Below are 142,167 nucleotides of genomic sequence, written 5' to 3'. Positions count from 1 at the left end.
GCATCAGAGTGACATCTGCCACCCACACCCTGGCCCTTGCCATTGCCTCTGGTGATATGAGGCCCACACTCGAGTTTCCTCATTTAGAGCCCAGGTCTCTTCTGGTCTGTCAGCTCTCCCATTCTTCACGAGCGCCAGAAAACTGGAGGCTGTGTTCTCTCCGATAAGCTGGGGGGAGGGGGGGGAGGGCCTTGGCACCTGACCCAGGCATTGCGATGGACCCCGTCTTGGATCACATCAGGCTGGCATCTCATCGGCAAACCCTTTCTCTGCCAGGCCTGTAGTTTCCCCAAGCTCTACCCAGCTTGTCCCGAATACCAGCCCCGGAAATTCTCAGATTCTCCAAATCTATCCGGCTGTTTTATCTACCCACCTCCTGCGAGCCACCCCCTTTGTCAACGTTCCCTTCTGGGGCCAGGAAGGGAGTCAAACATTTCGGGTGACCCTTCACCCTCTCTCTTCCCTCTCACACCCAGCTCCTGCTCCCAGCACCAGGGGGACCTTTTCCCTTCCCATGTGGTGGCAACTTCACTCTCATTATATTCCTTCTTCCTCTCTGATCAGTGATCTATTCTGTGATTAGCTCTCTAAGCTCAGGCTACCTGAAACTTTCCCAGCTTCTTCTTTTTTTTGTTTTTTTTAACTTTCTCAACATAGCCTGGAGAACCAAACAGTAGCTCCTCTGTGCTTGATGGTTCTTCTCTCCCCTTGAAGCTGTGGGTGCCATTAATTCAACGGGATGGGAGCCAAAGTCTAACCAGAGTCTAGGCAGCCACCAGGTATAGTATCTCCAAAAATATTGTCCTAGTCCGGTGAGAATTTTGCATTTGATAAGTGTCTTCAAATAATAAGTACAGGAAGAATCGTCTTAGCTAGCAATTTGGAAAATAGATTGTTCCAATTCAAATTGTTGACATAAATTCTAGACAGATCAATTAACTGAACAGCTGAAGAAAAATCAAATCATTTGTTTAAACTAACAGAAAATAGAAACCGGTATTTGTCTATCTCTTAAGGAGTAATTTTCTAAGCTTTAAAATCATGGAAGAAATAAAATAGGAAAAAAGAAATAAAAATACTTTAAAAAATCTGTCCCGCCCCCAACAGCAATTTACATAAATAACCAGGAGAACGAGATTTGGAAAACATTTCTAGAACATGGAAGAATCAAGGGATATTACACATGGAATATAAAAGAAACCATTATTGCTTCATCGTAATGTAAACTGGTGCCTTTAGAAAGGAATTTGTCAGGGGTCAGAGAGCCTGGTGGCTCAGTCGGTTAAGCGATCAAGTGTTCAACTTCAGCTCAGGGCACCATCTTGCGGTCTGTGAGTTCAAGCCTCGCGTTGGGCTCTGTGCTGACAGCTCAGAGCCTGGAGCCTGCTTTGGATTCTGGGTGTGTGTCTCTCTCTGCCCCTCTCCTGCTCTCTCTCAAAAATAAATAAACTAGAGAGAAGAAAGAAAGAAAGAAAGAAAGAAAAAAGAAAGAAAGAAGAAAGAAAAAAGAAAGAAAGAAGAAAGAAAGAAAGGAAGAAAGAAGAAAGAAAGGAAGAAAGAAGAAAGAAAGAAAGAAAAAGAAAGAAAGAAAGAAAGAAAGAAAGAAACTTGTCAATACTATATAACTCAGGAATCTCACTCTTTGGAATTTATCCTAAGGAAATAATTCAAAAGAAGACTCAAGTTCAACTACACACTTTTTATAATCCCATTCATGTCGCACTGGGATGATCACGTTTCTCATCTGACTCTCCCCGCAAACACTAAGGACACTGTGCTCCTCTCAGCTCTGCCTGCCAGAGTCTGGCACCTCTGTAGGTGGCAAATAAATGCTGCAGAGTAACTATTTTGTTGTGTTTTTACTATATTAAAAATGGAAACAATCTTAATTTTCAATAATAGGGAGATGACAAAATAAAATACGGCTTAGTCACTTGATGAGGATACAGTCAATGAATTTAATAACTATTACGTGTTACATGACATGGAAAAAAAATCTTACATCATTGTAGCAAGTACAGACCTTGGACCACATACTCAGTTGTGCCAAAAATGTAACTTTTTTTAACTTTCTATAGTAAGACTTACTTTCTTCTTCAAGCCCCCATTATGTGAAGCGTTATGGTCCCGGTTGGCTCCATCCTGCGGACTCTCAGGCAATTCTGTCCCCGTGCGACCCCTGATCCCAACTGTGTGCCTTCCCCTGGAGTCTGTCATTGCGCTCACGTCCCCCCCCCCCCCCCCCCCAGGATGTTTGCTGACTTCTGTCTCGTTTGGTCATTGATTCATGCGGGAGCTGGGCTGTCCTGTGTTCCCTAGTCCGGACATTTCTCGGGACAGCCTCTGTTTTAGCCACACCAGTCCATTTCATCTGCGGGGAGTTCTGACAGGTTGTGTTGGGTGGTCACATCCGACCCGGGTCATATGGCCGTTGTCGCAATCACTAGGCGCTAAGTGGAAGGACCACGGCCACACTTGCCTTCTCCAGGCTCTTTTCAGGAAGGTGGTGCACATCTCATCCACCAGTTCCGGGGGGCGGGGGGGGGCCCAAGTCACAGTCTTCCTTCTGATTCTCTGCAGCCTTGCTCTTAGCCCGGAGGACATTGTCAAGGCTCTGAGGTGAGTGTTGGCTGTTTATGCACTCCCAAATTCTTTTCTCTTTGGCCTGGACCTCAACTTCGGAGAGGTTCAACCCAACACTTGGTTATTTTAATTATCTGCTTCTGCGCTAACAACCCGCCAGAGAAAACCTAGGAGGAGCAAAGATATAAAATACAACAGCATAACCAACGGGAAGCGTTAAGCTCATCGATGAATGTATCAAGTCCACTACCAAATACTGCAACAAGCAAACACATCCCCAAAGTCGCAGGTCCGACTTCATTGTAACCGTGCACACGTCATCTACGCATATGCACAAACCCTATAAAGGCACAGGGAAAATATCAAGCTAACTGATAGGCGGGTGAGGAGAGAGTATGGGTGATTTTTTTTTTTTCTTTAACCCATCTCCTTCGTAGTAGTTATTAGAGGTAAATACCAGCCATGTTGTTTGTGAACGAAAAATCAATTTATTTTTCAATAATATAGAGCTTTCCTGGCTCCTGTATATTTCCCAGCAGGTCTCCCATCATCCCTGGTATGGCTCCTTTGCTCCAGTAAAGCCGGTCTCCTTACCTGCAAACCACTCATGCCGGCTTCGGAGACATTGCTTGGCCCAGCAGTTCTCAAACTTTAGCCACATCAGAGTCACTGGAAGGCTGGAAGCCTTCTTAAAACACACAATTCTGTGCCCCACCCCAGGGTTTCTGATTCAGTACCACCAGGCTGGGGCGGGGGGCTGAGAATTTGCATTTTTAACAAGTTCCCAGTTGATGTTGATGTTGTTGGTCTGGAGACCACACTTTGAGAACCACTGGCTTAGCTGCACCTTCCTCCCGAAATGTCTCTTCTTTCTCCTTCCCTCCCTCCTTCCCTTCCCTTCCATTTCTTCCTTCCCTTCTGCTTTCGTTCCTTTCTTTTTTCTTTAATGTTTATTTATTTAGAGAGAGAGAGAGAGAGAGCACGCGTGCGCGCGCACACACACACACACACACACACCCATGCACGGGAGAGGGGCAGAAAGAGAGGGAGACAGAGAATCCCAAGCAGGCTCTGCACTGTCAGCACAGACCCCAGCGTGGGGCTCGATCTCATGAATGGTGAGACCATGACCTGAGCCAAAATCAAGAGTCTAATGCTCCACCGACTGAGCCACCCAGGCGCCCCAGCTTTCCTTCCTTTCTACCTTCTTTCCTTCCACAAACACTTAATGAGAACTTAATATGCATAGTAGTCAGGACGCACTTTTTGCAATTTATTGGGCTAGAACCCAATAAACTATGTTCCACGCGTTTTACCTGCTTTTTCTCAACAGATTCTCAGAACTCTGATTATTTACCCTGCACCACTCTCACTTACATAATTCAGCCAGTATATCAAAATAATGCTCTATCATTTTGGATTTATTACTGCATCCCTTTGTAGTTGTTTCACTATCTTTTTTTTCTCTCCATAACCAGCCCTTGAAGGCTCGGATAGAATATCCTCTTCCTCTGCTTCATGGCACAGAGCCAGCGTTTGCTGACTGGGGCCCCCTGAGGGGCAGGATGCTGAGTACTAGCAGAACACCTCTGTAGAAACTTGTCTGGGCCGGCAGCTCTCCCCACCCTTACTAGACCCCTTGTGGAATGTCTCTCGCCCTGTCCTTGCTGGTCAATTTTCCATGTGCCTGCTCCCTTTTTGCAGTAAGAGAGCCCCCCCCCCCACCAAGACCACTCCCAACAGCCTCAACTTACGCCGAAACCAGTTGTGCTGGGGAAACAGGAACTATTCACTATACTAAAAATGGATTTTGTTATAAAAGCTATAATACCGCTCATAGTATTATATTAAAAATACAGAAAGCCAAAGAAGAAAATTAAAATTCACCCATAACCCTACCGTCTAAAGATACCAATTTTAACATCCGAATGTTTATCTCTCAAGTGTATTTTCCCACAAAATTTAACTAAGATACCCAGACTTACTTACTGATGTCATTTCAACTTCTATAATATCATTTCAGATGGTTCCAGAGCATGACATCGTATACAGAGACTCTAAGTTCATTGGTTATAATCACTTTTTAAATATAAATAATGATTCAGGGAATATCCTTATTCATTCATCTTTGTACACCATCCAGTGATTTCATCAAAGGAATCTTTTAAAGATTTTGATGTGCATTGAAAAATTGCCATCCAAAATATTTACAGTCTCCCAATTCCTTGCCTGGAATGGGGTCAGGGGGTACAAGCCTCTGCTTGTAGAAGCTTCGGTTTGCAGAACACCTCCTCCTGGAAATCTGCTAGAGGCCTGCTACATAGCTGGCATCCCAGGTGCCACTGCTTTCCTGAGTGACAGCCACCGTTTCCTGGGCGTCCCCACCCCACCCCCCGCCGTTTTCCTGGTCTTAGCTGACTCCCATATTTGCTGAAGGATGTTGTGAATCATTTACTAACAAAGGAGGTTTGATAGGTAAATTTCTCGTCTTTGCATTTCTAAAAGTATCACTATAAGACAACAGGTTGATCTAATGGACATAGAGTAAATACAATACTTAATAATGAAAGAAAACACGCTCTTTTAAAATATAGGCTTTTAAAAAAAATGCAAGAATTAACCACCATGGCAAATTACAAATCAATTTTCACCAAATTTCAAAGAGTTAGTATGAAACAGATCTTATCAGCCAATCACAAAACAATTACGTGAAAATTCGGTACCAAAAACATACCATATTCTTACAGCCACGTATTTGGAAATTTTAAAACCGATCTCTAAGTATTTGAAGGGTTAAAAATAGAAATAATACTGTGAATTGGAAAAAATATTTCAGTCTAAATGATAAAAAGCTCTAAATTTCAAAACGAAAACCCGTGAGGGAAATGTGTAAACCAAGTATATTAGAAGAGGAGAATGGCTGAACACTAAATAATTGAATTGGATTAAGTGTGCAACGAGAGATGTTAGAAAAAGAACCAGAGAGGAAAACCAAATCAAGGTGAAGAGGGAAAACGGAAGACAAGAGCAACCCTGAAACATAAAACACAGAGGGCAACAAGATCAAAGTGATAACACAGCCCTGGAAAGAAGATTCAGGTAAGGGAAGCAAAGACACAAACAACATCAGGAATGAAAAAGAGTGAGTAACAGCATTAAGGATAATGGAGTCATGTTATAAATAACCTGACGCCAGTAACCTTATGTGCTTAGTTGAAACGGACAAACTCCTAGAAAAACGTGACTGGTAACAATTGCCTCTACATGAAAAAGGTAACTGGTAACAACAGCTGCCTCTAACAGATTTTTAACTGTTAAAGAAACTGAATACAAAAAAACAAAAACAAAACAAAAAACCCCAACACTGGGCCCCAACAATTATCAAGGTGAGTTCTATGACACATTCAAGAGATATTTACTCAAACTCTTCAAGTTAATGGGAGAGAAAATACTCCCAAATTTATTTCAGGAGATTAATGAAAGCTGGATCTCCAAGCTATACAAAGAAAATATGAAAAAGAAAAATTACAGATCAGTCATATTCATGAATACCAATTTTTTTTTGTTTTTTTTTTTTTGGGGTTTTTTTTTTGAATACCAATTCTTTAAAAAACCTAAATTAAATTTTCCAAACATAACCCGGCTAGGTTTTTCTTCCAAATAATATGAGTATAGTCCGAATTATATTGGAAAATATCTCAATATAATTTATCCCATTAGAGATTTAAAGATATATTTATCCCAATAAGTTTAGAAAAAATTTTAGATGACATTCAGCATTTATCCATTAAAAAAAAAAAAATTAGCACCAACCTCTTAGTAAACTAGAAATAGTAATTTTCTTTACCTGATCAAAGAAACCTATTTTAAAAACCACAAAACTGCAGTATTAACATGGTAAGCTGTTGGTGAAATATTAAAAAGTATTGCTTTTAGGGGCTCCTGGGTGGCTCAGTTGGTTGAGTGTTTGACTCTTGATTTTGGCTCAGGTCCTGATCTCACGGTTGGTTCGTTCCTGAGATCAAGCCCCTAGTCAGGCTCTGCTTGGGATTCTCTCTCTGCCTCTCCCCTGCTTGTGGGCACTCTCTCTCTCAATAAATAAGTGAATTAAAAAAAAAAGTATTGCTTTTAAATTCAGGAACAAAATTAAGATTGCAGGGAAGATTATAGCCAGCTCAAAAGGCAAGAAAAAGAAGAGAGAAACTATAAGAATGGAAAAGGGATGAAAAAAAGTCTCATTATTTGCCAATGATATGAATACTCACATGGGAAACTCCAAATAATCTACAGATTTATTATTAGGATTATTGACAGTTTAGCAAAGTTGGCAAGTTTAAAATCAATATATGAAAATTAATTTTTTGAATATCAGTAATAAACAGAAAAACGTCATCTCAAATTTCCAATTACAAAAGCGGCAAAATGAAAAAAAATATCTAAGAATGACTCTAGAGACGTGCAAGTCCTTCATATAGAAAATAATATGGCTTTTTGCAAGATCTTAGAGACGCCTAAAGAAATAAAAAGATATATTTGTTGGGAAAGGAAGGTCAATTTTGTAAATATGTACATTTTCTCCATCTTAAATTTTTTTAATGTTTACTTATTTGTTTTGGAGAGAGAGAGCCCTTGAGCAGAGGGAGAGGGCAGAGAGAGAGGATCCCAAGCAGTCTCCTTGTTGTCAGCACAGAGCCCGACACGAGGCTCGAACCCACGAGCTGCCACATCATGACCGGAGCTGAAACCAAGAGTCAGAGGCTTAACCGACTGAACCACCCAGGTATCTCCATGTTCTCCATCTTGATCTGTATGTAGAATTAAAGAAATTCCAATAAAAATTACAACATGGTTTTATACTCAAAACCCTCCTTGAAGAAGCCCAACGTTGCTGATGAGGGTGGGACAGCATGTTGTTTCTGGCATCGTGATCGATTATAAGACTAGAGTAATCACAAGTGTCATATTAGAAGAAGACAGACAAACAGATCACTGGAACAGAATAAGAGAAGCCAGAAACAGTCCCACACGTAGATAAAAACTTGATATATGAGAGGGGTGGTATTGCTGACTATTTGCTTATATGGGGAGAAACAAATCAAAGCCCTTGTTAGACTGTAAATACAAATAAATTAAGGCGGATTAAGAACTTGACTATAAAAGACCCAAAAATGAAACATTTTAGAAGATATAGAGGAGAAAACTTCACGGCTTCAAGAAAAAGAAGGGTTTTATTTTGTAACAAGACACAAATCACAAACCAAAGGAAAAGTGGACTCACTTGAATACATTAATCTACTGCATATAGTTGAATACTTTGATACTGTTTATGGTACTAAAGAGAAAGAAAAGAAAAGCCACAAGCTCAGAGAACATAATTGCAACACACCTAAGCGGCAAAGGAATCTGTATCCGGAATATAGGAAAAACACCCACAAATCATAAGAAAAAGAAAAAGAAATCAAGACGAGGACGAACAAAAGACATCTCCCTTTCCCCTGGAGAAGAGACCTAAAATGGCCCAGAAACACGCAAAAAGATGTTCGGTAAGATGAGTAATCGGGAAAATGCCAATTAAAAAACCACAGTGAAAGAACATTGCATACTCATCAGATTCGCCAAGGTTTTAAAAATCTGATGTCAATAGTTGGAGGTGATGCAGAGAGACAGAAACTCTTAAAGACCGCGGATGAAGGGCTTATGAAAATGAGACTGGGGGAGGGGGTAGAATGAGACTGGAAAACAATTTGGAATTATCTAATAAAATTTAAAATGCACATACCTCATGACCCAGCAATTCCACCGCTGGGCATGAACTCAAGAAGCTCTTGCACACCCGCTGACCGAAGGAGCGCGTTCATAGAAGTGGTGAGTATAACAGCAAAAAACTGGAAATAGCCAAGTGACCCTCAACAACAGCATGGACAAAGTGCGGTACGAACACAGCGTGGACGAACTACAGTCACAGGCGTCACGGCTGGGTAGCTTTTGGGGATGATGAAAATGGTCTGGAGTGAAATACTGATGACGGTTGCACAGCTTTATGAATATACTAAATATACTAAATGCCATTGAGTCATACGCTTTAAAAGGGTGAATTTTATGTTACGTGAATTACATTTTAATAAAACTGTTTTGAAAGGCAGATGTAGTGTTGAGTGGGAAAAAAAAAAACCCAGAAACACACAGGAAGTGTGGTTTCATTTACATAAAGATCAAAAATAAGGAAAAACTAAACAATGCATTGCTTAGGAATAGATACAGATGTGAATAACTATAAAGAAAAGCAGAGGAATGATCACCACTAAATTTGGGCTGGAGGGAGGGGGAGATATGATCAGGGAGGGAGGGCCACAAAGATGTCAAAGGAACCGGTAATCGTCTCTTTCTGAAGCTAGGTCGGGGGTATATGGGTGTCTGTGGTGTTATCTTAACGGTATACAGATTATCCTTTAAAGTGAGGTTCAACTATCTCTCTCTGTCTCTGTCTTTGTCTCTCTTTTGAGAGAGAATGCCAGAGAATGCCAGTGGAGTAGAGAGGCAGAAGGAGAGAGAGAGAGAGAGAGAGAGCATCTTAAGGAGCCTACACTCTCAGCAGGGAGCCTGATGCACGGATGGACCCCAAAGCCCTGAGATCATGACCTGAGCAGAAATCGAGAGAGCCCAACGTTTGACCAACTGAGCCACCCAGGGGCTCCTCAACCTCTCTCTTATGTATATATCCATACATTAAGTTTGTATCTATCTATCTACCTACCTACCTATCTAGATATATACATACTCATTTATGTGCGTATCTCCTGATTTCTAAAAATTAAATCCCTTCTTTCTATCCTTGCACTGGATGTTTGGTTTGTGGTCTGTCCTTTATAGGGATGTAGTATCTCCGAGGATATTAATGTGAATACTTTAAAAATTACCTTCTTTAAACTATCCATTTGTTTTCAGTTTCTGTCTCTCTGTCTCTGTCTCTCCCTCTCTCTCTCTACCCCCCCCCCCCCCCGACCCTCTTTCTCATTAAAGGCTCTTCTAAGATATCTGGTTATCTTTGGCTGTCTATTCGTATTTTAAACCACCGCATTGGGAGTTCCGGGTACACGAAGGTGCTTTGCTTCATGCAGGCGGACTGGGAGCCAGCCGTGACCCTGACGTCTCCATGCCATTTGGGGAGGATCTCTTCTCCGGAACCATTCAGTGTCTCAAGAGAAAAAGCCCCGCAGTGTTTTTCTCCTTGGGGGTTTTGTTTGTTTGTGGCTGTTGGTTGTTTTGTGGTCCGGGGGAGGTTGGTGCACGACTCGTGTGTATTTGGAGCAAAGGGCTTTCGTAGCAGTCAACTGCTCTGTGTGCAGGATTCCGGCAAATCCCCGCTGTCCAGCCCCCACCCCCCCAGTCTCACTCCCGGCCTCATTCCACTTGGCATTGGCCGGGCTCGTCATGTCCACCGGGTTCTGCAGGTGTGGCAGTCCCTCCTCCACGTTATTCGCCCGCCACGCCCGCACCTGTTCCCCGCTTCCTCTCTTACCGCCTCCGCCTGTGGCATCTCCCATCTGCTGATGACCGCTTTTCCCTGCTCGGGGTTCATATATCTTAATTCCTTACTGTTATTATACAGAGGGATCTTTGAAGCGAGAGGAGGAAACATGTCCAGTAAATCTGTCACCTTTAACCAGAAATTAGGTTACTTTTAAAATAAAAGTAATGAGAAGAAAAAGGACTAATGTGTATCGAACCCTAACCAAAGGCCAGGCACTAGTCTGAAAGCTTCACATGTATCCTTTTCTTAATCTACACAACCACCCTATGAGGCAAGCGACTCTTACTTTTTTCCTACTTTACAGGTGAGAAAACAGAGAGATGGGGACGGTAAATCACTGCCAGAGATCTCCGGGATAAACAAGGAGGGGAAGCAGGATATAAATACAGGTGATCTGACTCGAGGAGCACTGTTCCTAATCGTCATGTGACATTAGATACATGATAGATAGATAGATAGATAGATGATAGATAGATGATAGATTGATAGATGATAGATAGATAGATAGATAGATGATAGATTGATAGGTGATAGATAGATGATAGATGATATAGATAGATGATTGATAGATGATAGATAAACAGTCATTCAACCTGAAGGTCCTATAATCAATGGTGGTAGATGAAAGACCAAAATCTGTGTCCTAAACTGAAAGAGTGAAAATCCACTCAGAATGAAAAATAAAAGCAACCTTGTCCTTCATCAGGTTGGCAGGACAGACACAGATAAAAACTAGCTGCAAGATTAGCAAGAAACACTGTTTCCCCAAAGTTATGCAGCAGATTGGAAATGTCATAAAGAATACAGCCCCCCCTGTTTGAGTGACCACTTTTGTCTTCCTGGTGATGCTCCCAAACTCGCTTTGTCGGGATACCCAACTGGTAAATGGCCCTTGTCTCGAGACAACACTCAATCCCTAGGTAATTTCCACATATCTTAATCCTGCACTGGCAACAGCAATCAGTTCAGAACAGAACCTCACTTCCCTGAGACTGTCCTCAAAATTCTCCGGCAGGAACCCAAACCTCACAAAAGACACGTCCTCTCTTTCCTCTTATTGAACCTCATTCTCCACTTCCTCTGGAATACCCTCCCTCACCGCACTGAGTCAATAAATGTGACTTTCTCTTGGCTAATTAGGTTTCAGTATATAGGTATGTGTGTTCTTAGAGATTCATTCCTTTGGCTTTAAATGCATGAGCTTTCTGTGGCGTCAGAGCCCCCGACGGGGTCAGATGTGGAAAACCTTATGAAAACCTTGGGAAAGAGGGGTGCCCTTGAAAGGAAGAGAGGTCAGGACTTGGAAGGCCCATCTAGCTACTTTGTTTGTTTTTTTTTTTAATTTTTTTTTAATGTTTATTTATTTGAGAGACAGAGCATGAACAGGGGAGGGGCAGAGAGAGAGGGAGACACAGAATCTGAAACAGGCTCCAGGCTCTGAGCTGTCAGCACAGAACCCGACGCGGGGCTCGAACTCACGGACCGCCAGATTGTGACCTGAGGCGAAGTCGGCCACTTAACCGACTGAGCCACCCAGGCGCCCCACATCTAGCTACTTTGTATTCTGTGCTCGGGTTGGCTTACTCTTTCCTCTTGCCTGGTCTCTGGGCACTGACTCCTTCCAGGAAGGTCTCAGTTTTAGGAGTCAGGTTCAATCCTGCCTGGGGCACTTACTTGCAACTGCCATTTCTGAGCTGATAACTATCTCCACTCTACCCCTTCCCTAGGAAGGACCTACTTGAGTCAGGTGGAGCTTCCTCATAAGCGTCTTAGCTGAGAGAGAGGATACCTAGCCCTCATGCCCAGTCCATGGTGGAGAGTTCCCCAATCCCGGGCAGCATAACTGTGAGAGGGGCTGAGCCCCTGTCCCAGCCTTGACTGTGTTGGGGTTAGGGCCAGGAGGGCAAGTGGGGTAGGAAATATCACTACTTTTGGAGCTCTGGAAAAAAAAAAAACAACCCACCAGATTCCTTTTGGAGTAAAAGGGCCCTCGGGGCTAAGGGGCGCCTGGGTGGCTCAGTCAGTTAAGTGTCAGACTCTTGATCTCGGCTTAGGTCCTAATCTTGGGGTTTGTGAGTCTGAGCCCTGCAGACTGCCCTGAGCCTGCTTGGGATTCTCTCTCTCCCTCTCCCTCGGCCCCTCCCCCACCCATGGCGCTCTCTCCCTCCCTCCCTCCTTCTCTCTCTCTCTCTCCCTCTGTCTTTCTCAAAATAAACATTTAAAAGAAAGGGTCCTCAGGGCCTTGACGGCTATAGATGAGTCCCCGTGGACATAAGGTCATCTTTATTGTTGTTGTTACTGATATTATTGATGCTTTTTACACTGCTATTATATTTGTAATTGGTATTGTATTGCATTTTTCCGGGTACCTTCACACTGGGTTTTCTCCCGGTTACGTGTACACAGTATGGGCGGTCTATCCCTCATCTTACAGCTGAAGAAACGGAAGCCCAGAGAAGCTGTGGCTACTTGCCTATGTCGGCGACACAGCAGGGGTCTAAAACCACAATCCCCCGCCCCCAGTCAACGGTCCATCCAATTTCTCCTGACAGACCAGCAGGACACTGAGCAGTGAGTGTTGGGAGAATCGCCCGAGCCTGGGGTGTGTGAGCCGTGGAGATGCCCGGAGTCTAGACCGTCAGTTCTCAGGGGGCAGACTCCAGAAACGGGTTCCTATTTCCACATCTCCAAGCCAGAACCTATCTATTAATGCAACCTCCGGAAGCCGCCCAGCCCACATGAGAGTGGGGCCGTGCCCTGGGCTCAGATTATACAAGCGGAGTCTGGGCAGCTGCCAGCTGTCAGGAGAGGAAGGGGTGGAGGAGGGCCCTGCCTCTGCTCTGGCCTCCCCAGGGTGAGTGTGGGCACAAGAATGCAGAGAAGGGCCCCGAACCAGGCCAGGTAGGTCTTTGCCTTGCAGCCAGCTCTGCACTGACAGGTTCAAACCAGTCTGTGGCTTAGCCCACACTTCAGGAATGGGGGGAGGTGGGGGGCAATTCTTCTTCTTCTCCTCCCCGCCCTAAACTAACTAGGCTGTCCAGGAAGAGGGTGGACAAGGCAAGAGGCGATGGTTTGGGGAAAAATGTGCTTCAGGAAGGAGACAGTGCCTGGGACTGGAGGCCCCTTCTGCTCTTTTGAGCACTGGCCCCTGAAGTCAGGTTTTAGACCCACAGACACTGCGGAATCTTTATTGGGAGCGTTCCAGGCATCGATGTCTCTTTCACTCAGTTCTACCCCCCCCGAATCGACTTTTAGCTTTTTATCCATTCTGCCTATAGCACCCGGAGTGAGCTTTCAAAACACAAATCTAACCAGGCCGTCCCCCTGGTCTCCCATCGTGCATCAAGTCCAAATTCCTTAGCATGGCCAGCCAGGCTCTGCTCTTCAGCAGAGCCTACCTTCAGCCTCACCGTGCCCCTCTCTCCTCACTGCTAACCAAGCTAGGCTCAAGTTTCCAGAGAGGGCTGTGTGCTCTCCTGCCTCAAAATCTTTGCACCTGCGATTTATGCTGCCTGGAAGGCCCACTGTCTCCACCCCTCAGCCCTTTCCCCTTTCTCTTCCCACTTATATACCTCAGATCCCTCGGATGTGAGCTCGTTGTCTTCTTCAGAGAACTCTACCCCAATACTGTACCCCTTACGGTCCCCTTACATGCTCCAAAGATACTCCTTATGACAATTGTCGCTATTCATTTAATGTCTATCTCAGCCTTTGCTGGACTGAATTGAATGCTCCAGGAGGACAGGGAACCCGTCCTACTCACTACTGTATCTTCAGCACTGTCTGGGGGCGAGTCAATTACATTCAGTTTATTGAGAACCTAATAGATTCAGCAAAGACTTGTGAGTACTGGACCTAGGATTTGAACCCAGGCCTGGAGGCGTGAGCCCAGAGCGCATCGCCTGTTCCCACTGGGCTCTGCCGGCCAGTGGGAATCGCAGAGAGGTACTGAGACCTTGGTCTGCCCTGGAGGAACAGATTGTAAAGTTGATAAGAAAAAGATACAGACACAGGAAACAACCGGAAGCCATACGTGCCTCTGTGATTTGGTACCAAAGAAACTGATACCAACAGTAAATGAAATCGGAAATCAGAGAAGGGAGAGATCCCCAGGGGAGTGACGGATGCCTGCAGCGATGGAGAGGCGGGAAAGGGCATTCCAGGAGGCGAGGCAGCAGAAGAAGTGAAGACAGGAGCAAGTCGGCACGGGCAGGAACCCCCCAAGCAGACTGTGCACGCTCCTGAGGGGTAAGAGAGGAAGCATGAAGAGGAGAGGCGGTGTCTGTAGCCGAGGGTCCTGCGTGGCCGACAGAGAAGTGGCCGCACTGGCGACGGGAAGTCATTTGAGATTTGGGATGCAGAGGGCAGCCTGGGGCTAGTGGAGTTCCAGAAGGAGCATCTGGAAGTGGTATGCAAATGAACTTCAGCAGGAGTGCCTGAGTGGCCCAGTACGTTAAGTGTCCATTTCTTGACGTCACCGGCTCAGGCTGAACCCCGCGTTGGGCTCTGTGCTAACAGTGTAGAGCCTGCTTGGGATTCTCTCTCTCTCTCTCTCTCTCTCTCTCTCTCTCTCAAAAGAAATAAATCAACATAAGAAAATGAACTTCAACAAAGCAGAAAGAAGAAAAGGCAGGGAGGAGGGATGGACAGGTGGAAGAAGGAAGAGAGGTAGCCTTTGCTGAGCGCCTAGCAGGCCTTTTATAAAAGAGACCTCATCTGGGGCGCCTGGGTGGCTCAGTCAGTTAAGCGGCCTACTTTGGCTCAGGTCATGATTTCGAGGTCCGTGAGTTTGAGCCCCGCGTCAGGCTCTGTGCTGACCGCTCAGAGCCTGGAGCCTGTTTCAGATTCTGTGTCTCCCTTTCTCTGACCCTCCCCCGTTCATGCTTTGTCTCTCTCTGTCTCAAAAATAAATAAAGGTTAAAAAAAAAAAAATTTAAAAGAGACCTCATGTAATCCTGTCAACAGCCCCGAAAGGTGTGTACGTTTCTCCCTGTTTTGCAGATAAAGAGGGTAAAGTGACCTGCCTAGGGCTGCGTAGCCAGAGAGGAACCAGAACCGACGCTTGGGTGTTCGCCTCCCAGGCAAGCAAGCTTTCCTCTGTATCACAGGGAAGTGGGTGTCACCTGACAGCCCAGTTAGGAGACTGTTCAAGCAGGGAGGTCGCAGGCTGATGGCTTTGGGTATAAAGAGACTTTCCTGAGCTCAGACGAGGCTGCCTGTCTCTGGGACCCGGCTCTAAAACATGCCCTGAGAGCCAGCAATGAGGTCAGGGGCAGCACAGGGCCGGTCCCGGGAGAAGTGTCTAGGGTGGGACCACACAGCAAGTTGAATCCAAAGTAAAGTCTCGGGAGATGCAGTTAGAGCCCAAGAGTCCACCTGGCCAGGGAGTCGGGGTAACTGGGTTCTAGTCCCGGAAGCCCCACTTTGAGACTTTGGGTCGGGGACTCAATCCCTTCATCCAACAGACGAGCTTCTTCGTCTGTAAAACATAATTACAAATCTCAACTTCCTCTTCTGTGTTTTGACATCCGAACGATCTTATGACTGTGGGCATGTTTTGTCCCCCGAGAAACGCTGGGCTGGTGGAAGGGGTGGTTGTCAGAGATCCGGAGGAGATGGGCAGGATGTCCCAGGGCCCCGTGGACCCTCTCGGGGCTGGTGCCCTGAACTGGTTTGTCATGAACCATTTCTCCCTCTGACCTATCGCTTCCGATCAGTCCATTGCTCATGTAAGCACCCACCCTATTTAAATCACTGTGCTGGCCAAGTATCCTTCCAATCCTCTCGGCACCCGTCTTTCACTTTTTCCTTTTCCTGTTTAATCAAATGAGGTTGTCAGACTAAGCCATTGCGCTGTTGGTAAACAGTGAGTTACCTCCACCCAAATACTGAGACATGGTAAAATGTTTCTTTTGCATTTTCCGCAGCCCGTCTCCCTACTCCAATAAATTCACCATCTGTGGCACGTTTGGGTTATAAATTACAGGTATAGCTCACCAGCGTCAGTCACAGGATGAAGAAAAGGGAAGCAAAGTGCTTACTGGTTTTCACTGCTGGTTACCTTTAAAACACGTTGCATTTTATGCGCGTGGACGAGGGAGCCTACCTATTGACCGACACGGTGCCTTGCAAATGTACCTTTCACAGCAAATACATCGCAGGGGGCATAGGTATTTTCCTTCATTTGTGCCAGAACCTCCAAAGAAAAATAAAATGCCAGTATGTTGCTCAAGCTCACATAATTCTTACAAAACAAAACTACCGTAAAATATCTGGATGCAGCAGACCCATCCCAGTAGCCTAAGGAAACAGTGCTCCCAGGTGTCTTTGTGGATACATGTCTCTACAAGCACGCTTGCTGTCTTTTGTCTGTGCACAGCTGCTTAGCACTGAACACTTTGAAGGTGCAGGGGCGGGGCGGGGGGGGGGGAGGGGCTCTGAAGATCAGGGTCAGAGAGGCCAACCTGGGAGGATCCCGGTTTTGGACCCAGGGATACAATCCAGAGAAACAAAGAAAAAGAGGCAGAAAGGCTGAAGCGCCGAGGAGGGATCGGAGAGACGGGAGAGCAGCAGGATCCACAGAAAGACAGGCCCAAAGGAAGATAGCAAGGGACATTACCCGGAGCTCAAAGAGTTTTTGGCTTTACTGAAAATGGGACCTAGTGTAGGGAAGCATCCTAGATGTCCTTGACTCTTTCGCATCACGTTAGCCCAGTTTGTATGATCAGTTTGTTTGGGAATATTCTCTGCTCCCTGAAGGCAGGGGGTTGGGGACAGGATGGGAGAGGATGGGGGTCCCCAGATGTTTGGGCAAGTGGCCTTTGAGTAAATCCACCCTGCACTCCTGTCTGCTGGCAATCCGTTCATTTACTCATCCAACACTCATCATCCCGGCCGGGCATGCGGGGAGTCGGGGGAACAGAGAACAGAACCCAGTCCCCTCATGTTCTGCGATAAAGCCGCAGAACTAGAACTCCTGCCGGCCACACCAGTCTGTGGCTGGACTCAAATAAGGGAGTTGAGCTCTGATGGCTCTTGTATTCTCTTATTGAAGAGTTCTGCCTTTCTTACACTTTCCTATCAAATTCCCGGGAAATAATTCCAGCCGTGGCGCAGCTAGACCACGGGGGATATGCGGATGGTCTCCATCTGGCCTGGGACCCCTGGAGGCCAGGGGGGCGTCAGAAGCCTGGCATGGGGGTGTGGTGGCCATTCCATCAGACCAGTGCAGGAGTCAAGTGAGGAGACTGGACCGCTGACATGCGGTGGCCTGGCGTCTTCGGTCTCCTGGGTCTTCTTGTACCTCTGAGTGTTAGGAAGATGCTTTGTTCAACGGCGGGGAGCAGCCCAGAGGGTTGGGGCCTGGACGAGAGAATGCTGAAAGACATCCAAGAACCTCGGACCCCCTCAGCCTTCAGAGGGGCCATCCCTCGTGTGCGCAGCACCAGGCTCTCCCACCTTGCATCTGGGTCGGCATGGCTATGCATGGTGCCCAGCTCAATCTGTTGACTGCCTTGCTTCTTCTCTCCTCCCCATCAAACTCCGTCCTCCTCAGGTAATTCACGTGCCCTCCCCTCATGCACGGCCCTGCAAGATGGGGCCAGTCAGCCTGCCTTCTTGAAATCCTGCTGGAATAATGAAGGACACAAAGCGGCACCCATTTCTGTCCGTTATGGGAGAGCACCCAGCCTTCTGAGGCCCTTCCTTCTCCCTCCACAAGCTCACCTCACTTGCTCCCCTACTCCTTTCGGTCCTCAGCCTGGGAAGAGAATGGCAAGAATCCTTCCTCCCTGTTGAACCGGTTTGTCTACTTTCTTCTCCCTTCCCCAGAGCCCAGGTCTCATTAAGCCCAGATTCCTCTGTGTGTGTTGAGGGGAGGGGGCATAGGGCAGGGTGGAGCTAAGGGGGCTGGCACTGATGCTAAAGGGCAGAGAGGGGGATGCATTTATTTGTTCATATAGGACTTCACTTTTAGCAGACTGAGCTTTCCATGGTGGCTATCTCATGTCCCGGTCCCCACCCAGCAGCTTTAAACCCCGTCTTTATGAATCTAATTCCAATATGGCGGCAGGGGGAGGCGGTCTCCACACTACCAAGAAATTTTTGGACACTGGCTGGCTGGCTGTTTTCAATTCAACTCAATTCTGACCAGGCCTCCCCGGAGACAGAGTCAGATCCCACAGGTTAAGGGCTCAGTCTCCAAGACTCCCCGACTTCACATGCTAATCACTAGGCCAGGTTGTCCCCTGTGCCTCTGACCAATCAGCTTTAACTCAGAGGTTCCCACAATCCGCCCCCCCCCCCACCCCATGTTCACAACCCATTAGCTCTCTAAACCCCATCCTTTTTTGGTTTTGTTTTTAACGGAGGCTTCACTGCATAGTCACAGTTTATTAATTCACTGGCCAAGGGTGACTGGACTCATCCTCCAGCCCCCACTCCTCACGGGTGGGTGGGGGGCGGGTAAGGTGGGGTCTTCAGGTAAACAACTCCCATCCTTAGGTGACCTAGGGATATTCCAAAAGTTGCCTCATTAACACAACAAGAGAAACTTTTATGATTCTCACCATTTCGGAAATTCCAAAGGTCTTAGGAGCTCTGTGTGAGGGCCCAAGATACATTTCTTATTACCTGTCACGGTCCCACCTGCCCCTAGCTCCTTGTCTCCACGGTCTCCATAAAATCCAAATGACCCACACAAAGGCTGCTAATCTGTGAGCCCAGTCCCAGCTTCCCTCCTAACCAGCCCCCCTGGATGGCTCCTAACGGCCCGCACTCTGTTTCCCTGCAGAGCCTCACCCGACAGTTTAGTGTTTTCTTCCCCGCTTTGCCTTGGAAAGGTGAGTAGCTGAGACAACAGACTCACCAGGGAACTGGCACATCACAGAGGAGGTGGCTCTCTAGAAATGCAGGCTCAGGGACACAGGACTCCGGCATCATCGAGCTGTGGCCCTTCCCCCCACCCCCACCCCCGCAGTGGAGGCAAGTCCCAGCTCACTCCACGTGGCTACCTGGCCCCGCTCCCATCTCCGTCGGAACAAGCCCAGAATTCCTGGGTGTGAGGAGGGCCTTATCAGACGAGGCGACTAGAAGCGTGATTGCCAGGCCAGGGTCCAAACTGCAGGGTCTATACCACAGCCATGGCGTCTGAAAGGACAAGGGGGGTGGGGGGGGGCTCACTAACCGCAGCTTCCTGCTCCCCCTCTTCCTGAATGCAATCCAAGCTCATTCGCAGAGCGGAGGCGTCTGCCGAGGCCAGGGTCTTATCAAAGGGCCTTTTGTCTCCCTGAGCTAAACATTGACTCATTGTTACCTTTCTGCCTGGACTTTTCCAGAGGTGGGAGGCGGCCCAGAGCCTCGGGTCTGCCCGTGGCCTTGAATGCAGTGGTGCCAGAGAAAGAGAGCAGCCCTGCTCTGGGAGGGGGCAGACCCTGGGGCAGGCCTATGTGGTGGCTTTGCTCAGGGCTTCCCACGCAGGGATGACGGGGGGATTCAGCGGGACGACTGGACGCGGGGTTACCTTTCTTCAAGATGAGGCTTTCTTCCACCTTTTCCTTCCCGCCTTCTAAACTCAAGCCTGTTAAAGAATTCTCCTCTGCTGGCTTCTCAGATGAAGCACTTTATCCTTTAAAGAAGGGGATCAACATCCTCTGATCTGTCAACACTTCCACATCCCCTCGGCGGTTACATACCTCCCCTGAGTCATGCCCATTTGCCCTCTTTCTGTGGTGCTTTCTGTCGGCCTGCTTGGCCCTCGCGTTGGAATGCTTTCTGAGGGCATCGTCTAGGTCTCCCCCATTAGACTGGAAACTCCCTTCTTTGCAACTCGAAGCCTGAATACAAGCAGTCATGTTCTGTACATGTTTGTTAAATACTGATTCTACGGGGCGCCTGGGTGGCTCAGTCCGTTGAGCGTCCGACTTCGGCTCAGGTCATGATCTCACAGTCTGTGAGTTTGAGCCCCGCACTGGGGCTCTGTGCTGATGGCTCAGAGCCTGGAGCCTGCTTCCGATTCTGCATCTCCCTCTCTCTCTGCCCCTTCCCTACTCATGCTCTGTCTCTCTCTGTCTCAAAAATAAATAAAAACATTAAGAAAAAAATTTTTAAATACTGATTCTAGCCTCAGCTCTCCCGTGGACAGTGTTTGAAAGGTCTATGTGGAAAGTCTCTCTCTCTCTCTCTCTCTCTCTCTCTCTCTCTCTCAATCTCTGTCTCCCTCCCTTCCTCTCAGGATTGGACATAAGCTGCAGGTTATTTCATGTAGATCAACCACCCACTGCTGACTACAGTTACGGCATTGACTATAGTAAATGACACAAAATGAGTTGAGTTAGATTCCTCCCCAAGCCTCGAAGGCAATTACGAGTCTCAGGAAAGGGTTAATCACCTCCTCTCCACCCAGAGACACACCCCCAAAAGTCATTAAGTGAGAAGTGATAACTTCAGAAGGAAGAATTTCCTCCCAGCCTGTGTTCAGCTGTGTGGGGGCCCAGGCTCCTTTAACACTGATGCCACCTGAGAAGGACCCCAGCCTGGGCCCACGTGGAGGCCCCGGGGCACCAACATGCCAGTCAGCTCCTTCCCCCACGCCCAGCATTTTCTACTAGATGCAAAGCTCTGACACAGCCTCAGTGTGTCACAGGGCATGCCTCCTTTCTGCCAGCCTGCCTTCCATACCTTCCCGCTTCTGTCCAGGGGCCGAGAGGACCCTGGAAGGCAGTGTTAGCGTTCCGCTGACCCAGACCATTTCCAGAATGTGCCTTTTCTGCTCTCTTAAGCATATAGTCCCACTCCTCAGTGCTTGGAGGGTGTATGTTCCAGTTCCCTTCAGGTACCAAGAGCAGCTTCAAGAAGTCAGGATGCCGGAGCGGTGCACTCGGGTTCTGGGAATGAGCAAGGGTGTGAGCACGAGTTCGTTTATTCGACTGGAAAAGGGGGGCAGTGGCTTTTGCAGAACAAATGTTTTCTGCTTGGGTGTGTTCACGTAGTAGCTGTATGCTGGTGAGAGAGGGGGCCTCGGGCACAGCACCAGGGGTGAGGACAGCCCCACGTGCTCCCCAACCTGGACTGACCCAATGCCACCTCCCTTTCTCTGCACACTCACGCTTTCCTCAAGAGTACATGGGTCTGACCTCACCCGACTTCAGTATCAACACGCGTTCTTTTCTGTCATTGTTCCGAATGCAGTTTACTTCTCATCCCTACCTACGATGGCTGATGGCTATTTTAGACCTTTTGTCTCAGCAAGGGCCTGCCCCTTCGCCTACTTCTCTTGCCATCAGCGGTTGACATTCAGAGGGAAAATATTACCCATTAAGAGGGAACCCCTTCCATTTCTCAACCTCTACCCATAAAGTTGGGTGTTGTTTTTTTTTTTTTTTTCAATCTTTAGTTTTGAGAGAGAGACAGAGTGAGCAGGGGAGGAGCAGAGGGAGAGGGAAATACAGAATCTGAAGCAGGCTCCAGGCTCTGGGCTGTCGACACGAAGCGTCCAACACGGGGCTCGAACCCACGGACTGTGAGATCACGACCTCAGACGAAGTCGGACGCTTAACTGACTGAGCCACCCAGGCGTCCCACCCCTGCCCCCCCCCTTTTTTTTCTTTTTACATCTCTCCATGCTTTGCTTCTTCCCCCCTGACCTGGAAGAGAAGGTGCTGACCCTTTTTCCTAAGAATTCATTCTTGTTCACTACATTCCATCCCTTCTTTCCTTCAAGAACCTTGCTTTATAATGATCACCTTTCCTATATGTTTTTTTTTCCTTCGTAGACTCCTCAGTGTATGATCATGCTCAAATGTTTTCCATCCCAAAGCAAAACCAAAACCAAAGCAGAACAATCCTCCTTGACCCTGATGGCCTATCAATTTCTCTAGCTTCCTTTCACCTTACAGCTAAGCTTAAATTGCATTCACTGTCTCACGTCCACGTACTGCACACAGTGCTCCTGGGTTAGCTTTCCACATGCAAATCTCCACCGGAATTGCTTTTGCTGAGATTGGGGACGTCCCAATTTCCGCATCCAATGGAAACGTTTTATTTATTGTCATATTTGACGTATCTGGGGCATTTGATACTGTTGACCATGTATCCTTCTAAAAACTCTTTTAATTAGCTTTCAAAGTCTCTCTTTCTCTCTCTGTCTCTGTCTCTCTCTCCTACCTTTCAGAGAACACCTTCCATATGTTATTGGTTTTTTTTTAAACGTTTATTTATTTTTGATACAGAGAGAGACACAGCATGATCAGGGGAGGGTCAGAGAGAGAGGAAGACACAGTATCTGAAGCAGGCTCCAGGCTCTGAGCTGTCAGCACAGAGCCCGACGCGGGACTCGAACTCATGGACCGCGAGATCATGACCTGAGCCCAAGTAGGACGCTTAACCGACTGAGCCACCCAGGCGCCCCCCTTCCATATGTTTATTAAACAAACATTTGTCAAATGCTCACTATGGGCCAAGCATTCTTCTACAAGATGGGCAAAGCCCTTGTTTTCACAGAGCTTACTTTTGGTTGAGGGAAAGAGACGGCAAATAAAATAAGTAAACAAAATAGGAGATAGTGGTGAGTCCAATGCAGAGAACTAAAGGGTGAAACTCTAAAGGAAAAGGTTGAGGGTCATCTTTAGATGGAGTATCAGCAAAGCCTTCTCTGAAGATCTAAAATTTAATCAGAGACTTGAAAGATAAGGAACCAGCCATGTAAAGATGAGGCGAAAAGAATTCTAGCAGAAGGAACAGCCAAGGCAAAGTCCAGAGCTGGGTCAAACTCCATGTGTTTAAAGAACATGCAGACATATTCCTGCATAAAGCCCTGCGACCCAAGAGGATGAGGTGGCGAAGACATAGAAGAAGCAGGTAGCACCTGGAAAACAAGAGGAGAAAGGAGTTGTCCGTGAGAAGGATTCCTCAGAGACAGAATAAGATGAAATCAAGGGGGACCATTAGATCTGCCAACACGGACACCACTGCTGACGTTCGCAAGTGCAATCATGGGGGCATGGTGGACACAGACGCGTCTTTGAAGGGGTGGAGGTGTGAGCGTGGGGTGAGAAAGGAGAACCCAGGACTATTTCAAAGAACATTCCCACAGGAAAAGCAGAGAGATTACAATCACATTTGATTGCCTTTCCCTCCAGCTAGAACGTGAGCTCCTTTCTAAACTGGATTTGTCTTCCCAGTATTGGGTAGAGGGTTGGAACTCAGGAAATTGTACAATGAATGAATGAATGAATGGACGAACTGAAACCAGAGACCTTGATTCTATCCCCAGGTCTATGCCTTCTAACCTCACGAGCTCTCGCAAACTCATTTTCTTCCTACGTAAAGCGAGAGTAATAATTCTACCTTTGCCAAGATCACAGGGCTGTCTGGTGTTCAAATGAAGTTATTCGTTTATGGTAGCTTTGTAGTGGCAGAAACAGCACTAGCCTTGCTGACAGGCAGATGCGAATTCAACTAATTACCAACTTATAAACCTGGGCAAGGTAAGTCACCTGTCTGAGCCTCAGTTTCTTTAATGGGAGGTTGTATATAAATGTGTGGGGCTGTCATGAGAATAAGTTAGATGTTGGAGGTGAGAATGTCTGACTCATAACAGGGGCTCAATAAATGTTAGTTGAAGTGGAGGGGAGAGGAGGAGTTCATCAGCCTTGGTGGGGTCCCCCCGGGATGCCCGGTGCCTGGGGGAGAGCTCTAGTCCGAATGCTGCCGGGCAGCAAAGCCACAGAGCTCTGTCGCCTTTCCTTGTGCAGGACGACCCGTGCAGAACCGCTCTGGGTCTCCATCTCAGCGTGGAGGAAGTAAGAAGAGAAACCGACATCGGCACAGTCCTTGTGCTTCCCCAAATATGCATCTCATGTATGTCTCAAAATAACCCTGTGCATCCAGAACGTAGCAGAGATGTGACATGACTTGCTCAAGGGCACATGGCCATCACGCGATGGCACAATTGGGTCTCACTCCATATCCTGAGGACTTTCCCTGCTTCCTCTCTTCCAAGACTGAAGGAGAAGAAATCAAAGGTTTGAGCACCTAAGGAATGAGGAAGCCTTGATCACGGTAACCTATGCTTCCAGGAGCATGAGAAGGGGCATGAAGAGGGGGAGACAGCTCACGGGGGGCTCAGGAGACAGATCCCTAGCATGGGTGATGGGTGAGCAGGAAGCCAAAACCAGCCCCAGCCTCCAATAGCTGACAGTCACTTTTTTGAGATGAACCCCAGAGAAGGGGGCGGGCTGTCTGCCTCCCATGCAGCTCAGGTGCCCACCCAGAAGGCTCTTCCTTGCCCCTGTGCCCAATCTTCCTGGGCCCAAATTCCTGCCACGTAGTCACTCACCGGTTAAGTTCAACAGTAGAGACGATGCCTCCAGATGCTGTTAAATGTGCATCATCCTATCCTGATGTGACAGGCAGGCAGAGCAGAGAGGCCACAGGAGTGGACTCTTAAGAGATCTTTCCGACTGGAACGTCTCCTGAAGTTGGACCATGTTCACCTCCTTGAGAGGATATTGGAGGAAGGACACTTTTAGGAAGTGTGCACAACAGCCAGAGTTCAAGACCGGACGTGACTTGAGTGACTTAGGGCAGCTCTCTTAATCTGTTTCTGCCTCCGTTTCCCTCTACTAGGGGGAAGGATTAAACAGGATAGTGTGGGTAAAGTGCCTACCTCCGTGTCCTGTACATATTTAACTTCAGTAAATGTCGCCTATTGTTATAACTCTCAAGATGAGCCCCAAGGTCTGACTCCAGAGTCTACCCTTTTACCCTGTGCTCTGCTGCCTTTCAGGGACATGAGTATGTTCCTGGGGATTTAGGATGAGGTTCTCCATCTCTGGTTAGGAGGTTCCTCTGCATAGTCCCAGGCCCCGGGTGGAGACGATGTCCACACCTTTGCTTGTCAAGCCTGACTACCCAAAGGACCACTGGAGTATCTGGTTACCGACCACCATGCAAGTTGCAATATGAACAGGGCATATCCAGAGACAGTGAAAAGGTGCACCTCAGGGGCCCCTGGGTAGTTCAGTTGGTTAAGTGTCCAACTTCAGTGGAGGTCATGATCTCGCGGTTTGTGAGTTCGAGCCCCGTATCGGGCTCTCTGCTATCAGCACAGAGCTCGCTTCAGATCCTCTGTCTCCCTCTCTCTCTCTCTCTCTCTCTCTCTCTCTCTGCACCTCCCCCACTCACACTCTTTCTCTGTCTCTCTCAAAAATAAACATAAAAAGACGTCTTTCTTTAAACTTACTAATTTTAAACTTTAAAAAAGTTCCAGGGGCACCTGGGTGGCGCATTCAGTTAAGCCTTCGACTCTTGATCTCAGCTCAGGTCATGATCTCAGGGTTTGTGGGCTCAGACCCCAAGTCGGGCTCCACAATGATGGTGTGGAGCCTGCTTGGGATTCTGTCTCTCTTTCTCTCTGCTCTCCCTCACTCGTGCATGCTCTCTCTCTCAAAATAAACTTAAAAAAAAATTCCAAAAAGAGTTCAAAGAGTTCCCATATACTCGTCACCCAGCTTCCCCAAATGTTAGCATCTTACAGAAGTCCACTTATTAAAAGCAAATCAAGGGACTCCTGTGTGGCTCAGTCGGTTAAGCGACCAACTCGAGCTCAGGTCACGATCTTGCAGTTTGAGTTTGAGCCCCACTTTGGGCTCTGTGCTGACAGCTCAGAGCCTGGAGCCCACTATGAGTTCTGTGTCTCCCTCTCTCTCTCTGCCCCTCCTCTGCTCGTGCTCTGTCTGTCTCTCTCTCTCAAAAATGAATAAACATTGGGGCACTTGGGTGGCTCAGTCGGTTAAGCATCCGAGTTCGGTTCAGGTCATGATCTCACAGTTCATGGGTTCGAGCCCCGCGTCGGGCTCTGGGCTGACAGCTCCAGAGCTCGGAGCCTGCTTTGGATTCTGTGTCTCCCTCTCTCTCTCCCCCTCTGCCACTCATGCTCTGTCCCTGTCTCTCAAAAATAAACATTAAAACATTTTTTTTAATGAATAAACCTTAAAAAAATATTTTTTTAAACCAAATCAAGATGTCCTTTTCCAATGCAAGATCCAACCCAGAATTTTCACGGCATTTATTTGTCACGTCTCTTTTCTCTTCAATGTGTGATCGTGCCTTTGTCTTTAAATATCCTGGGGCCTTTCAAGAATCCTGGCCGATTATTTCTGCGGAATGTCTCTTAATTGGTATTTGATGTTTTCTCATGTTTAAGTTCAGATTGTGCGTTGCTGGCAAGAACACTGTGACATTGTGTCCTTTTTAGTGCAGTATAATAGGAGGCACCTGCTATCAACTACGCATCATAACCCGTGATGTTAACTCGGTTAACTTTGTTAAACTTGTATCTGCCACATGTTTTCATCGCAAAGTCACTGCTCTTCCTGTTTCGACCAGTATGTATCTTACAGGTGGATACCTTGAGACTATGCAAAAATCCTACTTCCCATCATGCTTTCTTCCACTAATTTTAGCATATATTAATGATTTTCACCTGTAACAATTATTACTGTGGTGGTTGCCAAGTTGTGATGTTTGTTTCCATCATTCCTTCAGCATTTATTTATTGGGATGCTACTGTACCAGAGTCATTTCTTAACCCCCATTTAATTATTTACTCAGTTATTTCTTTACATCACTATGGGATCATATACATTTATTTTATTCTGTGGGTTACGGTCCACGACTGTTATTTATTGTGTTGCTCAGCATAGCATATTTGGCTAGAGAGAGACCCTTTACGTTGGCTGTTCTGTCCTTTTGACATGCTTCCACCATTCTTTGAGACTTCCTTGTGTTTTTAAAATTTGTTATTATTTTTAAAAAATGTATTAATGTTTATTTATTTTTGAGAGACACAGACAGACAGACAGAGCGTGAGCAGGGGAGGGGCAGAGAGAGAGAGAGGGAGACACAGAATCTGACGCAGGCTCCAGGCTCTGAGCTGTCGGCCCAGAGCCCGATGTGGGGCTTGAACTCACGAACTGTGAGATCGTGACTTGAGCTGAAGTCAGACACCAAACTGACTGTGCCACCCAGGCGCCCCAAGACTTCCTTGCTTTGGGCATCACGAGATGTCTGGGGCCCATCTTGTTCTTTCTCTGTTCTCAGCCTGAACTTTTTGAAGGACTACTGGACCCTATTTTGTAAAATTATATTAAGAAGCCTGATGTGGGTGCTAGATATGTTCGTTGCAACTGGGGTGTTATTACTCCTAGGCCCTTTTGATGAATAGAACTAGGAAATATATGTATATATTATACACACACATCTGTATCTTTATCTATACTTACCTGTCTGTATATATATATATATATATATATATTAAAAATCATGAGCTCATACTGATAACTCCAATTGTAATCTAAAATCACAGGGCTTTTTCTGGTCTTTCTCATTTTCTCATTTGTAACTCTCTTCTCCAACGGCAAGAAACCTAGTGCTTTCCTCCATAATAAAGTTACTTGTTTGCTCGATCCTGTAATAACATAAACGCAGAATGCTAGCCCATAAATGGGAAATACATCGCCATCAGCTAGAATCTGTCTTTAGCCTTTGACATCATTGTGTGAACCGGACTAACACCATCTTGGACGAACGTGTCACGACAACTGCTTTGTGACCTGAAGCTTTGAGTACAGCCCCCACATCCACATTCTTTCCTTTTTGTCTAATCACACCCATAAGTACACCCTTGGGGCATAATATCCTTTAACTCCTCCGAAGACACGATATTTCCTACCTGGTGGGTTACTGGCACGTATTCCCCAGTCTCTAGAGTTATAGAAGTACATCTTACGGAGCTGAGGTTGCAGACGTACGTGTCTTGGGTCTTATAGCCACTCAAGACACGCTTCTGTCCCTGAGTCCCCTTAAGAAACCATTTCTCAGGGCGCCTCGGTGGCTCAGTTGCCGGAGCGTCTGACCTGATTTCGGCTCAGGTCATGACCCCAGGGTCGTGGGTTTGAGGATTGAGCCCCAAGTCAGGCTCGGTGCTGGGCGTAGGACCTGCTTGAGATTCTCTCTCTCTCCCTCTGCCCCCTCCCCCTGTGGCGCTCTCTAAAATAGAAATAAATGAAGAAATAAACAAATACATAAATAAATACATAAATAAGCACACCTGCCGTTATCCTCAAGCTGGACGTGTCAGCAGGGACCTCCCGTTCATGCAGCAATCACATAGTGAAAGTAGGTTTTTTTTTTCAAAGTTAGACTCGTTCTTTTCTTCCCCACTCCCTTTCGTGTGGTATGACCTTCACTTTTAACGTAATTAAGTTTGCTACTGTGTGTATTTCACCTGGGATCCTTCCACCCTCTTCCAAACACACACATCCCGCTTATTTCTTTATTATTTACATATTTATTTCCTGGATATGTGAAACATGACCACAGTTCTAAAATTGGAACTATCAAAAAGTATACTCAGCCAAGGATAGTTCTTGCCATCCTTCCCGCCCTCTCCCCGTCTCCCCTTTCTACAGCCTTCCCACCTACCCTCTGTAGCTAATCAGTCCCATTAGCTTGGGGTTCCCCGTTGCTGTACAAATGCAGGTACGCGTGCATTTTCTTAGGTCCTTTTCCTTTTTACATGAGAAGCAGCGTCCTACAGATGAAAAGATAATTTTGTCTGCTGCTGGAACGGGTGCGGGAGGGGGGCTGGAGTGGATGTAAAGGGAACAGTTAGAGACCTGCCACCAAAAGAGAGCAGATGGGGCACTGGGGCAGCGGTGGTGTTAGAGGGAAAGGAGGAGGACAGGTTTGAATGTTTGGAGGTGACGTGGTGATTCGGTAACTGATTACTCAGGGCCAGGGAGAGGGGCCCGGTCAGAGACGATGCATTGGTTTCCGGCTTCACTGATCGGACGGATGCTAGTGTCACTGGCTGAGACCTACAACACTGTAAAAGGATCAGATTTGGGCAGAGGGTCCCCCCTCCTGGGCCCGGGTCTGGACATGTTGAGTCTGAAGCGGAAACAGAGTTGGCAGTTGAGGCATAAAACACAGAGGGGAGCTGTGAAGGGAAATGTCTCAAGCCGCATGAAATCTGCCCTGGTTTTCCGGACACGTAGGTCAGGAAGTAAGAGTGCGGCGGCGCAGGGAGAATGATCTGAACCCAGTTCTGGCAAGGGGGGGGGGGGTTCCTTACGCCACCAAACAAGGCCACAACCCCAGCTAGGTGTCCTACAGTTCAACTCCACTCTGGCACCGCTCACCCAGAGACATCAGCAGATCCACAGGCTGGGGGCCCCGTCGCACAAGACCGCTCCCCGCTTCGGACACCAGTGTGGAGTCCAGCTTGTGATCTGTGCTTCTGACCCGCTGGCTGTAGGTCAGAGGCTTCCGCGACCCCTCATTGGGTCCGATTAATTGGCTAGAGCGGCTCATAGAACTCAGGAAGCCCGTTTACCCCCTAGATTACCAGTTTGTTACAAAAGATGTTGAAGGATACGAATCAATGACCAGGTGGAGAGATACGCAGGGTAAGGTCCCAAACAAAGAAGTTTTTATCTTGCCGTGGATGCGCTCTGGTTCACCAACATGGATGTTTTCCAAACCGTGTCCTTCGGCCTTTTAAGGCGGTTTCGTTAACATAGGTCTGATTGATTAAATCATGGGCCAGTGGCAATTGAACTTCTTCTCCAGCCCGGTTCCCCTCCCCAGAGGTGGGGGATGGGGTGCAGGTAGGATTGATAGTTCCAGCCTCTAATCTCTGGATCGGTTCCTCTGGGAACCAGCCCTCACCTTAGCGGATCTAGGGGCTTTCCAAAAGTCACTCATTAATATAACAGATGATATCCCTCTCTCCCTCTTCACAGGAAACCCCAAGGGTGTTAAGAGCCCAGTGCCAGAAACGGGCACAGAAACGAAGACCAAGTGTGTATTTCTTATCGCAAACCAAAATATTACAGGAAGATGTGCCGGTCCCGTGCAGAAGAACAACCCCAAAAAGAAAACCTTGGGAGTCACTCAACTCTCTTCTTGCAGGAGGCTGGTCGCTCAGGGCAGCAGCCCACAGGAGGACTGTGCCTTCCCAGCGGGTGAGGTCAGAGGCACAGGGCAGTGCCTGCCCCTCTAGGTGGAGGTGGGACGGCAGAAGATTCAGGCTGCGATTGTGCCTGATTTCAAGTCACCCTAAAATGCTAATGATCCTGTATGTGAAGTAACTTCAACTAAACCATATCCCCACGCTCACAAGACCTACGTAGACCCTGGCTATTACAGAGCCCCTGCCTGAGGCATGGGGGTTGGGGGAGTCACGGGAGGTGGGGGAGGGAACCAACCCTCTCGAGCAGATGGGCACATCAGGGAGCGATGGAAAGGAGGCCCCTGGGATTCCTTAGGGAGAGTGTAGCGGGGGTCAGGTCAGTTGGAGGTGTAGATGCCAAAAGTCGTCTTGTGTTTTCTTCCTCTCCGTTTTCAGGCCTGAAGGTAAGGAGGTAGAGAACATTCCAGAGCTCATTTCAAGAAGACAACCCTATTCATGGATAAGAAAATTTTTGAACAGTGTCTTGGGGCAGATGCTCAGATCATGAGGGGCTCTGAGCGTGGGTGTGGCGGGGAGAGCTTCCTGGTTGACCTACGTACAGCACCCACACCAGGAGGGAACAAGAGGATCGAAAGGGTGGCATGGGAGGTGAGAACGGACGTGTGCCTTGTGTTAGGTCCCTTGATATCCCCTACCCCAATCTTTGGTTAAAAAGTCAGAGAACAACAAAAATGCTTCAAGTAACTTGGTTTCCTATGAGAATCGATTAAAAGCCTGGGCTTTGAGGCTGGCCGGGCTTGGGTCTGATTAATTTGCTGGGAGTGGGGACAGTGAGGGTGAAACGAGGCCACAGTGCATGGCGTAGGAGGGCAGGCAGCGCAGGGAGGCCCCGGAGCCACACCCCCAGATGGAGAGCACACAGGATGGTACATGAGTAGGTTGTCTGCAGGAGGTTCTGGAAACTGGAGGAGGGCTTTTGACTGTTCCGGGCTGAGGAATTTAAGTGTAGGCTGATATCAGTCCAATCCTCAAGGGCACCCACTGGCGTCTGAATTACATATGTATATGATAATAATATTAATTGATTCCATTTTTTTGAGCAATGTGGTAAGTGTGTTTCATATGTATTATCTCATTTGATTCTATTTTCTTTTTTTTTTTTAATTTTTTTTCAACGTTTATTTATTTTTGGGACAGAGAGAGACAGAGCATGAACGGGGGAGGGGCAGAGAGAGGGAGACACAGAATCGGAAACAGGCTCCAGGCTCCGAGCCATCAGCCCAGAGCCTGACGCGGGGCTCGAACTCACGGACCGCGAGATCGTGACCTGGCTGAAGTCGGACGCTTAACCGACTGCGCCACCCAGGCGCCCCTTGATTCTATTTTCAGTGAGCATCATTTCTCAAAATTATTGTAAAAGGTAAGGATTATTACTGCTTCTACAAGGTTCATTCTTATTATATAATTTTTTTTTTTTACACTTCATGTTCAAACTAAGTAACTGTAGGATAGCGTTCCCTGAACCAGCGTTCCCTGGTTCCCTGAACCACACAACAAAGGAAGTTAAAGGAATCAAAAATAAACCGAAAAGGAAACAGGTGCAGGGTGCCTGGCAGCCTGACTCCTAAGCTTGCACTCTTGTCCACGATATGTTTCTCTCCCCTCCCTCCTCCCATCTACCCATCCACCTATTCTTCCATCCACGCATTCATCCATCCATCTGTCCATCACCCGTCTGTCCATCCATCTATCCATCCATCCACCCATCCATCCATCCGTCTTTCTGACTATATATCAACTTACAGACATAATTCCTTTTTGAGTGGGAGGTTGGATTAGATAATCTAAAACGTTCCTTCCAGGTCTTAGGTTCTATGAGGTATATTTTATCTTAGACCATATTGTGATTATTTTTGGCATGGTGTTTATCTTCCTAATTAAGTTGCTTGGACTCATTTTAGCATATGTTTCAGAGCTGGCATGGATCTAAGAGATAGTTCCGTCCAAGTTCCCCATTTTATGAGTGAGATGCAGTGACTCACTATAGCTCATCTGGCTTTGCCAGGATACCATTCTGCTTTGAATTATTTTGAACCCTGGATACGTGGCAAGTGCTGAATAAGGACAATGATCCAGATAGGCAATGAGCAAGAGGGAATGGAACTAGAACATCACCTGTTTTTTACCTCCCTTGTCTGCCAAGGGTCACTGATGACAATGATGATGATGGTGGTGGTGATGAGGCTGATGATGGCAACGACTCCTGCAATTCACTGGGCCCTTATATTAGAAGGGATTTGAGGAGTCATCCAATATACCTTCTTGTTTCCTGCCAACTTACGCCTGATTCATTTCTGAAAGATGCCTACCTTATTTAGAAAATGCTTGAAACATTTTCTAGTCTCTATTTGAGCCACCTCAAATAGATTTGAGCCATCATTCCCCTCTGTTATATAGGTTTATTCTTTTTCTCCATTTTAAAAATGAATAGCTATAGAACAGCATATAGGTCACTGAACCACACAGCAAAAGGAAGTTGGAGGGAGCAAAAAGAAGTCAACTATATGACCATGGGTGACAAGACATTGGTGACAAATTGGAAGCTGGGTTTGGAGATAGAGAAGCTGGCTTCCCTGAGACACAAACACCATATTCATGCCGATCCCTTTCTTTTCCAATTCCAGGAAACCTGGCGTGGGTGAAGTTGAATCACCTGGAGGGTGTGCCAAAGCCTAGTCGGTACTTTGGACTTTTACTTGCAGCAAGATCGCTCCCATTTCCTCTCGGAGCTGAGTTGGGTGAGCTCTTGGCTTCCATCCCTGCCTCCATTTGCTCCCTTTGAGAAGGAAGAAATAAGATGCCGAAGACCATACTATCATTTGTCGAGTAGCTACACTATGTTAAGCACTGAGTTTTACATATTTCATATCACTTGTTCATCTCAGCAATGTTGAAAGGATGGTATTATTATCCCCACTTTACAGATAGGAACAGCCCAGGGTTCCCTGATTGGTAAGCGATGGCTGTCCAATTGAGCCTGACCTGTATACGCTCTATAGTCACTCACATGAAGAAAAGAGCATGGGCGCATTGTGGCCCCATTCCTCCTCATGTTCTGAGATAGACATGATTTCTCCTGCCCGTCCCCTGGTCGCCACCTCCTCTAGTCTATGAGCTTCATGCTCTGACAGGATGATCCTCCTCTCCCTACACATATGATCATGGATCAAGGAATGGAGTGCTTTACCTCACACACACATATTGCAGACTCTTAAATCCCACCTCCAGCTTTAACTCATAACATCGAGTAGGGCCTGTTCTCCACTCGTTCATCTGCTCTTTCTTCCGTGGAATTAATACCCACTTTTGCACACCTGTGCAACGTCAGGGTGCGGGGTGGCCTCTTCCAGACCATACTTCCCACTATGGAGGGAAGCACCTACGAGGCGACTGGGCCCATCCCGGGTAGCACACAGCCCTTCCACATCGGGTCGGAGTACAGGGCGCCCAGGGACGCACGTGAGTGGTGATTCAGAGGAGCAGCTGTCGACACACTTAAGGCACCTGTCCCACTGTGCCAGGCGGAGGCGAAGCCAGCTCCTGTATTTGGCAGATAGCTCATTCCTAGTAGCAGTAAGATCGCGGCAGGGTACGGCAGAGTTACGGGGCCAAGCGGAAGGAGAACTGTCACATGGGTTTTTAAAATCAAACGAGTGGCCTTTACAAACGCCCATCCGACATCTTTCAAAAAGGGACAGAGGGATAACAACAGCAGTGACCCCACTCTTACCTCCAGCTCAAGCTCGATGAAGACCAATCCTATATGGACGTCAGAGGGTAGATAAAATTCCTCAGGTGGCTCTAGGGCCAACTTCAGGATGGCAGATGTCCCCAGATGGGTTCCTTTGCCCCTCTTCAAAATGAGGACAGATGGGTTTGGGTTTTTTATCCTAATACTTGGATCCCAAAGACCGTCCTAAGAGCAAGACGTGCCCTTGGAAGGGCGAGGATACAGGGAAGCCAGGAGGGAGTTGCGGGGAAAATGGGCATGTCACTAGATAAGGGTTCAGGGAGGGAAGGCAAGCTGTGTGTAACCATGTTTTGTTCGAGAGACATCGCCTCTACCAGGGGTGAGGATGTAAGAGGAGGTACTCCTGACCCACCTGTGTTGATCATCCTTGTGTTGATACGAAGGCCTCAGTTTCCTACCAAGTCTTACTTTATAGGTAGCACCAAGTGTCTCTATTCATTAGGAAAATTGAAAAAAATTAAGTGGTCATTCCCAGGTTGTCTTGAAATACACGTATGAGGCAGCTCAACCAAACATAGCATGTCAAACCAGTCCTCCAGGAAGGGCCCTCTCTCTTCAGAAGAGTCTGTAATAACGTATGGCTTGGCTAGTTGTGGGAGTCCCTATCAGCTCCAACAGACCAGGTCTTTACCAGGGCCAGGAAGGCACCAAGGTTTTGGGTGTGTGCATGAGAGTATATACAGAAACTGTCACACCCACGTCCCACATACCATGACAGGGTGGAGCCATTTGTTGTCCTCACCTTAATCTTTTCATCATTTTTAGAAATACCATGCTTTGACAGTGCTGGGTCCCTAAGGACACAGTCCAGAAATTCTCAGCAGACCTCAAGGGCACCTTTCCAACAACAGTTCCCTTTATCTGCTCCGCACATCTGGGGATCCTAGACTCCAACCACAGCCACGAATAATATTTATTTCCTTAGGGGAAGCAGGGGTCATGTCTAGCTGTGTCTAATTTCCAAGCCTGTATCCACAAGCCTACGACGCCTACTCATAGTACCTCCTTTTGGCATTTTCTCAAGCTGTACAAAGCGGTCAGGGAATTCGGATTAATAAATGAGCTACTATATTGCTACTTTCTGAAGACACAGTAGAAAAAACAACACTCAATATGGTCTTGAACAACATTTAATCTCTCTAGGCTTTGGGGTTGAGCCTTTGATGGTGACTCCTGATCCACAGGGTGCTGTGTAGACATACAGAAGCACTGCTTCAGGGAGGCAGCGTGCAGCATGGAATGAGGAGCCAGGGTCCCGGCTCTGTCGCTGAATGGCAGAGTGACCGCAGATGACTCCCTTCCCTTCCCCAACAGCGTGGGTCACAAGAGTCTTGTCTCTAAGATTCCTCCCAGCTCTGATACTCTGTGAGTAACTAGCAGAGAATGTATGGTGTTGCCTTCCCATAGAAACTGAAAAAAATCTACGCGCAGTAGCATAGGTAAGGCCTCAAACAGTTCTTTGGTATTTATAAAGTCTCTGGGCTCAGACCCCCATCTCACTGTTGGCCTGGCCCTGGGGTCAGTCACATGCAGGCTGAGAGTGGGAGCAGAAGAATAGGAATGTCCCCGGCAGGGGCCACCACACGGTTTATTATTATAAATGCATCAAGCCCGTGGACAGGGGTCCTTCCCAGTGGCCGTGTGCTGTGCGGTCACCCATCTTGCCTTCGCAGGCCAACCAGAGCACTTCTGTTCTCAGTCAATGGACAGATTTAGCTACAGGGACGCACCCTAACCTTGGGACCGGGGTGTCCAGAAGTCCAGAACCAAGGGACGAGCCAGTCCCCTTCCATGCAGGGATTCTGGGAGACCCACATTTCACATGACACTGCATTTGCCTAGTGTCCCCAGCACATCCATTGTCTCAGCTGACCTTTCATTCCTCAGACTCAGGCCCCACCCCCCCTTCTCCCCTTAGTTCTGGCTGGGCTGAATCCTACCCAGTGGAAGAAAATCTCCAACACAAGCAGAACTCTGAGCAATGACTCCTTGTGTCATATAAATAGCTTCAATGATATATACAGCCTATAGTACATGGACACACACACACACACACACACACACACCATCTTGTGGAAATCATCTTCAGGATGATTTGGGCAGGCACTCAGTGACACAACCGCTCTGAATATAAACACGCACGTCCACTGGAATCCAGTCTCTTCCACCCCTTCGCCTCAGAGAGAGGTGCGCGCTGGAGAGAAGCCCACTTTGTCCGAGCCCCGGGCTGTTGGGTGGGAGAGGACCTGAGCCTCCTGTATGGCAGAGGGTGAGACGGGGATGGCGGGGCCATGCTGGTGGCCAGTGACTACTCCTTCAACAGTCCCAGCTTCCTCAGGGCCTCCCTTCGGTGCTCATCCGGGACTCCTTTTGGGGAGATCTTGACACTGACACAGGGGGGTCGAGGCAGCTTGTCACGGCTCTGTCCTTGGAAGGACAGGCGCTTGGTGCTCTGCTCCTGCTCCAGGTCAGCCAATTTGCCCACCTGGATCCCGGCAAAGTCCTTCCCCGTGCCCAGGGAGGCAGGCCGGGGCCTTGAGTTACGCAAGACGCTGGGAGACATCTTGTCCAAGAAGGAGCCCTTACCCAGAGAGGTGCTGGTTTGGGGACTGGGGTCTTTCTCGGCCGAGAGGTAGCTGCTCAGCCCCACACCCGAACGCTCCAGAGTGTTGGACTTGAAGCTCATCTGTCTCAGGCCAGGGACGTTGCTCTCGGGGAGAGTGAGCCCCGAGTCCGCCTTTGCCTGAGCCAGAGGACCACCTGCCCCGGGGGCTTTGGGGATAGGAATCGGCATGGATTTGGCAGCTGGAACCTTGCCTGCAGTGGGCTCCCGGGCAGGAATCAACCCCTTGTCCGGAGAAGAACCCTGAGCTGGAGTCGGAGCCGGAGGCTTTGCTGGAGAAGGTCCCCGAGTGGGAGCGGGAGCCGGAGCCTTCCCGCCAGCAGGCGCAGCGGCTGTGCCCTGAGCAGGCCGCGTTGGCTGAGCCGGGGCCGGGGCCGGAGCCGGAGCCTGGAAGGAGGCCTGGGCATGGGTCTCCTTGAATCGGGTGGAGCTGGTGCGTTTACTTAAGTGGGGGCCAGGTTCATCCTGGTCCTGGGGGAGCCCCAGCTTCTCCAGGGCCTCCCGGCGCGCTTTCTTCTGCTCCTGCAGCGAGGAGGAGGCCAGGCCGGAGTCTCCCGCGGTGGCCTCGGAGTGGCGAGACAACCAGTGGTGGGGCTCACTGTGCAAACTGCTTCGGCTGCTCTTGAGAACGATATTGGGTGGCAGCTTCCGGGGCTTGGGAGCTGTGAAGGGCGCTGGCCGGGCACTGGGGTCCCCCCCTGACGGGATGGGAGCATCTCTGGCTCTCGCGCTCTGCGATGACGCGGTGGGAGGAGGCTGAGGCTGCCCCGGTCCCCCTGTTGAACCCTTGTCACTGGCTTTTTGGGACATGGCCGCTGAAGGAGTCTCCTTCCTCTCCTGGGGGCTGAGTGACGAATGGAGCCGGGGCGTATGGCTCTGCAGCCCTGGCCTGGGGACGCCCAGGCCGCCTTCCCCACGCTGCTCTGGCTGGCTGTCCTGAAAGGCCTCTGGTGGGGGGATGGGTACTGTGTCCAACCCAAGGGCAGGCGTCGGGGGGCCGGCCGGAGCCTGGCTGGGCTCACCGTTTTGGCTGGCCTGCTCTCTCTTGGGCTGTGGGACAAGCCCCTCAGGTTCCCCCGGGATGTGGCTATTCGTCTGAGTGGTGCTTTCCCCGGGGTTCCGCTTCCTGCCGATGTGGATATTTCTGGGGAGGCTATGGGAGCCAGACCTGAGGCCCAGGCCTTCGGGTTCAGGCAGATGGGGTGAGCTGGACTGAGTCCCTGTCCTTGGCTCCGGTCCTTGTGGGACGATCTTCTCCCCTGGATATCCTGTGAGGGCCCAGGAGAACGGGCAAAGAAGAGTGGACAGAGGTGAGAACCCTGCTGCCCGGGGCAAAGCTAATACCTCCTGAACTCTGGTCTCCACTTAGCAGTGGGTTTTGTTTTGGGTTGATTCGTTGCTCTTCAAGGAGCCGCCCTGTTGCATGGCTATCATTCACACTGACAGATCGATCTGAGCAGGTTCCCTTCAACCTAGGATTACTTTTTCACGATGGTTGGGGAAAGAGCAGCCTCACGTAACTCCAGGTTCTTGACTCGGGCTCCTTCTAAGCTTCTACAGAAGCACCAGGGTGGGGGAGAGATTCCCTCTAGCTATCTCGGGGCTCCCAAGCAACTGAGTCCAGCAGCAGAGAATAGCATGAACAGCAGATTTGCTCTTGATTCGACCAGACTTCTGCCTTCCTCCACCTTCACTTTCTATAAACACGTGAATGGCTCTGGAATGGCCACAGCCGTCCCCACACGAGTGAGCGACATGGGCTCTTTCCTTCCAGCAGGTGCATTAGGCCCACGGACCAGGGAATCAGTCTCAGGGAGCAGTGAAGCCTTTGTCCCCAGTTACGCCTCTATCTCCATGGAGGTTCTAACACACTGTCAGTAAATATTTGCTAAACGAATAAATCAATGATTGCAATCCTGATAGCAGTGGGGCTGTCTTCAGGAGTAAAGTGCCCCCTCACTCTGGGACATATGGCCCCACCCTCATGGCCACACTCATGTGCCATCCTGTCCCCCTTCTACTGAGCCTCAACACCAGTGGCTTTCCACCCCCTCTCACAAGAGCCTCGAGGTGCCACCCACTGAAGTTCAGGGGGCCCTTCCCCCTTATCTCTTGCAGCCTCATCCTCCTGGAGCATCCAGATTAGCTCTCCAGACTCACTTCGTGTCCCCAGAGCAACCATCCACCCTTCCCTGAACCCCTCCCATGAACCTCTGCGGTCATGTCTCTTCAGCATTTCTGCGAGAGAATGAGAGCTAGTCAAACCCTTTTCCCTCCCAGGCCTCTGAGACTTCAGAGAAAGACAGAGGACGCCGGCTTGTCCGCAGTCTCTCCTCTGCGGGACATGGCTTATTTCTAGCCAGGGGCGTGGAGAGGAGTGCTATCGCTCCTTCTGCCAATGACCTTCAGAGGAGAGGGCAAACAGGGTGCAAAGCAGCCACAAGAATGTCCTGGCTTTCTGGGTTTGTTAGCGGTGCCACCCCAGATGGTCTCTCTTACCCTGAGGAGCAGGCTGGGTGACGGGCAGGGCTCGGAGGCCGCGGGGAGCTGTGTCCTGTTCAGACTCGTCAGTGGACAGTCCGCTGTCAGCCTCAGTGTCCAGTGAGCCGATGGTCTCCTCCAGGAAGAGCAGACACTCCTTCTCTTCTGCGGACAGGAAGTCGTAGCTGCCGTCACTCTGGAATGAGGCGTGGAGGACAGAGAGAGAGGGAGAGAGGGACCTGTGAGAGGGAGCTCCGCAGAAACTGGTGGGGCCGAGAACCACCCTGTGTCCGGAAGGAATGCTGAAGGGCTGGAAACCTTTCCAGGAGGCGACTCCGCAAGTTTGCGGGAGTTGTCTGTCTCCTGAGAAACCGCGGGCACCGGACGGGGAGGAGACTGGCGGCTGTGGGCCCACCAGCACCCAGTGCTGGGCAGGCAGATGGCAGCTGCCTTTTCCACCCAGTCCTGGGTGGGATGCTTAGGGGAACAGATCAGAAGCAGTCCCGGGTTCTGATTCCAGTTCCTGTGTGTGACCGGCATAAGCATATCCCTCTACGTGTCTCCGATTTAGCTCCGAATTACATGGGTAACATAATGACTTGACCTTAAACTTCAATGGTATTAACTTGTCGGAGTACTTTTGCACACTTGATCTGGTATGTCAAGGACAGTATAAGGACAAACAAGAAACGCAGCCAGCCACTGGCTATCAGGCCAATGGCAACAGTGGTATGAGTAGCCACAGATAAATTTACCAAATAATTTACACTTGACTTTGAAATGCATTCCATACAGGATTTTTTTTTTCCTTTGTGTATTTACTTTCTTGATGGCATTTGGCTCTGGCTAACATTCAAATAAGTGTGCATTTCTTAAGCAAATATTAACTAGAGGCGGGTAGGGTGGAGAAACCGGACGGGTATGGGAGGAGGGGAAAGGAACTTAGTGTGAAATATCAAGTAGATATTAAAGTAAATAACCGTCATGATGAAAAAGCACATAGGGGTATTTGGGGAAAAGTGTTACGGCCCTTTTAAATGGTTGCTGCCCACGGTCAGCAAGGCCAGGAAGATCCATAGGATAGTTGCTCTCTAAAGTTGAAGGTTGAAGGGAAAACCAAAAGGGCAAATGGAAATGTAAGAAATTTGGCCTGAGTTCCCTCCTGGCATCTATCTCATCCCTCTTCCTAATATTTAAGATACTTCAGAGTTATATATTCTCCAGACCCACTCAGATGGCCAGGAAAGATTTGAGACAGCCCTAAAGATACCCTAGGAGATGGTTGTTGGAATAACCCCACCAGTTCCCCTGACTCCTTAAAGGGCCATCTGGCAGGCCGACCTGTCAAAGGAAGCTACAAATGTAGCCCGTGGAAGCCCTGAAGCCGATTCCAGAGGTTCCCTGAACAAAATCTTCTTTACGGCCCTCTTCTTCCCAAAATAGCTTTGCCAAAGATAAACCAACTCTGAATTTCTCCTTTGTGGAGGATTCACCTTGCAGATCTTTAATCCGTGCCACACTCTGTGTCCAGTAGTATGTAACTGCTCGTATTGGCCTCAGCCTAACAGAAACAGAAAGATGACTCTGTGGTCCCACCATCTCAGGTCACCAAGAAATTATATACGGACTGCCCACGCTTTGGATTGTGTGTGTACGTGTGTGTGTGTGTGTGTGTGTGTGTGTGTGTGTGTTGCTTTCTCTACTCCATTTTCACATATCAAAACTCACTGGCTGTATTAAAAGTCCTTGACATTTGGTAGAGATCCTCAGCATCCTTAAATTTTCAAGTACCTCTGTAGGATATAGAGCAATAAAGTATAAATTCTCAAGGGTTATTAGGTATGCAACGAACACCAACAGCAAAGGAATGTTTCCATTTGGACGTAGGGCAGATTTACTCTTTTGCACCAGCCTTACAACAACCTTGACTTAAATTCATCCCCAGAAAAATTACAATTTGTTACCTGCCACTCACAAACAGTTAAACACGATGACTTTGGGCGATTCTGAATCGATGCTCCTGGATAAGGCTATTTCTTTTCTACTTAGAGGCGTGTGCTGAGTGTTTTGTGTTTCACACGCATCTCGTTCACTCCCCTCCCCCCCCCCCCCCCGGAGGATTCGGTGTTTACCTTATATCCCACCTTAAAACGGAGGAGACTGAAGGTTACAGAAATTCAATAATTTGCCCAAGGCCATAGAGCTTATAGATCGAGAACTCAGACCGGCTTGGCTCCAGAACCCAGGCTCCTAATTACTCTGTCCTCTGTGATCTTGGTAAAAGATTGAAGGCACCCTGCTGGCTGCAGGGAGGCTTCAGGAATGTGAGTGCTATGGTGATCTACCCTCTGCTTTCCATCAGGACCTCAGATCACTGGCCCTCGCTCTCACCTCAACTTAGCACCCCCCCCCCCCCCCCCCCCCCCCCCCCCCCGTGAATGAAAGCTGGGAGCAAGTCTCATCTCCTTGCGCTTTGGGACTGTCCCACCCTTTCTCTCGAGAACCTGGGTGACTCAAAGGCAGAAATACCAACCGGTGTGATTCACTCTCTGACAAGGAAGATGAAAGCGAAGGAGCAGCTAGGTGGGCGGTGGGCAGGGCGGGGCGGGCGTGCAGACAGAAGCAGGGGGGGCGGGCTGCAGGGCGGAGAGTACGTACAGATCCAGAGCGGGTGGACACGGTGCTCATGATGCTGTCGCAGCTGCCGATGCGGGTCACGGGTTCCGAGCCAGGCCCCGCTGGCCACAGCTCGCTCCTGGGCATCGCCTGAAGCAAGGTGCAGGGGCGGTGAGAGGGGCTCCCAGAGGGGAAGTGAAGGGAAGTGAAGAATGTCCCAAGCCGGCCTGAAAAGACAAGAATCAAAGCCACGTGTGAGCCGAGCGGAGGCTCTCCGGGCCAGGCTCTGCCCAGGCCCCCGGGGCGCGGCGGCAGGGACACCAAGCAAGCAGAGAGCTGGAAGGGGCCGTGCACGGCGGTTCCCCACACCTCCCCGCCTGCGTGGAAGGACGCAGAAGCGGGCTCACCCACATGCAGGAGGACGGGCTCAGCAGGTGCAGAAGCAGTCTAGCCAGAGAGGGAACTCCACACTTGTCTTAGCTGCTTTTTTTCTCTGCGTCGGGGACCTCAGGCTACATTTCCAGGACCACAAGCAATAAATAGGAAGGGGTTCATAACGTGGGTTCTGGAGGAAGTCAGATCTGGATTCAAATCCCGCTTGCATTTACAGTTATGTGACTTGAGGCAAATTACTCTTTGACTCGGTTTTTCTCATTAGGTAGGCTTAATGCAAGGATTACATGAGAACAGTTTGCACAGCTTACTTGGAAGTAAATGCTCGACGAATAAAGGACTAACTGCTACTGTTCTTGTCATAAGAAAAAGACAAGGTCCTTCGAGGATCAAAGTAAACTGACGTAAGGGAACAAGAGTTTAGAAAAGAAGGGTTTGGGTTACATGGGGGAGAAGGAACAGGGCCCTCAAGACACCAACCGCATAGGGTTGTCACGGACATATACTGAGATACTTCACGTAAAACACTGTGCAGTAACTGTTAGCTGCTGTCATAGCCAATATCATCAACAGCCCCCGCCACCAGGGCCACCATCATCTCCATGGTCTGGGAGCCTCCTACGTAACTCACACAGGTTGATACAAACCCAGTTTCCCTCTTGTGTACCACCCACTCTGAGGCTGCACTTATTTTCAGCAAGGTTCCCTAATCTTTGTCAAATAAACGAGAGAAATGCCCTGCGTAGCTTCCTCCCAACTCCAACTCGTAGGGAAAAAGAGTTTCAAATTCACTCTGCCAATAGTAAGAGCAAAGGAAGGCGGTACCATTTTCCTTCTGAAAACCGCAAAGTCTGGAAAGGCCAGATGGGGCTCTCCTATGTTGAAATAAAATTCTGGAAAAATTAAGTTTAAAAGCCAGTTCCAAGGCCAGATAGGGAGTTTGGAGAGAGCTAGGATTAGAATCTATATTTTTCCTGTGACCATTTTATATTTTCTATCACCTTTCCTACTCCCCACCCCTCTCCCCCTTTACTAAGTAAAATGTCATAGAAAAAAATGTGTTCAATTGGAGATCTCGGGACCCGGGGTTTGGATTCCAGGGAGGTCGTCTCTTTGGCCTCTACCCATAATTTCTTCCACTGCCAAGTCAGGTTTGGGCTGTGCTGGGTGAGTCAGCCGCCAATGCTCTAGAGCTGACCAGCACAAGGCCGATTTGGGGGGAAGGTCTGCAAATGGGACAGGTAGGGAGGGGCAGGACAACGGGGAAAGAAGAGGAAAAAAATCCCAATGAGCCAGACACATGGAGTTCATAAGGGTCCAGAGCCTCTCAGGAGATAGGGACAGGACCGCAGGGGACAGACACACCAAAGGAGCCCAGTGATAAATCAGCATTGGGTAAGATAGCTCTTCAGTCTTCTTCGTGACGTTTCTTTCCCAATACCCAGAACCCCAAAGACAGAAACATGAGGAGTCACGTGGATGAAGTTCAGTCTCCTCAGCTATCCATTCCATTCATGACGGCTTAGATTCAGAGGATACTAACTCATCCCTAACATTCTGTAGGGCTGAGGCCATTATAACAAAAGAGGTCCATTTCTCATAAGCTTAGGCACACAGAAGGCACTCGAAAAATGCTGGATGAATAAACTTGCCATCTGTTCTAGCATCTGTTGAGTTAAGCTGTTGGAAGACCACTTTTTTTGTTGTTGTTTTTGCTCTATTATTACAGGCTCTTTCTTAAGTAGTTTATTTCCCTGAGAATATACGACTCAGTGGAATTTGGGCAATGCCTTCAGCTAAACTAACATTCATGAGCACCTAACAGGGATGGGGCAAGCAACACTTTCTAAGACAAAGGCATTGCTTCCAAGCAGTCGGTGTAAATCCAAGGGTCTAGGTTTGGGCTCCAGTTTTATCAACATTGGAGCAATAAATATTAGTACTGTATTAATCACTGTAGTTAATATAATGTTGTGAACGGGTGACCAGATGATGCCTCTGCCTTTCAAAGACAATTACCACCCTGTTCTTCCATGTACTCTTCAGACTTTATGATGGATTGCTAGCCTCTCCTTCCTCCCAGGGCAACCCATCACACTTTCATTTTGGAACTAAGGATAGCCTACAGTAGCTGGGAGGGAGAGAAACAATATGAATGGCACTGCTTCAAAAACAAAACAAAACAAAAACACGGTCTAGCTTACACTTTCAGATATGCCTATTAGATCTTCCAAATAGCCCAATAACTTAGGCAAGATGCGGTATTTTCTTCTTTGACAGATGACAAATCTGGGGCTCTTTCTACTGGTGCCTCCTAAGGGAAGTAGCGAATGACCTATAACTGCATAAACAGGGCAGCCTGTGGATCCCGGTCCCTCCAGAAGGCACCGCGGAGATGGCAAGAGGGCCACGTTGTACCTGAAGAAGGGCCATTGGTTTCCCCTGACTAAACACTAAAAGCCCTAAGATCACCTTTCTCCTTTTACTTCACACCTGAAACCCTCTAAATTATCTGGTTCAGCTTTGTGCTTCCAGGCAAGCTTTTTGCCCCAACAACAGATGTTTCCAGAGTAAACAAATGCCACCAAATGCCCCTGGAGATTGTGGCATCGGGCACTGCGTCATCACCGCAGAGGTGAATCTGAGCCTGAAAGCAAAGTCGGATGAGTGCTTGCATCCCGGCCCCGCACCTAGTTTTCTGATCCAAAGAACATGGACTGTAAGAATCTTCTCTTCTTCTCCCCCTTCCACTCTTTCTCTCAGCGCTCTGGCCTGACCTGGATGCTGCATTTCTATCCACCAATTTTACAACCTTGAAACTTGGGGGCTCTTTCAGGGCAGCCATCGAAACTTGAGGTATTTCGACCTGATAAGAAGCCTGAGAAACAAGCAAAACGCTCAGGGTGAGAGTTTGGTATCTTTTGACCCCTGACCTCTTTGGGGGATCTGAGAGGAGGAGGAAATGGGTGAAGGACATATGCACAGCCTATAGTCAGGGCCACTCAGGCAAAAGCGTGTTAAATATTAACTGCTCCACTGAAACCAGCCAAGTCTTGGAGGAGAGTAAATAAATAGCATTTGGAGTTCTGGCATGGGGCAGGGGCCGGGCTCCAGCCCCATTCCTGTTTGGCTTCTCTGTACCTTCTAAACAGACCCAAGGCCCCCTTGTCACCCTCCTCCCGTGAGCCCAGCTCCGTATCCTCCAAGAGCTCAACCTCTCTCCCCACTGGTCAAAGAGATTTCCTATTTCTTTTTTTTTTTTAATTTTTTTTTAACGTTTATTTATTTTTGAGAGAGGGAGAGAGACAGAGCGTGAGTGAGGGGGGGCGCAGAGAAAGAGGGAGACACAGAATCGGAAGCAGGCTCAGAGCCCGACACGGGGCTCGAACTCACAGACTGTGAGATCATGACCTGAGCCGAAGTCGGACGCTTAACCGACGGAGCCACCCTGGCGCCCCAAGATTACCTATTTCTTTCAGAACAAGTATCTCTCCTTTTTGCCGACTATCCAGACATATGCCTCGGGCTGAGGAACATCCTAAGAAAAACACCAGGAAGGACTAAAAGCTGCCCTGTGTGTACGTCCTTCTCCGTGAGCACATGGGCAAGTTTCCGAGTGTGTTTAGTCAACGCTAGAGTCTCCTATTTCACAGATGGGTTTCAGGAAAAGGTGGGTCGAAATATCTTCTGCACAGAAGAGCTCTGTCTGACACTTACAGGCTATCTTGTCACCGACAAGTTCACCATCTGCGGCAGCCCTCGGTCAATGAGTTTGGGGGGCTGGTCCTGCGGTGTGGGCTAAGCTGAAACCAAGCGCCGGTTGCCAGGACTGGAAACCCACTATATTTGCTCAGGGCTTGTATGTGCCAGGCCCTGGGAGCCTGGTGCTGGGGTCTCCCCACTTTGCTCTTTCCTGCAGCAAGAGGAAAAGAGGCAAAGTTAGGGACCAGGACGTTAGCCCCCTCCCTTCCCCGAGGTGGATAAAGCTACTCTGAACTGACTTCTACAGGTGAGCCTGCCACACAGACTGTCACCTGAAGGAGGACCACCGTAGGGGTCTGGCTCTTCTTTGTGGACTCAGCCACACTACTCTGGCCTGAGCTCCCTGGAGAACTCCTGCCTGACTCGAGGTACTACTGTGAAATATTATTAATGTGGGTGAGGCCCCGGCACAGCGGGTGAGGAGCTTTGTGTTTGTCAGTCTCTGTGTCTAATAGCAGGAAAAGTCGGAAAATTGAGTCGAATCCAAAGAGACTCCGTTTTGCAACCAGGTTATTCATGGGTTTTCCAAAGGTGAACTGGTAGTCCGAGGTGGAGTTTTCCCAGCCTCACATCCCCTTACACACAGCCGAACGCAGCTCACACCTTTACACACGTCCACAGAGAGGTCCATTACCATGCTACCATTATTGCACACACACACACACACACACACACACACACACAGCACCCTTTATTGAATTATAGACACTGAGTTGGATAGAACCATGGGCAAATTTCCTGTTATAAAGGCAACGGAGAAACCATGGCACTCTTCTTCCCTGGGTGATCCCCCATTTTGACTCCCTGTGCTCCCAACTATTCCTTTCCAAAATCACAGCTCAATTTCAGTTGGTCAGAGATGGAAATCTGCAAAACAAACCCATTTTATTTCCTTGTCGTCTGCAAAATATGCTTATCCAACCTAAACAGGCAGATGGAAACAAACAAACAAAAAATGCATCCGAGCCCTGGTCTCTCGCAAAAACAGTCCCATCTGCAGAAGCTACCAGCCTACTGTGATTGCAGAGTGGGCTCAGAGAGTTAAGGAACAGAGAGGGAAGCCCCCTGGCTTCCCTCTATACAGGGTTCCGCACATCCTGTGGCCCTGACTTCCCACGAAGCACCCCTTCTTGCTGCAGAATAAGCAATAGTTGGTTAGTGATTAACTCACCTTCACTGGAGGAGGGGCTGAAGAGAAGAAAGGGCAGAGACGGAGACAGAGACTGCCTCCCCTGCCTTCCACTGTTTTCTTCTTTTGACCTCCTCCAGACTTACCTGGACAGGTAAATGCTTCATCAGTGCTACCCCACCCCACCCTGCCACTGACTCACAGCCAATCCCAGCAGCTTTCCCTCCCTACTTCTCATTCCAGCTGTTTCGGGAGGGAGGGTGTGGGAGGGGAATGGGCGGGACGCCCCCCCCCCTTCCCTCCGCTCTGTAGCCAATCATCTCTTGCCCTCCCCTTCCCCGGTTAGAGCCAATAAAGAGACCTTTAAAAAAAAAGGGGGGGAGGAAGAAAAAGAAAAAGAAATAGGAGGGCTGGAAGGAGAAGACTCCTTTGGGATGAGACTGGAAGAGGAGAGTTGGCCGGGAGGGAGTAGGCAAAAGATACTATTTTAAAGTTTGACTGTAAAGAAACACAGACAGGCGGTATGCTTTTCTATGTCTGTTTGAAACTTGGTTTTCTATCTAGAGCTGCCTTCCTTCACTGGCGGGGCAAGTATTCCCCTGAATTCTCCAAGTTAAGATCCACTGTGGCCAGTTTTGTTAGTAGCTTTTCTAGTTGTTCGCAAGCACTTTTGCTCTCAAGCCTTTTCCTAGCAGCTCTTACTACTAGTCCCTGTCCTCAGGACTGCTGGAAAAGGTGACTGAGCCCAGGGGTGCTGGAGCTGAGACACCCTTGCCCCACTGTTTGGCAATGAGCTTCTTGACCTCATTTATTTCTGGGGGGCGTGAAGCCATTTTCTCTCCCAAGGGGGTCCCTTTCCTGAGGAAAAAGTGACTGGATGGCCTCGAAGGAGGGAACATGCATGCTGTCATTTGGGTCTCTGATCTCTTTTGGCTGTGCCTGAAAGGTGGCAATGAATATTAAGAAATGAAAACAAAACAGGCTACCAGCCAGCTTAGCAACCTGTCTCCTTCCATAGGCAGATTCCTTGCATCTGCTGTTAAAACAACCTGAGGAGAATAGGGAGATGGGAGTAGGTGGAAGAAATCAAGTCTTTCAGGAAAAAACTTCCCCCCCAGGTATGGAGGCCACTTTTACCAGAAAGGACTTTTTTTTTTTTTTTTTTTTTTTTTTTTTTTTTTTTGCCTGGAAGCTGGTTTTTCCTGGATATAGGCCATCTTTGATGCCAAAAGGGCAGGGAGAAAAATTAAAATCAATGCACGTAATGATCACCAACATTTATTGAGCAATTGCTGTGTACTAGGGATTATGCTGTGCTACGTGTGTTCGTGCATTATTCCATGCAACCTTTATTTCAACTTTGAAAAAGTAGGCGCTATTAGTATCCAAATTTTACAGGGAGGTTAAATAACTTACAGGGAGGTTAAATACACAAGATCATGTAGCCAGGAGGCAGCAGAGCGGGGATTTCAATTCAGGCATTACGACGCCAAGCTTGCCATGCCTCAGTATAATGCTAGTCAGCCTCCGTTTTGGACAAATTCCCAAGTGGGAAACGTGAAATACACAGATAATTTGCAGGTCTAATTCTAACAATTAGATTAAAGCTTTCCCGTCTCATTTCTGTCTTATAGCCATTCACACCTTTTATTAAAAAGATGACGCATGGCTTTCATCTTTTCTCTTCCTGTAATCATGGTTGGGAAGAAAATAAGAAGTACAGGGGCCAAGAGAGAGGAGAAATGGGGCAGGACTAGTCGAGGAGGAAGGAGGACCGAGGAAGCCTGGGATAACCAATACACTATCACAACTGAACGAGCTGACTGAGCATTTAAGGGTGATGACCTCTCTTTGTGGTGTGTCACGTAAACATGTATGATGTCACAGGAGTAACCAAACAGGAAAGGCAGCTGCACATCAGGGGTTCAGTGCAACGAGAGTCACACCCATGGATGGAATCACTGAAGTTGACCCAGCTTCATACGTGTGTGATTTGAACATTTGCTAGAAAAATGAATTTGACTTATGAGCATTAACTTCAAAGATGATAGCAGGCACCATCTTGCTTGTGAACAGTTTTTCAGTTTATAATAAAATTAGTATTTGGGGCGCCTGGGTGGCTCAGTCGGTTGAGCGTCCGACTTTGGCTCAGGTCATGATCTCGCGGTCTGTGAGTTCGAGCCCCGGCGTCGGGCTCTGGGCTGATGGCTCAGAGCCTGGAGCCTGCTTCGGATTCTGTGTCTCCCTCTCTCTGACCCTCCCCTGCTCATGCTCCATCTCTCTCTCTCTCTCTCTCTCTCTCTCTCTCTGTCAAAAATAAATAAAACATTAAAAAAAATTAAAATTAGTGTAATTAGGAAGGACTCATCTTTCCACAGGTAGAAGTAGGAACATAGATAAAACGATCGTTCTGTTCCTCTCTCTTTCCTTTTAGACATGTCTTCTTGAAAATTATGAAATATTTCCAATACCTTGGCATGACAAACACCATTGTACCAACACCCGGTTCAAGAAATAGAATGTTATAGTTGAAGTTACTTACATACTTTGCCCCTCCCTTTCCTCCTACCTCCTCAAACCACACATATGCCCCTGCTGAAATGAACCGCTGTCCTGAATTTGGTATTCCTCATTCTCTCTATCTTTAAGTGTCTTACCCTGGAATTTTTTTGGTTTGCTTTCTTGGGTTTTGCTTGGAAAAATATCAAGTCTCTAAAGGTTCCAAGAGAGTTGGAAAGGAGGCCTGGACTAGGGGAAAGAGAGTCCTTCAAAATCAGAAACACTTGAAAGACTAAGGCTATGTAGTTGATGTAGGTCATCATTTGAGGAGGAAAGTGTGTAGTTGTTTCTTGTTGAAAAGCAATTGAATTCCTATTTGATGACCTGACCGTGAAATCTAATTACAGCCCAGTTCACCTGACTCATCCATCCTGTATGCTGTTGTGGTGTGCTCATCTCCTTGACTGATACAGGCTAGTTTATGGTTTCCTTTCTCAGTACAACTTCCTACTGAAAGATCTAATTTCCCCTAGACAAGTGCATTTTTCCTACACACACACACACACACACACACACACACACACACACACACACGCATGCACACACACACACACACACACACACACACTAATTCAAAACCAAAAGTTACCATAGTCATTGATTAATCTTTCCTCTTTGGGCCCCTTATAAAGTTGAACTCTCTGCACAATAGCTGTGGATGTCCATTCTAACCATTCATGATACTTATTCATTCACATTATAGTCACATCCTGTCAGTGTCTTCCTTTTCCTCTCCAAAGGAATAATGAAGTTAACTTTGAACATGTATTACCACCATCCTTAAGAGACACAGGGTACCCACTATATTCATGATATTGAGCATGATACTGTATACTGGGTCTCCGAGTGCTTTCCCAACATATCAGGGAGAGGGAAGCTTTTATTCCTCAAGTAGTAGCAAGAGTTTGCTTTAAAGAGAAAACGGCTGGGGAGAGGTTCAGATGCGGGTGATTATAATTTGGCTATAAGACCAAATTGGAATTGATAGGCCATATTAAGACATCAAATAGATCACCCAGTTCTCACCAAAGTGGTATTAGTGTTAAGCCTAAAATGATTAGAGGGGAACTAAAGGGTGTAATTAAGTGGGTTTGGACGAAGAAATTCTGAAATTAATCATTAAGTAATATTTAGGGGTAGATTTGTTTTTCTTTTTTGAGATCAGTGTCTCTTTGGCCCACCTACCATGGAAATTAGGAGGATTCGGCCGTCCTTTTCCTTCCAGTGCTAATGAAAGTTTGAGGGCTGAAGTCACCTATTAGGATCAGAGAGTGTCAAATCTTAACCTGTTCAAAATTGAGCTCATCTTGCTCTCCGTGCCCCCACCAACATGTTCTCTCTCCCCTTTCCCCATGCCAGCTAATTGCATCACCATACCTATTCTCACCCAGGCTCCGTGCTTCATAGCAATCCTCCCTTGTCTCCTGTGAGATCATTGCCGCTCTTCTTCCTCTCTATTCAGCTTCCGGACTGCACAAGTTATAGGGTTGTGGACCACTGAAGATGTGAAGAGACGACAGCAATGTCTTGTTTCACATATTCCATTTCATAGGTGGGTTTATAGATTATGTGGGTGATTGATCGTCTCAATTCTTGGCTGCAAGTTCATAGTGCTCAGGATTAAATTCAAAGACCCTATGTGACATAGAAAGACCTTCGTGAGCAGGCCCTACGTGCTTCTTCCTGTCACATAGTCATCTATATTGTTTATTACAGTCAATCTAATATTTCTGAAACTGCCATGCATTCATGCTTCTGAGACTTTTGCACATGTTGTACCCTCTGCTTGGACCCATTCCCATGATGTCCTCCTGGCTTAGTCTTATTTTTCCTTCAAGATTCAACTCAAGTACCATCTTCTTTTGGAATGGGATGTTAGGTGCTGCTTCACTGTAATCTGATGCAGAGCGTACATCTCTGAATTGAACCCACTAGGGTGTAACTGTCCTCTTTCTCACCCTGTAAAATTTGAATTCATGAAGAACATCGAATATTTCTGTGTATAACTCTTCTATTGTCTTACTTATAGTAGTTATATATTAATGCCAAACTGATGATGAACTTTTTGGCAACTGAAGTGCGTTACTTAAGAAAAATGTCCTAAATTTTAAACTTCCTTTTTTTTTTTGAGACCGTATTGATGGATAACCCATCTATTGCCACGATTTTGCTTATTATTTTTTTCTAAATCTTATCTTTTGACATCCTGTTACACTGTGCCTTCCCGTTCCCATCACATTTACAAACCTGCTTTCATTTGTACTCATTGTCTTCTTCTCTCTTGGGACGACAAAGAAAATGTTTTTCCAATAAAACCCCACCGTCCGCATATGCTCTGGATCTCATCTCATAGACTCTCTACCTTTGCAGTCCTCTCTCTTACATCATCTTTTTGACCTTTCTACTAAAATATTGCCCATCAGCATTCAAATATATGACACGTAGGTGTCTCTGGAGTCAAAATGTCTGATTTGATTCTCTGCTTCTGCATGTAAATAAAATGCTATTGACAGGTGGGCTCTGAGATATGCTGTTTACTTTTCCATTTCTGTTTATCTTTTTTGTCCGTCTACTCTTGCCCACTGTGTAAATCTCCTCTCAATACATTCAGAGGTAGTAGTAGTTTCATCCTGGAGAAACATTTTCCAGAACATTCTGATTTGCTTCCATCTGGATATGTTGTTATCTAGTCTGTTGCATGGCTATCATTTTCATATGTGTCTTCATCATCCTACTGGGAAAAGTCCATTCACCTCTTCTCTTGTTGGGTTACTTGAATCTCACATCTTCCTCTTTCCTGAGTTAGCTCTCTCAGTTTGATAAAACACATTCTCTAGTCGTTTCCCAAGAAAGAGTGCATAAGATCTTACATGTCTGAAGTATTGCTATTCTAGCCTCTCATTTGATTGTTTGTCAGGGTATAGAATTCTTGATTAGTATTTGATAGATTTTGGTGCTGCTGTTGCAAAGCCCAAAGTATCTATGATTCTAAATCTAAGGCTTTCTCTTTGTTTCCAGTATTCTGAATTTTCATAATGATGTGTGTTGGAGTGAATCTATACTCTGGGTACTCAGTAAATCCAATCTGGAAACTCATGACATTCACTTCTGGGATATTTTTTTTGAATTATTTCTTTGATGAATTCCTATCATCCACTTTCTCTCTCTCTCTCTCTCTCTCTCTCTCTCTCTCTCTGTTGTTTCTTTTTGGAACTTATATAATTTGGATGCTATTGGATACCCTCCTGGACCTCAACTTCTGTTTTGTTTTGCTACTGAGAGATTTTTAAAATTTATTTACAACTTCCTATTGCATTTTCTTTTTGCTATTGTATTTTTAACTTCCAATAATTATTGTTTGCTCTCTGAATTTTTATTACATTTCTTCCAGTTTCATTGATGCAGAATCTTATTACTTTAAGAACATATATAGTGTTAGTGTTTTCTGCCTCTATAGAATGTTTTCTCCAAGTTACTTTTTTTTTTCCTATTTGTTTTGGCTTTTCTGTTTCTTATTAAAGAATATTTTCACATGTCCGATGATTCTTGGCTATCCACTCAAATTCAACAATTTGTCAACAAAAAGATACATTTGAAGCTGTGGCTGGGGCTGGTTGACCATGGACTTCGCTACAGAGCAATCTCATAGGGCCATTTGATTGGAAAATCTCTGACACCTGTATCTTTACTCTTTTTTGATGGCCTGATTGAAATCCTCAGAGCAGATCCTTCAGAGAAGAGTTTTCCAAAATCCTTCTTGAAGGGCGCAGTTCTGGCAGCTAGCATTCTTGGAGCCTATGGCAGAGGAAGGTTGTTGCTCTCAGCATTTAGTATGTAAAAACAACACTTCATCCCCTTAGTTTTAGTACAGAGAAACCCTTTTTTACCCTCTCCTGAGAGGGGATGTAGCAAGTTCTTAGTTGCTCTGAGTGGGAGAGAAGATCTGAGAGGTCTTAACTGTTTCTTAACCAGACTCTTCACCCACCTTCCTGATTTTTTTCCCACCCCTGTCTCCAGGGTTACTAATGCCACCAATTCTTGAATTTTTGAGGGCCGGGGGACTCCACGGTAAAAATAGGGTTGCTAGCTTAGGGTCAGCTCTTTCAAATCTGCTAGGTCAGTTACCACGCATCCAATTGCTGGCTAGCTTCCAAAATTTTGTTGCTATTGTTTATCCCACCATCTCTTTGTCCTTCAGACTTTATGCCTTTCAATAAATCTTAATAATAACTATGCATCTCAGAATTGCTGTGAGGATTATGTAAGCTAACATACGAAAAAGGCTCACAATGTTGTAAGTGCTCAACAAATACTATTATAATTATTACCATCATCACTTAAATAGGTCACTGCAGTAGCCTGTTTCTAACTGGTCCTCCACTTCCATTCTTGCCCCTTTCAACCCATTCTCCGAAGAGCAGTTAAGATAATTTGGAGAAACATAAATCTGATGTTTTCCTTAATAGACTTTCATGTCCTATTAAAGTTATACATTGATTTCATTCATTCATATGTTCATTCATTCAAATATATATTGAATGTCTACTGTGTGTCCAATACTTTGCTAGGTGCTGAGACTACAATGGTAATAGGGAGAATTGGTCTCTGCCCTTGGACAAACTACTTGGGGACATTCATATAAAATAAACAAGCAAATAATATGTGGCAAGTAGGTATTCAGGTAAGTGCTTAATATAGCTCATAGATGATGCAAATCTGGATCCTTGCTTGCTTCTAAAGTCTTCATCTCAAGTCCCCCCCCCCCCCCCCTTTTTTTTTCCTGTTTATCACGCTATGGCCAGACTGGCCTGGAAGAGGTTTCCTTTCCTCCTGCAACATAGGGTTTGCAAATGCTATACCCCCGCTTGGAATGCTCTTCTTACTCTGCAAATGACTAACTCCTATTCATGCTTCAGGTTTCAAATAGTCACTTTCGCCAAAAGACTTTCCCAGATTCACCACTTTGAGTTAGAATTTCCCTGCCCTGTTATCCCCTTCATAGCACCTGTATTTCTCTTTCTTTATAGCGCTGTTTGTGGACCCCCCCACCCCCACCCAAATAAACCCAGCACCTAGGGCGGTTCCTGAAACTTAGCATTCAAAAATACTTATTGAATGAATGACTATCCTTGTTAAATCCTAAGGTATTTGACAGCATACTTTGTAAGAAATAGAAGCTCAATAAAAGCTTGTTAAATTAAACTGAACAATTAATCGCAGATAAATTATGACTTTGGCTGCTTCTAGCCAAATCCAAGATCATTTTCTCAGTCTTCATTGTTATAGATTAAGAGTAAGAAAAATAAGGCCGGATGCTAAAGGGTGGATCCAATGGGAAGGGTCATTTTGGCAGAAGGTTAACATAATTCAGTCTGTACCTTAGTATTTTTGGCTTAAAAACTTCATTAGTTTTACTCCATAATATTCAAGCTCTAAAAGAAGTAATTAAAGACCGTAAAATTCCAAAGAGAAAGACTTATCGATTACCAGTGTGAAAGTCACAGTAGAAAGAAGTTTGGAATTCTAATAGGTGTGATGTTCCATCCACAATTAGGATGAATAATTTTCTGAAATATCCCACATAATAGACTCTAAAAAATTATTCTCATTCCATAAGGGACACGTTTTCTACTTAATTCAATATGAATACCCAACAGAGCTGAAATGAACTGTGCTAGAAATATTCATGGTTACTTGAAAAAGTATTTTCCATCTGGAATTTTAAAAATAAACGCGGACAAAGTTTTTACTATCCTCCCACCATTGATGACGGAAAAAATATATTATTAAATCATTTGCTTCTTACCTTATATTTCCAAGATTATTCCCACCCGACCCCCGCTTTTTTTTAGATATAAATTTTATAGTAGCTGTTTCTTGATTATCATGTGAAAGCTGTTGCTGGGGACTTCTATATCCGGTAACGTCGGACTAGGTAATTCAAACAACCCCTCCTTGCTGAAGCAGTGGGGAGCTAAACATACAATGAAGACTTTGAAGAAAGAATCGCCAGGCCTGGGTCAAGATGAGGAAAGAGGTCAGGTGTAGTACAGCCAACATTTGGGACTCTTCCTCTGGAGACATCTCTCTATCCCAGAATGGGTGGCTGAGATACTAAGGGCTGCTTCTGACAGCTTCACACAAGCGAAGAATCAGCAATTGGGAGTCCAGGATCCACCAATGGATGGGGGGACCTAGTGTACTTAGTATACTGCCCTTGCGTGCTGTGGGTGGGGAACTCCGAGCTGCACCGCAGGAGTGAGCATAAACTCTTTCAACACTAGCTGTGTTGGATTTACTGTTGTGGTGATTCTATGAGCCAATTAAGGGGTTATCAGGAAAAATTTTGTCCGTATTTTGTATTTAACTTCAGCATTGACTTTCGGCTGAGGAAGCTTCAAACTTCAAACTCCTAGCTTTCAACCTACTGCAGTTATTCAATTGCAGGATTTTAGAACATGGCCAAGTCATTGTGACACCTGCTCTGATATCTTAAGATTCACTAATGAAGCCCTTCAATTGAATAAATGCCCTCAAGTAAGATCAGAAAACCCCTGTTGGTGGACAGAAGGAAATCTTAGGACACAAAGGCAGAGAAGCAGTTGAGAGAGGCAGTCACTAAAGCAGAGAAAGGACTATTCATTCAGAACTTGTTCCTCATGAATTCTTGACTTAGTATTATTATTTTCTTTTAACTCACACATAGGGAAATCCTAAGTTTAATGAGCCTAAGGAACTATGTTATGATGCCTTGGCACTTGATCCCATCAGATAAATATCCTCAAAATCTACAAACACAATAGAGACAAAGGCAATCCAAGTTCGAACAAATTTTTTAAATAGAAAAAATATTTGAGGTGCTTGCTTTTCTATTCTTGAACCTCTCGTTTTAGGCTTAGAGATATAAGAAGCATGGCATATACCACTGCCAAATATGTCAGTTCTGCTTTGCAGGCTCTGCTGTTATTACTAAATAAGAGTACAAGTCACACTCCTTTCTAAACACTAATGGGAGGGGTAATGAGGAAACAACAACAAAAAATTGATTTTCCTCTAGGGAAGAAGTTCTTTTTGTAAGTATCCGTTTCATGTAACTAGCACTTGAAACAAAATTTCCAAGATGCCGGGGACCTAATGACTTGTAGCTCTATTTCTCACAAGGCAGGAGGCTAGATCACAGTACTTGAGCTTTCATGGTAAAGCATCCCTTTCTATTTGTGTTAGGTTTTTATGGTAAATTTTGCTTTGCAATATTCACTCCTTATTGGTCTGAGTTCTTTCGTCTAGAGCCTCAGGAATAAATCTACATCTTTCACATAATACTTCCCCGAATTTGAAGCCGTCACATCGCCCTGCAATCTCTCGTCCAGGTAAGGATCTCCAGTTCCTTTTGTCAAACTTCAGTCGTTCCTTAGGTTTTCCATGTAAACCCCTCACCCAAACCCCCAGTGCAATGTGACTAAAGCATTTTACACGAACACTAGTGTTTCCTTTTTTTCTAGACCTTTTAACTATTAAAATGCAACTGTTTCTGCAGCCCAGTCACATTGCCCTGCTGGGATAGATTAGAGTTAAAATATTATTGCTATTTCTTCATCAGATCAACTACAAAACCAGTTTTTACCCATGCTGGACTCACATAATAGATTTAGAACTTAGGGGCAGGGCTTCACATTTATGAATATCCAATCTTAGGGTTTTTTCAGTCTGTTGAAGAGTTTTGAATGGTCATTCGTTGTACTATCAGTCCCTTCTGGATTTATATTACCTGTAAATTTAGTAACTGTCTTTAAGTAGTGGATGAAAAGGGATTGCATGAAACCAAGGACAAAGGACTGACATCAGCCATCAGAGGTCTTCTGGAAGTTAATTAACTGTGGTTATACTTCTGGTTCTCAAACCGTATCATGCATCAGAATCAGAACAGATTGTTGGCCTCATTTATTTCTGATCTTTTTTTTTTTTTTTTTCAACGTTTGTTTATTTTTGGGACAGAGAGAGACAGAGCATGAACGGGCGAGGGGCAGAGAGAGAGGGAGACACAGAATCGGAAACAGGCTCCAGGCTCTGAGCCATCAGCCCAGAGCCCGACACGGGGCTCGAACTCACGGACCGTGAGATCGTGACCTGGCTGAAGTCGGACGCTTAACCGACTGCGCCACCCAGGCGCCCCTATTTCTGATCTTTTTGACAATTTGCATTTCTAACAAGTTACCAGATAATAAGAGAAACACACTTTAAGCAATATTGCTTTATGGGTGCAGTTAATTATTCCACAAGCTGCCATCACAGTTTATGAGACTCTTTACAAACCTTTTAATGAGGTTTGTCCTGACTTATTCTTTGAATGTATCCTGATCTCTCACAAATTGATTAGATTATATTATGGTTCCATTTCCATAGTTTTTAAGCTTCAATGAGAAGGAACGGAGAAGTGGTTCAAGTCTCCACTCTGGTCCTAGAGTTCAGCTCAATTCTATTAACTCCAGTGTTGTTTGAAATAAGCTTAAATGTTGACATTGTCAACAATTAAATTCTCCCACAGGGATGCTGCAGTGTAGATCTCAGTCTATGACAAGTGGAAAGGGAACACTTAGCCTTCCCACAATTGCTCAGCAACAGACACTGAATTAACAACTTTCAGGAGCTGATTGCATACCAGAAAATTTGGGAAATCAAGGAAGGAAAATTTCAAATGCCCTCTGGTGTTAAGAAGAAACATTTTAGTTTCTCCGGTCAAAGTCATTAACATTCCACCCACAGAGTGAGATTCAGCAGATGTTGGCACCCTCCTCAAAGCAGTGGACTATTATCAGCTTTTGGTAATAAACATGCAACTTGGGTGTCATGGCTGTCCACCGGCCCGCTGTATTCACCCCAAAATATGCTCAGACAACAATATTTTCAGTTCATTTATTCCTTCAAAACAAGTCACTTTATACAGCATTTAGATACTTAAAATCACGGACCTCATAAATAAAATCAATTCATCTTAATGACAATGGCAAAATCACATAAGAGTTGTACAAAATGAAATCAGACATCTCCCAGGTAGCAGCAGTGCATTAACTTAAAAAAAAAAAAAATGCTGGCAAACAGACAAAAGAACATTTTTAAGAAAACACTGTCCATCTTAATGAACAAAAATATGCCAAGAAACAAACTCTTCTGTTTGCCCTTTCCTGCTACTTTTTTCAAGTCATGTTCTAAGCTCTAAATTTGACAATCTTGTGGTTTCCTTCTTGCTTCAGCAATCTCCACCTCTACTCCATTAATACAGGAAATACAGGACTATTATCATTCTGTATCCCTTTTGACAAGCTATACATGTCGATTCCGCATTTTCAGCTGAATTCAATACTTCTGTAATGGGGAAAAAAATTACTCTTTGCTAAACAGCTTGTAAACAGCTTGAGTCATGAATGGCACCAAGGTGAACTGGAAAACTGCCAAGAATTAGGTGCCCTGGTCCTTTCCAGTAACTTATGGGCGACAACGAACTACAGATCCTATACCATGTATAAAGTCAGTCTCATGTAATCTTAGTAGAAATTCTAAACCTTTCTTAGGTTAACCTGTTACCTACTACTTAACCAAATCGTATCTTCACATCCTTAAACTACTACATGTAGGATATTTTTAAAAAACAAGTATAAAAAGGCATCATAGCAAAATGCTCATATTCATGGTTTTATACATTAATGACAAACTTCTCAGTTATGGCCCTGCTACATTCTATGCCAAGAAATGGGTGAGGAGGGTTGGGATGACACAAAGGCATTGCTTGAAAATTTTTTCAAAAAGCGTAATTCACAACTAAGGAAAGGATTCACTTGGGGATCTCTTCTGTGATAAGTGGTACTTTATCCCCCTTTCTTTTTAATCTAAAATAGCAATCTCTTTTAAATTCATATGGACCAAGACCTACCTAAATCAGCACCCCACAATTCAATATCAATGTAGTTTCTTCAAAGTCAAATATTCAAAGCACTGTAAACAAAATGCCAGTTAATTTTTGGAAAAGAAAAAAAAATAATAAAACCCATTCCCACAATCAGGCAACTTTTATAATCTTTCTAAAAGAATTACGTGTGTTGAAATATTGTAACTCTTAATCTGGAAACATCTCTGGTTAATGAACCAGCTTATTCAAATGAAGTGTTTCACTTTAGACTTAAAAATGATACATTTAAGGCTAAAAAATCAGCTCCCGTAAAATAAGTTTGCTTAGCAACAAATGAAGAGTTTTAAGATTCTAATCTTTTCTAAGTTGGTATAGTCCTCTTTGTGCTACAAGGATAAATTTGAATACTGCACCGTACAATGAAAGATAAAGAACAATCACATTATAGAAACAGGTAACTTTCTGAATGCTAGGCCACACAGCATGCTCCCAAGTGACGGACATCAAGTTGCACTGTTATCAAAACACCAGAATGCTGTACCACTGGATGGATACAGCATACACTGATGGCAATGCTGATTAAGAGCTGACCGTTAGCAGCTCAAGAATTATATTTTAATGTCTTTAACAAGAACCCTGCAGAGGGCTAACATGTAAACTTTTACTTCCTATCTTTTAAAGTGCTGCAAATAATAACAAGTGTGTCTCAACACATGAAAGAACATAAATCTTCACATATGAAAGTTTAGGAAGGCCACCTGATCCATAAAGAACAAAAATTACTCTCATTTTACATACTCCCCATTCTAATTAAAAAGAAAAAAAAGACAAAAAACTACATTTAGTTATGGCAACCTGCAACATACATGTTTTAATTAATGCCTACGTAGGATAGAAAGAATATGCTGGATAAGTAAATTAGGCGTGGGCACTTAGGGGCATTTATAGAGAGACAATACATTAACGCATTCCTGATTATGACTTTGCTGGGACTTGAGCGTGGAGTAATCAACTGGCATGATTAAATTAGTTTTGTCAAAAGGGTCACGCTGACCAGCAGCCAAACTTTCAAGGGTACCACTCGACTGTGCCCATTTTTCATTCCTGGGAAATAAGAAATAAACTAGGAATGATTAACACAAGACGTGCCACCCTGATGTCTTTCTATGGCTATCCCATCCCCAAATCCCTAGGGGTATTCATTTTAATTTCTGAAATCACTCTATCCAGAAGTGCATCTTCATGCTCCCACACCGAATCTCTAAATCCAAAGAAGAATAAGGGAAAGAAGAATAAGAGAAAGGGGTGGGGGACAGGAAAGCACAGTCCTCATTCATTCAGCCACGAAGGTAAACTATCCTCATTTTAATTAAAAAGATATTCTTGAATGGCAGTCAAAAACTGAATAGATAGGAAGAAGGGTTTCATTCTGCTCACGTGCAAATTGAAGAGAAAGTTTCTTTTGATCCTGTTGCAAGTACTAAAACCCATAGGTTTTCAAAATTCTGAAGATTAGAATTTATACACATTTATAAACTAATTTCAAGGGGCACCTGGGTGGCTCAGTTGGTTGAGCGTCCAACTTTGGCTCAGGTCATGATCTCGCGGTTCAAGAGTTCAAGCCCCACATCGGACACACGAATGTCAGAGAGGAGCCCGCTTCAGATCCTGTCTCCCTCTCTCAAAAATAAATAAAACAGTAAAAAAACAACAACACCCAAAACTGATTTTAAGAGTTCAATAAGTGCAGTTAAAAAAAACAAACAAACAACAACAACAAAAAAAAAACCAAAAAAACAACTTTAAATTCTGTGAGGTTTACAAGCTTGAGTTTAGAATGAGCACAAGTTTGGGTTTTTACTCCACCATAACTAAAACAAACTGTCCGCAAATAATGCATCATATCTTGGATTTTCCATGATCACAACATTCAAGTCCTAGTACTGAACTTCAGCAACTGGTTAATTTAGAACTCATTATTGAGAGCAATTTGACAGAGTGATCAGTGTCCAGTGGTGAATGGACAACCTATGTAACAGGTAAAATAGAGTAAGATCCCCGGAATAAATACTTGACACTTGCTTTGTATAAAAGCATGAGCTTAAATACGCAAACAAAAACACTTAAAAATGAAGGGGTTTAATTTTATGAACTATCAGGTTCTATCTCTTTCTATTTGTTAAGTTAATCCAACATAGATAAGATACACTCCATCTTAAAGTGACAGAATTTTATGCTGGGACACATATCAATACATGCCTGGGATATTATAAATTACTCAATAAATATTTATTGCATGAATAAACCTGTCTAAAATCCCAGTAAGCAAATGTCAAATTTGGCTTCTGAAGTACCTAAGAAGGCAAGCTTTATGAATGGTGATGTGTAAAGCTCAATTTGATGGATGCTACCCAGTGGGTATACTCATAACTTCTAGTTTTAAACTTATTTTCTGGGGAAAGGAGAGATACAAAAATCTTTAGACCAAGATGACAGCCAGGTGCAAAGAGATCTTCAAACATATTCATTTGTACGTAGTATGATTGCCAAACATTAAGTATCTCAAGCTCACAAGTGCTATTTTAAGGCTCAGTAAAATAGAAAATTCAACACTTAATTTAAGTTATACTGACCATAATTTACAATGCCTAAAGTAGTTATTCACAAAAAAGGTACTCAAGAAAGGTCACCTAATGATTTCAAGCATACTTTGCGAATTCTTCCTTAAAGGAACTTGTCCACTGAATTGTTTCCATGTTCCTAATTTTATATGGCCACCTCCACCAAGTGAAGTGCTAAAAGTAAATCTCAATTTTAAAACATTTGCCAAGAAGAGAAGCTGAAAGAGACAGAAGTGCTTTAAAATATTCCATTGGTATTCTAAGTGAGATACTTCATCAAAAATGAGACCAAGATAACAAAGCGTCACAACATTAAACCTCTTCACATTTTGTGAGATAATACATAACAAATTATAATTTAGCATCCCTGATCTTCAGAAGAATTAAGAAAAGAGGTAGGAAACTTTTATCTGGAAGATCTCATGGTGAAGCTAATTTTAGAGGGTGTGCCTCGCAGGTCAGCCCACCAAGCAAAAGAGTACACATCTAATATTAGGAAGCAGAATTCCGAGAAAAGCTGAATAAGGCAAGGATTTAAAAACGGTCATATTTTGGAAGTGAAACAAATTCATTCAACATTACTATCCCCACTACTTTAAAACTCTTCAAAAGTCAAAGTAAAAGATAGTAGATAAGCAAAGTGCTAATTTGCAGAAATGTGAAATTATTCAAAAGAGCATTAGTGGTCAGATAAGGCTCGCATGAAAGTAAGTACTGTGTAGCTAAGAAAAGATCTCACAAAAATCAAATCAAAGCATAGCATTATCCCTTTAGATGAAGACTGTTTAGGAGTTGGAGAAAAAGCTGAGGAGAGTGAATCCCTCCAGATAAATCATTAAAAAAAAAAAAAAAATCAAGCACTCAAAATACAAGAAACTTCAATTACAAATAAATATACCCTGCTTAATTAAAAATTCTTATCCAATGTGACAAACATCAATAAATGAGTTGCATTAAAACACGAGGCCAACGGTCTTTTAAAGCTTTAGTAAGCTGCTCAGGCACCTGTTCCCTCATACATTCTCCTTTTATACACTAGAAATCCTAAATTGGGTACTATCAGTTCCTTAGGTAATATTCTCAAGGAACAGACTCATCCCTGTAAAAATTGCTTGTAATGTACTTATAACTGGTTAAGTACACATTTATAAAGTCTACCAAATTGCAATATAAAATCAGTTTTGACAACTCTGTGTATCTTCATTTGAGGAATCGATGCACAATTTAGAAAATTATTACTCCAGAGTTTTTAAAAGGACTCAATTATGGAGACACTGTGGTCGATGTCCAGTGGCCTCGCGTGAGGCCTTCCACGTTACCCAACATACGCAGTTGCTTTCTTCTACAAGTTAAAGCTGCTGGGTGCTAGCTTATAATACTAGGACTCAATCTTCCGGTGAGTGTAAGTGGCAAGGACCACCTGGTCTGTCACCCCAGCAGAAAAACGGCATGTATCACCACTGGAGACACACATCTGTAAACTTGCACACTCATTTTTAATCTTGACAAGGAATTTCAGGGTCTTAGTGGTTTTAAGTTAAAAAAGATGGTTCGAACATTGTGTTCCTTTGTTCTTTAGGGTTACGAATAGCTTATTGGAAAACCCAGAGCCTTCTGGATCTGTGAGGTAGTAGGCGGCAGTCCTCATCATGCATAGATCACACTTCTCCAAAGTTGGTATGGCCTGTCTCCTTGGCGTGGTCCCTTGCTTCTGCTTGTCCGACTAATCCCTTCTGACACACCATGCATCTCAGGGTGAAGCGGTTTACGTCAGTGAACTGTCTCTTTCTTCTAGCTTCGTCTGCTAATTCCAGTGCTTGTACAAGAACAATATCATCGTTAGAGGAGAAAATGGTCAGGGGCGGGGTGTCTGGGTCAGGGAAGACACGCTGAAGCGGGTCATAGTGGATGCCATCGTAAATAAGCAGGACCCTTTTGGTATATCCTGCATCTTCTCCAAAACGATCAATTCTTACTGTCTGTGTATCCACCACACAGATTTCGCACTGGTAAAATTTAGACAAAATTGATATCTCAATAGCTCCTCCCCAAGTGTCATCCCTTTTGATCCAGTCACAGTACTCTTGATTTGTTTTTCCCAGTATTGCCTCACTATAGAAGTCTGGATCACTTGCTACAATTTGTGCTATGAGGCGTCTCATCTCAGGGGCGCAAGCTGGATTCAAGACTCCTCCTTCTACAACATAGTATACACTGGTAAAGAGGCAAGAGTTGTCTGCTGGGACCACAGTTCTGCTAAGCACGGGCAAAGTTTCCCTGACATAACTAGGAGCACCATGTTTTGTAAATGCAGGTGAAGTTTTGGGCCTGGTTTGGTCTTCTTCAACGATCAGCATGTCGCCTGTTAAAAATAAACAAAGCCAGAACTGCAGAGACATTACAGATGAAATCCGTTGTTCACTAGCCAAGTTTGCAAATTACGAACAGGAAGAGTTTAAAAAAAAAAAAAAAAAAGGATAAACTGGGTCACTGGGGAGAATACAGCTTTGCAAACAAGTGATCGGTAACACCTCTTGTTCCTCAGTCTTCATAAAGACGAAAACAGACCAAAGGGAAAAACATTTGAGGGGGCATTCCAATTAAGGAGCCCTGGTTATACACCTTTATACTTACATGAAAAGATACACTTCCACAACAAAATTTCCTTATGCTCCCTCTCTGCATTTTAAAAGCACTCATCTTCCAAAAGGTGTTTACCCAAGACTAGGCCACTAGGGGGGTTCTTGTCCTCTGAAGCTTAACATTTTATCTACCCAGTTTAGTGTTTACAGGATCCTTGACACAACAACTGAAAGCTTTTAATGATCAATATTGCTGTTCAAGTTTTAATAGCGGACAGAAACAACTGCTGTTGTTTAGAATTTGAAAGGGCCTTCGGTGGATGTGTAAAAGCATACTCTAAAATGAGTACAACGAACTCTATGTGAAGGTGACTGCAAAAACCAACCAGGAAAGCGAAAAAAAAGTATTCTGCATCCTTCAGACCTGCTCTTTTTTTTTTTTTAGAGATAGAGGAGAAAAAGCCATCAGGATAGAGAAAATAGGCCTTATTTTTTTTGGGGTGTTTGTGGACTCAGAAAAAACAAAATGAATGAGACGTTTTCGAGGCAGACCACAAAGCACATTGAGGAAGGGGGGACCCCGAGGCTTTGGGCTTCTCACACGGGTTGGGCCCTCCCTCCCTCTTTCAACCAGGTATGTGGGCGAAGAGTTGCTAGATACTTGCCCCGGCCTCCGTCAGAGTTCTCCGTTCCTTAATTTATTTAGCCCTGTCCTCAAAACCCCCAACAGACCCACAGCTACCTTGCCTGGATCAGTTCTGTTTCCCCCCACACCCCTCTCCGTCCTCCCAGGACTTTCCCTGGCCCCAACCTCGATTCCCTACCTGACTGGATGGGCAAATCCCCAAGAATGGTATCCTCGTTGCTGAGATCCAGGCATTCGGGCGGGTATCCTACGAGGATTCGCTGACAGCCGGGGGCGATGCCGGTGATGGCGGCAATTTGGCCCTGGAGTTCCCGCACTCGGGTCCGGCTGGACAACCCCTGCAAAACATGGGTGCCGTCCTTGGCCTTGCAGCGGAGCCGCCACATCGTGTCGGTCCGGCTGCCCACAGGCCAGACACCCGTGGGGCCAGCTTTGGTCCCGGCAGCGGGTTGGCAAACGCCGCCGGGGCAACCAGCCGCCGGGTGGACTCCAAAATGGCCACCCTTTGCAGGGCCAAACATCGCGAGAAATCGCAGTGGCTACAGTTCTCGCGATACTTTGGTGTAGCGTAAGCTTTAGCACTTTAAGACGCGCGAACTCTCTTAAAGTGACAACTAATTCTCTGCCGCCAACCCTGCAGGAGCCAAAGGATGAAGATTTATCCCTGTTCCTCCAGTACAAGTGGCTTTGCTACCTGCCGAACGAGTGAGGTGCCTTCTGCGTTGGCAGCATATATGCTCAAGGAAAGAGGGCGGAGGAAGGAGTTCCTGAATCGGGTACATTGGAATGTAACCTTGCAGTTAGTGAGGTCGGAAATTAGTAAATTGGGGCTTCCAAACTACACCGGGAGAAATAGAGTCATAGTTCAGAACGCAAATGAATACCAAGAATGGTCAGTGAGTCAAAATACCTGTCAAAAAACAATCAGACACTCGTGACTAGGCTCGTGGCTGCAGCAAACATTGACTCATTTAGGTTAAGGGAGCCAGACAACTGGCCTGGCCACCTCGACGCTGTAACTTGAAAATGTCCATCTGCCACATCAGAAAGCGCAGTATGAGGTCATCATCTGGGCCTAGGGCAATTGCTACACGTGGGTGGTAGCAGTTTAAGGAAGAGGAAGGAATGTTTGTCATTCGGATTCCAGTTCAGGCTCTGGGTATAGAGATATGAAGACGACTCCATTCCTGCCTTCAGCATTGCAAGTACTCACTGTAATCAGGAGAGAGGGTGGGGTGTAAAGGTACCCACCGAATTTCACAGCCACGTGGTAATGCTAGATTGTGTGACCTTTGGCAACCCTGTATCCCTAGAACCAAGGACTGTGCCTCACCAAACAAGCGTTCAACAAACACTTGCTGAATGCATACAGAGTTGTATTGGTACAGATAAGGCAGTTATACTGGTTGTTGTAAAAAGCCTCAAAAAGGAGGCGCTAGTTGAGCTATTTTGAAGGATGAATTTTATCCCCAGGAATAAAGACATCTCTGAATTTATCTCCTTTCCAAGAAATCTCTATTCCTTGTTCTTTTTCCGTCCTGGAGCAGCACGCCCTAGCCTGCGTAGAGTGAGTTTATCAACAGAATCAAGCATCAGAAAGGCCTGGGAGCAACTGTGAAAAGTTCCCTTGAAATGTACAAACTCACCTCTACTCTAAATACCTCCGAATAAGTTATATGGAAGCTTTGCCTCTTCACTTTTGTAACCCAATATTTTTCCTGGAGCAATTTTCCTCTTTGGGTCTTCAAGACAACCAGACCAGGTGGTATAGCATAGGAGGCAGAAGCGAGACCATTGGAGTATGTGGAAGGTCCAGGGAAGCTCCTGGTTCAGCAATGACAGTAGAAGAGTAGTTGATTTTCTTAGGTTACAGTGTCTGGCCTATGGGAAGGATATACAAACCCCCTACGGTGTAATCAGCTCAAGGACGGTGGTAGCTTACTTTAGCAAAGCACCTTCTAGAGTTTACGTTCCAATTTACGGATCTAAGCGAGGTCCCTCTGGGATTCAGGGAGGAAAGCGTTAATCTCCGCAACATTTCCCCATCACCAAAAAGTCACATCCTCCGAAGACGTCCTTCGTTTCCTCTCGCGAGAATATGAAAAAAACTTATGCTTTTTTATTAGCCCCGCCCCCAGCCCTATTAGTTGCCTAGCAACGATGCAACCAACCTCCGCAGTGCGAGGAAACTTGGGAACTAGCGATCTTTTTGGCTTTACAGTTTTCATCCACCTTCCAGAGCCGGCGTCAGCGTTTCGGATCTGAACCCGCCCCCTGGAGCCTGCGGGCGCCGGATTGGTCGATCCTCTCCAGGTGAGGACCGACGCCTGGGTGGAGGGGCCAGACCCGGGCACGTGATTTGCCGGCTACGGAGGTGCCGGGACCCGGGCCACAGTCTCCCGGCTCCCGTCCGCAGCGTAACGGGGAAAGTGCCGGGGCCATTGCCGGGAGGGAGCTTAGGAGGGATCACCGGGTGAGCGACAGCTGTACTGTGCCCGGGAGGGCCTGGGCGGGAGGGAGGAGGGGGGCTACGTGCAGCCGAATGAGGTGCGGGACGGTGATGCCTTACCGTTTCGGGGAAGTGCTGGCACTGCTGAGAGTGCGGACTTTCGGGGACCGGGAGCCGCGGCTGGTGTTGGGGCTGGAGCATTTGTGTGGTTGGTGGAAGGGCAGTGACAAGGTTCTTGAAGCAACAGGACTTTCGGTCCTCACGAGCCCCTTGTCTGGGTGTGGGGCGTGAGCACGAGGCTATTCCACCCCAGTTCGAGTCTTAATCAGCAGGTGACCTTGGGGAAGTCATTTATCACCTCTTTGCGCCCCCGTGTTCCTTATATAGACTGCGTTCCGAGGGAGGGATGGGAAGAGGGTGTGGAGCAAGGGCTTGCGAATGGGAACACCAGAGGAGAAATGGTGACGTACTAGGGTTGTCCCTGGGTCCAGTTACAGTTTTCCTTAAGGGAACATGTTTGAGATTTCCCCGTTTCTCCCGTTTTTTTCAGTCCATCTTGCCGTTGGGCTGCAGTGACTTTATGATAATGAACTGCATCTATTTGCAACCCACCTCACCCCCAACTTCTGCCACTACTCCCCCCAGATTCTTTTTTTCCCCCATGTTTATTTATTTTTGAAGGGGGGGGGCGACGGGCAGAGAGAGAGAGGGAGACCCAGAATCTGAAACAGGCTCCAGGCTCTGAGCTGTCAGAACAGAGCCCGACGCGGGGCTCGAACTCACAGAGTGTGAGTGAGATCATGACCCCAGCCGAAGTTGGACGCCCAACCAACTGAGTCACCCAGGCGCCCCACCATCAGCATCTTTTTTTTTTTTTTTTACATTTATTTTATTTTTGAGAGGCAGAGAGAGACAGAGCACAATTGGGGGAGGGGCAGAGAGAGGGGGAGACACAGAATCCGAAGCAGGCTCCAGGCTCTGAGCTGTCAGCACAGAGCCAGAGGCAGGGCTTGAACTCATCAACTGTGTGATCCTGACCTGAGCCCAAGTCAGTCGCTTAACCAACTGAGCCACTGAGGCACCCCTACTCCCCAGATTCTTAAACTAGAATCTGAGGTCAGGAAGGAACTTGGATGAGCCACTGACTGATTAAACTCAGTTTTTCAACCTGTAAAATGGGGGAAAGTAACAATGGTAGCAAAATATGCCTTACTGAAGGATTATTAGAAGGATTGAATTTATGTGAATGTAAACCCCTAAGTAGCATTTAACATGGAAGGTTCTAGTGCAACTGAGTTAACAGATGAGGAAACAGGGCTAAGGAGGACCTTCTCCAAAGGTCCTCCCAACTTGTTAACTGGGAACAACAAGTTCTGGGATTGACTCTTGGCCCCGTGTTCTTTCACTTATACTGCACCTGTCCTCTTCCCTGAGTGTTTTGAGGGATGTCTCCTTCCTTCCTTCCTTCCATTCCTTTTGTCCCTTCCAGACATCTCCTGAAGAGCTGCCATGTCTGGGAATTTTGCATCTTCCTCAGAACAGAACAACAACAGCTGTGAAACCAAAACCTCCAGTCTCCGAATGTCAGAGAAGAAATGTTGTGAGTTCGGGGAAGGAGGAGGGGCTGCTCCCTCCCAGGATTTTATCTTGGGAATAGAATTGTAATCCTTGACTTTAATGCTTGGTGGGAGTAAGCGATAATTCTTTGACATGGGAACTTAAAACCAAATCTACAAGGGGAATTTCTTGTCCGAAACAAGGAGACCCAGTGAAATGTCTGTCACTGGGGCTAGACCGCTGGTATTTCTCTACATTTTCTTACTGCTTTCTTTAACTGCCTCGTGGGGTGGGGGTGGAGGGATCTGCACACTTGATTGATGTTGAAAGTTACACGGTATGCAAGGCAGAATGGCAGGTGCAGGGATTACTTAGGGCTGATACTGTGAACAGTTTCCCTTTATTTGGGGGGCCAAGTTTTGTGAGGATGCTGCTCACTGTGGACGTGGCGGGTGAGAGCCAGCAGTCGTTCATTTTGACTGGCCTTAGGGGAGTCAACCCTGGCATCTGACTTCTCACTCTGACGTGGGCACCCTGCTTCCCACAGGGTTAGCCTTTGCACTTTGCAAACTACTTTTCCCGCAAGTTCACTCCTCTGGGGACAGGTATCACCGGAGTGTTTCCCTGCCGGTTGTTTAGACAGAGACATCAGGTGGGTTTGTAGAGAAATGAAGCATCATTTCTTCTCCCCATGCACCTGCATTCCTGACCATCATTGTAGACTGTATGGTCCAAAAGGTCCTCAAGGAATGCTAACCCTCGCCCCTGCTCCAGATGCCCCTTTCCTTTGGAACCCTGTCAGTCAGTTCTCACTTCAGTGGTTATGCGTATCAGCAGGTGGGAACGACAGCCAACCAGCGCGAGACCTGGAATCCATCTCTCATGGTCAAAGCTTTCCCTCAGGTCTCGGCCTTGATGTCATGTCCTTGTCAGTCTCATGATTAAGGACGATGATCTCTTTTCATCTAGCACTGACGAAGCTTGCTGGGGTTTGCGCTGCAACAGAGGCAGCCTGTTTGGATGTGACACTGGGGTTGGCACACCTCTATGATTAGGGTCTCCGTTCTCTGCCAGAGCAGGAAGCCGGGTACTGAGGGCAAATAGGAGATAACTGGTATAGCATGATGTTTGAGTGCATCCCTTGGAGTCAGACTGCTTGGGTTTGAATCCCGTTTTACTACTTCTTAGCTGTGTGCCCTTGAACATGTTGCTTATCCTCTCCGGGCCTTAGTTTGCTTATTTATAAAATGGGAATACAAATAATATCTCCCCCTAGAAGGATGTGAGCGTTAAATGAGTCAATATAAGAAAGTACTTACAAGAGTTTTTCTGTAGCTGAAGGGTGTTAGTTTTCACTGGTGACTCTATTTTCATTGCATATAAATTGAAAATGCTGTGCTGGGAGCTATTTGAAAGAGCCCTGTGAAGGATTAGATTCTCAGTAAAGAATGCTTTCTCCTCTTGCTGTACTGTAACCCGGATTTGGGGGTATAGGATGCACATCTTAAAGAGAGGTGCACACATGTTACTAGGACACTTGAGCTGGTGGGGACGCGGGCTGCACAGTGCCCAGCATCAGCCTTCTAGCTCCGCTTTATTCTCCACAGAAACCTGCTACCTGCCTTTCCTGCTCTTCTGCAGTTTTTCTGCCTTGAGGGCTCTCGATAGTTAAGGAGGCAGTATTCCCAGGTCTCTTTCCTATCCTCTAGTCTCTGATTCCTGCTCTGGGCTCTGATTTCTCCTTTCCAAGCTCCATCTTCTTCTCCCCCACTGGAAGCGTCTGGGCTGTCCTGACACCGCCATCTTTCATTTACCCCCTTTTTCTTCTCCCCTCGTGGGTTGGACCGGGGGACAGCTGCAGCCACAGTCAAAGGAGAAACACACATGAAAATACGTGTTAGCCGATTTCCTTTTTTTCTGTTGCTTGCCTGTGTCTTGGAGCAGGGCTCCCCTGGCTGCTTAGTGCTCACACCCAGCAGTTGCTTTATTAATAGGTCAGCCGTTATCCCCTTGCTGCCAGTTACACCTGTGTTGGCTGGCTTCACTCCGGGAAGTGCCTGAGCTGGGGGACCAGAGAATGACTTTAGGGAGCCACAGCCTCCAAAGGAGCATTACTGGAACTTCAGCGGCTCCAGGGATGGGGGCGACAGGGTGGTTGCTGGCCGAGGTGCCTTTAAGGTGCTCAGATGACTGGCTTCAGGGCATCTTAAAGGCACCTCAGGAATTAGGCCTGTTGGGGATAGGGGTGAGTGTGGGCGTACATGCATTTCTTTGTTTCTTTCGTTCTTTGATATTTTGAGTGGGTCTGGAACAGACCAATTCCCATGTGTACCTCCATGTATCATGGAGCGTTTTTTTGCGTGTGTTCATAAATGCAAATTTGCCTCTTTCTGCGTAGTAATACTTAACTGCATTATCTGGATATGCCAGCCTTCCCCTGATGCACATTTGTGCTGTTTCCAGTTTTCCATCATCGTAGACAATGCTGCAGGGAGCATGCTCACGTGTACACCTTTGCCTGTTTGCACAGAAATCATAGGAGGAAAGATAGGCACATCTGAAATGTTTGTCAGCATTACTGGTTTATTCTCCTAAAAACTTCTACGTTGTTAGCTATTTTTAATACTTCAAAGCACATGAGTGGAAATTGGGCATTATCAACTATAGCTGCAGAACTTGGCTGTTTCATGCCTATCAGTCAAATAGCAAGAGGTAATTGGCAGTTTTATGACTTTTCATACAAGAAAAAAGATACTACTAACGAAATACATTTTAATAGGCTGTATATTCCAAAATTTTGGGTGTATTTAGAACATACCGTGGAAGAAGACCTTGTTCATGGAAAGGCTGGGAACCACTGACCTTCTACCTTCGAACCACCAATGCTCTCTCCATTGACCTTCTAGACCACCTCTTGGGATTAGATTAGAGAGTGTAGTCATACTTATCATATGATTGCCGTCGCCAGGTGCTGACAAGAGCTAGTGGCTGGAACTGATGGGGCTGTCATGAAACCAGGAGTCCGGTCAGAGCCCTGACTTGACCTTCTGTAGAACTGTGGGCCGAGCTGTTCACTTCCCTGGGTCTCAATGTTTCTGTTTATAGGAGGGAGGTTATCAACCCCTCCATTCCTCTAATTATGTTCATGAGGGAGAATAAATTTAAGATTGAGAAAGGGAGGGGCACGTGGGTGACTCAGTCAGCTAAGCATCTAACTCTTGATTTCGGCTCAGATCATGATATCACAGTTCATGGGTTTGAGTCCTGCATTGGGCTCCATGCTGATGGCACGGAGCCTGCTTGGGATTCTGTCTCCCTCTCTCTCTGCCCTTCCCCTGCTCTCTCTCTCTCTTTCAAAATAAATAAGTAAACATTAAAAAACAATTAAAAAAAAAGATTAAGAAAGCAAATTAAACCTTATGTAAAGAAGGTAGGAGAGAATTTTCAGCATTGAAACAGCTTTCCATTATATGTCAAGGGGTATGTTTCATTGTCCCTGAAATTAATCAGCTTGAACTATCTACTCTTCAAATTAAGGTGGTAGTGGTTTGGTTTTGTAACCAGCTGGACAGAAGGTTCCTAATTTTGTCAATGTGGCAATCTGAGATAGGAAGTGTGGCTTCGTTTCAGAAACTAAGAAGTCCTGGAAAATGAGAAGCCCAGCGGTGGGAGGTATGGTGCCTAGGGGAGTCTTTAGAGACCCCTGTTTTCTTTTGCTCTTAGCATTCTCTGACCGGTTAGGTAAGCATTCAGCAGCTGGCCCCCTGTTTAGCTTCAGAGCAGCTCCCAAGTATCAGTTCATGTTCAGCTTTAGGGAGGGTGAGAGGACCTTAGGGGGAAGCGCCTAATGGGCTGGAAGTTGTGGACAAAGCAGGCCCAGAAGTGCAGGTAATGAGGCAAATCACGGGGGATTGAGAAGAGCATCACGCTGAGCTGGAGAAAGTGAAGACTCAGGAGAATTTTACTACTGAAACCCGAGGCAGCTGCTTCCGGGCAGACCTGTTAGGGGATCAGAGATCGGGGATTCACATCAGCTAAGTCTGCAGGGTGGTGTTTTTGCCTGGCTTTGTGCTCCCTATTTGTACAGAGATGAAAATCATTTGTGTTGCTCATTACCTACCTTGGAGGAGCCCCTGCTCAGGCCCAGGCATTTTCCCTGTGCACATGGGTAAAGGACTAAAGGCCAAGTCCCCTGACCCCTCATCTCGGCATCTACTCCTCCCTGACTACTTGGGCCACTCTTTGATTTCTGGGTACTTCTTGCCAAACACCGTAAGGAAACGCTCTTCCTTCTGTGGTCTTCCTCTACCCAGGCCCTTCTGCCCACTTCTCCCCTGAGATCTGTTGAAAATGACTTTCCCGTGCACGTAGCCCAGTTTAACTGAATTGTTTCTTAGCCTTATAGGGTCACCTTGTCTCAGAACAGAGAAGCAGCAGCGACCTGCAGGGCACCTTTTGGAAAGCAGTGCTGGGAAGTGGAGAGGGGAGGCAGTTCTTTCCCTTTCCCAGCCCTGGGCAGGGCCTCCCCTCACAAGAGCCTGTAGAGCCCAAGTCCTACATGACCTCAGTTTGGGTCCTGGCCCAGGAGAGTGGCTGGCAGCAGTGGAGGCCCATCTCCTGCCGCTCCTCTGTGGCAGGACAGGCCGGGTGGCCGGGGTGCGGGTGTAGCCAGGCCCCGTGAGCAAGCTGCTCAGGAAGCTCCAGCTCTGTTGGGTCTGTTCTAGGAGCCAGCCCAGCTCTGCACTGGAGACTCTCCAGACACAAGGCGTGTCTCCACAGCCAGATCAACCTTGGGTTACCCGACATGGTTGTGTCAAGGAAGGTGCCATGGTTCTTATCTTCCTAATCCTTGCCATTTTGCCCTCTCTTCCCACCTTAGGTACCTCTGTGGAGATGTTGCATATGTGGGGAAGACATATCTTGGTTTGGGTACTTCTTGGAAATCTACATGACCTTTTAATTCTCTTTTAGGAGGTTGGACTGCTATCTCCTCAGTTTGCCTTCCCAGTTTTCCCTTGGGTTTACTGAGGCTTATAAAGATTAAATCAGGTTATGGCTATGAAGTACCTAGCCCAGTGCGTGAACCTTACTCAGCCCCTAGCCATTCAGTTCTGCTCTCTTTTTCCCCCCTCTAGCATGGGCCTCTTACATGACCAACTCCCCAACGCTCATTGTTATGATTGGCCTGCCAGCCCGGGGCAAAACCTACGTGTCCAAGAAACTCACACGCTACCTCAACTGGATTGGAGTGCCCACCAAAGGTAGGTGCAGATCATGTATTCCTTGGTAAGGGAAATGATTAGCTCTTGGGCCTCCCGGGCCTCTGGGCGATTTATTCTCCTTGGCATCAAGGTTATAGGGTGCTCCTGGCAGAAATAGTGGTTGCTTCCTGATTTACTGGATTTATTCCCTGTTTACAGACTTGTTTCCTTTTGGCCTGGGTGGATGGGCCTAGTTTTAAGGGAATGCCTTTGGTAATGTAGGGCTTTGCATTTTCAGAGCCCTTCTGTGTATATCATCCTGCCTCATCCTAGCAGTACCCCTGTGAAATAGCCAAAGTGACTGAGGAAATTGAAACTCAGGCAGTTTAAGACTTGTTCAAGGTCTAGTAAGTCTGAACTTGAATCTAACTTGTCTCTCAATCTGGTATTGTTCCCAACATACCATGGTGCTTTTTTCATTTCCTTGGCCATTCTGACAGTAGACCAAGAAGTCCCCTTTGGTGGGACCATTGTGTTGTTTCACTGCTGAAGGCTGTTGGTGTCATCTGCAGTGTTTAATCTTGGGGTATATCGGCGTGAAGCAGTCAAGTCCTATAAGTCATATGACTTCTTCCGGCATGACAACGAGGAGGCCATGAAGATCCGCAAGTGAGTCCTCTTAGGCCTGACCTCCCAGCCAGCTCTTCCTCTGCCATCACAAGACTAGATGTGACAGGGCTCGGTTTTCATTTCAGTAAACATCCTGTGGGGCTTTTTAACTGGAAGTTGTTTGGTGGATGGGTCATACTGGGTTTGGGAGGTAGAACAGGCTCAGGGAGATGCATGTGTGTTTGTAGGGTAAACCTGCAGAGGGACGCTTGGTACGCATGGGGCAGAGGAAGGAGAAAGGTGTGGGGGGGTGTAAAAACTTCAGGGGGGAGGTTGAAAAGTCTAGTTAGGGAAAATGTTTGACCATTGGGAAAGCCGAGCGGGAGGGGATGTGAGTCCTTTAGCAACCGAGTCGTTCACGTCTCTGAACTTGGTCTGGTGCTGCTCTCGCTGATGTCCTCTGTTCTCACGGCAGACAGTGCGCTCTGGTGGCACTGCAAGATGTGAAGGCATATCTTACAGAGGAGAGCGGGCAGATCGCGGTGAGCCTTCCCTGCCCCTTCCCCATCCTGGTCTCCACCCTTCCAGCAGCGTGACTGCACGGCCTCACATTGGGTCTGCCTCGGTGGGATTCCCAGTCTCTCTTCCCCCTCATCTACTTTGTGCCCTGTCTTCTCAGGTGTTCGATGCCACCAATACCACTAGGGAGAGGCGGGACATGATTCTGAACTTTGCCAAGGAGAATTCCTTCAAGGTAGGAACCTGGCTTCGTGCTGGGATGAGTGGAGGTGGGGAGCCAGGAGGGACACGTGGATCTCTTTGACTCTGGTGTCTGAGGACCGGCTTGGCTCTCCCTCTTCTTTTCTTGGGGAATACTCCCAGTCCTTGAGTGTTTTCTTTCAGGTCCTTTCTCAGCCCCGTAGCCGGTATGTCTGAGGCCCCGGGGATGTGGTAAGAGCTATTTTTAAACGAAGAGGCCTTGGAGGCCGCTCTCATGAAAGAAAATCCTGGAGGATGTGGTGACTGGGGTGGGGCAGGTGTGAGCACATGCTGTTAATTAACAGCCTGGCCATTTTGGACTCATTTATCACTGCCTTCTCTCCCTGGCCAGGTATTCTTTGTGGAATCTGTCTGTGACGATCCTGATGTCATTGCTGCCAACATCCTGGTGGGTGACTCCCCTGCATACCGCCACCTCTCTGTCCTCTCTGCCATGTGTTATGTGTGTGTTGGTGGCTGAGCGGGGAGAGTCAACCGGGTGATGAAAGAAATAGACACGTTTAACAATACAGGCTGATCGTTTTAATCTGCCGGAGCACCACTTTATACTTCCACACCCTTCCCTTGGGAGGCGAAGCTGAGGCTTTGAGGAATAAAGTAAGAGCTAGTTGTTGAATGGAAGCCAAGACTTAGACGGTAGGAGTTTTGGCCCCACGTTCTGGGTATCAGCTGGGTGCCGAGACCTCGGTATATCCTTAGAGTGGATCCGCCCCTTCGCTGTGTGTCAGGGCCGCCATATAGGAAGTTCACCTGCCCACTAACTGTCTACCATTCAGGTCAGCGCTGCATGCACTGAATGCCTTATGCTCTGTGCTGTCATAGTGTAAACCAGTGCTCATTTGATGGGTTGTGCTGTGCTGTGTAGACATGGTGTCATGGAAGTGCCCTCCTAGCAATGTGGGAACTTGGGACCATCTCAGAAGAAGCATCTGGTCCAAGTCAGGTCTGCATCAGATCAAACACCCTATTCTGAGTGGTTGTGTAGAGAAATTGAAGCCCATTCTGTTTTCCTGGCAGGGCACATAGAGGGATTGGGGCCCAGGAGCATTTTCAGCTGCGTGACTGCCTCAGTCCTTCAGCCAAGGGCAGGCACATGATTCCCCAGTTGTCTTTCCTTTCTTGGTTGCCAGGGTCACAGGACAGGGAGGGGGCGCTCAACGAGTGGGGATTGCCAACACTCTAGTGAAAGGGCCCTTCTGTGGACTTCCTTCTCTTTATTTAGCGCTGGCTGTTTATGGGAGGGCTGTTAAGGGCAGACCTCTGACCAGGCCCTATTCTTCCTGTGATTCCAGGAGGTAAAGGTGTCGAGCCCTGACTACCCTGAAAGGAACAGGGAGAATGTGATGGAGGACTTCCTAAAGAGGATCGAGTGCTACAAAGTCACCTATCGGCCCCTTGACCCAGACAGCTATGACAAGTAAGCTTTAAGGCCATGGTTTGAAGGGCCTGAGGCTGGGGTCTCATTTGAGAAAAGAGCCTTTCTCCCCCTGTCCTCAAACCTTCTGTCTGACAATCCAGACCTGTAATGTTTACATCCTTCCAGAGAAACAAGGTGTGGAATTGTGGCTTCGATGTAGGTCACGTCTTACACTTGAATAGTGAGGTGTCTTTTACCACCATTCTTCTTCTCTCTTCTCTAAAACAGGGTTTCTCAGTCTCAGCGTTGTTGACGTTCTGAGCTGGCTAATTTTTAATCAGAGCAGTAGGGGGCTGTCTCGTGCACGGTGGGATGTTTAGCAGCATCCCTGGCCTCCCCTCACTAGACATCGGTAATACTCCCAATCTGCCTCAACCTAAAGTGTTCTCAGACACTGCAGATGTCCCTGGGGAACACAGCCACCCCAGGTTGAGGACCACTGCTCTGGATCCATGGTTCTCATCTAGGGTGTTGTAGGAAACCCCTCAGAGAGATGTGTCATCGGTTTTTGAAAAATTTTTAAAGTTTATTGCGTGTATGTATATTGTGTAATGTATAAGTATATATATATGTTACATGTATCGCCCTAACATTATGTAGAAATATATGTTCGTATAAAATATGACATGCAGACATGTACAAATATGGGTAATGTATATATACTGTTGTTTTACATATAAATGCACATAATACGAATAGATACAAACAAAAATTTATAATAAACTCAAATATAGGTTGTATATAAAACATGTGTGTAGGGGTATGAATATGCATATGTGTATATATACCTGTATGTATATGTGTATGTATACACACACAGACACACGTGTCTGTGTGTGGATATATAGCACGTAAAGTCCTTGCCATGCCTGGCTCGCCAGAAATGTCTGGTCGGGGCCAGCCGTTGTTACTGTGCCAGTGTCTGTTAGCAATGTAGTGTGCAGTATGGGATAACTTGATATGCACGAGGTGCGAGAGCTACAGTAAAATGTCAGGTCCGTTTTGGAGAAAGACGTGTACACAGAAACCTGGGAGAATGTGGCCTTTGGCAAAGTATGTAGTCGGGGCAGTTAACAGCCGTGTTCAAGAACACAGCCCTGCAGCCAAGCAAGTGGCGACATAAGTGTGCATAGCCCATCATTCGGTTGTGTTAATGGTCTGCTTAATGTTTGGAGTCTCAAAGTTCCTTCAAGCAGATTGCCCAGAACGTTAGTATTTGGATGTGTTCCTTAATTTAAAGGTTGAAAACCACTGTTCTAAATAGGGTGTAATAGTATATTCTTCATAGAGGTCCTATGTAGAATAACATTCTAAAAGAGTGTGTGTGTGTGTGTGTGTGTGTGTGTGTGTGTGTGTGTTGGTGGGTAGGGTTTGGGTGATGTTTATTTGCATCGTTACACATTTTTTTGGAAAATTTTTTGGAATGAGCATGGATCATTTTTACAGTGAGACAAATTCTCTGATGGGGCACCAGCTGTGGAAGTGCCTCTGAGAGAGGCTTGGTTCGGTCGATGCAGGAATGCAGAGAGATTTCTAAGATTCTGCTGCCTCCTGCCCTCCCTGCCAGCGAAGCCGTTCTCGCTCCCTCAGATGGGGAATGTGCTTTTCACCAAACTTCAGGGTAGCAAGATTGTCACATCACCTAGTCTAGCCCCTGAAGGAAAGTCTGGATTCTTTGTATCATACCTGTCTACACTGCATGGCACAGTATAGGCCCTGAAGAAGTGGTAGACTGGATCTGAGGTGTAACCCATCTCTTACCGCTTGTTTCCTTAAATGTGAGTTGGCTCTGATAGGAGAGGAGGAAGAGCTGTCTTGAGCCCGAAAGTGGCTGTGGGAATCCTTCCCTTCCCACTGTTATCCTCAGATTTTCACTCCTGGGGATTCTCTTTTCTCCTGCTCTGTCCCAGGGATCTTTCTTTCATCAAGGTGATAAATGTGGGCCAGCGATTTTTAGTGAACAGAGTCCAGGACTACATCCAGAGCAAAATAGTCTACTACCTCATGAACATCCACGTGCAGCCTCGCACCATTTACCTTTGCCGGCACGGAGAGAGTGAATTCAACCTCTTGGGGAAGATTGGGGGCGACTCTGGCCTCTCGGCACGGGGAAAGCAGGTGAGTGGTTCGGCAGCAGGCTCAAGTTCCCAGGCTTAGGGTTGGAGGAAGGACATGGCAGAGGTCACGCCTCTTATCCCATTACTTCTTCCTAAATCCCATTGGGGCTTAGTCAAGCAAATGTTGAAGACATTTTCTCATCCACTGATTCTGTGTTGTAATGTGGATAACTTAGAACCACTTCTGCTGTTCATGGGACCGTCAGATATCTCTTGGGCACGACTTGTGTCCCTAGCACAGTACAGGATGCTCCAGTTGAAGTTCATTTCCCTGTGGGTTTATCCTAACTGTGTAGCATGTTTTGAATTTTGGCCATGATCCTACATGTTGTCTTTTACAGGCCAGGCTAGCAATCATGTGTATGTGCGTGTGTGTCTCCTTTTAAAATTTTATCTCAAACCCCAGTTTGCCCAGGCTCTAAGGAAGTTTCTGGGGGAACAGGAGATAGCAGACCTCAAAGTGTGGACAAGCCAGCTGAAGAGGACTATCCAGACTGCTGAGTCCCTGGGTGTAACATATGAGCAGTGGAAGATTCTGAATGAGATTGATGCTGTGAGTAAGAAATTCTGATGGCTACAAAGCCAGTAAGAGTCTCTTATTCAGGCAGGGAGCTCAGAAGTCAGGAGATGGGCAGTTTTGTCTAGAAAACTAGAACTACCGGGTAGTAGTACGTGGGGAGGAGGTGAGAACAATTGCACCCCCAGTCAGGACTGCCTGCCTCATGCTTGAGCCCCTGTGCCAGTGATGGGCCCAAACCAGTTTGCGACCTAGCCGCTCTGGTACGTGGGGAGGGGGAAGCTCCATTTTGTTCTTTTGCCCATTTTTCTCCTGGGAAAAAGAAATGGCTAACAACACTTTAATTTCTGGTTAGATCATTTGGTCAGCTCTTTTGGAAAAGTCCTTTCCAAATCGTTCTTGGCTTTTTCTGTCCTTGAGCATAGAAGTAGGCCTCTCCTTCTTCCCTTCTCTTCCCTTCCCTTCCCTTCCCTTCCCTTCCCTCCCTTCCCTTCCCCTCCCCTCCTCTTCCCACCTTCCTTCCTTCCTTCCTTCCTTCCTTCCTTCCTTCCTTCCTTCCTTCCTTCCTTTCTCCCTCCCTCCCTTTCATTATTATTATATATTTTTGTGTTTTTTTTTTTAAATTTTTTTTTTTTCAACGTTTATTTATTTTTGGGACCGAGAGAGACAGAGCATGAACGGGGGAGGGGCAGAGAGAGAGGGAGACACAGAATCCGAAACAGGCTCCAGGCTCTGAGCCATCATCAGCCCAGAGCCCGACGCGGGGCTCGAACTCACGGACCGCAAGATCGTGACCTGGCTGAAGTCGGACGCTTAACTGACTGCGCCACCCAGGCGCCCCTATTATTATATATTTTTGAATGTACATCCAAGTTAGTTAACATATTATATAAAAATGATTTCAGGAATAGAATTTAGTGATTTATCACTTACATATAACACCCAGTGCTCATCACAACAAGTGCCCTCCTTAATGCCCATCACCCATTTAGCCCATCCCCCCACCCACCTCCCCTCCAGCAACCATCAGTTTGTTCTCTGTATTTAAGAGTCTCTTATGGTTTGCCTTCCTCTCTGTTTTTACCTTATTTTTCCTTCCCTTCCCCTATGTTCAACTGTTGTGTTTCTTAAATTCCACATATGAGTGACATCATATATCTTATTTCACTCAGCATAATATATTCTAGTTCCAACCATGTTGTTGCAGATGGCAAGATTTCATTCTTTTTCGTCGAGAAGTAGACCTTTCTTTTTCATTTCTTTCTCTGTACCTTTTTATGCCTTCTGTAAGAATTCTCTGGTCCCTTCCGTGTCCCCTCTTTCCCTGTTTCCTGTTCCCTCTATCCTGCTGACTTTTCTTGACTTCTTACTCCTCCGAAGTAGCCGAAGCAAGCGACAGCTTAAGCAGCCACGTCCTGTCTGCGGCGGCCCTCCCCCTGCCAGCGTCACACGCCTGGGCCAGTCAGTGGCAGCGCGGGCAAGCACCACAGTGCCTGGCACGTAGTGAGAGCTGGGGTTCTTCGGTGTTGTCCCCCTTGTGTGGGGGGGTGCACGGGCCGGTCTGCCTCCTCCAGCCGGCGTGGCTCCCTGCAGGGTGTGTGCGAGGAGATGACCTACGCAGAGATTGAGAAGCAGTACCCAGAGGAGTTTGCGCTTCGGGACCAAGAGAAATACCTGTATCGATACCCTGGCGGGGAGGTGAGACTCCCGTCACGTGGGGCAACTGCCCAGCTCTCGGTTGGGGGTTTAGCTTTAAATTGGGGGAAGGAGTGAATGTGATGTGGAGGGTCTAGAAAGGGTGGTCACGGCATCGTGTCGTTTTTCCCTTCTGCCTTTGGGTCACGCTGTGTTGAATTCAGCTTAGACAGTCGAATGGCTCATTGAGATCTCCGGGGGAAAAGGTGACAGGATGTCTTCTGTGTTGACTAATTGCAGAACCAACATCATCTCTTTTACATCTTTCTTTCGTACCACTCCCTCTGTCCCACCCCACCCAAGCAGGCCTAGGCCCCAAGTAAATATATGGGACATGAATGATCCCCCTATCATCCGGCGTGTTTGAGGCCATTCCCTGGCTTGAGTGCTTCCTAGTCTGGAGTTGTGACGCAACGGCAGAGGCCCGGGGAGCCCCTAGGAGACTCTCGTTGCCTCACGTGCTGCCTGTTCCTCTGTGGGAAGGGGAAAAAACACGGGCTGAATTCAGATTTCCTCCTTTGGACCGCAGTTTTCTCGGTCCGAATGTTGCTCTTGAGTATTCTCAAGAGATCCCAGGGCTGGGGGAGTTAGCAGGCGACATGAAGTCGCTGAACCTCCAGGAGGAAAGCCAGCTGGGGAAGGAGAAGTGGCCTCTTGACTCCGGACCCGGCCGCCAACCTGGCTGCTGGCCTGTGCCTGGCCTCTTACCGGTGTGCCCCACTTCCTCCGCAGTCGTACCAGGACCTGGTGCAGCGGCTGGAGCCTGTCATCATGGAGCTGGAGCGTCAGGGCAACGTCCTCGTCATCTCCCACCAGGCTGTCATGCGCTGCCTCCTGGCCTACTTCTTGGATAAGGGTGCAGGTGACATTTGAGGGAAGGGCCAGGGGACACAGTCATGGGGAGGGGGCTAGACTTGAGGTGGCACCAGGATCCTGGGCAACCGGACCTCCCCTCTTCCACTCAAACTGGAGTGCATTCTTGAGGCAGCGGCGTGGGGCTCCCAGCAGCCACTGGGCCAACTACTGGCTGAATTTACTCTGCTGATACAAAAGCCCTCGGCAGAGAGTGGCCGCTGCTGGAGTTCCTTGATCCTCCTTGGCTAAAGGGCCAGCGTCAAGCTGACACTCCTGGCAGAATCAGGATGTTCAGTGGTCAGACATTCCCAGCTTGTTATTTGGTTACGAGGAGCGTGGTGTCTTACAACCATCTTCATTCTTTGGATTGGGCGTAGGACAGTTTCTGTCTGGGTAGAGCCGTAAGGAAATTGCTGGCTTTTCTGACCCTTTCCTTCGTGATCTACCTGAGCTGCTGGGAAGCTTGCAGGCCGGCCTCTGGCATACCCAGCTGGGCCCCCATGTTCTCATCCATGGGGATCTGGCTCCTGCTCTTACTCCTGTTTTCCCTGCGTGGAAGGATCCAAAATGGACTGATTTCCTTTCTTAGCCTCTCAGTAGTAGCTTGGGCAGCTTCTTTGGTGCCTGTCCTGATAATTGTCTGGGATTCAGGAGGGGGATTATGCAACTCTAGGTAGGGTAAAGAAAACTCATGGGCTGAGATTCGCCCACCAACGTGACCTTACTCCATAATACAGCGACTTCTGGCACCTGGTCTTTCTGCTTTCAGATGAGCTACCGTACCTGAGGTGTCCTCTCCATACCATCTTCAAGCTTACTCCTGTGGCCTACGGTAACTATGAGCTAAGGAGCTGGGCAGGAGGTGGGGACCGAAAACAGTCAGGATATTTGAATTTTGTCTGAAGTTTGTCCAGAAGTTCAACTTCATGACCCCTGTATACCAGGGGAATCCCAAGAATGCCTTCCATTTTTAAAAGTATGTTTGTATGTTTGTATGTGAGCATATATACGTACTTTTATGGTATGCTTCCCATACTGAAACAAAGAATTTTTCTTCGAGCTTTTTTTCCCCTGAAAGCCTGTTCTCTTTCCTCCGTTTTCTCAGGATGCAAAGTGGAAACAATTAAACTCAACGTGGAGGCTGTGAACACTCATCGTGACAAGCCAACTGTAAGTATTTTCTCGTAGATGAACGTGCAGCTTCCCTGCCACCTGGAGTCTTTGCACCTCTGACATCACGAGCCTGGGCTTTTGTTTATGTACAAAAGGAAAACGCGTCCAGAACTCGTGTCCTGTGTAGTCTCCTTACTTCCAAAAGGAAGAGATGTTGGAATTATTATTTTTAAAAATTAGTACCTCTTTCCTGAGTCTTCACTTGAAAGGTGGCTCCTGGAAGTCCTGTTAAATACGGAAAGTGTTTAGCTGAAGTGAAATACAAATTTTTTCCCCCAGGGAATGCTCCCTTTAGAATATAGGATCCAGGAGACCCTATACAGTGGGGTTAAGAGGAATAGATTCGTTCCTTGGTCTGTCCTGATAATCTGTGTGATCTTAAGCCCCTTCCTTTTGTGGGCCCTCTTTCACTATGGACTGTGATGCTCAAGGACCTTTAGCTACAACCCTTTAGTTTCCAGGGGCTGGGGACAAGGCCATGGCCCATGTCTTATGAGAGGCTCTGTCTGCAGAGGAGCAGGAGTGGAGGAAACTTGTGGTTACGAGCATTGTTTAACCTTGATGAGTGAGCTTTTGGCTTGCCTTTCATTTGTATGGTGTCCCTCCATTTCTAATCAGAACAACTTCCCCAAGAACCAAACCCCTGTAAGGATGAGAAGGAACAGCTTTACGCCTCTGTCCAGTTCGAATACAATAAGGCGTCCAAGAAATTACAGTGTTGGGAGCCGGCCCCTCAAGCCCCTCAGCCCTCTCCGTGCCCTGGACACGCAAGAAGGGGCCGACCAGCCGAAGACCCAAGTCAGCATTCCGGTGGTGTAACCCTATATCCCCCACCCCACCCCTGCCCCGGCTTGGCCTCCTGCCCTTGTCACTAATCACCAAGGAGTCATTTAACTTCTAGCCCCCACCCCCAACAACACACCGTGGATCTCAACAGAGAACATGAGCTCATGTGTTTCCAGACCAATCTTAGCTGTTCTGCAGTGTGAAACATCTCCCCGCCCAGGGGCAAGTTGACCTGCGGCCGTTTCAGGACATGTCCTCGGTTGGGGTGGTCTGGAGGAGGAGGAAAAGGGGTACACTCCCCTGGGTGCTTAGCATAGCTGGCTCTGAGGTTAAGTATGCCCCATAGACTTGGTTTTTGTCCTCGGTGTCTAAACTCACTAATGTCCTTGTGTTGCTAAAGTGGGGGGCAGGGCAGAGGGGGGACACAGAAGCCCATTTTGCCTTCACTTTTGTCTCTTCAAGGTGTGCTCTACTCACAGTCCTTACTTGCCTGCTTTGTTCCCCTCCCTCATCTTCCCTTTGGATTGTCCGGTGTGATGCATGGCATTGTCATCTTGTCTGTCGAGGTGGGAAGGGGTGGTGGGCGAGAGAGAAGTCAAGGCTCTGTTGATGCTCTCTCTACAGGGGGCTTCAATGGATCGGGACTGGGGAGTGTGGTTTTTTCCACCCCCCCCTCCTTTCCTCTCAAGCCAGGTCGTGAAAGGGTCAGCCCAGGCCTCAGAACATCCACAGATGCTCTGGAGCCTACAGGTGGACACAGAGCGAGAGCTCGCACCTCGGTTCACGAGAACCAGTCTGAAGTGTGCGGTGCCCTGGGGGAGTTGGCTCTGAGCACGTGGGAAATAGCTGGGTTGGTAGTTTTCACTTCGGGAGCCAGGCACAGGGCCCTTGGCAGTTGTGGAGTGAGGTTCGGGAGAGGACGGTCTCTAGCTCTTACTGGGCTCCTGTAGGGCGGTCGTGTCTTTTTCTCCCCAGTGGCTCCCCATTTGCCAACCACAGCAGCTTTCCTGCCAAGGCCAGTGACCTCTGGGGCTGTCGAGAAGGACAGAGTTAAAGAGTCACCTCTGATGGAATTGCTCAAACAGCAGAGAAGAGTCCACTAGAGCTTTTTCTGATTTTCCCGTAATTTTCAACACACTCCCCTCTTTACGTTAAAAAAAAATTACGCAAGAGCAGTTGTTGTTTTCTTTGTTCTAAATATGGAGAAGCCTGGTCATGAAGTTAATCTCCCTCACTGGCATATTCTTTTGTCTCATCTTGCCATCCAGAAGTCTTCGGGACCCTGAGGGGTCTAGCCTTTCATTCTCCGGAATTGCCTGTTCACTTGCGTCACCTTATTTTTTCAGTAGGGCTAAACAGGAAATGTTTAGAGCAAGGAGTTCTTCTTAGCTTCTTGGTGACCCGTGGCGGCATACTCCTCCCCCGCTCCGATTCTGTATCTAAAACAGGAACGTATGTGCAGTTTTCTGAGAGGGAAGCCCAGATCTCTCATGAGATTTTGTTTTAAAAGCGATGGAATGGGTCCACACCTTGAAGTTACCGATTTGCCTTTTAGAGGTAACCAGCAAGAGCCAGTCACCTGTTTGCCAAGGGTGTTTTCGTTGGGTGATAGATGACCTTTTGTCATGGTTCTCACCTAGGAGCAGTCATTAGAATCCTCTTTAGAACTTTTGAAACCTAGACGTGCCTGGGTCCACTTCAGGCTTAATACTAACTCAGAGTCTTTGGGATTGGGGTCTGGACATGCACGTGTTGAAACGACTTCCCGAATTCTGATTCCTACTCCACGTTAGAACTCCTTTTTATGAAGCTGTGGGGGAGAAATACCGGAATAGTTCCTTGGACAGCACGTCAACCTAAGAATTCGGAATTCCTCTCGGCTCGGAAGGGGTGATTCTTTGGAGTTAGATGTGTGAGCAGATCACAATATTAAATGAAGTGACGCCTGTGAAGGCAGTCTGCTGTGTTCTAGAGGGTCACCCGAGGTTCTAGTCCCATCTTTAACCCTTTGTGTTGAACAGATCCCTGTGTGAATAAATGCACTTGGGTAATAGCTGGGAATTTTAGGCACTCTGGATAAAGGCACAGAGATAAAATTTGTCGAATGATAAGGGTTATCATCATAGGCAGCCCACTTGTGACCATGAGTCCTTTATTCTTACACCCATCACGGCCTTTCCAAAGGCTGCTTGCCTAGATTCTGCTCCTAATTGCGTCTAACCTGCTATTCCTGTTTCGCTGTTACATTCTATGTACACAGTGTCTTTGTGGGGCTTGGTGGTGAGGGTGGTGGAGGGGTGGGGTACACAGAAGTAGAAGAAAAGGTCCTTGCCCTGAAGAAGGTTATATTAGAGACAGGGTGTGCAATTTATGCTAAATGAACATTTGCGAAAGAGCGACACATCGAGTCTGTAAATGTAGACATTGCAGTGGAGTTCAGATTACTTCTCCTGACGTTCCTCTTGTCCTCTGGCTAGGAGACTAAAGGGGCTGGGAGGAGAGAACCCCCACCCCGCCAGGTGAGAATGAGGCCTAGGTGGTATGTGTGGCACTTTGAGAAGGTGGCCTCATCTCACTTGGCTGGCAGCATTTTAGCCTAAATGATTATTATTATTATTTTTTCTTCTTTTTTCCCTGCTGTGCAGTGAGAGCAATTCAGAACTCATGAATGACGAGCAGGAGCATCTTGAGCCAAAGACTTTGGATTTGGGCTGTACGTACTTTTAGTGAGAGGAGAATTCTCTAACGAGCTAGCATTGTGTTACCCTGTTGTAAACCCCGCCACGGGACACACAGGTCACTGGGGAGTTCGTTCTGGCCCTCAGCCCGCCCATCGTTTCTCCACTCTCCCCCTGCCCTGGTGTGCTTCCCCCAGAAGAGGAGCCTGAGGTGGGCTTACTACGCTCAGGTGGGACCCAAGAAATTAGGATTTGACAGTAGCATGGGTTTCAGAGTCCTTCAGTTTCTAGAGCAAGATCCCTCCAGAGAAGTTAGAGCAGGAAGAAGCCAGGAGAATACAGAAGGCGTAGAGCTGTTACTCCACATTTCAGAGAAGTTCTACTTCCTTTCTTTTCTGTCTTCCTCTTCCTTTCTTACTAAAACGTGTATTGGTAGTATATACACATGACTGTAATTGTGCCTAGATCACAGATTCTACAAAGAAAGGATGGATTCCGGAGTACCCTTTGCTGAGACTTTCCATTTCGTTGTGGGAGAAATAGGCGAAGGTTTTAGCATTTAATCTACTAAGTTATTTAGTCTAGTAAACGAGGAAAGGAAAATCGTTGTATATTTTATTTTCTCACTTGGAAGCTGAACGATGATTTTTGTGACAGACTTGAACGAGGAATGTAAAGCAGATTTAGAGAACTAGCTTCTCTGGTCTCTTAATCCTCAAATTAGAATTTAGCTCTTATTATCTGTATTATCTCTGGTTTTGTTTTGACAAGGGGATTGTTTTGCATTCGGTTGCAAAGCGGAATAAGAAAATGTTTTAAAAACGTGCATGGTGCTAGGGGTCCGCCCTCTCTTATTGTCTCAGGTTTGTTTGCTGTCCTTCCGCGAAGTTAGAGTTAGGAATACAATTTACTCCTATTCCTAGACTGAATGAAAATAGTGTTTCCTGGGAGGTTCCTCTTTGCAACCCACAGTTGATCTGCAGAGGCCCTGGCATTTTGAAGAAACATGACATAACCTTGGAAATAAATCCGTCTTACAATCTTTCTGTGAGTAGGAGATCTAAGTTCTGGAGAAACTCATTGGTGCTTGGAGTAGCCAAAGGATGGGGAAGAGTGTCCAAGAACTGAGAGAACTATATCCGGGTTACACAGTCGTACGCACATCCCGTTGTCTTTGCTGAGTTCAGAGGCCACGTTGTGTTCGTTTGCAAGAAATGTGATAAATTCACTCGGGTTTTCTAGTATGCATTTTCACTTGGTCACGTTTTAAATGTTTTCATTTTGAAAAATATCTAACGATCGAGTCAGATTGCAGCATTGGCAACTGGATCAGGGTTGATCTCTGACTTCCCGCAGAGGTGACATCAGCCATCAGAAGGATGTCCGGGAATTTAATTTAGATGCATAGTGTCCAGAAGACTGTATCCAGTAGTAGTATAAGTATACTCACTGACTGGCAGACCCTGGTAGAGTCTGTATGTTGACTGACTGACTGAGAGACTATGTATGGTAGGGTCCCGGTGCTGACTGACAGACTCTGGTAAGATCCATATGCTGACCGACTGACAGACTCCAGTAGGATCTGTATGCTGATGACTGACGGACTCTATTGGGGTCTGTATGCTGACAGTCTGTTTTCTAATTGTGGCAGTTAATAGTATATGCATATTATTGTCGTTCTGTGTCTGTTGCATGAGCCCTACAAAGAAAGGAAGGAAGCACTCACTTTTTTTTTTTTAAGGGGGACATTCTGTACGCTATGATTTTTAATAGACCTTTCTTTTAGAGTAGCAGCCAAATCCCCACCGTTTTGCAGCAGATGATGAAAACATCACTTGTGTATAGTATTTTGTAAACTCAGCGAAGGAAATGCCTACTCAAAGCCTGAAATTGTTACCTCTGCCCGAATTCATTCCATCCATTCTCCCACTTCTAGGCAGGACTTCCCTTTCACTGCCTGTTTCTGAACCTTCTGTGTCCTCAGCTTCCGTGTTACGGGATGTAGCAGCGGCTCATGCCGCTGTGTGTGTAGTTGGCCATGCATTTGGCTCTCACTCATAATCTAGTACATAAAAATGCAAGGGAAATTTTGCACTTAAAAATTGATTTTAAGAGTTGGCAGAAGTATTCTTTCCAGCAAGCCTTTCACTGGGGATCTAGGACCATTATTTACCAACGTGGTGTTTTTGTATCTGAATTGCTTGTGCACATTTTTTTAAATCGTGTTGGAATAACAAAATCAACTCATTCTGATCTGGTGGCGGTTTTACTGTGGCGAAAGCAAAGGACTGATCACCAGCTGTGCCCCTTGGAGGGGGTTGGAAATGGGTGAAGGGAATGGACTGACTTGGGAACTCACGTACTAGTTATCCTGCGGATTTCCTAGGCACAGCTCTGGTGAAAAAGGAATGTGAGTCCTTACCAGCGTTCTGATTTAATCTGGTAACATTGATATCAAAATATGCCACTCAGATCCACAGAAGGTGTGTATAACTATATTTGAAATGTTTTTTGTGTGTGCGCGTGTGTGTAGAATGGGTCAATAAAATTGGCGTGTAACTTGAACCTATCAGAAGGCTTCTGGGTTTTTTGTTTTGTATTTCGGATTGTGTTCTCCACCCACTCCCCCCACCTCCAAAACGATCTCATGCTGCTCCGTGATCGAGCCTCAGACAAGCCAAAGCCAGTTGGCAGTGTGACTGGAGTCCTTGATGGAGTCATGGCTCTCTTCCACCACCTTCTGGGAAACATGGGTAGGACGTTATGGAAGGCACGTGAACTTGAGTAGGAGTTGTGTGTACTTTTTGGCGCCTCTACAAGAACTAAGAAAAAATTAACCTTTGCCCACACCGTACTGTGACTCCCATTAGCAATGTGTACCTCTTCGTCGTAAAGAAACAATGTGGAGATCTCTTAGAATTTAGTGGGCTGTTCCTTCTGGAATATGACCTGCCTGTTTCTAAAGCGCTTACAGTCGAAGGGATAAAATGGCATTTATCTTCTGAGACAGGAAAGATAGGTGGGATTGTGTCACTGTCTCCTGCCTCATTCCTTGGTACCCTCGCAAGGAGCAGGAGCTCGTTAGACATGCAGACTCTCCGGCCCCGTCACAGGCCTCCTGAATCAGAAGCTTCATCCTCATGGGATTAGCAAGTGATTCAGATGCACATTTATCACTTGAGCAACACTGCTCTCGGGGCAAGAATTTCTCCAGAAAAAAAAAAAAAAAACCATTAAATCCCAGTTTATGGGAAGAAGTTGATTTGTGCTACGACCGGTTGCGGGACGAACTGGGATAACAACCGTAGAGACCCTCTTCACAAGCCAAGTTGCCCTGAACGTGGTGCCATTTTCTCGGCATGGCCTTTTGGCTGGTAGGGGCCTACGTGCTCTCCTTTTACCACAGGGCTCATGTGGCTCGTATCTTGGGCATATAGCTTATGGTCTAGAGGTCTGGAAGAACTGCCTGGTCCAGCATGGGTACAAGGTTGGTTTCTCAGGGGAAGAAGCCCATGACTGTACCGGTGGAGTTTGGCTGAATCCCAAGGTTTACCCGGGTGTGTGTGAGCACACCAGAGTGTCCATGCGTGTGTGCGGATGTGGGGATCTGGCCTGTGGGGGAGCAGTGGAAGCGGGGGGGGGGGGGGGCAGGGATTCTGCGTTACTTTCACCGGTCCCTTTGTGGTGGTGTAACGGCTTTCTCTTTCTTCTCCGGCTCCTAGGCGGAGTCCATGCTGGCTGTGCACAGGCACTTGTCTTCCACGATGTCCCTCACGTCGCATTCCTGATGACGAGAAGGCTGAGAGGCCAGACTTCTCCAGGATCAACTATAAAGCGTGGGATGTCAGCTCCACAGGGGCTTGATCAGGAAGTTGAGCGGGGATCGGACGTTGGGGTCCCCCAAAATGAGGCCTGGAAAAACATCACATTTCTTCCCCTCATGCCTAATGGAATTTCTGCTACACTGAAGAACTTCACTTCCCTGTGCCTCAAAACATCTAACAGCCTGAGTCCATTAGTTTTTATTATCTCTTTGCTGGGTGTGACCTCAGTTGGTCAATCTCGTTCCGTTTGGGCATTTAACTTCCTACCTGCAATTGTATCCCTGGCTGGCTGTTCTTTCCTGAAATGCACACGTACCTCTTTGGATTTAATTGTTTCCAAGTGAGTGGGCTGTGCTGCGCAAGCCTTTTCTGTGCTCTAAGAGCTGGTCTCTCCATCCGTTCCCGGCGAACGGGCTAGAGTACGACATACCTATGCGAGCAGTCCCTTTGTCACGTTGGAAACAAGAGACACATTCACCAGGTGAATAGAGAGGGTATCTGAGAAATTCAGTCCCTGAAACGTCTCTACTGTGGTGATGGAGAAGCAGCGTCAGCTGCCTTTTCGTTTAGAGAAGGTTTTCTTGTTCCAGGCCCCGTAAGGGCAGGATCTGACTGCAAGGCTCCCCAGAATGCATACCCATCTTCTAACTTCCCTTTTCATTTTCTACCTGTATTTTTTAGCTGATGCTGGGTCCTCTCATAGCTGCAGAGGGATAATACCGTTCTCCAGTGGGGGGGAATGAAGACGAGAAAGAAAAGTAGGGAACCATTTACATTACCTGAAGAAGTAAAGAAGGTTCCTTGGGAATCAACTCTACCAGGGAGTTCTGGCTTCAAAACAAGTGTAGGGGGACGTGACTGTCTGTGGGGTCTGTCACCATGATGTGGTCTCTAAGCTGTCGCTGTGACTTCAAGAGCAGTCTTCTGATGCCTGCCTCTTAGCTAATTGTCACTATCGGGGTCTACTGATCTGGTCTCTTAGGTAAAACGCGGCAGGGGGGGCGGGGAACAAGGGGGAATCGCGTCCTTGATGTATCCATCATTTGGTTTCCCTTAAAGATAAGCCAGGTAATCATTCTCTAGATCAGTGGTTGTCAAATGTACAAATAACTTTGTCAGTGTGATTTTAATCTGTCACCACTCCAAAGGAGGCTATGGAAGCTCCAAGGGATAAATATCTTACATGCAACCCCCCACCCCCTTTTTTTTTTTTTAAGAACAGTAAGTTTTTAGCTTTGTAAATAATTTTTCTCTTTCATGCAAATACCCACTTGCTGGACAAGAGGGTAAGTAGCAAGAGAAGTAATGAAATGCAACTGTTCCCAAATGGTTCTTTTATACTGTGGATGATACAGGGCTCTGTTACCTAAGATGTGATGAGCTGGGCTGCAGGCAGTTCAGCATCCAACAACTAGGAGCTGCTTTTATACGCACAAAGCTGCCTTCAGAAAGGCTCCTGACTCTGCTCTGTGGCAGGTGATTTTCATCTAGCTGCTCGTAGCTTGCTGTACTGGAACGCTTCAGTTCCTGTGATGCGGGTTTCTTACCGCATCTAAACACAGTGTCTGTTGATGATCCGATAATGTTCTTATTTAGTTATTTATTCATCCATGTAAGATATTTCGAAGTCCCCATATTAGTGTTTGCATGTGTTTAATCAGAATGTAAGATAATTGCTGGTGTCACTTTTCTGGTAGAAATTTAGGTAGTTTGAGATTTTAAGTCTGATGTCCATAGTATTACCTTAAACTAAATTTCCAGGGCATAGGTATCTGTCTTCTATAAAAGGATGATAACTGTGCTAAGACACAGTGGATTGCTTTTGAATACTTTTTTTTCTCATTGATTTTTATTGTAAGTATCAACCAAGAGATGCATTTCTCTGGATAAAATAAAATCATGCTAAAATATGTGAGTAATATGCATTGCTTTGTAATAAGAAACATAATAAAAGTTATTTTTAATTTAAAGATATAATTAATTTGGACATCACACACAAAATAGGATAACATTTGGTGCATTATATACATAACACAAAATGTTGGTAATGTGCAAAATGTTTTTGCAACTAGCTTCTTTAAGAAGGTTTTCAAGGGGCGCCTGGGTGGCGCAGTCGGTTAAGCGTCTGACTTCAGCCAGGTCACGATCTCGCACTCCGTGAGTTCGAGCCCCGCGTCAGGCTCTGGGCTGATGGCTCGGAGCCTGGAGCCTGTTTCCGATTCTGTGTCTCCCTCTCTCTCTGCCCCTCCCCCGTTCATGCTCTGTCTCTCTCTGTCCCAAAATAAATATTAAAAAAAAAATTAAAAAAAAAAAAAGGTTTTCAAATTACTGGACTATATATATATATATATATATATATATATATATATATATAGTTCCAACTGGTGTTTTGACTGGTGACTCCTGCTTTTATCAAGTTACATCAACCATTTTTAAATGATATCAGGGGGATCATTATTGCCATGTATTATCGGCATTCTGCAGCTTTTTTAACTTATTTAGAGAATATTTAATGATCACCTATTGGTTGCCATGCAGTGAGTAAAACCAAGTCCTTGTCCCCTTTTCTTGGAAAGGTCTCCAGGCACTCTTGCAGGGGTTATCTTATTCAGCGGTCCAGCCATCATCTGTAGAAGGCTAAGCATGTCTGCAATCATTTTCCCTATTTCACAAGTAGGTGAATGAACATACTAAGTGACTTACCTCAACACTGACGGAGTTTTTGTCAAAGCCCACACCTCAGAACAAGGTAAATGGTATGATATATAAAAATGAGGACCAACAGACGTATGCTATTTTTATTTTTTATTAAAAACTTTGTTTAATGTTTATTTTTGAGAGAGAGCATGAGCGGGGGAAGGGACAGAGAGAAAGGGGGACAGAGGATCTGACGTGGGGCTCGAACCCACAAACCATGAGATCGTGACCTGAACCGAAGTCAGATGCTTAACTAAGTGAGCCACCCAGGTGCCCCTATAACAAACTTTTTTTTTTTTTTAATTTTTTTAATGTTTATTTATTTTTGAAAGGGAGAGACAGAGTGCAAGTGGGGGAGGGGCAGAGAGAGAGAATCCAAAGCAGGCTCCAGGCTCTGAGCTGTCAGCACAGAGCCCGACGCGGGGCTCGAACTCACGGACCGCAAGATCATGACCTGAGCCGAAGTCGGACGCTTAACCGACCGAGCCACCCAGGCGCCCCTCAGACTACATGTTTGTGTGTTACCATATATGGGAGACAAAAAAGTAAAAAGTATATTAAAAACTATGCCACGTGGCATTCGGGGCTCAGTTGTTCCGATAGGAACCCAAGTGAGCAGTGCCAGCACAAATAAAACGGCTTCCTGGAAAGAAAAGCCTCAGTGCCACGACTCTCGGTGCGAAAATCCTGCCACAAACCCACTTTCATGGTCTTGAACTCATTAGAGAATTTGACGAAAGCTAAGGGCCCCCTGACCCCCACCCCCAAAAGGTAGATGCATGTACGTTTCACAGATAGTTTAGGGGAGGTCTTGACCTCAGGGCAGCAAAGCAGGAGCCAGATGATAATGACACAACCCATCTCCCTTTCTTTTCTTTGACATTAAGAAAAAAAAAATCAGGAGACATCTATCTGATATTAACTTTTTTAAGCAGAGGAGAAGAATATATGGGATTCTGAAACACTTAGATTTTTAAACCAGACATTGTAGAATATTTAGGAATTTGTATTCTAACAACATAGTTTCACTAAGCCTCCCCCGGGTGTGTGATGTTTTCTTTTTCTTAACCTCAAGGTGCATAGTCTGTCTCTTTTTGTTTCCGTGAGGCCGATGCCCCACTGCTCATCACCACAGGCAGGGCAACTCACTTCAGAGCTCCGTTCCCGTTCCCAAGGGCACCTACCTACCCTGTTGGTATTACGCGGCACCTTGCCCGCGACAACTAGGTCACCTTCAAGAGACCAGTTTCTCCTTGCAATTAAATAATTTCACAAGCACAGGAACCCTTGGGAAGCAGTGTTGCAGATCTCATAGAGCCTCGCCTCAAAGCATGTCGTGCCTTCAACTACACAGCCTGCAGAGAACAACAGCTTCTTCGTCCATTTGCATTTTCTTCATTAGTGAACCTCTTACGTTCTTGTTTACATTCATTTTTCATTTGCCAGGTTCTCTCCTCTTTTGTCCATTGCCTTTTTAGAATTTATGGCTGGAAAGGGAAATAGTCTCTGGGCATAACTTAGTAAGGTCTATTTTTTTTTTTTTTAATTTTAATGTTTGTTTATTTTCGAGAGAGAGACAGAGACAGAGCATGAGTTGGGGAGGGAGACATAGACTCTGAAGCAGGCTCCAGGCTCTGAGCCATCAGCACAGAGCCCGACGCGGGGTTTGAACTCAGGAACCGCGAGATCATGACCTGAGCCGAACTCGGTCGCTTAACCGACGAAGCCACCCCGTCGCCCCTAATAAGGTCTATTAAACATTCTTCTCTGAATTTAAATTCCTGGGTCATTTTACTCAAACACTGGTAGACCCTTATTTTCTTGGATTCGTCAGTGTTTCAGATTAGAAGGTGCCAGCAAACCCCAGAGAACAGCACCTTACCTGCGACAGAAGGTTACTCTCATCCACAGTGAAGTGTGGAGAGAAGCGGTGTGGAGATAAGAAACAGTCTAGGACTGGAATGGAGCTTCCCCAGTCATCCAGGACTTTCTGCCCCTCTGTCCTTCTGTGAAGTTAACATATTATCCTCAAAATGATTCTACCCCAACAGTACCACATAGCTATTGGGGAGCTACCGGAATCCTGCCTACACGGTCACCAACAGGAAGGAGCACAGAGGCCACACAAAGTCTCTCATTTGACTTCCCGCCAATGCTTACTCTACAATGTTTCATGAACAATTAGACCTTTAAAGAAATTTACATTCGTTTTATTCTCACGTACTCTGCGTAAAGGTTACTTCTCTGGCCCAGGTTTTTCTTGGCGAGATATTCAAGAGACATCAACTTGATATATATTTAAAAAAAAAAAAAAGGTGGAGAAGCATTTATATCTTTTCTGAATTATCATGACAAAGACCAAAGGGAATCCACTCATAACATACCAGAGAACTTCTCGAAATGTTTCCCAATTTTCTTGAAACCTCACGCGCACACAACAGTTTAACTTCCCACGACTCCCTGGCTGACATCCCCGCTCACCTCCTTATGTCTTCTACTAATCACTGTCAGCCCATTCTTTTGTGGGGCAAGCTAGCCAGTCAGTACAACTTCTGCACTTGACCTGTTAGCCCCGTTCTCCAGAAAACAATCTGGATTCGATCAAACTGTCCTTAACGTCCAAAGGTCTAGAAGGGTTTCTGGATTCTCATTAATTTTTCTAAGCTCAGATGCTCATAATTAAACATGCAGTCCTGTATTCCCTTATATGTAATCCTAAAATTCGAAAGCTTTGAAAACAAAAGTTCTCTTCTAATTTATTTGACAGGAAAATTGGACCTAAACTTTGTGAGGTTGTTTGTAATCTCTATATATCTCACTTAGTGTAAATATTTTTACATTGCATAGAGAAACATTAGTAAAACAATATTCTAAATAATATAGTGCCTTTCTGAAGCCCTAATATGGATCTGAAATAAACCATTGAGATGAAGAATTACTTGCAATTATTTCCTGTAATAATGCTCTATTTTCTTAGGTATTTAGGAATTTCTCATTTAGGAATAAACAAATTCCTAATTTTAGGAGGAAACAAAATTTTGGTTTTTTTAAATTTTTTTTAATGTTTATTTTTGAGACAGAGACAGAGCATGAACAGGGGAGGGGCAGAAAGAGAGGGAGACACAGAATCCGAAACAGGCTCCAGGCTCTGAGCTGTCAGCACAGAGCCCAACGTGGGGCTCGAACCCACGAACTGTGAGATCATGACCTGAGCCGAAGTCAGATGCTTAACTGACTGAGCCACCCAGGTGCCCCAATTTTCTGTTTTTTTTAAATCATTTATTGTACAAACAATATATACAGTAGGTACTGGGGAACTTGTATTCCTCAAGAAGTAGAATATGTAGTGTGTTAAGAAAAATTACTCAAAGCTTAACAAAAGAGACAAAAAGAAATCACTGGAGAAGTTTTTCAGTAGGTGACTGAATATTGTTTTGTAGAACCTCTCAGGGATTATCAATTTCACAGGAGTGCAAAATTTTGATTGTCAATCAGTCTTTTTACACCTCTATAAGATTAGAGGTTAATTTGGAATGCAAATGATTCTTTTTCTGAAAACAATGCAAAGGATTCTGATAACAAAGCAAATGAATTTTGTCCAGAAGACAGATTCAATTAATTTCCGGGAGCTGATTCCAAATATTACAGGGTGTTGCCATGTATGATATTAGTCAGTTTTACATCGATTAGAAGAGTCACTTCAGAAGGCCTTTGACTGAACACATAAATCTCTGTTCCTCAAATTCTTCTTTGAATTAATTAGCTGTAGCCTCTTAATGGTTCTGTCATTAATTCATGAGCAAAATCTTTGACACATACTCATGTTATACTTAATATGAATATCATGTTATTTACTCTTTCAAGAATTATACTTCACTTTTTTAAACTGTATTTACTTTGAGAGGGTGAGAGAGCGAGCAAGCGTGCAAGGGCGGAGGGGCAGAGAGAGAGAGGGAGAGAGAGAACCCCAAGCAGGCTTCTGGCTGTCATTGCAGAACTCAGTGTAGGGCTCTGTCTCAGGAACCATGAGATCATGGCCCGAGCCAAAATCAGGAGTCGGATGCTTAACTGACTGAGCCACCCGGGGCACCCCTGAGAATTATACTGTAAAATGTATTTGCACTAGGGGTGCCCCGGGTGGCTCAGTCAGTTAAGTGTCAGACTCGATCTCAGCTTAAGTCTTGATCTCAGGGTTGTGAATTCAAGCCCCACGTTGGGCTCCATGCTGGCTATGGAGTCTACTTTAAAAAAACAAAAAAAAAGAGGGGCGCCTGGGTGGCTCAGTCGGTTGGGCATCTGACTTCGGCTCAGGTCACGATCTCGCAGTCCGTGAGTTCGAGCCCCGCATCAGGCTCTGTGCTGACAGCTCGGAGCCTGGAGCCTGTTTCAGATTCTGTGTCTCCCTCTCTCTCTGACCCTCCCCCATTCATGCTCTGTCTCTCTCTGTCCCAAAAATAAATAAACGTTGAAAAAAAAATTAAAAAAAAAAGACAAAAAATAGAGAGTACTTGCCCTATAGGAATTCACATATTATTTGAGTGAAAATAAGATATGGAGAAATCATAAAGGTAATATACAGTAAATGATACATTATCAGTATGGATTTGAGGGGCTGTGGTACAGTTTCTGTATGACTATGTTCTTTTTATTTGTACTGCATTGCTCAGATTTACTTAGCAGACAGTTCTGCTTTGCATTATGGAGTGCCAAGAAAGGACAGAGCAATACACTAGGCACAATCTTTGTCCTAGAGTTGTTAACAGTCTCGTGTGGGAGAACACATGAACAAATCATCATAAAGTAATGACAACGGATGGAGAAGAGAACATTTATGACCTTACTCTGTCCAGGGACCCCTGGGTGGCTCAGTCGGTTAAGCATCCAACTCTTGATTTTGTCTTGGGTCCTGATCTCATAGTTGGTGGGATCAAGCCCCACATCAGGCTCTGTGCTGAGAGCACAGAGCCTGCTTGGGATTCTCTCTCCCTCTCTCTCTGGCCCTCCTACTCTCAAAATAAATAAAAAACATCCCCCCAAACCCCCCCAAAAGACATTACTGTGTCCTTATGCTTTATATTTATTATGATGCTTTATATTATTTCATTAAAACCTAAACATTTGGAGGAATTTTACCCCCAATTTTATCATTGGAGCACGGACAACCAGCTAATTGCTATAATTAAATAAATACGAATAAATGTATGAATAAATGAATAAAAGGTAGGAGAGGCCAAAAGCAATTCTACATGTTTTAATTCCCGAGACCAAAGCTTTTCCCTTATTTCCCTTGGAAAATCATTTGGTTGACTCTGGACTCAGGCTAAATCCTGCCTCCCAAAGACCCACAGGATGGAAACCCTGGCACAGGCCTGGCAAATGAGGACAAAGCGTCCCGCAGGACTGGAGTTTTTCTCAGGTTTGGAAGTAACTGGGATCGGCTCCTTGCTGGGAGCCATAGATCCGGAAGGTCAGAGGAAGGTAAGGTTAGTTTCACTCCTTGAGCTTTCTCGTCTTCAGCCTTCGGTGCTGTTGGGGCACCTGGTATTTGAGAGAGGTGGCACTCAGGGTTGGGTCTCACTTGGCAAAGCACCAGAGATTGGTCCCCCCCACCCCCGCCCGCAACGCTGGAGAGAGTCACAGAAGCTGGATGGTAAACACGAGCAAATATTGACAGAACTGAGAGTCAGGGTAACACCATCTGGCCCGTCTGCAGTTCAAAGGGCCTGGTCAACTGGGTTTGCATGACACAACCAGGCAGTTTCTAAAACTGAATTTTAAAACGGGCGGCTCATCAGCCGCCCCTTTGTGTTTTTGCAAAATCGCTCCCTGTACTAACTTCCTCACAGCTGTTCTTATTTCCTTTGGTAGAATTTTTTTTTTTTCATTCTTCCTAGGGAAGAGAAATCAATACAACATCTCCAGGAGGGAGGTGGTTGGTATCTCCTACTTTGATCCAAACCACGTGTTGTCTGTGTTGGGTTAATTCCAGCCTGGGTCAAGCAACTGATCGCAAGATGTTTTTGCGGGTTGTGTGCTATCTTGTGGTTGTGTGGCCGATTTCTGCCTCATACGGTGCGTATGCTTAAGATTAGTTTCTAGGGTACTTGATATCAGCCTGCGGGGTACGAAGCATGCTGTCTATGGTTTTAATGAAATTTAAGTCAATGAAATGTATTTCCTTTATTGAAAAATGTCAAATGACTTGGCCTAATGCCCTGTACTCAGTAGGGGCTTAGTAAATATTTAATGATAATTCTGCTCTATGAAGTGGGTGGTTAACTGTACCAATTTGGTACCAAAAAGTAGCAATTTCAAAATCTTGAGAGGTCTTGTCTGTTATAAACTCCAGAAATGCTATTTGGAAAGGGAATTGTATCTTCATGGTTGAATTGAATGTAATGCCCGTTATCCTTTTGAAAACAAAACTTTGGGAATTCTTGGGAAGGGGGGGATGGGGATATACATGGACATGGAATTGTACAAGGAAGGAGAATCAATAATCCAGGAAAAGGACACTCGGATGGCTGTCTAACGGGGCCTCGTCACAGCACGTGATAACGCCAAGTGAATCTGTTTTCTTTTTCCTTCCAACAGAGAACTGTCCAGAACTCCCCCCAGTGGGATATAGCATATTTGTTGCAAAGAAGGTCGAGGGACAAATTCTGGGGACTTACTTTTGTATCAAGGGCTACCACCTGGTAGGAGAGAAAACCTTTATTTGCAATGCCTCTGGGGAGTGGAATAATCCCACTCCCACATGCCAATGTGAGTTGAAATTTTGTTTCTTGTGTATCTTGTCATCTCGCTCCTCTCTTACACACCCTACCTCCCGCAGGCCGCGGTAAAACTTTGTAGGACAGGGGCGCCTGGGTGGCGCAGTCGGTTGAGCGTCCGACTTCAGCCAGGTCACGATCTCGCGGTCCGTGAGTTCGAGCCCCGCGTCGGGCTCTGGGCTGATGGCTCGGAGCCTGGAGCCTGTTTCCGATTCTGTGTCTCCCTCTCTCTCTGCCCCTCCCCCGTTCATGCTCTGTCTCTCTCTGTCCCAAAAATAAATAAACCTTAAAAAACAACTTTGTAAGACAAAAATTCTCAACTTCTGGGAATCAATTTTTAAAGCACCCCCGGGTGGAACTTCTCTTACAAGGTACATGGTCAGCTCTTGCTCAGTGTTGATTTAATTAGTTGATTAATAGAATTAATAGACTCAATCACCCCTGCAGGGAGGGAAGAATTTCTACCATATATTAAAACTGCCTTTTGAGGGGGGTCTAATTTAATATCATACTCCTTTAAAATTTTTATGTTATAGAAATCTATTTATAGAATTTCTATAACATAAAAATTGTAAATATATACAAAAGACAAAAAAGCAAAATCAGGGCATATGCACTCATCACTGAGCTTCAACAATTGTCAACATGTAACTAATCTTTTTTCTCAACGATTCTGTTTTGCATGATTATTATTTTGAAGTAAATATGTCATATTTTATTTCATCCATCATATGACTTTTGAACTGGGAAACATTTATATTCTCAATTTACAGATGTGAGAACTGAGATCCGAGTGATTTGCTCAAATTCACAAAACTCACTTGCGGTGTCTGTAGAGACAGAATAACTGGTCAATATCCTCGTTATTATTAGTATTTTTAGGAATAGTTGGGTTTGTTCTCCTTGATACCTAGAGTAAAGCACACCAAATGTTTATCCTTTATTTATACCAGCAAGTTCATCTTCTCTCCTGTTTTTTTCACGGAGGGGTTGGGGGGTGGGGGGGGGGAAGCAAAATGAAACAAAGTACAAACTGATGAGTGATGTGTCTATTCATGGAGGAAAGGGAGGGAAAAACTTGCCTCCAGCATAGGGTGAAGTATTTTCAGCACCGCTTACCAGGATGATGAACATGCCATTGATCATTTCCAGTTATGTGCTTAGTTACTTTTCGTAAGTTCAAGTGCCAACTGTCACTCTTGTGCATGACCAAGACCTTTCCTACCACACTTAGGCCAACCTAGTCCCTTCGCGTCCTGCACTGATACGATTTGGTCCCATGTAGGAGTCCCTGTTATAAAGTACAGTTTTAGTTCTGATTTCTATTCTCTCATTGAAGTCTGAGGAGGTCTAGCCTCCGCAGTGGCGGACTTTCTCCTGCTCTTTCCGATCACTTCCTGTTTTCTTCTTCAGTGGGCCACTGTCCTGACCCTGTGCTGGTGAATGGCGAACCCAGTTTCTCAGGTCCTGTGAATGTGAATGACAAAGTCACTTTTAAGTGCAATGAGAACTATATCCTCCAGGGCAGCAACTGGAGTCAGTGCATGAACGACCACACCTGGATGCCTCCCTTACCCATCTGCAAAAGCAGTAAGTGTCAGAGAAACAAGCACCAACCCAAAGACACTGACCAGAGGGACACCCTAGGCATTTGTCACATCCCTGCAATGATGTTTTCCTCTTTTTTTTTTTTTTTTTTTTGTATCTGGGAAGGGTCTGGGATCTCGGAGGAAGCCAGAAAACAAATGGAGCTCATAGAGCCAAAACTCACCTCAAATGATACATTCCAGTGAAACAAACAGCATCCAAACAATGAATACTTTATTTCCCCTCTCAAGTAGGATTCCTTTCCTACTAAGTCCAACACAGGATAGTTTGGGGCATCTGACTTTTTTGTTCGTTTGTTTGTTTCATGATAACGCCTTACAGTTCTTATTTGAAAAATACATGAAAACAGGGGAAGAGGACCATATCTCATCCATTGCAAAATTATATAAAATAAGAGTTGAGGGGCGCCTGGGTGGCTTAGTGGGTTAAGTGTCTGACTTTGGCTCAGGTGTTGATCTCGCGGTTCATGAGTTTGAGCCGCGCTTTGGGCTCTGTGCTGACAGCTCAGAGCCTGGAGCCTGCTTTGGACTCGGGGTCTCCCTCTCTCTCTGCCACTCCCCCTGCTCACACACTGTCTCTATCTCTCAAAAAAAAAATTTTTTTTTTAAAAAAGTACCTCCTCCTTCTAACGTATATTAGAAGTACCTCCTTCTAACATGGTAATTCACACTTCTCAGAGAAAATTAGTTGGAATGTGTTTGCTTCATGTCTTTTCCTATGTTTATGCATACATTTAAAATAAACAAATGCACACACACATATCTACACACGTACACACTTACAAAAATGGGACTTTGTGCTATGTATTGTTTAAATTTTTTTTTATGTAACATTATACATGGGAATCTTTTTCGATCAGTATATGTGGCTGTATCTCCTGCTTTTATTTATTTGTTTTTTCTATCTCCTGCTTTTAAAAAATAATGTGGACACACCATCAGTTATTCCATATCTCTAGTATTGATGAACGTTTGTTCTATTTCTGTATTTTTGCTATTACAAACAATGCTGAAACGAATGTTATGTATGTATAATATACATATATCTTTATGTCTGTGCTATTATTTCTGTAGGATAGATTCCTAGAATGATTGGTAAGTCACAGGATATACTTATTTGTAAAACATACTTAAAAGATCCAAGAAATTCTACTAAAAAACTTCATTCTTGGACACAAAATAAATATTGAAAAATCAATAGTATTACTTTCTCATCATTATGATGTGACTATTGAAATGTAAAAATAATTCCATTCATGAGACCTATATGAAAATTTACTGAAGGACATGGAATAAGACTTAAATAAAAGATATACCGTGGTCCTGCATGGACAGATTGGTATTGCAATGGAATTCTACCCAGAGTTTCTTTTTTTTCTTTTTTTTTTTTTAACCTTTACTTATTTTTGAGACAGAGAGAGACAGAGCATGAACGGGGGAGGGGCAGAGAGAGGGAGACACAGAATCCGAAACAGACTCCAGGCTCTGAGCTGTCAGCACAGAGCCCGACGCGGGGCTCGAACTCACGGACCGTGAGATCGTGACCTGAGCCGAAGTCGGCCGCTTAACCGACTGAGCCACCCAGGCGCCCCAAGAGTTTCAAATTTAGAGGTATAAAACAAAAAATTGAGTTTGAAATCTCCTTTGGGAGGGTACATATCTAACACTACAGATTTATTGATTTAAAGACTTATTTTTTTTCAGACTTAGTTTTTTAGAGCAGTTTTAGATTCATAATAAAACCGAGGGGACGGTATAGAGATTTCCCATACACTCCCTATCCCTGCATATGCACAGCCTCCTACACTGTCAACATCATTCACCAGATTAGTACTATTTTTTTTGTTGTTGTTGTTACCAAGGATGAACCAATGTTAATACATCATATTCCCCCCAAATCCATAGTTACCTAAGGATTCACTCTTGGTGTTTTACGTTCAGTGGGTTCGGACATGTGTGTAATGATGTATATCTATCATTATAATATCATACAGAGTTTTTCCACTGCTCTAAAAATCCTCTGTGCTCTATTTATTGGTCTCTCTACTTCCCCCGCCCATCTCAGCCATTGATCTTTTTATTGTTTCCATAGTTTTTCCTTCTCCAGAATGTCATATATTTGGAATCATATGGTATGTAGCCTCTTCAGACTGCCTTTTTTTCTACCTAGAAATATACATTTAAGGTTCCTCCATGTCTTTTCATAGCTTGACAGCTAATTCTCTTTTATCGTTGAATAATATCCCGTTTCCGGATGTACCATAAGTTTATCGATCCGATCACCTCCTGAAGGACATCTTGCTTGCTTCCAAGTTTTGACATTTATGAGGAAAGCTGCTATAGATATCGGGTGCAGGTTTTTGTGTGGATGTAAGTTTTCAACTCCTTTGGATAAATACCGAAGAGGGCGATTGTTGGCTCTTATGGGAAGAGTAGATTTAGTTTTTTTCTAAGAAACCATCAAACTGTCTTGCAAAGTGGCTGTATCATTTTGCATTCCCACCAGCAACGTAGGAGAGGCCTTGTCGCTCCACATCCTTGTCAGCATTTGGTGTTGTCAGTGTTCCAGACTGGCCATTCTAATGGTTGTATAATGGTATCTCCTTGTTTCAATTTGCATTTCCAGATGACAAATGATGTCAAGCATCTTGTCATATGCTGATTTTCCATGTGTATATGTTCTTTGATGAGGTGTCTGTTAAGGTTTGGGGCCCATTTTTTATTTATTTTTATTTTTATTATTTTAATTTAATTTTATTTTACTTTTTTAAAATGTTTTTATTTATTTTTGAGACAGAGAGAGACAGAGCATGAACAGGGGAGGGGCGGAGAGAGAGGGAGACACAGAATCCGAAGCAGGCTCCAGGCTCTGAGCTGTCAGCACGGAGCCCGATGCGGGGCTCAAACTCACGAACCGTGAGATCGTGACCTGAGCCGAAGTCGGACGCTTAACTGACTGAGCCACCCAGGCGCCCCTATTTTTTTTTTAAATTTAAATCCAAGTTAGTTAACACATAGTGTAATAATGATTTCAGGAATACAATTTAGTAATTCATCACTTACATTTAACACCCATTGCTCACACCAACAAGTGCCCTCCTTAATGCTCATCACCCATTTACCCATCCCTCTACCTAACATCCCTCCAGCAACCCTCAGTTTGTTCTCTGTATTTAAGAATCTCATGGTTTGTCTCTCTCATGTTTTTATCTCATTTTTGCTTCCCTTCCCCTATGTTTATGGCAAATTTTAAGGCTAGACAATTCCAAGATTAGCCCCTAAACAGCATTTATATTCCTCAAATTTATGGAAAGATAATGAATATAACTAATAATTACAGAAATGAATAGTAAAATTAGATACACATGTTTTACTGATCAAATTAGCAAATAAAAAAAAAGTGATTTCACCTAACATCGTTCATGATATGAGGGGCTAGTCACTGATGTCAGTGAGGAAAAGAGATATCATTCTGTAGATATATTTTGGCAGTAGCTATTAAAATAATAGGCAGCTTTTTGTTATTTTTAATTTTTTAAATTATTTTATTATAGAGAAAGAGAGAGAGCGTGAGTGGAGGAGAGGGGCAGAGGGAGAGAGAAAGAGAATCCTAAGAAGGCTCCATGCTCAGTACAGAGACTGATGCAGGGCTCGATCCCATGACCCTGGGATTATGACCGGGGCTGAAATCAAGAGATGCTCAACCAACTGAGCCACTCAGGTGTCCCAATAAGCAGTTTAAAAGCACAAACTATATGTAGCCTCTTTCAAGGAGTTAGGGGTTACTTGAAACATACATATATACTGTAGGCAGTTAAATTACAAGCATATAACATCATTATTATTAGCCTGACACAGGTTTAAAGAATTTATTTCTTTTAATCTTTTTTAATTCAGTATTTCCCATTCTAGCTCTGAAATGCAGGATCTCTGTCTTTTTGTGTTAGTTCATTGCCCAATTCTAAAGAAAGCTCCTTAGGTCCCCGAGTAAAGCAGATTCTTTTCTGCTTAGGCCCAAGATCCATATTATCTCTTTCAGTTGAAAACTGTACTCTTAAAAGTTACCAGGAGAGCCCTGTCTGTACTGGGGTTCCTTAATCAACTCATGGAAATCCTCTTTCCTTTCCTCTATACAGCTTTTGAACTCAGTTTTTGATCTTCTAAAAATTATTTATTAACTTCTCAAAGAAAACATTTGTGGTGTAGAAAAATACAGAAAATAAAACATTTAATTACCTAAAACCTACTACCCAGAAGTAATAGAGTACTTTGATATATAATTTTCAGGCTTTTTTTTCTGTTCATATACGTTGATGCATGAGTGTATTTTACAAAAATAGCATTTTATGCTATTATTATAATTACATTTCAATTTGTATGTATTATTATAATACATAGTATCACATACTATGTACTATACCAACACATACTCTTTTATGCTTTGCTGTTTTTACTCAACTATTTGGTTTGAAGGCATTTATGTTTCCATAAATATATACCTACGTAATTATTCTTCATTCACCCTTTAACCTTGATCATCATGTTTAGATGTATATAATCTCAGAGCTCAAAGGGACTTAAGAAATAATTCTGTTTAACCTGCTCATCTCATAGGTTAGGAGGGAAACCAAGAAGGATAAAATCATGGGTCGTGGAAGAGGCAGAACCCAAAATTCACAACATCTCGTACTTTGTCCAACTCTCTTTCCACAATTTTATAGACTCATCTTTCCTCCCAGTTGTATCCTGCGTTTCTGAAGCTCTCGTGTTGCACACTTCTGTCCCACAGAAAACGTCAGCCTCCATTTGAACGCCCACCATTTATCTCCACTCTTAGGGAGTTGCTACTCCCACCTCTACCTCTGGTTTAATTTTTCTTTTCTTGTACCCTGACGATCTCTACAATTTAAACTTCCTTTCCTCAAAACTCATGCCAATCAGAAAGCACTCCCCCATTCCTAATCACTCAGCGGATGAGCAGGAGAAGGCAGTCTCTCCCAGGATAAACATGATTCTGACCAGAAGGAAGTGAATGGAGAAGGTGTCCTAAGATCCTGCATAGACAGCTAAACTTAGGGGGTGCTGTTAACTGAGCGTAACTCATGACCGTCATTCCTGTTCTCCTGTTTCTCAGGAGACTGTGGCCCCCCTGGGAATCCGGCTCATGGCTATTTTGAGGGAAGAGATTTCAACTTAGGTTCGACCATTACTTATTACTGTGAAGACAGGTAAGTGTATGCAGCCTTTCAAATGTGAGATCGTGGGGCGCCTGGGTGGCTCAGTCAGTGAAGCATCTGATTTCAGCTCAGGTCATGATCTCACAGTTTGTGAGGTTGAGCCCCAGGGTGGACTCTGTGCTCTGAGTCTCTCTCTCCCTTTCTTTCTTCCCTTTCCCTGCTTGCGCACATTCTCTCTCTCTCTCTCTCTCTCTTTCTCTCTCTCACCCCCCCCCTCAAAATAAGTAAATAAAAATTAAAAAAAATTATTTAAAAAAACCCCACAAAGTGAGATCTTGCCCATTGACTGGTAGCTTTGTTGTGGGGAGTGACCCAGCCTGTGTCACCTCGTGCCCTGACTTCCTACTGCTTCAGGAGTCTGAGCTCATTCTGACGAGAGCTGCTTTGGCCACTGCCAGCTGTCCCCAATCTCTAAAAGATAGACTCATGTCTTTATCCTAAAGTATTTAGTGTATTTATCCTAAAGTATTACATTTTTTTTTCTCTTAGTTGAGACGGGGGCATCTGGGTGGCTCGGTTGGTTGAGCGTCTGACGCTTGATTTCAGCTCAGGTCATGATCCCAGGGTCATGGCCTCGAGCCCCATGTTGGTCTCTGGGCTAAGCATGGAGCCTGCTTGGGATTCTCATTTGCCCCCTCTCTCGGCCCCTCCCCTACTTGTGCACACACTCTGTCTCAAATAAAAAAAAAAAAGACAAGAGAAGATATTTAAAATGTATGTTTTTTTCTAAAGACTCTCAGCACAAAAGAAAGAGAATGGTTTATTGTCCCAGCTTGCCACCCCCCCCCCCCCCAAATCTGGTTTCCTATTTGCAGTTCTTTGAATTAAAAAATATATATCCTTTTAAAAAAAAGAAAAAGAAAGAGAATGATTTATAGAGCTTTAATACATCCTAATTAAATTCTAACCTTAATTTAGACTACCTCATCCTCTAGCTTACAGATGACCTACTCTTTCCTTGGCTTCAACCTTCTTAACTCGGGGTCATGTTGCTTCACTAGCATTTCAGTCTCATTATAAACACTCAGTGGGCATGTTTTTTTTCTGATTAAAAGCTGTATCTCCTTCCTAAGATTTATTTGAGGATTTTCTCTAGCTTTCCACTCCTTTTTAGGGAGTAGATGGCAGATGTTTTTTTAAGTTATTGAATGATGAAGCACTTTGTCCCTCACCCTCTCCACCCGACAACTGTGTGTGAACACACGTATTCAGATCTCACTGGTCCATGTTTTACAGATTGAATTATCACTTGGGTCCTCTCCACCCCCAAAAGGAGAGTGACTATAGTTGATGGCTGCTTTGTAATACTGAAATAACTTAAGCATTCATTAAGGCTCTGGGAGGTGGATCCTATCACCATATGAAATGCGGAAAACAACTATACAAAACCAACCTTAGTTGGCTGCCTTAGCCCAGATCAAAGGTGGAAAGGTTAAGTGTTGTTGCCATGCTAATGTCTGTTCAGGTACCACTTGGTGGGCACGCGGGACCAACAGTGCGTTGATGGGGAGTGGAGCAGTGCACTTCCAGTCTGTGAGTTGATCCAAGAAGCTCCCAAACCAATTCCACAGACTAAGTTTGAGCGAGTGCTTGTAAGTAGTAGGCTTTTGTCTGTCTTGTTCACAGTTGTATCTCCTGGCACATGCTCAGTAAATATCTGTTCACTGTGGGATGTTTTTGAAGAGTTGGCCTTGGCCCGATTGTAGAAGAGGGATCATAAGCTATTAATTCGTATTTTTACATGAGAAGTTCTCATTCACCACCATCATCACAAACACCTCATGAGGACGTGTTGGTAAGAGTTATTGTCTCATGGACTTTATAGAGCAAGTTTTATATACTCATGTCTTAGACTTGTATGTATTGCTGTAAAAAGTCTCTGAAATTCTTCTAGATTTTAAAAAACCCTGAACAGATCAATTTTCATTGAGATCCCTTTTATAGATCCCTCTTTTTTTTTTTTTTATTACTGGGATAACAATAAGTATACATAAGCTAGAAAAATTTAAGTGATTCATCACGTTGAATACCCAGATCAGGGACCTAAACGCTACGCATTAGCTTCGGAGTATATGGCTTCAGAGAATCTCAGTTCTTAAGCTGTAACTTACTTAAAAAAAAAAAAAAATTCTTTTTCAGCTTGCCTTTCAGGAGACGAAAGACCTTTGCAAAGCCATGCGGAACTTTATGAAAAGACTCAAGGAAAATTCCTTAACGATGGAGGAACTAAAATATTTTCTGGAAATTCAGAAAGCCGAGCTGCAGCCAAAAAATGATGCCCTGACATTATAGCTGAGCAGGCTGGGTCATAGAAAAGCACCCTATGAATAAACCTTCTTCTTGGTTCTAAAACCGGTTTCAGATTTTTCTCTCATTAGACTGAAACACAGCTTCACTGTACAGTAACCAACTATAGTTGCATAAAGCACCTTGTGTGTATGTGTGTGTGAGAGAGAGAGAGACAGAGAGAGAGAGAGAGACAGAGACAGAGACAGAGGCAGAGAGAGAGTATGTGAAAGTGTGAGCGTGTGTGTGCTGCTCTTACGTGGTGGTTGTCTGTTTAAGACCAGAATTTAGCAGCACATCAATGGGGGAGTGAAGGATTTAATTTCCAGTCCGTAAGGAGAATGGGAAGCTCAGATCCCAGCTAGGGGGATGCCTCATAGTTTAATGAGACGCAAATGGTGAGGCACAAAATAACCTCAAATTAACCAACACTTATGAGGCAAAAATTAACCTCTCAATTTGAGAAAACAGACTCCGAACAATTATATCCTTAAAACGACCTATTGAGACAAAAGTAGAGTTAGGACCTAAACTGTGTCTTCTGAGTCTCCCCTATATCCTGTTTACGGAACCACGTTTCTAAATCTTCTGCAGTAATATTGCTTACCACATTTAGATGAAACCCAGCCCGGCATCGGAAATTTGAGATGGTGAAAAATAAGTGAACGTATTTTCTTCTCCTTTTTTTCTTTTTCTTTTTTTTTTTTTTGAGGGCAGAATAAGCAAGAATCCTAAGGTTTTCTTACCAAGATGTCATACTGCCATGATATGACAAACTTCTCCCATCTCTCACTTTGTTCTCTACCAAAACACATAGGAAACCTGGATAAAATACAAAGAAAACGCCTAAGAGAGCTTGAACTAACGGAACATCCCTCGGTGTAGTTATGAAGGAGAATAAGACCTCGGAATAAGAAACTCTCAAGTAGCCCGCAGTCTATTAATAGACACAAGATGATAGACGCATATCATCCATTCAGGGTGGTTAGAATGTAATAAACACTTTTCACAGAAGAATGTGCCATGGGAGCTCAGCGTCCAGGAGGAGGCCTCCTGTCTGGGAGGAAGTGGAGGCAGGAAAATTGTTAAGAAAAGTCACGGTTAGGTGGGCCTTTAAAAGTGAGTAGAATTGGGGGGCCTGGGTGACTCCGTTGGTTAAGCATCCAACTCTTGATCTCAGCTCAGGTCGTGACCCGAGGGTCGTGAGATCGAGATTAAGACTCTCTCCCTCCCCCTCTCCCCAACTCGTACACACACTCTCTTTCTCAAAATAAATAATTTAAAAAAAAAAACTGAGGAGGATTGAGAGATGAAAATTAAGGAAGGGGACGTGGCAAGTTGAAAGAAGGTTTGGGAAATATAGCAAGAGAGTCGTAAAGAGTCTTAAGCTTCTGAACCAAGTAAACCCACTCCTCAGATTAGTCTAACTCGGGCAAAATGATTTTTTAATTTGAAGCCGCTCATTCTGTTATTGCTTATACTGTCTATACTAGTGAGACCTTGTGAACACCTGAAATGTCAAATCTTAGGAAAATGTTTTAGTAAGTTATGGCATACCAAATGTAACGCAACCTTCGATGGTGTTATGATCAGAAAATCTTAAAAATATAATCCTAAGTAAAAGTAGAATACATAATATTAAGTACTTATGATCGCATTTATGTAAAACCTTTATTCTTGTAGAGAAGGGCCAGGCGATAGCAAGGCACAAATGAAAACAGTTGTCCTAGGATAATGAACTTGCAGGTGTTGATTCTTTGAAAGTTCTTTCATGTTTTAAATTGATCCCCCCCCCGCCCCCTCCCCCATTTGCGTGTACTCTCTCTCTCCCTGAAAGAAAGAAAGAGAAAGAAAGAAAGAGAAAGAAAGAAAGAGAAAGAAAGAAAGAAAGAAAAAGAAAGAAAGAAAGAAGAAAGAAAGAAAGTTTCTAATAATGATTTTTTAAAAATGTTGTGCAGAGGCAGGAAGGATGGGTCATGTCTGGGGGACAGCACATGGCCTGGATTGGCCTGGATAAAGCATGGGGAGTGATGAGAAAGAAGGCTGGAAAGATACATTAAAGCCCGTTTATGGAGGCTTTTAAAGAGCATGTTAGAGAATTTGACGTCTATTTGATAGGCGGTGAGAAGAGACAGAAGGCTTTCTTTTTTTTTTTTTTTAATAATAAAGTGCATTTATTTAAGTGTTCAACTTGATGAGTTTTTTTTTTATTATATGAAATTTATTGTCAAATTAGTTTCCGAGATAGAAGGCCTTCAAGAAAGGACGTGATAGGGACCGAACACAGATTTCTTTCATGACAGTATGTAGTATATACAGGTCGAAGTAGGAAAAGAACAGAGGCAGAGAAACCACATAAAGGGCTGCTGAAGAAGACAATGGTGACCTGAACTGGGTGGTGGCAGAAATAGAAAGAGAAAACTAGACATGGGAGAACTGGAAAATCAAAAACAACTCATCAAACTTCTTGACTCATCAAACATTGGAGGATGAGGGAGAGGAAGGGTTTAAAGCTGAGTTTGAAATTCCATTCCTGGAAGCCTGGATTGATCGTGGGGTCAGAAGGTGAGGCTTCTGGACAGGAAATGAGTAGTTCCCTTTGGATGTGCTAGTGTAATGTGTTTGTAAGATGTCCACTAGGCAACAAAAACTGTCAGTCTGCATTTAGGAGAGTAATCAGGTATAAAGAGGTGGTTGTGGGGGCGCCTGGGTGGCTCAGTCGGTTAAGCGTCTGACTTCGGCTCAGGTCATGATCTCGCCGTTTGTGAGTTCGAGCCCTGCTTCCGGCTCTGTGCTGACAGCTTGGAGCCTGGAGCCTGCTTTGGATTCTGTGTCTCGCTCTCTCTCTGCCCCTCCCCTGCTCATGCTCTGTATCTCTCTGTCTCAAAAAAAATAAATAAATAAAAAATAAAAAATAAAAAGAGGTAGTTGTGGGGGTAGTTCTCTTACAGGGAAGAGTTAAAGCCACGACAGCAGGTACAATAATGAAATATATGGAGAGAAAGATTTTTGAAAAGGAGAACCTGGGACATACCTATATTTGGGGATGAGAAAGAAAAAAGGAGGTAAGAAGAACAAAGCATTTAGTAAGAGAGAGGAATCAAGAAAGTTTAGGGCGATGGAAGCCAAAGGAGAAGTGTTTCAGAAAGGAGATTAGCAGCAGGATTAGGGGCTGCCAAGAAATCGTGACATGAGTTAAAAAAAATTTGAATTTGGAGATAAGGACATGCCTGAAAGAGCTGTGTCCACAAGTGTGGGAAGAAGTCAGGTTGGAAGGCCACAACGGGAGGGCCAAACAAGAAAGAGTAGGCAGGAAACACAGGAGACCTGGGGAGTTAAGTACCTCATGACAGAAGATCAATGGAATTTGAGGTTTTTGCAAGATTTGGGGAATATTTCAGGATGAAAGTCACCTCGAAAATGAGAAAAAGAGCAAAAGAGATCTCTTCTGAAACAAGAGTGAATAGGAGAGAAAATCTGAGGTGGGGAGAAGCCGAGGAACGATTGTTTGGTAGAGTAGGAGGCAATATCGCCTGCTGAGAGGAAGACCATTTGGTGACTTGGAGAGAAAAATTTGGAGCAGTCACTGTGGAGAGTAAGGAAAAGCACTCCAAGCAAGAGATTGGGAAATGGTATTTTGAAGATTCCCCTTGAAAGGTGGTATTTCCTTCGACTTAGCTCTCAAGACCTGGCACAATCTGGAATCCTCCTCTACTCTCATTTCGGTCAGTCAACAAATCTGTCTCACCCTGTGACCTGGTTATGTTCTCTTAACCTCTAATAGCATTCTCAGTCTCATCTAATATTGCCACTTTTCATTCAAAGCCCAGCTCAAATCTCCTACCTCTGTCAAAGCTTCTATGGTGGTTCGACTCCATCTTTTCTGAGACCTTCATGAGACTCTTGGTGTTTATGGCAGAAAAAGGGAAGTTATCGGGAAAAATTGCTCTTTAATAGCAATCTCCTGAGCACACAAATCTTAATCCTGAGGATTAAAACGTTAATTAGATAATGTCAGAGTTTGGGGTTCTTCCTAGATCTGTATGATCACCAGCATGCTGGCCCTTCATTGCTTTTCTCTGAGCAGCGCTCAATAATTGACCAACTTCTGGAAGTCATCTGGTGACCAGCACGCGGTAGTAGCTGTGGGGGTAGTCGTTAATTAACACGTATTGAGTGCTGATTTGTTCCAGGCAACTCGGCATATGGCAGGGATTCAGTGAATTTGTTAACCGCCCCCCCCACCACCATTTTACCATCTTGGGGTGGAACGAACATCTGCAGAGGGTAAAGTCACCAGTCCCTGAGCCCCAGGAGGGCCTGCTGGACCTACCATCATGGGAAGTGGATCATTTTCGTGGACCTAGTCTCAACCCTACAGTATCTGAGTTTTCTAGGCTAGCTGGAGTGCACTGTGGATGTCTGTCTTGTGTTTATGAAAAGAAAAAAAGAATTCTGGCATCAAATTCATATTATCTTTCCACTTAGGGGAAATGGTTGGCGGAGGAGCAAATAAGTGATTGCAACATGTTATCAAGGATGAGGGTTGGTGCAGAGGAAGAGGGTTAGGTAAACACCAGTGCTTTATTTCCGTTAATCATTCACGAGGCTGGTAGAAAGTCTCTCCCCATCCACTACAATTCAGCCATCCCTGACCAGTCAACTACAGGGCTGAATTCAGGGACTTTTTGGTGGTGCAATTACCAGCTAGCTTCAGGGTAGTCTGGTAAACTCTGATCTGGGGAGGAAGTAAAACTATTAGAGATCCAGACGCTTTTCTCCCTTGAGAAACAACCTGAGGCACCACGACAGAGTCTTCTGCTTCTTCCTCAGCTACCCGCAGGTCAGTGGATTATTTGGGGTACCTTGGGGAAAAGGCTGGTGGTTTGGCCCTTTAAGGAGGACAAGATTAGAAAGATAAGACAAACACACACTTGGGGGTATTTGCAGCAGAAATCTTTCCAGAAGTTTTTAGGAGGTTATGTGATTTCACAAGTACTTTTAATCCCTCTGAGCCTCAATGTTTTGGGTTTTTTTTTACTATAAATGGGGGAATAATAATGCATATTAATAAACTAAAGCAGAAAGGAAGTAAGATGTCACTCTTGTTATTGTAGCTAAAGGTCGAGCGTGTTGGTTCATTGATTCTTTACTATCTCTCCACATAGGGGAGTTTAAGACTAGGATACCTCTGACAGGTACACCAGACTACCCAGAGGGGTCCATAGAAGACCTGGTTTTTATAGTCTACCTTCTAAAAATTGGTGCAGTGCCCTTCGGAGATTTTATTAACCATTCCACGTCTCCTCCACCACCACCAGCAAAGAAAGATCTTTTGATCTGATGATGAGAAGACGTTGGTCAGCCTCCAGTTAGTTTCTGAAGCTAGACACCTTAACTGTTCTCACCTCCTTTCTCTTCCTCACTTTCTGAATCTGGCAATGTTGATTACCCTTCCTTCTTGAAATTTCCTTCTTTCTTGGTTGGGCAAGACACAGTACTATTCTTGTCCTCATTCCAACTCCTTGACCACTCTTAGCTGACTCCCGTTCTTTCGCTAAATATGGCAGTACAAAGAGAATGACAATTCAAGTATCCAGAGTGGGCAGAAGTATCAGAGAAGGTTTGATACACTTGAATACAATATGAGCACACAAGCAAGGGGCTGATGTAGATAAAGAGATTCTACGAAAGAGATGAAAGTGTGGAAGCTAGTTCTGGAATCTTAAAGTGATGTGATTGAGCATGCAGGTATAAACAAGGAGATATCAGCTGAGACCGAAGAAAAATATTACCCTTTCCAGAGGCATCCGAGTTTTAAAAGAAGAAGCGTAGACAAAATAAATACACATACTTAAAAAGTAATCTCTAACTGAGGCACTTGGGTGGCTCAGTTGATTGAGTGTCTGACTCTTGAGTTTGGTTCAGGTCATGATCCCAGGGTCATGGAATCCAGCCCTGTATGGGGCTCTGTACTCAGTGTGGAGCCTGCTTAAGATTCCCTCTCTCTCTTTCTCTCCCTCTCTCTCTGCCATTCTCCCCGACTCTCCATCTAAAAAATGAAAAAAATAATCTCTAATGGAAGGAGAAATTTGGGGGCTGAGAATTTTCCTAGCACCTCTCAAATTGTACTGCAGTACGCCTAACAATAACATTTAAAAAAATGTTTATTTATTTATTTTGAGAGAGAGAGAGAGAGAGTAGGGCAGAGGCAGAGAGAGAGAAAGAGAGAGAGAGAGAGAGAGAATCCCAAGCAGGCTCTGTGTTATCAGCACAGAGCGCAGGGCTCAATCTCACAAAACATGAGATCACTACCTGAGCTGAAATAAAAAGTCAGTCACTCAGGGACACCTCGGTGGCTTAGTCGGTTAAACGTCTGACTTTGGCTCAGGTCATGATCTCACAGTCTATGAGTTTGAGCCCTGCACCGGGCTCTGTGCTGATGGCTCATGCTGACAGCTCAGAGCCTGGAGCCTGCTTCAGATTCTGTGTCTCCCTATCTCTCTGCCCCTCTCCTGCTTGTGCTCTGTCTCTCTCTGTCAAAAGTAAACATGAAAAAAAAGTAAAAAAAAAAAAAAGTCAGATGCTTAACCGACTGAGCCACCCAGGCACCCCACCAATGATATTTTCCACCACACACCTGTCACGTTGACTGTAGCTCTTGAGTTGGTTTCACTTTTATTGGAATTCAAAAGGTGATGATGTCATTGAAATGCAAGGATATTTACTAGGGAAGTCTTAGCTTTTCAGTGGGCAGCTAATAGAATTCTAGACTTTGTACGGAATGGAAAGATGATCTAAGTTTCCTGTCATCATTTGTGAGATGAGAAACTGACCCAAGGAGTGGACATGGCTTCTTCAAGATCACAGAATTAGACTGTGGTATTGACTGAGGCTCAAATTCAGATCCTTGGCTCACAAGTCCTAGCCTCCAACCCCATCCTCTGTGGTCTGCTGAATCCTGTGCGGTTTCTGCTGAGGAACCACAGGGAGTAGTGATGGCAAACGGTGGATACCACCCCTGGCCCACCGAGTCACCATACTCTTTAGTTCACTAAGAACCAGTGAGGAGGGGCGCCTGGGTGGCTCAGTCGGTTAAACGGCCGACTTTGGCTCAGGTCATGATCTCGCGGTCCGTGAGTTCGAGCCCCGCGTCGGGCTCTGTGCTGACCGCTCAGAGCCTGGTGCCTGTTTTGGATTCTGTGTCTCCCTCTCTCTGACCCTCCCCTGTTCATGCTCTGTCTCTCTCTGTCTCAAAAAAATAAGTAAACGTTAAAAAAAAAAAAGAACCAGTGAGGAAAGTGGGCTCACTGTATCATTTATGTCTTCACAACTTGCAAAGCACTTCACAGATATTATTCCATTTGGTCCTCTGGAAGGCAGTTAATCCTTCTCACTTGGAAGGGAAAACTATATTGATTTATTTATGTCACATTTATTGGATAACTATTATGTGTCGGGTCCAATATCAGATCAGCACCAGGAAGTTGAACAAGCATCTTTGTCTCCAAGGGACCCACAATCTATTTTAGGAGGCAAAAGTGAATAGATAGTGAATAGATACGATACAATGTGGTATTACAACTGAGGCATCAGCAAAATACTAGGGGAGCCTGGAGGAGGCTGATATTTCTCGGTGGGGTTGGACAATTCGTCATTAAGGAGGTGACGTTTGACCTGGACAGTGAATTAAGAGGAGTTTGGAGGTTAAGCGCATCCATGCACATGAGATATTATATGCAAATGCTTGCAGGTGTTTCAATAAATCCAGGATGTGTTTTGGGAAAGGTAAGCACCTGCATGAAGTTGAAGTGCAGTGTTTTAAGTAAGCAGAAACAGAGGGATGTTTGGGAGAGGTATGGAAACCTTGTAAACAGAGGACCGCAGGAGTTTCAAGCCAACTGCTTTTTAGGAATATAACAGCATCAGCCTGGAAGCTGGCTTAGACCTGTTTGGAGGTTTCTGCAGTGGCCGAGGGTGGGTGAAGGGAATTACGACAGCCTAAACCCGGACTATGGACAAGGGTTGTAGGAGAGAGTGGCAGATTCTAGTGCTGCTATGGCCAACGTGATAGGACTTGGAGACTCTGAATATGGGAAGGGACAAGAGAGAGGAGGCTGGGATGAGTCAGGTTTCTAGTCTGGGCAGCTGCGTGGAGATGATTACTTTAGCTGAGATCTTTGACACGGGGGTCAAGTGTTTGGAGAGAAGACAATGGGTTTCATTTGGGATATGTTGGATTCGAGGTGCCTGGGAGATACAAAGGAAGCAGTTAGGACTTTGGGAATTAGACCTTAAGCTTAAAAGAAAAAAAAAAAGAGAAGAGAAAAGATTTTTGCTTCAGTAAGAAACCTAACAATCAGTTATCAGGGGCTGGAGGGTTGAGGAAATAGGGAGAGCTTGGTAAAGGGTTATAAGTTTTCATATATAAGATGAAGAAGTTCCGAGGATCTAAAATAAAACACACGGACTATATTTGATAACACCGTATTATATAATTGAAATTTGCCAAGAAAGTAGAACTTAAATGTTCTCACACACAATAAAAGGATAAGTGTGTGAGATGGTGGATGTGTTGGGTGGTGGGGCACCTGGATGGCTCAGTCGGTTAAGCATCCGACTTTGGCTCAGGTCATGATCTCATGGTCCGTGGGTTCGAGCGCCGCTTTAGGCTCTGCGTTAATAGCGCAGAGCCTGGAGCCTGCTTTGGATTCTGTGTCTCCCTCTCTCTCTGCCCCTCCCCTGCTCACGCTGTCTCTCTCTCTCAGAAATAAACATTGAAAAATTAAAAAAATAAAAAGATGGGTGGCCGGGGCGGGGGGGGGGGCAGTCTTTTCTCAAGGTGCACGAATATGAAATCAGAGTGATATGTTCTTTAAAAATCTTAAAATTTAGTCACTTACACTTCAATAAAGCTGATATTTAAAAAAAGAAATCCAACAGAGTGAAAAGTTTGAGTTTACTTTCAGGATTACATGTGACAAGTGCGCTGATTTTGTTTCTGGATTTGCAAAGAAAACTCACAGGTGTTTGTCACAGTCAAAAGCAGCAATGTAATTTAAATATGATCCCAGACAAAAATTAATTTGTGAAGGTAACCCGTTGGAATTGTAGACTTTTCCAGAGTTGAAAGTTACAGTCAAGCGGCAGAGTAACGATCTCTAAAGTCTTAGAAATAACCTCTGCAAGCTCAGTTTTATGATGCAGATACCTGCTTTTGTGAGGCTACAGGGGAAGACAAAATATTTCCTCCTTATTTTGCCGAGATTTCTTTGACTAACTTGTAGAAACTTTCACAGTTTGGAGACTCAAAATTTACATATGGGACTGAATAGGGCAGAATAAGAGTTTTGTTAACAACAGAGTTTATGAAGCGTGTAAGTTTTTGCACCTACAGAAGACAGTTGGGCTCAGAGGTCTGTGAGTGATTCCTGGGTGATGGTCATCGTCACGGGAGTAGGTGAGTTCCTCTCCGGAAGACGATGAAGACCGGGGGGGGGGGGGGAAGAAGAACCCCCCAGAACAGGCCCCCAGGGGTGCCAGAGTCTCTGCTCTGGGTGTAGTGTTGGGTCTCATGATCACCAAAGGCCACAGTGAAGACCCAACCAATGACTTCTGGGTCAAGTCCAAGTGGGCTTTCCTCTGCGCTGGGGTTTAATTGAAGTTCCCTTGTGATGCAGGCAGACGTCATTGCAATTGTATATCATTATTCTGATGATGCTTTGACTCCGGGAATTCTGGTCCTGTTAGGGTCACATGCCAACCCCGAACCCCTCACTTCCTTCTCTAACATTTCTTCTCAATGTTTTCTGAGTTCCAGCTGTGCACCACGCCAAGCTACTTCGCAGCAATTCCGAGGGGCGTGTATAGTTTTCATTCCTATTTTATAAAAGAGGAAATTGAAGCTTAAAGGAGCTGCGTATCCTGCCCAGGGCCACACAGTTCCCATCTGGTGGAACCAAGATTCAATCCACATAGCCTGGATCTGACTCCAGAGCCCATGCCCCAGGGCCTGGCTACATACTGGCCTCTTGTATTCCCAGCACTGTGTCTGTGGCCTTGGCGTGAGGCTGAGACATATGAATTCCTCACTCTAGTGTAGGGTCTGTGTGTGTGGCTGCCTTTTATCTCCTGTCATAGCCTGTGGAGGGAGGGGAACTAGTTTTTGTTCATTCTTTCCCTCCTCAGGGTCCTCTGTTGAATGGTTGAGGATATGAGGACTTCAGGTTAAGGAGGGGGAAGAGCCTGGGGTAAAATCGTTGTGGTCTGTTCTCATTAAGAGACAGGTGTGTCTTACCTTAAAATCAGTAGGAGCTCAGGGTCGCCTGGGTGGCCCAGTCGGTTAAGCATCCGACTCTTGGTTTCAGCTCAGGTCATGATCTCGTGGTTCAGGAGTTCAAGCCCCACGTCGAGCTCTGTGCTGACAGCACAGAGCCTGCTTGGGATTCTTAATCTTTCTTCCTCTCTCTGTGCCTCCCAGTCGCTCTCTCTCAAAATAAATAAATAAACTTTAAAAATTTTTTTAAAAAAATCAGTTAAGCTCTGGCCTTGATAAAACACTGTAAGAGTAGATATGGATGTGGGGCAGTATTACCTTTCTTTAAAACATCTTATCATTAGGTGCTTTTTTTTTTTAATGTTTATTCATTTTTGAGAGAGAGAGAGAGTGTGAGCAGGTGAGGGGCAGAGAGAGAGGGAGGGACAGAAAATCCGAAGTGGGCTCTACCCTGACATCAGAGAGCCCTACTTGGGGCTTGAACCCATGAACCACAAGATCATGATCTGAGCCTAAGTTGAACACTTAACCAATTGAGCCACCCAGGCGCCCCTGTCACGAAATGCTTCTGCATGTGAATTCAACAAACATTTATTGAGTACTTTAACTGTGTGAGGCACAGTGCTAGGTACTAGGTGAGGCAGAGACAAGTAAGCATCCACCTCTGACTTCAAGGACCTTGCGGTCTAGTGTTGTGGACAGACTTCGGATGTTAATTATAAGCCAAGTCAGAATCAAAATGATAAACACTGAGTTGTAATTAGAATATGGAGACTGGCTTGGAGGAAAGAAAGGGCCATTGGATAAGGGGCTGGCAGAATGAGTAGGAATTAAAGAGGGAAGAAGGACCAGCAGGTGATATGGGCAGGAGTGTCCTAGGAAAGTATTTGGGACTGTCAGAGATCCAGGTTGTTCAGGCCAGCCAAAGCATGGAGGCTCAGACCAAACCCCCGAAAAGGTCTTTGCCAGAAGCCAATTGAGTGAGTGCCAATTCCTGAAGGATCAGTTTGCTGAAACCAATTTGCTGAATTTATCGGATTATCAATTTACTGAACATTGTTTTATTTTTTTAATATAATTTGTTGTCAAACTGGCTCACATACCGTGTGTAAGATGTACTCTTGGTTGTGAGGGTAGATTCCCATGGTTCGTCGCTTACCTACAACACCCAGTGCTCATCCCAACAAGTGCCCTCCTCAGTGCCCATCACCCGTTTTTCCTCTCCCCCATCCCCTATCCACCCTGAGTTTGTTCTCTGTATTTAAGAGTCTCTTATGGTTTGCCTCCCTCCCTCTCTGTTTGTAACTATTTTCCCCCTCCCCCACGGTCTTCTGTTCAGTTTCTCAAGTTCCACATATGAGTGAAAACATATGGTATCTGTCTTTCTCTGACTGACTTACTTCACTCAGCATAATACCTTCCAGTTACATCCACGTTGCTACAGATGGCATGATTTCATTCTTTCTCATTGCCAGGTAGTATTCCATTTTATATATAAACCACATCTTCTTTATCCATTCATCAGTTCTGAACGTTGTTTTAAACATGCATTTTGAATATACTCAATGATTACAAATATATGAATTTTGAACATAACTAACGAGTATGTTCTTTGTAGCAGTATCTTAGGTATTTCTATTCAAATTCTTAAAGGTCGGGATTTAATCTTATGGCTGTGTTTTTATAAATATTCTCATGAATATTTTCCCCTGGTGTATCCAATGTGTATATTTTTATTGTGAACATAACAACTGCAACAATTCATATGAGTAATTTTCACTTTATAGTACTAGCCTCTTGAGTTTTTATAGCCAAATTTTATTTTGCCAATGCATTGGTATTTTTATTTTATTTTTTAATTAGAAAGCTTCCATTTAATTTTTTAAAAATACATATGGGTATTCTTATATCTCTTTCTTCAATTTCACTGAAATTCAACAAACATGAACTTATCAAAAATTGAAGACACTCATTTCTATCGTTTTTACAGTTCGTAACAATTTTTATTGGATGGGAGAAATTTATCATACTTGCAAATTTCACAGATGATTTGGTGGATTGTTTTTCACTATGTGAAACCAGCCTTACCCCCATCTGTCTCCTGTCTCATCCAGATGGTTAGCCAAGAGGAAGAGAGAGACTAGAGATCAGGAAGGAGAAAAGAGAGGTGCAAACAAAAAAGAAAGGTGGTGTATAAGGGCCCAAAATCTGGTCCTGGCTCCTTTCTACCTCTTTAGACAGCTTACATGTATTCGGTACAAATTTTGTAAACATATTTTAGTAAGAGAATGCATTTGATAAGTTGGTCATCAGATTGAATTTATTTTTTCAGCAGAACTGTCTTAGCAGCTATGTTTGGAGCTCAGGGACTAGGCTGAGCATCAGACGGAATTGCCCACAGCCGACAGCAGCGGAAGGCATGGCTTCATCAGAAATAAATTTTGGAAAGATGAGGTTAAATGAACCATTACTCAATGAGGACATTAGGCCCCTCCACATAGTGTGAAGGGTCATTATAAGCCTTTTCCCCCAGTAATGTGGAACAGAAATATAGGTCATCATAAATTGTTTTTTTTTTTATTCTACAACGTGGGACAGAAATATCTCTGAGCAAAATTTTGAGGGCACTCCCTTTATTTACTCCCTTTATTTACATAATTCATATTATGAATTATGGACACATGGGGAGTGTAGAATTATCTGGATCTAATACGTATCAGAATAAAAGATGAAATTCAGTATTTCCTTAGGAGTTAACTTCATACAGTCCTTTGAGAACAAGGACTATTTTGGTTTTTTTTTGATGTTTGTTCATTTTTGGGAGAGAAAGACAGTGTGAGCAGGAGAGGGGCAGAAAGAGAGGGAGACACAGAATCCGAAGCAGGCTCCAGGCTCTGAGCCATCAGCACAGAGCCCGATGCAGGGTTTGAACGCATGACCCGCGAGATCATAACCTGAGCTGAAGTCGGATACTTAACCCACTGAACCACCCAGGTGTCCCAGAGAATGAGGAGTATTTTTAATGTAAATTTAAGATACATTGTTTTTCCCAAAGAGAACAGGAGCGGTGGAGAGAAAAGTGTCCCTCATGATTTTGCTTAAAACAAGTCTTTAAATAGTCTGATTAAATAATGAAAGTACATTTGTCACATAAATTTTTACTTTTCTTTGCATATCTATATGTATATCTATAGTTATATGTATCTCTCCATAAACCATTCTTTCAAAACTGCAAATTGCTTGATGGTTTATTGTCTTTGTTGACAGTTGTCATGAGGAACTCTCAATACTACACAGATCTGGCTCCTTTTCTCTGTCTCATCATTTGCCTGCCTTTTGGTTTTATTTTGTTTTACATTTGTTCCCTCTTCTCCAACTCCTCTGCCATTTCCTTGGTCAGACCATCTTGCGGCTCACGTGGCCAATTGCAATAGTCTTCCTTAACTACCCTGTTTCCTCTCTCTGTTTACTTCAGTCTGTCATGTACACATGTGCCATACTGCTCTGTTCAGAGCCTGGTAATGAGTCACTCCTTAGCTTCAAAGTAAACAAAGGGTAAACAAAACCCAAAACAAAAAACAACGATTCTTTATTCCCTAAAGAGTAGCATCTATAAATTCCTAAACCTGACTCTTACATCCCATTCAGACACATGTATAAGCTGCCCCTTCTTAGCAACCTCCTCTCCTCTCCTCTGAGCAAAGTACTTCCACAGAGACTAACACTCACTGTCTTGTGCTGTGAGACTGTATTCATGTCCTCTCTTCTACTCTAGGCCTTAATTTTCTTGAAGATGTGGACCCCACAGCATTTATCCTGGTGCATTATGACAAGTAGGAATTCAGTGACTATTTATTTTTGTTTATTTGTTTTTTGAGAGAGAGAGAGAGAGAGACCAGGGGAGAGGGGGAGAGAGAGAGAGAGAGAGAGAGAGAGAGAGAGAGAGAGAGAGAATTCCAAGCAGACTCCACACTCAGCATGGAGCCCAACTCAGGGCCCCATCCCATAATGCTGGAATCATGATCTGAGCCGAAATCAGGAGTTTGCTGCTCAACAGATTGAACCACCCAAGTGTCCCTCAATGACTGTTTATCAAATTGAGTTCTTTTGGCAGAAAACTGTGGGAGAAGCATCAGGTCATGCACCCCAGTGCTCCTCTAAATGGGATCCGTCATAGAAAAAAGAAAATGGCAGCCTGGCCCTTACTTAGGCTGTGGAAAGTCTCTGATCCAACTCTGTTCCAAATGACCTTGGTCGCTGCTCTATTTGCTACTGTCCTTGGTGAGTAATAGAGAGGTATGTTCAGATTGGCAACAAATATTCAAGATCATCCACTCATTCACTCTTAAGACTAACAGATGATTCAACTTTGAGCAGAAAGCCACATTCAGCAACAAGGCATTTATTTGATCAGAAACTTAGAATTTGAAGGTTAAGAGGATTTGGAGTTATTTGGGATTTAAGGGTACTTTGTTTTATCCACAAAGGAAGCAGTTTTCTAGACACTTCCTCCTACCATTTCTCCTCCAGGGATTTCCAAAACAATCTGTCTCCCAAGCATGACTTGAAACAATTCTATAGGATTTATAAGCCTGAATGAGCAATTTTCACTGCTTCTGGGTCTATCTAGAATAGAGAGGGGAATGAAGTATAGACTTCTACTCGGGCTCCAGAAATGTAAATGAATCCTCTAATTTAATTCTTGCAAGGTCAGCAGGATTAAGACTTTTATGTTTCAAGGGCCCCATGCTTTTTCCTTCATATCACTCAAAATCCAGCATGTACAAAAAAATGCAAATTAAAAATGTTGTTCTTATCCGTCTCCCAGCCACCGGGGTTTCCCTTTCCTGAGGCAACCAATCTGACACGATGTTTTTATCATTACCATCATCATTATCCTTTACCAGCAAATGCGTGTTACTCATCACTCACTGGATTCCTTGAACAATGAGGATAATAGGAGTTGTAATTTTTCTTGATTAGAGGGGAAAAGAATGGTTCTTCCTCTAAAAATCATACTACTGAAATATTGAGATGCTGTGTTTCAAGGCATTAACTTCCGCCATTCTTCGTCATTTTGGTGTCTAGGTAGTTGTGGTCCCCCACCGAATTTATACTTTGCTTCCCCAATAAATGTGTTGAACCAGACTTCCTTCATCTCTGGGACTATCCTGAAATACACCTGCCGTCCTGGCTACAGTAGGGATCCTTATAAAAGTCAGGATGTTACCTGCCGATACAGGTCATGGAACTACGATGAGTTCTGTGTCAGTAAGTATGAACATTTATTTTTCTTATTGGCGCTTTGCCCTTCTTTGCAAAATTGTCTCAGGAATTAAGTTTTCTGACTGCAAGTGATAATATTTGGTTACTAAGAAACCATCCAGTTGTCACTTACTGATTCCAATGTACACATGTGTGCTACCTTTTGAAAAACATAAATTAAAAAAAACAAAGAAAACAAAAATTACAAAGTACCTAGTTGCAGTGAAAAATAAGTTTATCCTTTACAACGTAGTTTGGTAAACACTTCTTTCCAAAGTGAACTGCAAATTCAATTTTACTATTTTGAAAACCATATTCATTCTTTACAAAGATGCCTGGGCGGCTCAGTGGGTTAAGCTTCCGACTCGATTTCGGCTCAGGCTATAATCTCACCGTTTATGGAATTGAGCCCCAAATTGGGCTCTGCACTGACAGCACGGAACCTGTTTGGGATTCTCTCTCTCTCTCCCTTTCTCTCTGCCCCTCCGCTGCTTGCATGCACTCTGTCATCTCAAAATAAACACGTAAACTTAAAACAAAAAGTTATGTGGCTAGAGAGTGGTAATGTAGTTTCCAAAGAAACTTCACCCAAAATATTTGCTGTGTTTGGAAGAAGATTCTGTGATTCACTTGTGGTTCAGAATATATTCCGTAACATTTTTCCAATAGTAAGGGTATACAGTCTATGCTTTTTATTGTAACTTTTGTAACTCATGACATGCATTTTCAACTGGCGTAAATACAAAGTATATGCCACAAATATAGAATGGACCATAGCTCCCTAACCAGTGTCTATCCTGGGTCGTAGACTCCATTACCACAGTGATTTAGCGGAGTCCTTTTCTTTAGTGGTGAAATGTACCAGAAAAATATGGGATCACGTTTTGTATTCATTTATCCCCCAAAGTAAACATTTAGTGATTCAGGATCAGAAATAAGTTTGAATTTCAGCTTCTGGGTCTTTCTGGAAGCATAGGCCAGAGCTAATCAATCAATCTTCTTTTCTAATGCCTTATCTGTGAATACTTGGAATCACTAATTATCATTTTAATTTTTTTTTTTTTTTTTTTTTGTCAGAGAAAAGATGCAGACATCCTGGAGAATTACAAAATGGGCAAGTGATAGTTAAGACAGATATCTTGTTTGGATCACGCATAGAATTCGTCTGCTCAACTGGGTGAGTGCGAAGCAATCTAGAAACAATTCTTTTAAATTAATTTTTTAAAAAGTAGCTAATGTGTTCATATAGTTCAAAAGTAAAAGTGATATAAGACCGTATACGCTGAGGATTGTCACTTCTACTCTCTCACCCTCCACCCATTCCTTTGTGTCCTTAAACAGGGATCCACTTTTTTGCTTTCTTATGTATCTTTCTGGTGTTTATCTTTTTTTTTTTTTCAACGTTTATTTATTTTTGGGACAGAGAGAGACAGAGCACGAACAGGGGAGGGGCGGAGAGAGAGGGAGACACAGAATCCGAAACAGGCTCCAGGCTCTGAGCTGTCAGCCCAGAGCCCGACGCGGGGCTCTAACTCACGGACCTAGAGATCGCGACCTGGCTGAAGTCGGACGCTTAACTGACTGCGCCACCCAGGCGCCCCAACGAGCTGCTATTTTAAAATGTAGATTATTATTTTACTTCTGTAATACTTGCTTGATATGCATTTCAAAATAGCTATTTTGTTTTGTGTTGTGTTCCTTCGTCAGGTTCTCCCACTGAGTATGTGTTGATTCTCCTTTGCTTGCTATCTGTGCTTCACGTTTTCCTCTAATGTTGTTGCTCCCTTTAGTTTGGTTTTCTCACATGTATCCTTATTTATCCCTTATGGCTCCCAAGACAGAAAGTGAGAAGATTCACAACGCAAGTGCTGTCGGAACACTAAAGTGTTCCTATCGGAATAGCTGGAAACCACACTTTTCACTTGGCTTCCTGGGTAGTTTGGAAAATGTACATTTTTAAGAAGTTTCAAAATGAAGAAATGCTTACATCTCAGTGTCTCTTATCTTATTAAAAGATTAGTTTTTCTTTAAGTCATTATTAAATAAACCCAACTAGGATTATTACGTATTATTATTTATTATTAAATAAAGCCAACTGGAGGTCCCATTTGCATTAATCTTCAATCAGAGTGTATATTTATTCCTTGATGATAGCACAATTTTAAGACATACTAACAGTGCTTTTTCTTTCTGTTACCATAATATACAGAGGGCAGTAAGACAAACTGAAGAAAGCTTAGAACTTGTCAAGAGCTATAAAAATGGGGATCGTGAACAGAGAGCTAATGGTGTATTGGAGAGGGTAAGCACCTGTAAATCAGAGGGAGGCTGCCTGTCCAAGGACAGGAAGGTTTGGGGCCAGTAACCTGGCTGGTACCGACATCTACAAAACACTTCGGAACACACTCGAATGAGCCTTTTACCCTACATTGTCCCGTTTGAGCTCGGGATAAACCCCATGCCTGACAGATAGTCGCTGCCCGCCAACAGATTCCAGAATAAAAGAATGAATGAACGAACACACACATCTCACTGCGGTGATAAGTTTTACTGAACGGAGTGCTCGGTGGGAAGTGCTGTTTAGAAAATATTGTTTCTTCACTGTTTAATATTGCGTAACCAGTTAACGTATTTAGATCCCTTTGTCCAGCTTCATTTAGAGTCAGAGGAATTTCATTACAATCTTTGGTCCTCTCTTATTCAGATACGTTTTAGTTGGCTCAGCCACTAGTCATTGTGAAATCCAAGATAGAGGAGTTGATTGGAGTCATCCTCTCCCACAATGTATAAGTAAGTAAAGACTTTTTCTGACTTGACCACAAACCTACATCAACCATGTTCGGTACTAAAACTCCCGTGTATCTTTGCTGCGTCTTCTACCCGCCATTAAAAGCTGCATCATGAAGTTTAGATTTGCAAGGATACCTTCCCTGATGATTTCTTTCTCTTCATTCACTCATCCCAGTCGCCAAGTGCGATCCTCCTCCAGCCATCAGTAATGGGAAGCACAGCGGTGGAGATGAAGATTTCTATACATATGGCTCCTCTGTCACCTACAGCTGTGACCCCAACTTCTCGCTGTTAGGCAAAGCCTCCATTTCTTGCACAGTGAAAAATAAAAAAACAGGCGTCTGGAGCCCAAGTCCTCCTACTTGTAAAAGTAAGTCATGGTGCCGGGGGGGGCGGGGTGGGGAGGCTCAGTTGGGTAAGCATCTGACCCTTGACAGTGGCTCAGGTTGTGATCTCGGGGTCATGAGATCGAGCCCCTCTCCTCCACATCGAACCCTACATGGAGCCTCTCATCAGCCTCCGCCCTGAGCATGGAGCCTGCTGGAGGTTCTCTCCCTCTCTCTCTGCCCCATTCGAGCTCATGCGTACTCTCTCTCTCTCTCAAAATAATTAAAAAAACTTAAAAAAAAAAAAGCTAAGTCACAATGATGCATTGTGATTTGGAAGGTGAATTTGGCTTGGAAGGTGAATTTGTTGGGGGAAATGGAATGATGACAAGACTAATTATTGCCATGATGTATGCATGTATTCTCTCAACTGGTACTTATGCATGATGTACCGCTGTGCAGTGACAAACAGCACCAATATCTCATTGGCTTTGCAAAGTAAAGGTTGGTTTTCATTCACACTCAGTCTGCTGAGTGTCCAGGAGGCTCCAGGGCAGCTGGAGTCTAGGTGGAAATTTAGCAACAAACTTAGCAGCTTTGATCTTGTGGTATTTCCACATCAACATGAGCTTTCAAAATCTGTTCAGTGGGTGAAGAGAGAAAAGTAAATCATGCCCTGGCTTTTAAAAAGAGCCTTGGGGGCGTCTGGGTGGCTCAGTCAGTTAAGTGTCTGAGTCTTGATTTTGGCTCAGGTCATGATCTCATGGTCCGTGAGTTCGAGCCCCACGTCGGGCTCTGTGCTGACAGCTCGGAGCCTGCAGCCTGCTTCAGATTCTGTGTCTCCCTCTCTCTCTGCCCCTCTCCTGCTTGCTCTCTGTCTCTCTCTCCCCAAAATAATAAATAAATGTTTAAAAAATGTTCTCTATGGGTCCGCTTGACATATAGTGTTATTAGGCTTTTGTGTTATAGTTGACACAGGATTAACAACAACAGTAATATCTTCATTGCCATTTCTCTCTTATGACCCACTTGTCTCTTCTTGTGATTCTTTAGAAGTCACTTGTCCTAAGCCAGAGATTCAAAATGGAAAAATCATCTTGGGATTTGGACCCCACTATACTTATAAAGACTCCATGGTGTTTGACTGCAATAGAGGTTTTATTCTCAAAGGAAGCAGTTTAATCCACTGTGAAGAAGATAACAACTGGGACCCTCCTCCTCCCACTTGTGAACTCAGTAAGTACGGGCCGTGAAAGGATTTCAATGTTTCCATCTAAATTACCCAGAAATGCTGGTGAGGGCATACTTGTATGCCTAGACCCACTTGCCCCACAGTGAAAATTTAAATTTAGATCAATGACTGTCTTTGTCTCGTAGTTATTGGGAAAAAAATGATTAGAGTCCACTGGGCAAGGTCGTCTATAACCACAAAATGCTGCCACATAGAGTTGCACGGGTTGTGGACTCTCCAACCCTAAAGGGAGACATTAACATTGTAGATTAGTATATTTCGTTCAACAATTCTCTTGCAGTTAGTAGAAAATAGTTTTGTTCCAGAAAAAAATCATTACATTATGATAACTGATTTGAAAGATAATAATAAAGTGTCCCGTGTGGAGGTGGGGGGAATGCCTTTTCCTAACTTCCACAAAAGGATTATATGGCCTAACTATGGTTCTGACACTCTGCAATTATAAACTTATGTGAGTCACTGAGAATTACGTTAATACTAATAACGATAACTTGGTGCTAGTCCGTTTTCTGGTGTGGCTGATCCATCAGCCAGGGCAAGATGGTTCCTGACTGAATGAACACATGGCATCCTTTGGTAGGACAGGCTAGTCGATGATCACGGTTGCATCCCGAGTAACGGCATCGCTTCCCCCTTGTTCTTCTTTGACGAGCAGATAGTTGTCTTGGCTTACCAGACATCCCACATACCTCCTGGGAGATGTATAACTACCAGATGCCAACAAAACAGGGAGTTTATCCTATTGGAACTATGCTGAAATACAGGTGCCGTGATGGCTATAAACCTATTTCAGATGAGCCTACGACTGTGATATGTCAGGAAAACTTGACTTGGACCCCGTACATAGAGTGTAAGGGTGAGTTTCTGCTTTTTAAACCTTTTTGTATATTAAATCCCCAACCTGGGCTAGTATTTCTTTTCTTTTCTTTTCTTTTTTTTTTTTACCTTAAATGGAGGAAATTTTATCTTTCAAGAGAAATTGAGAATTATAATAATTCAACAGAATAGTGCAGTATTATTGTCAGGAGGGATCATGCAAGTCTTGGAGGAGCTGAGAATTATAACTTTTCCTTATCCTCGTTCAAAATCAAATGGGGGGGGGCGCCTGGGTGGCTCAGTGGGTTAAGCGTCCAACTTCGGCCCAGGTCATGATCTCAAGTTGGGCTCTGGGCTGACGGCTCGGAGCCTGGAGCCCGCTTCACATCCCAGCCAACACCTGCTATTTCTTGTTCTTTTGCTACCAATCAATCTGACAGGGTTGAGGTGATATCTCACTGTGGTTAATTTCATTTCCCTGATGATTAGTGATGTTGAACAACAACTTTTCATGTGTCTGTTGGCCATCTGTATATTTTCTTTAGGAAAATGCCAATTCAGGCATTTTTAATCAGATTATTTGATTTTTCAGTGTTGAGTTTGAGAAGTTCTTTATATATTTGGGATATTAACCCCTTACTGAATGCATCGTTTACAAATATCTTCTTCCATTCAGTAGGTTGCCTTTTTGCTGTGTCGAGGGATTCCTTCACTGTGCAAAATCCTTTTATTTTGGCATAGCACCAACAATTTATTTTTGCTTTTGCTTCCCTTGCTTGGAAGCGATAGATCCATAAAAATGTTGCCGATGCTAATGTCCAAGAGATTAATGCCCACGCTTTCTTTTAGGAGTTTTATGGTTTTGGGTCTCACATTCAGGTCGTTAGTCCATTTTGAGTTTATTTTTGTGTATGGTGTAAGACAGTGGTCCAGCTTCATTCTTTCGCACATAGCTGTCTAGTCTTCTCAATACTCATTTACTGAAAATATTGTGCTTTCCCCATTGTATATTCTTGCCTCCTTTGTCACAGATTAGTTGTTTATATAAGCATGGGTTCACTTTGGCACCCTCTATTCTATTCTGGTGGTCTATGTGTCTATTTTTGTCCTAGTACCAGACATTTTTAATTACTACAGCTTTGTAGTATGTCTTAAGAGCTGGGGTTGTGTTACTTCCAACTTTGTTCTTCCTAAGGATTGTTTTAGCTATTAGAGATCTTTATGGTTCCATATAGATTTTAGGATTATTGGTTCTAGTCCTGTGAAAAACACTGTTGGTATTTTGACAGACACTGCATTAAATCCATAGATTGTTTTGGGTGGTATGAACATTTTAAGAATATTAATTCTTCCAATCCGCGAGCATGGCATATCTCTCCTTTTGTTTGTGTCATCTTCAATTTCTTTCAACAATGCCGTATCGTTTTCAGAGTATAGGTCTTTCACTTCCTTGGTTAAATGTATTCCTAGGCATCTTATTCTTCTTAGTACAATCGTAAATGGGACTAATTTCTTAATTTCTCTTTCTGCTACTTGGCTGTTAGTATATGGAAACTGAATAGATTTCTTTTTTAAAGCTTTTATTTGTTTATTTTGAAAGAGAAAGAGAGAGAGAGACTGAGAGCAGAGGGGGACAGAGAGAGAGAGGGAGAGAGAGAAAGAATCCCAAGCAGGCTGCCCGTTGAAAGCGCAGAGCCCAATGCAGGGCTTGCACTCACAACTGTGAGATCGTGACCTGAGATGAAGTGAAGAGTTGGACACTTAACCGACTGAGCCGCCCAGGGCCCTGAGACACAATAGATTTCTATGTATTGATTTTGCGTCCTGCAGTTGTTCTGAATTTATTAGTGCTAACAGTTTTTTGGAGGAGCCTTTAGGATTTTCTATATATAGTATCAGGTCCTATGCAAATAGTGATCGTTTTATTTCTTCCTTACCATTTGGATGCCTCTTATTTATTTTTTTTCTTGTCTGATTGCTGCAGCTAGTACTTCCAGTACTGTGTTGAATACAAGTGGCAAGAGTGGGCATCTTTGTCTTGTTCTTGGTCTTACAGGAAAAGATTTCAGTTTTTCGCCATGATCATTGTGATGAAAAACCATGGGTTTTTCATGTGACCTTATTTTGAGATGTTTCCTTTAAACCCACTTTGTGGACACATTTTTTGTCACGAATGGATGTTGTATTTTGTCAAATGCTTTTTCTACATCTTTTGAAATGATTATATGTTTTTAAACATGTTTTGCCTCTTGTTAATTTGATGTATCACATTCATTGACTTGCAAATATTGAACCACACTCCCATCCCTGGTATCAGTCTCACTGGTTTATATTGAACGGTCCTGTTAATGTATTGGTGAGTTTGGTTTGTTAATATTTTGTTGAGGATTTTTGCATCTGTGTTCATTAGGATTATGGCCTGCAATTTTCTTTTTTAGTGGTGTTTGTTTCTGATTTTGGTATCAAGGTAATGCTGTCACCATAGAATACATTTGGAAGTTTTCCTTCTGCTATTTCTGGAATAGTTTGAGAAGAATGGACGGTAACTCTTCTTTAAATATTTGGTAGAATTCACCTGGGAATAGTGAGGCCATCTGGCCGTGGACTTTTTTTGCTGGAAGTTCAAAAACCTACTTTAAAATCATATTTATTTTACTCACTAGAGTCATATTGATTTAATGCCTTAATAAAGGATATTTTTAACCATTTAAAAAGCAGAAGTGAGGGACACCTGGGTGGCTCAGCCAGTTAAGCATCCGGCTCTTGATTTCAGCTCGGGTCATGATCTCATGGTTTGTGAGATCCAGCCCCCACGGTCAGCATGGAGCCTGCTTGGGGTTCTCTCTCCCTGTCTCTCGCTCTGCCGCTCCCTCACTCATTTTCTCTGTCTCTCAAGATAAATAAGTAAACTTAAAAGAAGAAACTATTAAAAATAATAAAAAGCAGACATGAAATGGTATTTATTCCAATTATCAGACAATCTGATTCAGTGTGGAATTGCACTCATGACTTAAATACTTAAAAGTACTTTTTACAGTATTACCTAAATATGAATATTATAATTTAGAAAACATATCAATCTTGGACATTTTTATTGTAATTCATAAATAAATGAGTGGTGAGAGTATTTGAGTATGCCCAAAAGTATCCCCATTGTAATGCTAGTCAACCTCCTGATGTGAAGAATAGGACATTTTAATTTGCTCTGATATTTTCTTTACCTCAAACTATATCAAGTTCTACCTTAAAGTAGTTCTACTAATGAATAAGAAATTATATCTTTATATCAGCTCTTATTGCATTAAAATTAAAGACCTTAATAGCTCTTTCTCTTAAATTTGGCATCAAAAAAGAAAACTCCTGGCCATACGCAAGAATTTAAATGTCTTTCTGTGCATTAGTTGTCAGGTGGCTATAAACTTTTTAAATTTTTTTAACGTTTATTTATTTTTGAGACAGAGAGAGACAGAGCATGAACAGGGGAGGGGCAGAGAGAGAGGGAGACACAGAATCTGAAACAGGCTCCAGGCTCTGAGCAGTCAGCACAGAGCCCGACGCGGGGCCCAAACTCACGGACCACGAGATCATGACTTGAGCCAAAGTCGGATGCATAACCGACTGAGCCACCCAGGTGCCCCTGGCTATAAACTTTTAAGGACAGTTTTCCTCCTGTTACTGAGGCAGCGTAAGTTATTAGAGGGGTTAGTAATGCTGTGACCCTAGTGAAAACACAAAGTGATGGGTGTCATTTGTCATTGCTTTTGAATACTTCTGAAAATTTACATTTTCATAGAGGTTTCATCCCACTTCTCATTTTGGAGGCTCCTAATGCAATTATTTAGTTGGAGGGAAATGACTGGGTTGGAGTCCTTTAGCAATCAGGGGCAGGGAGAGCAGATCCAAGTGTCTCTGGCACCCTCCTCTGTTTCTCCAATTTCTCTTCAGTGGCGACATCTTCGGAAGGTGGAGATGAGCTTATTATCCATAGGAACTCCATTGAAGTGATTTTACTAACCTTTAGTCTCACTTTTAATTTTTTAGAGGTATGTTGCCCAACACCAGAGCTGAAGAATGGCAAAATCAATGAACAGAGATCTAGTTCTGTCAATAGCTGTGATTTTTTCAATGGAGACGCAGTTTTATATACGTGTTACCAGAAATACAAGTTTGAAGCCAGATGTCAAGCAGATGGCACCTGGTATCCCAAGACACCAACATGTGATGAGAGTAAGAGCTTTTGGATTTGTGTTATTTTAGGTGTTTCTTTGTATCAAACCAATGGAGATTATTAAGGGAAGGTTTGAAATTCGCTAAAAGATTTTGTATACCCTGCACGGTTTTTGGAGTGGATAAATTTGTTAAAGAGCACTGCCCACCCCCTAGTCCAACTTTCCTTTCCCCCCATTGTTTATTCCCATCCTCTTGACCTTGCTTCTTTGCTTTGCTTTGCTTTGCTTTTCTGAATCAGGAAATCGGCCCCATGTAATAGATCAGCTGGACTTTTCAATTATTGCCTTGTTTCTCTTGGTATTTTTGTCTTTTCTTGCCTTCTTTCTGATCCATATGCCTTAATCTGCAGTTCAATACCCACTCAAACCTGTTTGAAACCATCTGTCTAAATTTGCTTCCTTTCTTCCTCGAACTTCCTCCTTTCCTTTTGTGTTCATCCATTTAGCTTGCACACACATACCCCAAATATACACCTATGAACCAGGCTCGGGTTTCCTCTGTTCTGTCAATTGGTTATCATGGATACCTACCACATAGCCATAAGCGCAAGCTAAAGAGGCACTTGGGCAATGGTGGATGGGCACAGGTAGGATCCGGGCAGCCTCTTTGTGCCAGATGTGCCATCGGGTCCTGCTCATGCTCAATCCCAGATGACGACTTCCACTTTATAAACGAACGGTTTGCTCCCTGCCTGGCCTTCTAACTTGTTGGTTCTGAGAGACCAAGCTCATGAAGAGTGATTTTGGCACATGCTCACTTCATGACCCAATGTCAGGCATGGTTCCTATCAGGACCAAATAACATGCCAAGAGTTATGTCTCCAACCGCACATAATTCTCTGCAGCAGTGCATGGCCTTGCTTCAGGATCTCAAGGGTCTATGCTGTGATCGTGCCATTGACATTTGCATGTTTTCCGACTAGAGCCACCTTCAATATACGAGGCTCTGCAGGGTCCTAAGGTCCAAGCAACAGGACGATTTCACTGACAGTGAACTAGCTGCCGAGCCGTATCCCAACATGGGCTGCACACAAACCCAGCTATGTTTTATGTCATCTAGCTCATGGGCTGGAATCGTATTCCCACGTATGGAAGATCCTGCCTCTGGAAACGGGAAAGTTCTATTATATGTTGTGCATCTTTTTTTCCTTGGTGTGGTGTGCCATTTATAATAGTTCGACTTTAGTTTGGAGGGATAGCCTAACAAGCCATGTACCCTGGACCTCTAATATTGCATTGATCTGGCAAACCCTTGAATCTTTACCTTCTATATGCTGGAGCATTATTAAGAAGGATGGAAAAGCCCAGTCTTTCCCTTCACCTCCTGTCTCCCTTGTGTGTCCCTTTTACTACTCAGAACACTCACAGCATTTCTGGTGACCAAACGTGTGGGTTTTTTTTTTTTCTGACACAAAGAATTCTCCACAACACCATCTGGATGCCCTGTAATTTACTCAGTTCCAACAGTATGGACCTGGAGATTGTATCACATGCTACACCTTAAAGACTCAGTCTCACAAAACTTCCCCGCCCCTCCTGACTTCAGATCTCAAATGTGGGTAGTGGGTCCCCAGGTGACCACCAAAATCTGTCCAACTTGGCTACAAACTGGAGGTTCCCATGACCTCCTTCTTGAGTTCCATTCATTTGCCAAAGTGGCTCACAGAACTCAGGGAAACACTTTTGTATTAACCAGTTTATTAAAGGATCTGACACAGGATACAACAAACAGCCAAATTAAGGGATATATAGGGTGAAGTCTGGAAGGATCCCAAGCACAGGAGCCTCAGTCCCTGTGAATTGCGATCCATCACTTTCCCAGGACGTGGATGCATTCACCCACCTGGCAGCTTTCCAAACCATGTACTCCTAAGATTTTATGGAGGCTTACCCTCTGTAGCATGATCAATTATTGACGCTGTTTCCCTCTTCTTTGTAGAGGAGAGTGGGGCTGAAAAATTCCATGCTTTATTCATGGCTTGGTCTTTCTGGTGACCGGTTCCCATCCAGGAGCCACTGAAAGTTGCCTCAGTAGAACAAAAGATGTTCTTACGGTTCTCAGCACTTAGCAATTTACAAGCGTTTAGGGGTCTGCACCAGGAACTGGGACAGGTATCTCTCTCTCTCTCTCTCTCTCTCTCTCTCTCTCTCATCTATTTATCTATCTATCTATCTATCTATCTACCTACACATTAGCTTCTTCTTGCCCATACAGTAGAATTAACATGATGCCATTGATATACTGGATCAATGTGGATGTCCAGATAGTTGTAGTATCTTCAGATGCTATTATGACAGGGGTAAGTGACTAATCATACCCAGGTCTAAAACTACAAATGTGTGATTTGATCCTTCCATGTGTATGCAAACTGTTTCTGACCCCTTCTTTCCGATTAGGATGAAAAGAAGGCATTAGCTAAACCAGTGACCCCATTTACCTGAGGATAACTAAATCTACTTTAGCAAAGATGCCCCATGTGAAATGAGACGAAAATGTTGTTTTCAATACTTTACTGTAATTTCCCAGAATCCTAATTTTCCGGGTAGACAGATTGGGGAAGTAAATGTCAATACGATGGGAACGTAGCTTTTGTTCTTCAAGAGTGGCACCAATTTTCCCATTCCACTTTCCCCTTGGCATATGATGTATTTTTTAATATAGTATCTCACCTTCCTGGGGAAGACAATGGGGAGAATCAATGGCTTCTATTTGACTTCTTGGATATGACTAGTCTTACCCCATAGACCAAGAACTCAATATGGAGTTTGGACCTGGCATTGGTTTTGTTTATTCCCATTATACTTTTGAAGATATTGGATATGACTGTCAAATGGTCTAATGAGGGGGCCATGGTGGTTCCTCACCCTGAGACTTACAAGGGGGCAGCCCAGGTCTTGGGTTTGACACTTGATCCCATGGGCAGAGAAGATCACAGGACAGAAGGAAGCCTCCTACAAACCACACAGATTCTGGGGTGAGCTATATTTTACATTCTACAAGCTCGTACTCTGTCACTTTTGTCTCTCACCATCAAGGCTGTGATTTCCCTCCTACCATTGACCATGGACAGTATGAACGACATCAAGCCTTTGGTATATTCGGTCGTACTGAGGCGATATATAAATGTGACAGAGGATACACTCTGGTTGGTGAAGCTCGACTCTCTTGCAGTTCTTCAGGCTGGTCTCCTGCAGCCCCTCAATGTAAAGGTAACTCCTGCTCCCTTTCCAGTCAGGTGGGTGGAAATGTCACAAAAGCACCGAGAGTACAGCTTCTTCCTGCCAGGGGCAGCACAGAAACATTTGATGTGGTTGACTTGAAATCATTACTGTGTTCCGGATGCAAACATTACAAAGGGGCTACATTAACATCAACCTCCCCAGGCTTTCTCCCAGTCATAAATCTCAGCCCGATTCCCACTTTCAAGAAATATTCTGAAATTTTTCCTAGTAAAATGGGACTAATAACAGTCCTCCCTTCACAGAGCTGAGAGAATCACATAAAGTGCTTAGCTCGAGTCTGATATGTGGTCAGTGCACAACAAAAATGCTAACGAATATTATTGCTACCGAATAAAAGATAAAGCAATTAGCAGCACCCACGATAGTTAAATCTTATAATCCTAGCTTGTTGTCGTGTCCTTTGTCTTATACTTATGGATTCCTTGAAACCATGTTTCCTTTGTAGCTGTCTGTATGAAACCAGAAATAGCCCACGGAAAGCTGTCCGTGGATAAGACTGAATACGTTCAAGCTGAAAATATCAGCATCCAGTGTGACGCTGGCTATGAGTTGGTTGGTCCGCAAAGCATCACTTGCTCAGGGAGCAGAACCTGGGACCTTGAGGTGCCCAAGTGTGAGTGGGTAAGTGGCACAGTTCAAGGAAAGTTCCAGTCCTATCAAACCCTAAAAATGGTGCTGTCCCAGCCAGCAATGGTGAGATCTGACTTGTCAGGATTCACTCCTGAGTCCCTCCAAGGAACTCTCTTTTGTCTTGAAGCACTGTGGTCCCTTAGGAGTGACAAGTTTTCCTCTCTCACTGGAGATAGGAAAACCTGAGCCCCTTAGGGAGAAGAGGGTGTCGGATGCCCGCAACACTGAGACCCAATTTGGCTTCTCCTAGACTATCTAATATTCTGTGTTCCATTTCTGGATGGTCTCAGAAACAGCCTCTGTCTTCACAGAGGCCCCTTGTGAAGCTGTCTGAGAACCCGTCCCTATTCATCTAGAGAGGACTAAGTTGGGGCCCGAGGTGTTTTCTGTTTTTCCTGCTCACCTGCAAGTTCTGGGCTTCACCTTGGCCCTGAGCCCTTAGTCTTGTCATTGTCAGGAGGATACTGACAACCCCACTCCATACCTACATCTCTTTTAGGTGATTCCTGAAGGCTGTAGACACGTGCTCGCAGGAAGAAAGGTCATGCAGTGTCTCCCCAACCCAGAAGATGTGAAAATGGCCCTGGAGGTGTATAAATTGTCTTTGGAAATTGAACTGCTGGAAATACAGAGAGACAAGGCAAGGGACCTTGCTATGGACTCACCACCGTAATTTCTCCCAAGAGAGGGAGAAACATGTGCTGCCTTCAATACAACACTGGTCGCTTCAGCTTACCCACTCTCCTGCCCCCTTTGTCCCATCATTCATGGTAATAAATGTCTAGAAAGGACAATTTGTTCACGTTTAGTCTTTGAGACTGTACAATTATCGATCACCTCATAGCTCATGTTTTTGCTTTTCTGGACACAAAGTGCCCATTTTTGTTTTCAAGTAAAAAAAAATTACACATCAAATTTAGTTTTGTTATTTGTGGTCGCCGGGACTCAGTTCTTAATGAGGTCTCTGAAGTAATCCATTGCTTAAAGTAATTCATTACTTCCCTGTAAGGGCCTTGGACACTGATGTGGGCTCACAGCAAAGCATTTCCCGGGATCGCTCACTACACAGGTTCATGTGTACAAATCACCCAGGGCTTTAGTAGTTTTTTTTATTATTATTATTTTTATTTATTTAATTAAATTTCAGTCAGTTAACATTCAGTGCGATGTTGGTTTTGGGAGTAGAATTCAGTGATTCATCACTCACATACAACACTCGTGCTCCTCCCGACAAGTGCCCTCCTCAGTTAAATATAGTTGGGGTGCCCTCCATCACCCATGTAGCCCATCCTCCCCCCCACTTCCTTCCACAAACTCTATGTTACTTCTGTATCGTTAAGACTCTCTTGTGGCTTGCTTCCCTCTCTTTTCAGTAGAGTAAATGTAGACACACCCCGAAGTCCTGGTCCATTCTCCCCCTTTTGAAGGGAGTCACGTCCTTTACCAAACCCCATGAACCTGGCCTCTGCCTCTCTAATGCTGCCCCTCAACTTCTACCTGACACGAATGGGATTTGTGTTTGTGTCCGAACCTCTTTATTCCATTTTTAGAGAAGAAACGCTGAAAGGGTGCCAAATGTGAGGCCCACATGATGGCCACCTGTGTGTTCCCAAGTCCACCATCTGATTTGGCCCCGTTGTCCTTGATGGAAATGTAACGCGGCCTGAGCGACTATCCCATACGTGAGGAGAAACCCCCATCAATCACCTGTATATCTTGGGGCATCCTGGAGGCTGTTGTTCCTTCTCTCACCACCTCCTCCGACGCCTGCATCCTCTGAAATCTCTCCTTCAGCGAGTCTCTTCTCTAGGGGAACGTTGGCCTCTTTGCTTCAATTTCCCCAAATGTACTCTGCAGAGGCACTGGTGTCCCACAGGCTTTCACTGAACTTTACATGTCCCAGATGGGCTGGAACTGCGAGAGAAACCCACTTGGCATGGAAGGTTCCACTGAGGGTCCTGGAAGCCATTCGTCTGCCCCAGCCTCGGGGAACCCAGGAGATGTTTATTCTGGATTTCATCTTAGACAGAGGTTTGTGGGTGACTAATTTCCTTGGAAGGTGGTCTCAGAAAGCACGGTGAGCGAGTGGGTAGCGGGATGAGAAGATGAGAAAGGGAACACAGCGAAGAAGGGAGCTTTCTCGGGGTGTCGACTGAGGCTGCAGACAGGTGTGCAGATCTGAGACTGTTCTCTGAGAGCCTGTGGATCACAATTCTGCAGAGTCCTTCCAGGGATGAGGACCCGGAACGTTTGTCCACCAATTCCCCTCTCCCATTGGTGGAGACTTGTTCCAACATCTTCGACAGCCAACCCTGTGGGCCCCCTGAGCAGTCTCCTGTGGCCAGGGAGCACCATCAGGCACAGAGACCCTGATGGCCGATGGCTCTTTGGCTCTGCCTGCAGTAGCCTCCAGGGTCGGGACGTGCGCAGGGCACATATGGCCTCTTCCAGTTTCCTTTTCTCTATGGCTCTCTTCTGACATCTGTTCTGGTCTACCTCTCTCTCACCACTCTAAACTCTCATTTCTCTTTATCAGGTCCCCTGTGACATTGCTTTTGTCCTCCCTGACTGCATTGTTTTTTTTTTTGAGTGAGCTATTGAGTTCTTATCTCGCATTGAGGTTTCTCTTGTTATCTGAATTCTCATAAATCGAATAATCGTCTACACTAAGCACAAAACAACTAAAATTCACCAACAAGTCAACAATCTGCTGTAACAAACATCCATCCTCGCTTTTGGTTTTGGGGAGTGAGGATGCGGAAGGAGCCTCAGGCGTCCCGCAGACATTCTGGGAATAGAATTGCAACATTGTCTGCTGCTATTGTTTAATTAGCTGTGCATCATAACTATTTTTTCCAAATTTTTCTTCTCTTTTTTTTTAAATATGAAATTTATTGTCAAATTGGTTTCCATATAACACCCAGCGCTCATCCCAACAGGTGTTCTTCTCAATGCCCATCACCCACCCTCGCCTCCCTCCCACCCCCCCATCAACCCTCAGATTGTCCTCAGTTTTTAAGAGTCTCTTATGTTTTGCCTCCCTCCCTCTCTAACCTTTTTTTTTCTTTTTTTTTTCCTTCCCCTCCCCCATGGCCAAATTTTTCTTCTCAAATATGATCTAAGATTGTGGAAAATATTGCTAGTCATATGCATGAGCTGAGCAGGCTTAAAAAAGACCTTTTCAGAAGATTTTGTAGCAGAGGAACTTGTTCAGTCTGTTGCTCATCAAGGGTTTCAGTGAGAGAAAGGAAAGGAGCCTGGGCACTTGATACCAAAAATCTAAGATGAAACTGAGAACATTCAGAAAAACAATGGCATCATCTTATGAGAACGGGGCAGATGTATCATTTCAAAGCAACTGAATTGCCCGCATCATCTCACCTTAGCAGGAGCTATGCCATTGCAAGCAGAGAAAACTCAAACGGATCACCGTTTAGCTCATGTCTGTGTCTTTCTGGTGTGTTTCTGTTTATCAGCTGCAACATCAGCAGGGACTGGGTGAGAGGGTGTTGACCAGTTTTCTGGGGTGAAATGTGGCTGAATATCAGACGACTGCTGGTTTACCCACTGCCTCTCACTGATTCGCCACCAGAGAGGGTGACTATATGCCCTCCATCCTTCTTCTTTGCCACCAAACTTCGACTCAGAAGAGTTTTCACTAATTAAGTAATAATTAAAAAAAACAGTAGTTTGCTTATTTTGTTTTGTTGTAAGCTATTTGAATTAGTTTTCTATTTCACTGTGATTCATATCACATTATTTTGCTTTATTTTTTTCCGTAAGACAGGTTTTCTCTGGCATACAAGAAAACCTCATTTGTGACTGATACTGTATATTATCACTGCTGAATATGAGAGAACTAGATG

General features: G+C 44.9%; 4 protein-coding genes across 25 annotated transcripts; 3 read left to right on the top strand and 1 right to left on the bottom strand.

Annotated features, from left to right (window-relative positions):
• Nucleotides 1-35,014: 35,014 nt before the first annotated feature.
• YOD1 (YOD1 deubiquitinase) lies at nucleotides 35,015-65,940 on the bottom strand. Of its 13 annotated transcripts, XM_047841400.1 has the most exons (9): nucleotides 65,395-65,529; nucleotides 51,711-53,258; nucleotides 50,841-51,098; nucleotides 50,649-50,718; nucleotides 45,731-45,926; nucleotides 44,704-44,891; nucleotides 41,663-41,847; nucleotides 39,023-39,200; nucleotides 35,015-37,791 (listed from the first exon to the last, which is right to left on the bottom strand). In XM_047841400.1, exons 6-9 carry the CDS (start codon nucleotides 44,801-44,803, stop codon nucleotides 36,209-36,211), a joined length of 2,046 nt encoding a protein of 681 aa, XP_047697356.1. In that variant the 5' UTR covers nucleotides 44,804-44,891; nucleotides 45,731-45,926; nucleotides 50,649-50,718; nucleotides 50,841-51,098; nucleotides 51,711-53,258; nucleotides 65,395-65,529; the 3' UTR covers nucleotides 35,015-36,208. The 13 variants fall into 13 exon arrangements, with proteins under 13 accessions (XP_047697356.1, XP_047697354.1, XP_047697361.1 ...); XM_047841398.1 differs by having other exon boundaries at nucleotides 50,841-53,258; XM_047841405.1 differs by lacking the exon at nucleotides 44,704-44,891 and having other exon boundaries at nucleotides 50,841-53,258.
• Nucleotides 65,941-67,366: 1,426 nt separating this feature from the next.
• Nucleotides 67,367-92,124, top strand: PFKFB2 (6-phosphofructo-2-kinase/fructose-2,6-biphosphatase 2). 10 transcript variants are annotated; one of them, XM_047841418.1, is made up of 16 exons: nucleotides 67,551-67,689; nucleotides 69,155-69,265; nucleotides 74,358-74,483; nucleotides 74,996-75,092; nucleotides 75,508-75,574; nucleotides 75,712-75,786; nucleotides 76,144-76,200; nucleotides 77,105-77,229; nucleotides 79,140-79,347; nucleotides 79,753-79,899; nucleotides 81,457-81,561; nucleotides 82,291-82,420; nucleotides 83,183-83,245; nucleotides 83,519-83,583; nucleotides 84,205-84,396; nucleotides 90,773-92,124. In XM_047841418.1, the coding sequence occupies exons 2-16, from the start codon at nucleotides 69,175-69,177 to the stop codon at nucleotides 90,836-90,838; spliced, it is 1,614 nt and encodes a 537-aa protein (XP_047697374.1). In that variant the 5' UTR covers nucleotides 67,551-67,689; nucleotides 69,155-69,174; the 3' UTR covers nucleotides 90,839-92,124. The 10 variants fall into 10 exon arrangements, 8 of the variants coding, with proteins under 8 accessions (XP_047697369.1, XP_047697374.1, XP_047697370.1 ...); XR_007148348.1 differs by lacking the exon at nucleotides 84,205-84,396 and having other exon boundaries at nucleotides 83,151-83,245; nucleotides 90,773-90,845; XR_007148347.1 differs by lacking the exon at nucleotides 90,773-92,124 and having other exon boundaries at nucleotides 83,151-83,245; nucleotides 84,205-84,279.
• A 7,351-nt stretch (nucleotides 92,125-99,475) lies between these two features.
• C4BPB (complement component 4 binding protein beta) lies at nucleotides 99,476-109,506 on the top strand. Its single transcript, XM_047841419.1, has 6 exons — nucleotides 99,476-99,643; nucleotides 100,166-100,336; nucleotides 101,758-101,934; nucleotides 107,086-107,179; nucleotides 108,654-108,780; nucleotides 109,328-109,506. Exons 1-6 carry the CDS (start codon nucleotides 99,586-99,588, stop codon nucleotides 109,478-109,480), a joined length of 780 nt encoding a protein of 259 aa, XP_047697375.1. The 5' UTR covers nucleotides 99,476-99,585; the 3' UTR covers nucleotides 109,481-109,506.
• A 4,587-nt stretch (nucleotides 109,507-114,093) lies between these two features.
• Nucleotides 114,094-139,216, top strand: LOC125155534 (C4b-binding protein alpha chain-like). Its single transcript, XM_047840955.1, has 12 exons — nucleotides 114,094-114,317; nucleotides 123,865-124,031; nucleotides 124,839-125,021; nucleotides 126,093-126,192; nucleotides 127,720-127,805; nucleotides 127,981-128,175; nucleotides 129,185-129,367; nucleotides 130,039-130,239; nucleotides 134,241-134,426; nucleotides 137,465-137,638; nucleotides 138,117-138,292; nucleotides 138,801-139,216. The coding sequence occupies exons 2-12, from the start codon at nucleotides 123,890-123,892 to the stop codon at nucleotides 138,972-138,974; spliced, it is 1,800 nt and encodes a 599-aa protein (XP_047696911.1). The 5' UTR covers nucleotides 114,094-114,317; nucleotides 123,865-123,889; the 3' UTR covers nucleotides 138,975-139,216.
• The last annotated feature ends 2,951 nt before the right edge of the window (nucleotides 139,217-142,167 follow it).

Source organism: Prionailurus viverrinus, chromosome F1 (assembly GCF_022837055.1).
Source record: "Prionailurus viverrinus isolate Anna chromosome F1, UM_Priviv_1.0, whole genome shotgun sequence".
NCBI classification, from domain to species: domain Eukaryota; kingdom Metazoa; phylum Chordata; class Mammalia; order Carnivora; family Felidae; genus Prionailurus; species Prionailurus viverrinus.
The sequence above is the reverse complement of the archived record's forward strand: the minus strand, read 5'-3'. Positions and strand labels throughout refer to the sequence as shown.

Bases quoted from the DNA above. Each gene is read 5' to 3' on its own strand.
- YOD1 (XM_047841396.1), bottom strand. From the start codon at position 65,737: ATGTTTGGCCCTGCAAAGGGTGGCCATTTTGGAGTCCACCCGGCGGCT. The intron at 41,848-65,394 runs GTAGGGAATCGA...TTGTCTTTTCAG, and splicing joins GGATTTGCCCATCCAGTCAG to GCCGGCTTGGGACATTCTTC. The intron at 39,201-41,662 runs GTACGTACTCTC...GCCTCATTCCAG, and splicing joins TGTCCACCCGCTCTGGATCT to AGTGACGGCAGCTACGACTT.
- PFKFB2 (XM_047841418.1), top strand. From the start codon at position 69,175: ATGTCTGGGAATTTTGCATCTTCCTCAGAACAGAACAACAACAGCTGT. The intron at 69,266-74,357 runs GTGAGTTCGGGG...TCCCCCCTCTAG, and splicing joins AATGTCAGAGAAGAAATGTT to CATGGGCCTCTTACATGACC. The intron at 84,397-90,772 runs GTGGTGTAACCC...TCCGGCTCCTAG, and splicing joins AGACCCAAGTCAGCATTCCG to GCGGAGTCCATGCTGGCTGT.
- C4BPB (XM_047841419.1), top strand. From the start codon at position 99,586: ATGTTTTTGCGGGTTGTGTGCTATCTTGTGGTTGTGTGGCCGATTTCT. The intron at 107,180-108,653 runs GTAAGTGTATGC...ATGTCTGTTCAG, and splicing joins ACTTATTACTGTGAAGACAG to GTACCACTTGGTGGGCACGC. The intron at 108,781-109,327 runs GTAAGTAGTAGG...ATTCTTTTTCAG, and splicing joins CTAAGTTTGAGCGAGTGCTT to CTTGCCTTTCAGGAGACGAA.
- LOC125155534 (XM_047840955.1), top strand. From the start codon at position 123,890: ATGCACCCCAGTGCTCCTCTAAATGGGATCCGTCATAGAAAAAAGAAA. The intron at 126,193-127,719 runs GTGAGTGCGAAG...TCTCTTATTCAG, and splicing joins GAATTCGTCTGCTCAACTGG to ATACGTTTTAGTTGGCTCAG. The intron at 138,293-138,800 runs GTAAGTGGCACA...CATCTCTTTTAG, and splicing joins AGGTGCCCAAGTGTGAGTGG to GTGATTCCTGAAGGCTGTAG.